The 144,179-nt window shown below is 34.3% G+C and overlaps 1 long non-coding RNA gene across 1 annotated transcript; it reads left to right on the top strand.

Annotated features, from left to right (window-relative positions):
* The first annotated feature begins 66,994 nt into the window (after nt 1-66,994).
* LOC138703092 (uncharacterized) lies at nt 66,995-137,268 on the top strand. Its single transcript, XR_011332964.1, has 3 exons — nt 66,995-67,095; nt 68,494-68,661; nt 132,801-137,268. It is a non-coding gene; the product is annotated as an uncharacterized lncRNA (long non-coding RNA).
* Nucleotides 137,269-144,179: the final 6,911 nt, after the last annotated feature.

The following is a 144,179-nucleotide window of genomic DNA, read 5'->3' as shown; positions in this document are numbered from 1 at the left end:
GAAAAAATAATAACTTAATTTATAAGCTAATGTAATTCAATTCAGTCTCTATGAAATATGTAAACAATTATAATTGAGTTGAGATAGCTAGTTGGTTAAAATGATGAGATTTAATATGCCTAATAGAAGTTTACTAGAACTATGTAAGTAGTCGCGTAGGGGTCATGTTGACCCCCCAGTGTCATATGTTGGTTTGTATTATTTTTACGCTGTTGCCTACATTGTCCAGCTTATCACTACCTTCCTGAAAGGGTGTCGGCAATACGACTACATGATAACTTCCAGTTTATCACTGTCATTTGTTACGTTAATTTAAATCTTTTAGTCTGGGGGTTCTGTTGACCCCCACGCGACTACTAATGTTATAAATTAGTCCACAAGTAGTATAGCATTATTTTTGTGATTCTATACGTGAAATCTCGTACGCTAGAAGATTATGGCAAATAATGATGCATATGAGCTAGAAGATTTACATAGAACCAGGATATTTCATATTTTAATTCAAGTTTTTAATTGGGGGTCGCTCTAACCGCCACGCGACTATTAATGTTACAAATCAGTCCACAAGTATTACAGTGTTACTTTTATGGTGTATGGATATACATGCAAATTATTACTTATGAACATTCTGGCAATAATTACCCATATGAGCTAGAAAGTTTACGTAGAACTATGAATTTTATATTTTAATTCGTATTTTTGCGAGTACTAATGTCCCAAAAGAGTTCGCGAGTACTCAAATGTTAAAAAGAGCAAAATATAAATCTAAAATATATTCATATACCGGTAATGAGAATATTAATGTAATGAGATTTGGCATTAGAGGCTTTGTATTCTATTTAGAGGAATTAATGGTAATAATAAGAATGGACAGATATTAGTTTCATTGTAAGTAACAAATATTAATCAGTAATTAATTTTTAAACAAGAATTTATGTAATTTTGACCTAAATGAAGTTATTGTCCAACAACCCCTTACATCACTCGGAAGCGAGTTCCAATTTCTAGCAACTGAAGCTGTATACAATGAAGAATATAAAGACAATCTGACTTGGATAAAAATATATCGAACGCATGATGAAATGTTTCCTAGGACAGATATCTACATTTGTTTTATTAAGTACCTAGTTTTTTTTAATATACTTAAAGGTAATCCACAATTAAAATGCAATGTGCAATTATTTTTCAGGGATCACAATATTTCCTACAATAAACATTCTGCGTATGGTATCAGGAAATCAAACAACGACTGAAATAAGAGTGTAGGCGCTGTCTCAGCGAGATTGAAACTCTTCCCCATATCCTTGGCTTCTGCCCCTATAGTGAGGCCCTTCGCAACATCCGTCACCATGCTGTCCGTTCTATGCTGGCCGAGGCACTGAAGGAAGTAGGGTTTACAGTCCATCAAGAGGTGCAGGGACTAGCCACACAAGGAAGTGTTCGGCGAATTGATATCATTGCCATTAAGAACAACTCGGCATACATTCTCGATCCCACCATCAAATTTGAGACACATGCAGATCAACCGCATGAGATGGACAGTGAAAAGAAACGGATCTATGAACCAACAATCCCGTTCTATAAAGATAAATATAGCCTGTCTCACATTGATGTAATAGGTCTGATGGTGGGAGCACGAGGTACCATACCCTCCTTCTTTGCCAACAAATGTAAAAACCTGGGCCTAACACACAGCATTGTGAAGGAAATAGCCATTAGTGCCCTCAAAGGATCGATTCAGATATTGAGAATATGGGAGTGATAATGGAAATTTCAAGTTATCTTAACCGATGGCTGTTGTGGTATAGATATCAATGCCAATCAATCCATATTATTATTTTTCTCGCGGCATTCAAATCATTTAGTATTTTAGTATTTAGTATTTATTTATTTAACCTGGTAGAGATAAGGCCGTCAGGCCTTCTCTGCCCCTCTACCAGGAGATTCCAACTACAATATCAACAATAAAATTACAATTAGTATTAAATTTACAATTACAATTACAAATAATATTACAGTTAGCATTAAATTTACAATTACAATAAAATCAAAGTACGAAAAGATTACCTGAATAATTAAAGCTAGATAATTTATCATAGAGAAACAAAGAATATTTTATATTTACTGAATTACAAATTAAATCTAGAATAACAAAATTGTATAGTGATGAAATTACTGAATATTGAAATATTTTGTGATAGATTAAAGAAACTATCATTCTACCCTATCTGATGATATCTCCCCCTTTCTTAACTGCAAATGAGCACAAACGCTACTTAGGTATAAACTTTCTGACATTTTGCATATCTGATTCCCTAACCATTTCTAATGTGTATCATTTTACCTTTTAGGTGTGTTTCAGAATTATATGTAATGCGCTTTGTCAAATCTGGCAACCTTTTCATAAGGGAAGCTAAATTTATATTTATATAAACTCATGATCACGTGGTCAAAATTTTTCATCAAATTCGACCCTTCATATATTTACTGTTAATTTCTCATAAAATCATTATAATCTATGCGTAATACTACAAATATTTCGGAAAACGTATTCTCCCATTGAAATAATTATATCGATAAATGGAACCATTTCGCATAGGCCTGACATACAGTAATGTTACAGTTCTAGACAAAATTAACAAAAGTATTAAGCAAACTTGCAAACAATATATCAAAATACACCTATGCATGAATTTAAATTATATAATTTTCGAAGTTAAATGTTAAGATAAGGTGAATATAAGACAAAAATTGTTTTTTTTAACTGAATTGAAAAACAATAAAATTATGAACTTTAAACTCTTTTCCAAAAGTTAAGTTACATAAATACAATTATAAATTTAACGATTTATGAAAAGAATGTGATTATTGTGATGAAGGAAGATAAGATTATTAATTTAAAATGTTATAATAATAAGTAGCAAATATGATAGATTTCTGAATTGATAGTTTTCTCTCAAGTGGTAAAGAAATTTGAGTTATAATGCAATTAGGTAATTGGAAGTTTTCTATAATGCTAAGATAAATTACATTTTCGGTAATAAAATTCTGACTTGAAAGTTTTCCTCCTATTTCTAAGTGACGTATTAGGTAATAGTATTAAGAAATTTAAAGTTTCTTTAATACTAAGAGATATATTGCTTGCAGTGATTCTACCTGGAATAGTGTTAGAATCCAGAAGCATTTCCTTCAATTCGCTTAATGGAATTTCCAAGTGTAACTGAGTCCCTCGGCGGGATTCCCCGCTGTGAGACGCACAGACTGTTCTTTATACATCACGTGTTGCTTCAGACTTGTGTGGAGATAACGTACTTCTAGCTTACTCCGCTGTCTGTACCCGAAGTTCGCTATAAATCGTTCTATATTCCCATATATCTGTGGGATAAATAAAGCGCTATACGGATTTGGTACCTGCAATAAAATATTTAAAGAACTTAAGCTTCAGTTCTCAGTGAAAAGCTAGAATATATCAAGAACTGTATGCCATTAATAATACGGGTATATACCAACATATTATCTTATTTTATTGTCATAATACTTCAACTAGAAAAATATTGTCATGATTTAAATCACATATTTGGATATTAGTGTTTAACCCTTTCTAACCCAAATTAAATTTACAAGCAATCCATGTTGAAACAAATAGCTGTATTAGTACCAATTCAGTGACCAAGTTACGGGAGTGGCAACATTTGAAACAAAACTATATTGATGAAAATGTATTGAAATAGCAAAATTTACCGTCATATGTAACAAAAAATTGTACAAATGCTATAAAGTTAATTATTGCCATATGGTATCTATAAGCTTAGGTAAGAAAGGGTTAAGAGGTAATTTTCTGCATAAATGATACTGAGGAAGTGGCTTTTGTCATGACATCAGGGTATATTGCCAGATTTGGTAACACAAACATGACAATAAATTTGAAGACAAGTTCGATATGTCAATTCCGACAATAATCAAGTAATTGAAGCCATATTCAAAATATTTCTGACAAAACGATTACATTTCTGAGCTGGGTAACTTTCGGTGCTGGACCCCGGACTCATTTCACTGGCATTATCACCTTCATTTCATTCAGACGCTAAATAACCTAAATGTTGATATAGCGTCGTAAAATAACCCAATAAAATTAAATTAAATTTATGACAACCTTAGCAAGAGTGCACTATCTTCAATACCTTTAATCATAAAAAATATCATCTGTTTCATTAATTAAGCTTTATTATTAATCTGTTGCGTTAGTTGATGTGTTGTCCCCTCGTGCGTTTTGTTCATTTTTGTGTTTGTTGCTCGATATCCGTTTTGATAATATTATTGTCAATCCCACTTCCCTCAAATTCATTTTAATATTTTCTTCCCATCCAAGTTTTGGCCTTCCCAAAGGTTTTTTTTTCCCTCCGGCCTCCCAACTAACACTCTATATGCATTTCTAAATTCTCTCATACGTGCTATATTCCCTGCCCATCTCAAACGTCCTGACCTCACAACATTTTAGACTCTGTTGCTTGCATGCAAAGATTTTGTGTTTTGTTTTGTAGCTGAAAAATAACGTTATTCAGTTCTGTGAAGTGAATTAGAATAACACTTTCAAACACATACGTTAAAGAGTAGTTATTTTTGTAGAATTTATATTTGCATTTGTCACACAATAAAGTGATGTTAATAAATATGAAGTAATAAGTATATTGCACTTTATATTTTCTGGAAAATGTCCCAACATTTTATAGAAAATGGTTAGAATGTAACGCGTTGTACTTTACTCTGCGGGCTAAATTTTCAAATATCTTTAAGCGAGGCTTTAAGTTTGCATACAGCTAAAGATAAGAAGACTAACAGCAGTAGAACACCCCGAGCGAAGTGGGGGGAACATCTTCGCTAGAGAACAAAACCTTTTCTGATAACGAGATGTCCTTAAGCTCTATGTATGTCTTGAAGCGTAATGACGTCATAAGAAGAACTCACAATGGTTCCCTATAGTATTGTAGTAGGCCTACTCTTGTTTTAACCGCTTTTTAAAAATAAGGGAACTGTCTGATAATATTTAATCCGTACCAACTAATCACATTGCCCAGACGTGTCCACTTAGTGAATTGTGATACAAAATTGAGTTGCGAGCATCGAGACGTAATATTTCCTCCCTAATCCCCTTCCACTACCAGCAGAATTGCAGACGAACGATGGTATCAGTGGCTTTTGTACCTTCGGAATGTCTGTATTTAAGTCATGTTATCCTATGTCGATTGTGAACAATAGAAAATTTCACTCAGAATGGGAGGAGAAATTTCGTTTTCTGAGTATGAATGAAATATTAAATGCTTCATTTGCACAAGGTTGTACGTGGCTTTTCAAAACCATTATAACCTCTGTGTCACTCCCAGTATTTACTTACAAATGGCTTTTAAGGAACCCGGAGGTTCATTGCCGCCCTCACATAAGCCCGCCATTGGTCCCTATCCTGTGCAAGATTAATCCAGTCTCTATCATCATATCCCACCTCCCTCAAATCCATTTTAATATTATCCTCCCATTTACGTCTCGGCCTCTCCAAAGGTCTTTTTCCCTCCGGTCTCCCAACTAACACTCTATATGCATTTCTGGGTTCGCCCATACGTGCTACATGCCCTGCCCATCGCAAATGTCTGGATTTAATGTTCCTAATTATGTCAGGTGAAGAATACAATGCGTGCAGTTCTGTGTTGTGTAACTTTCTCCATTCTCCTGTAACTTCATCCCTCTTAGCCCCAAATATTTTCCTAAGCACCTTATTCTCAAACACCCTTAACCTATGTTCCTCTCTCAGAGTGGGAGTCCAAGTTTCCCAACCATACAGAACAACCGGTAATATAACTCCCAGTATTCTGACTTAAAGCGTAAGCTCCACCTTAATAATATTAATGACAATAATAATAATAATAATAATAATAATAATAATAATAATAGTAATAATAATAATAATGATAATAGACATATTATTATTATTATTATTATTATTATTATTATTATTATTATTATTATTATTATTCACCTGACATACTTAGGAACATTAAATCCAGACGTTTGAGATGGGCAGGGCATGTAGCACGTATGGGCGAATCCAGAAATGCATATAGAGTGTTAGTTGGGAGACCGGAGGGAAAAAGACCTTTAGGGAGGCCGAGACGTAGATGGGAGGATAATATTAAAATGGATTTGAGGGAGGTGGGGTATGATGATAGAGACTGGATTAATCTTGCACAGGATAGGGACCGCTGGCGGGCTTATGTGAGGGCGGCAATGAACCTTCGGGTTCCTTAAAGGCCATTTGTAAGTAAGTATTATTATTATTATTATTATTATTATTATTATTATTATTATTATTGTTGTTGTTGTTATGAATTCTTTCGCTTGTTTCATAGAATCTACTGTATATATGTGTCAACCTACAAATGTAATGAACATTATGAAATCAAAATACAGTTTACAGCAGTGATCGCCAAAAGCTGTGTCGCGACACATGCCCCTGCTCCACTCAAGCGTAATCATGACATCATATCCCCACTCTCTGTTTACAGCCATCACTTCGATATAAGTAAAGACATTTATCAGCAGCGGACGTACGCATGTAATCTTACAAGTGTGTAGGATAATATGTTTCGATGTCTTTTCGAAAACAGATAGTAAGTAAAAACGTAACTTTAAGGAGCATGGAAGGAAAAGTATTTATTTTGTGCAGATGGCAAAAATATGAGATACTTAATTTGTTGCAAATTTTAAATGAAGTATAAAAGAACAATGTACGTTGTCATTATTTTTCTTGTTATGAAGACTACCACGCCCTTCCTGTAACTTGAATAATAAACGAACAATAAAAAGTAACGGCTTCTATGTCTTAATCGAGGTAAAATACTTCCACGTTTTTTTCTACGTATGAGTGTAGTTTGAATATTTCATTAATAAATAAACAATAAAAAATATCGGCTTCTATGTCTTAATCGGAGTAAAATAGTTCAACGTTTTTTTTTAAGTATGTAGTGTAATTTACAACTTCGTGACCAGTCTGGTATGTTTTTCTAATTTCAAATATCTGCTGATGTAAAGTACACGCTCTTTCTATGGTAAATAAGAAAATAAATTTATTTTATTTTATTAATAATACAAAAATAATTAATAGGAAGATAAAAAATTAACATGGAAAAAGGTATGTATAGTTAATAAGTAGAAGAATATTATATTGCTTTCGTTTTTTGGTCACAGTCCGTCTCTGCACTGTTATTCACTGCATTACCTGAGGAGATACCCACTCCACCTCTCTCCTTGCGATCGTGGTGTGCGGGTTGCACTTGTATTACGTCACAATTTCGTGGTGTTTGGCAACCACTAATTTACAGTATATACGCATATTGAACAAGAAGCTTTTGACACAAATACGTCTGTCAGTATCAGATATACTGTACGTAACACCACATTTTCAAGTTACTTTCACTCAAGTCGATAAAGATTAGGAAAGAATAATAGTTAAACATAGCCTAATTATTAAAAACATACGTATATGAACCATGCTATTTATAGTAATTTATTGATTGAATTGGTATAGGAACGATTACAGATATTTTGTCTAAACACATACAATTATTGGCACCGGTGACTTGACAAAAATTGTGATACTCTTACGTATAAAAAATATTTCTCAAGGAATAAAAGCAAGGCGTTTAAGGAATCCGGAGGTTCATTGCCGCCCTCACATACTGTAAGTCCGTCATCTGCCCCTATGCTGAGCAAGATTAATCCAGTCTCTATCATCATATCCCACCTCCCTCAAATCCATTTTAATATTATCTTCCATCTAAGTTTCGGCCTCCCCAAAGGTCTTATTCCCTCCGGCCTCACAACTAACATTCTATATGCATTTCTGGAATCGTCCATGCGTGCTACATGCCCTGCCCATCTCAAACGTCTGGATTTAATGTTCCTAATTATGTCAGGTGACGTATGCAGTTCGGCATTGTGTAACTTTGTTCATTCTCCTGTAACTTCATCCCTCTTAGTCCCAAATATTTTCCTAAGCACCTTATTCTCAAACCTCCTTAATCTCTATTACCCTCTCAAAGTGACAGTCCACGTTTCAAAACCATATAGAACAACCGGTAATATAACTGTTTTATAAATTATAACTTTCAGTTTTTTTGAGAGCAGACTGGATGATAAGAGCTTCTCAACCAAGTAATAACACGAATTTCCCATATCTATTCTGCGTTTAATTTTCTCCCGAGTATCATTGGTTCTTGAATACAGAAGGCCAGCACTCCTTGCAGTTGATTATTATCTGCTGAGTTTGCACCAGATCTCACTTCAAAGGCAGGACCGTTCTTCTTTGCACTTTAAATGATGTTAACATACAAAGGTAATAGAGCAGAAAGAAAAACATAAGTGGAATATTTTCCTTCTTCACGTCATTGGAACTTTTACAGCTGATTTTAATACAGTCAAAATGAAGAAATATTTTCTTCCTTTTTGCTATAGATGGGGCTTGTCTTAAGAAACAAAATAGCTATCTCAATTTGAAATGGCCAGAAAATGGAATATTGCCTTTTGCACCTGGCCGATTCAATTATTATTTATCGTCATTTTTCCTGCAATAACTCCTATGTGCAAAATATAACATTTTTCAGTAGAAAGAAAAAACATATTTATTCATCCTATGGCAGCCGTACATAGGAGACTGTGAATTCTTACATTTTCGAAACAAAGACATATAATTACATATAGGAGATTTTATTATTTGCTGTATCACTATTTGATTTATTTAATAGAGCAAAAATCTGAAAAAAACGATAAATGTGTCACATAGGAGTTATTGCAGGAACAACGACGTTATGTTCTATATTTATCAATAGACTATAGATTCATGACTATGTTCTTTTTTCTTGTATAGGGCAAATTAATACAAATTTAAAAATTATTATTAAAAGTTTTGTATGTATTTAAGAATTTATTGTCTCTATTGTATTTTATGCCACTGTTTATCGTGTATCTTAAACATTTGATAGTAGTAAGTACCGTTTCATATCAGTGGCGGTTCCTCGGGGGAGGGAAGGGAGGAACGTCCTCCTCACATTTTCTTCTTTTGAAAGTAAATACGAAATAAAATATGTGCCTTGAAATTCGAGGATGATTCGATAATTTTTAAGTTCACAGCTATAAAAAAACTCGGTTGATCGAGTTTTAAACGACGTGCGCTCATGTGCTGTAGAAAACTGTGAGAAAGATGCGAGATTGTCTGTGTGGAGGAAAGGCACTCCATTCCTCCTCTACTGCAGTTAACACACACAGACAACAGCGCACTAGCGGCCAGAGAAAGAAGCAGACTTTAAAGCAAGTAAATGAACGGAGAGGGAGGAGATCCTCCTCTGAATCAGTTATGGGCGAGAAATAGAAACCGACTGGTCGTGCAGTAAGCTCGCTACCGCTGCCATCTAACGATTTTGCATTCAACCGGACTATAACACATCTAGGAGGAGGCACAATAAAACAGTTTTATCGCAACACTATGAAAGACACCATGTAAAATTTATTTTTTTTAAATTATAAATCAAAAATATTATTCATTACTCTTTATAGAGGCTACTATTCATGGTTTGAAACTTTCGTGGATATTTGAAAGATAAAGTCGGGTTTATGTAAAACAAAGAGGAAGTAGTTTGACGTAGTTGGCCCCTGAAATTCACTTCTATTCATTGTTTACTAGACAGGGCAACAGCCAAGTTGTCAGTTTTGTACAAATATATTTGAAACTGAAAGTAGGTACTCCAAACTACATCATTTTTTACATAAAAAATTAATCGGCCACCGGCAGCTTTGGACAATAATGATAGTATGACTTTACAAGAACTGACATTCTTCAAAAGCATGTGATACTGAACTTGTAAAATATAAATGTGGCAACACAGACCACGTGGGTGGGTGCAGTGTTCTCGCTTTCCTCAGATTATTTCCCATTCCCATTTCCATTTCCGCAAAACGGTTCCGGTTACTAGTTAGTAGCTAGTCTCTTCCTACACGTGTGATGCTGTAGTGTGCTCGAAAAATGCTACGAGGTTGTGAATTTCCTTGTAATTGTTAATTTGTGTAATTATTAAACAATTAATGGAAGTGAAATCATAATATAAGTTGGACAATTTAGGAAACTGAGTTTACAAGAACACATTGTTGCTATACAGAAGGGAAGGCCAACCCCAACACTACCTGGTCTTACATGTATGCATGTAGGCTAATTTGTAGCATGTTTCATTCAAGAAGGTGTCATTTAGAGCTGTTAATTTCTTTCCTCCTCTTAAGAAATATGCAGGAGCCGCCACTGTTTCATATCTACTTTAAATTTCTGTAGTAGAAAGATTTGCACTGCTACAAGTAAGAGATAAATCCATCAAGTATACTCCTTTTCCTGACAGAGTAGTAGAAAAAGTAAAGGTTTGTGGGTTTGCGAGGTTGTATCGGGCAGTCGCTGTCTGTCTGTACCTGTCTGTATGCAACCTGACTGACATTCTTGGGACGCCTTCCCACGCTGCGCGAATCTCTATCCTGTACACGTGTCAGCAAGTATGTGAGGATCTTTCCGCCGCCTCCAGGCAATTCAGACGCCTCCACCCAATGCTCCTCCGCCAAATAAACGTGTATATTGTTACCGGTCCTCTATTTTAGGTTGTTTTCCAAAGTAAGGAAGTAAATAATATTAGGCCTACACGATTTTCTCCCACGACATTTATGTTTCTTAGGTCTGCATTGTTTTATATTTTTTTAATTGGTTATTTAACGACGCTGTATCAACTACTAGGTTATTTAGCGTCGATGAGATTGGTGATAGCGAGATGATATTTGGCGAGATGAGGCCGAGGATTGGCCATAGATTACCTTGCACCAGCGGTGATCAAAACTGGGAGAGGTACTTGGCATGAAAACTACAACCAGTGGTTGTTCGTGCCCATGCTGGACTGATCATTCCGTAGGTCATTCTCTATCAACAGTATCTCTGTAGGTAGAATGTGCTTCGGTAGGATGTGTTTTTTTATAATAATAATTGTGCAGTATAGTCATTAATCTCAATAGCTTTATTGCAAAGAAGCAAATAGTTCTTCATAAATTTATGAATAATTTAATAAGAAACAAACCTTATTTGTAAGAGTAGTTAGAAATAAATTCACTTTTGAGACAGATAAATATATGAACTTACAAGGGAAGGGTTTCGGCTCGAACAGGAATTTTTGGTTAAACCTTTGTACAGAGACTTATCTCACAATGGTGATGAAGACCCTAAAAGCATTCATTTGTGTAACTCTCCGTTTGGTTGGTATTGGTCAATACACTTCTTTAAAAATGTACATGAGGATTCTTTATAAAATGCCTGAAACAGCATGGAGCAGAGCAATAAACACAACACACAGAAGCAACACCTGAACAATCTTCTGAACCACATTCCAGCGCTCAAAAATCAAATGCCACCTGAATTACATTTTTGAAGTCCGAGACTTGTTCAGGATCCACGTAACCAGCTGACTGGCAGGAATACTGAAGCATAGGGCGGTACACTGGAGCGGACAACTGGTTATGAATAATAGAGTACATTTTCATTACAAACAGTCGATTTCCCAAGTTAAGTTCTGGATTCTCAGCAAGAGTCCTTATGCAATCTGTTATCCTCCGAGCATATATTTTGTATTGTCCAAGGAAATAGATATCCAGAGGCTGGATATATTTAGTTTCTTTTTAGGTGGAATCATCATACATTCCATGTCCTAGGGTTTCAAATGATTCGTTTATTAAGCTTGTGTCCTTGTGAGTATTCAATGACTCACACAGCAGTCTACATTTTTTTATTAGCTACAATATTTTCAGACAGAACGTTGGAGAAAAATGTTCTTAAATGTGCTTTAGAGATTTTACCACTCGCACTAGTTTCTAGGCTAGGCTAGGCTTACGAGTAAGGTGTCCCATCCCCTAAACTTGTCCAGTGCTCTCCCCACCCCCCAACTTGTACAGTGCTCTAACAGACAAACCGCACATTACACAAAAGAATGCTTTTTGGAGCTTTACAGAGATGTAAAGATGGGCCTGTATACAATTTTTGGATACGAAATTCTGTTGTAACCGAAACCCTTCCCTTGTTAGTGTTTGAAACAAAAGCTTTTCCTTCAGTTATTTTCTATGCATCTCTCTCAAAAGGAAACAAAATTTCTCGGAATGTTGGAAACGACAATTCTCAATTGCGCTGTAAGTTTTCCGTCCGTAAGGGGAGCCCTGCTTTATGATTGATAAGTGTAAACTGTGAAAACGAGTAGCTTAATATCAAAGACGGACATCTGTCGTCTCCATAGTTTTGATCTAGAGGCAATTTTTAAATCACAGTGTTCTTTGTAATATTTAACACAATTTATTTTATAAATGTAGTGTTAGAGTTTGCATATGGTTTCACTATAACTGGAAAGAGCATGAAAAATTGTATAAAAAACCACAGTTATCTAAATTTCGATCGAGGTCAGATGTCCGTCTTTGATATTAAGCTACTCAGTTGTTCGCATAACATAAGACAAAATAATCTAATATCTTACCTACTTACTTACTGGCTTTTAAGGAACCCGGAAGTTCATTGCCGCCCTCACATAAGCCCGCCATTGATCCCTATCCTGAGCAAGGTTAAACCATTCTCTATCATCATATCCCACCTCCCTCAAATCCATTTTAATATTATCTTCCCATCTACGTCTCGGCCTCCCTGAAGGTCTTTTACCCTCCGGCCTCGCAACTAACACTCTATATGCATTTCTGGATTCGCCCATACGTGCTACATGCCCTGCCCATCTCAAACGTCTGGATTTAATGTTCCTAATTATGTCAGGTGAAGAATACAATGCGTGCAGTTCTGTGTTATGTAACTTTCTCCATTCTCCTGTAACTTCATCCCTCTTAGCCCCAAATATTTTCCTAAGCACCTTATTCTCAGACACCCTTAACCTATGTTCCTCTCTCAAAGTGAGAGTCCAAGTTTCATAACCATAAAGAACAACCGGTGATATAACTGTTTTATAAATTCTAACTTTCAGATTTTTTGACAGCAGACTGGATGATAAACGCTTCTCAACCGAATAATAACAGGCATATCCATATTTATTCTGTGTTTAATTTCCTCCCGAGTATCATTTATATTTGTTACTGTTGCTCCAAGATATTTGAACTTCTCTACCTCTTAAAAAGATAAATTTACAATTAATCTAATATCTTAGCAGCAAATATTTTAGGCACAGAATAACGGAGTTTAATATTCATACACGCTAGAATTAGAATTGGAACATTAACATCCCGTGCAGCAAGGACCTCCTGTACAGTTTGGCTTACTGTTACGAGTGCTCGGGTCAGTCATCCGTGACACCTTTTCGTACAGAATAATAAAATTACAACATTTATTCATCAACAAATAATCAAAATAATATTATAAGTAATAATAATAATACTTACTTACTTACTTACTTACTTACTTACTTACTTACTTACTTACTTACTGGCTTTTAAGGAACCCGGAGGTTCATTGCCACCCTCACATAAGCCCGCCATTGATCCCTATCCTGAGCAAAATTAATCCATTCTCCATCATCATATCCCACCTCCCTCAAATCCATTTTAATATTATCTTCCCATCTACGTCTCGGCCTCCCTAAAGGTCTTTTTCCCTCCGGCCTCCCAACTAACACTCTATATACATTTCTGGATTCGCCCATACGTGCTACATGCCCTGCCCATCTCAAACGTCTGGATTTAATGTTCCTAATTATGTCAGATGAAGAATATAATGCGTGCAGTTCTGTGTTGTGTAACTTTCTTCATTCTCCTGTAACTTCATTCCTATTAGCCCCAAATAGTTTCCTAAGAATCTTAATAATAATAATAATAATAATAATAATAATAATAATAATAATAATAATAATAATAATAATAATAATATTAATAATACCTGTTACATTTGTGTATTCAGTGTGGCATTTCTTGTAATGCCTTCTCATGTGGCTTCAAAATACTCCTAATTAAACCTCTGAACAAAGAACAAAAAACTTCTTCATCCGATTTGTTACGAAACTTTGCCTTCCTGCTTTCAGAGGCAGAGGGTTTGTAGAGCGATATGATTCCGCCATGGCCTGTCTTCAGTACGTGAATGGGACAGACAGCAATGTACAGAAATCTCTCTTTACCTATTTGAATATCTGTGATTACACAATGTAATCACGATAACCGTTTTGGTAATCGCTGCCTTGTATTCACATTACGGTTGGAGAAAACCTCGGAAAAAAGCCAAACAGGTAATCAGCCCAAGCGGGGATCGAACTCGCGCCCGAACGCAACTTCAGACCGGCAGGAAAACGCCTTAACCGACTGAGCCACGCCGGTGGCGTCTGCATATGAAAAGTATACTGCAAAAAGGGGAATGTCGAATTTATTTCATTTTGCAGGAAATGAAATTTAAACTTTGACATTCCCTCTTTTTTTTGTGTTGTATACCAATTCGTCAGCACGATGTAGATCTGGAACTATGACCTTTCTTGCAGTCCAACAAAGTGTAATGTTCTCTACTCCCTATGCTCTGCAATACTGAACTTTCTTGTCATTTTTCACAAATTTACGACTTTCCCCCTTTTTGCAGTGAACTCTTCATATGTTTTTAATAAATGTATTATACAGTACCGTTATCAACAAATTTCCATAGCATTTAACACACACAATACAGATACTGCTCTTAAGTAATGTTCGGATAAAGCAGCTGTATCAGGATAGGCATCCTTTGTCGTTGCGTTTTGTTAATAAACATTAACTCCGAATCGGCAGGCTAGCGTTTTAGCCGACTGAGCTACGCCTGTGGCTTGCTTGAATTTAATGGGTTATTTAATCTTAAATATTAATTAAAAACCAATGTTAGAAGTAAATTTGATTATATTAACATATACAGAGCGTCTTTAAATACATAAAATTCTATAAATTTGAGATGTTTTTCTACGTTTAAAATATAATTGTTGTTAAACATCTTTGTTACAGTTCATGATTATAACTGTTTTTTTAATTACTTAATCACTTAATCTTAGAGGAAATAATTGTGATGAACTCAGTAGTTATAATATATTGTATTTCCCCAAGTAGCCTATATAAAGTTTTTAAAGACGTCAAACCTTTTTAGAAATATCTTTAACATGTAACATTTTCGTTGACCTTTATCTTTTGTAGTACCATTAGCGTGCATAAGAGAAAGAACTCCACATAAATTATTTCCTCAATGAAGTTAATAAAGTAAAATATAAGGGGAAAAGATGGGAGGAAAAAATACAAAAAGATAACTTTCTATGCTATAAGATGGAATTAGCGTGTTAACATTGTTAGCGGTTCGTCTTGCACTGCCTTCGTAATGGGGAGAAAAAAAGACAAGTCAAAGTATTAGACGTCATTAGATCATGGTTCGTGGAGCCTGTTGAACTAAGCCAAGTCGACCAGAATAAGAGCTAGAATACGCTGAATAAGAGACTGAAGTCAGAACGAGTTTCTTCTCTTTTATTTTAATGGCGAGTTTTAAATAAACCGAAGATTCCTCTTGTAAAATAATTGTTTCTTACAAATACTCATTTACATTTTCCTTGTTTTGAGAACAACGTATACAATATCTCCAGTTTCAGTACATTTATTTTAAAAATAACATTTTACAGTTAAACATATATTTTCGTCACTTTCTCATTACAGAAAACAGTGTCATGATAAGAAAACTCAATTTCGAGAGTGGCAGGTACTGTAGACGAATAAATTCCCCATAATAGTTCAGCAGATATCATTGTCTACGTCCACACTGACAGATATGCAGAATACATAAAAAAATATTTGATATCAGATACGCTAATGTCGTGTATTTCCGCACTCCTCTAGAACAAGTTGCACCATGGCCATGTTGATAAGCCTCGGCTCCTCTTTCCTATTCTTGGATCCCATACAGTAGCTGCATAGGTCTACCTTGACAGGCTAGCCTCAAATAACGTAGACGTAGAGTTTAGTGTTTCATCACTGACCCACTGGAAAAAGATTATCTGCATATATATATAATATATATATTATATATATAATATATATTATATATATATTATTGCTAGTAAGTTTGAAATGAATACAGGTTAATACAATGAAAGATAAGCTAGCCCACTCCTGAATGAGTAAGACTCGTGCTCAGGAGGGGATTCCAGTACAGACAAAAATACAATTAAAATTGAGACTGAATACAGATTAAAAAGTGTTTAATATGTTTAAACCCAAACTATAAATCCAATACAATTTTTTTATTTTATTTTTTTATTAATTTGGAGAGGATTCGTGGTTAAAATAATATTATAATAAAATTTGTTTAATAATCTGGGACCTTGGCTCATGCTATGATAAAAAAGCTGCATTGATTTTACATTTAAGTTCAGACAAACACAGAGAATTCGTATTTTTAGTTCTATATTTATGTGTATACCTTTCAAAGTTATTAAGATTTCTGTGAAAATATTTTAATAAAATAGATAATAAATTTGTTCAATGTTGAAAACTTTGAAATGTTTAAACAACAATTCAGTTGAGTAATCTTTCTGCTTTTTTAAACAAATTTTTAATACTTTTTTCTGTAGTAAAATTAACGGACATAGGTTGCATTTATAAGTTCCACCCCAATCTATATTACCATACATAAATATAGATAGAAATAATGCTAAATAATTTATACGTAAACAGATAATTGACAAAATATTTCTTAGAACAATAAAGTAATATAATGTTTTACGTAATTTATTACAAATATAATGAATATGATTATTCCATTTTAAATGATTATCAATATTAATGTCCTTAACTTCATTAATAACTGAACAATTGCAATTTATATGGGAACAATCAAAATTATGCATTTTAATTTGTAGAGTAGATGAAATTGGTTTATGATATGATATGATTTATTGTCTTTAAACAAAACATCCAAGTGATGATGGCCCTTCACATTTCTGTATTCAGAGACTCATCATCACTATTTACAGATTTATTTACTGCTATCCAGTTTCAAAATTACATTCCTGCCCATAACTTGAACCCGTTTTTCGTCCTCATACAAAATTATCCTCAACGCTACATCCTTTAACATAGTGATACACAATACAACAACACCTTTGCACCCTATCTATTCCGACGACCACCTTCCAAATTCATCTAACATCTAACTATTCCCACTTTACACCAAAGTATATTATTATCCTACCCTATACATAATAATAAACACCACAAAAAGTTCTACTCACTATTATTGTTCTTGATCTATTCTTAGTTCTATTCAATTATTTACTCTCTTTTTCAGAATATATGTAACATTTCTCTCACACAACACTTCTCCATGTAACTAAATTTCTTGGGCACATTTCTAATACCCTAACTCCTTTCTCGTTTACCTTGACCCTTCTCTATATCATTTGAACCATTCACATCAATTCCTTGAAGTCGTAATGCTTCTTATTTTTCAACATTCTTATTTTCTCCTTCTCACCAGTTCCCCTCCTCGGCTCCTTCACTCTTTTCGGTATTGCCCCCAATAGCTGTTCGCTTTCACTTTGCTGTGAGCGTATTCCGAATCTCACCGGTGAGCAATCCGATGGCATCACGGTGTTCCGAATTCCACCGATGACGTCATTGATGCTCCACCGATGTCGCACCGGTGCCATCAACGTGCAGAGGTGGTGGCAGTCTCCATCAGCCGCAAAATTTTGTTAGCGTAGCACAGACAACAACTTGTACAGTCGCCATGACAGCCATCGATCCTTCCAGCAGTTTTGTTCCTTATTTCGCTGCAACGTGACGTCATTGATGCCACCGAACCGGTGAGATTCGGAATACGCTGTGTGTTTGCATTTCGCTACTATACCGCACGCTTCCTTATTCTTCGACGTCACATTCTGATTACAATTACCTGACGTCGCTATCTTCTCCCCTCCTTCACTCGATCCCGCGCACGCTTTCTAGATATCTCCTGTCACTAATGCTGACACCGCATTCAGTATATTTCCGATCATTACCATATCAAAACACTCCCAATACACTCTCATTATCTTCTCATATGTATTTTTACTCTGCTTCCTCTCTTCGTCTCTTATCCCGAAAAGTAACAGGTTTTTTTCTCCTCTTCCTTTCATCAAAATGTTTCCATTTATTTTAAAATTTCATTTCCGTCCTGTAATTCTTCTATCTTCTTCTTCAACTCTGCCTTGCCCTCCTTTATCACCATTATGTCTTGTTTAATTGTACAGGGACATCATTTTATTTTTACTAACATTTATAATATTAACTTGGCTATACCTTTGGATCAACGATTAAGAACCGGAAACACCGTTTGCTACACCCTTCTGGAGTTCGATGATACTGGCGTAATATACGAACACATCACTTTACTAGGTATAGGAGGGAGGAAAAGTAGTTCATCCATTTACGTAAAGTAGGAAATATCGCGATTTTGAGTTTGATAATTTTCATTAGGTTTTTGTTTAATCAAAATACAGTACAGTATTAACAATAAGTGTTTTTACTCACGAACTGAGCTTTCCATGCGGACGTATTCATTATGCAGTGTATATTATACTGTCCACAGCACATTAGCGTACACTATAGAGAATGAAGTTAAATTTAAAAATAAACATAATATGGATATTTAAACACATTTTTGAAAATGGTGGCCGTTCATTTCGATAGCTACAGGCTTCAGTTCTAATGTGCATATTATCGCACTATAGACTATTGTACGTAATTCCTATTACCAGGTTCATACTTCGTATCAGTGACTCATGTTGAAAAATTCTATACCTACTCTATGAAAGAGACCTTACGTACTGTAAATTTAATCTTCACTTCTGCCCGATCCGAAAAGATAAAATTACTCGGACATGCTATCTACTGTCCGTCCAAGTGGTTACGTCGCATCGTCGTAGAAAGGAAGGAAATCACGTGACAGTTAATTACGAGGCCCTTTTATTTAAGTTATTTTAAACAATTGTGTCCAATTCCTAACAGAAATTAATGTTCTCAGAAAAGAGCTAAGACAGCCCAGCCACTAGCATTTACAGAGAGGCGAATAGAAGCAGGTGGGGGAAACCGGGATGCAACGTAGGAAAATGAAAAATGATGCAATACTGAAAGTTCTTTCGTCACTGGAAAACGCGAACATATTTTTGGAACGTAGTGTTTACTATGACCGTAAGGCTACTATGACTATATGCGGTCTTGGATCTGTGTGGGGGACGGTTGAACTTCATTAGTAGAAGGGGTGGGAGTGAAGTACATTCAAAAACTCAGGCACAATAAAAATTGAAGTAAAAATAAAATGATGTCCCTGTACTTTCCTCCATTCCACAATTACGAACTTTGAATTCCCAACTTAATCACAGGTCAACGCCTCTGCTACACGTTACTTCGCCTGACTTGCAGAAAACAAACCGTCCTTCTCCGCTACTTGCTTTCTACTCGACCGAGTCCAGTGGAGTCCTGCAGCCTGGAGCGCCACTTGTACTTTCCCTGCGTTGCTATAGCGCCATAGCTATAGTTCACATTACGCCCGTGTCTCCACACGTCTCAGTCGAGTAATAAAACTCGTATAGAATATATTCAATTCAGTATTACAAATCAGCGAATAAGGTAGTATTCGGAAAGAAAGGAGTCCTAAACGTTTGGAGGTTAACTTGTTGATAGAAGAATTTGCAGTGAATACTTTAATTCTAATGCCATTCTGAAATCAGAGCAGAGAAACGATAACAAAGGTGTTTCATACCAAAACTCTTGGTGTTTAATCAGGTAAAATCTAATTTCTGAAGATATGCGACAGTATTGAGTAGTTCATCTGCTTTCGTTTCTCAATTTGATATACACTGCTTGTTCCATATTCTGAATTTTGTTTAAATTCCTAGAATTCACTCATTTTCTATGGACAAACTTGGGTCAATTGTCTGTCACAGAACCTCTCTCTTCTAACGTTTCCACAAGCTTCCACAAAAACAACAAATTGCGGAGTTCATATCCATTTAGTCTTCACACTACATGTTCCATATTCTGAATTTTGTTTAATTTTCTGAAATTAGCGCCGTTTTGTACGGACGGACTTGGGTCTATGACAACTATTTTTATCTGCCACGAAACATCTCTCTTAGAAGTCTTTCACAAGCTTCAACAGTGATAACAAATTGCGGGGTCCATACCTCTCTAGCAATTTAGAGTTCAAAATCCTTATATTGAGGCGAAAGAATCTTTATAAAATTCATAGTAGAAATGAACGAGGCGAATTCGAATTTGTAGAAACAAAACCATTACTTTTGTATGAACTTTTAAAAGAAAAAAAAACAGATACATTAACTCACTTAAGGATTGCTTGACATACTCTTTATTTCTTTTATTTGCCACAATTGTGGAACAATTAACACAAAATTTTCTGCGGAAATTAAATGAATCTGTTCTGTTTCCATGCTCATATGTACGTATTTGTACACAGAATGTATCTGTCCATTACATAAGTTTTTTTGTGTGAAATTGTGTATATGCGCTTAGAAATGTTTATGTATTGTATATGATTAGTTCATAGTTATATATATTTGCAGCATGTAATAATTTTTATTCACCTTGACATAATTAAACTTCTGATCAGTGCAAATTCCACGCATATGCGCTATAACAATAGATGCTGTGACAATGATGACGTGCGAGGTGCATTGTTTACAAAACCATCACAATTCTCTCCGTTCTCATTAGTGACGTATCTCGCACAGAGGAACTGCGAGGAGTGGGTGTGGTTCCTGGAACAGGATTGAATTGTATAACGGTGATCATTATTTCCGTGTGTTTCCACTGTCAGAGCTTGGAAATTCCCAGAATAGGATGGGTAAAGAAAAATAAAATAATCTCTTTAACGGCCAAAGTACAGCCATTACCTTGTTTTAGCAATTAAATGGCCAATTATTTCTTGTGCAAGAGTAAATTATTAATTTAGCTACAGCATCCTTTCTACTGGTCCACTGATGAATCTCTAACAATAACTAGTCTCTTATTAAGGACGTGCGGGAAAGGAATTTGGCGGAGGTTTAGAGATGCTATATAATTAGTACGAAAGGGGAACTAAATAATAAGCTTAATTCTGTGTTACAGCTCGTATAAAAATAAACGATTGCTCCGAATGAGGAAAATTAAAAGAAAAAAAGAAATTCTTAAATTGGGAGAATCTATGTTCATTATAACACACATTTTATTTCTTTCCTTGTTAATGGTATTTTACGTTTGCAATTGTTTGCGTGCGATTTCCAGCCGGGAATAAGGGCGTGAAATACGCGCTGCTCTTTTATTGAGTTGAAGCCATAATCTTTAATTCGAATCTCGGCTATAACATTGACTTTTTTCCACGTCACAGTAATGTCCTATGTTGTCTATTATGAAGCAATCTTCGTATGGAAATTACATAAAAAATGTCCATTAGGTGTCTTATCTTATGCAGGTATGAAGAAGCTAAATATGAGCTTAAATTTCTGTCTGTGCGCGAGCTTTGAAACCGCGGCCGAAATGGGCGTGGAACCCTTAAGGAGGTGATGGTATAAGACTGTGCTATGCTAGACTAAAAATTATACACCGCGTTAAGAATATGGCGTGCAAGCGATAATCGGTTAATGGCGTAAGAGTCTAGAGTTAATTTTTTGTACTACGGAGGAAAAACCCGCACATACACACCCTAGTGGCAGCGCCGAGTCACGTCCCCTCGCTCCCCACTTCCTCATACCGCACAGTTTCAGAGCTGGCGCGCAGGCAATAGATTTGGAATATCCGCAATATTAGGTATTCACAAATGCACGAAGATTGTCAGACCTAGAGTTAAATACGCACAGAGAAATATAGGAGCAGAAACACAAATAGACAATGACAGAAACAATAATCAACAGATAGTCTAATGTTGAGACATAGAAACAATAGCGTACATGGAGACAGGAGTACAGAGAAAAAGTTATGAAAGTACACAGAGAAAACTACAAGGGTGACAGAAAGTGATAGATTTACTTTATTTATTTAACTAGCTAGCTGACTAGTCAGTATAAATTAAAATTATATAACGAAAATGTTTCTAGCCACTACCGTAAGAGCCAGGCTCGTGTACGGTGTGGTCTTAGCTAGTAACATAACATAAAATTTACAAAGAAAGTTTACTAAATACAGTAATTAACTTAATTCAAACCTATAAATAACACACAAGAACAAAAAAGGGGGGAGAAAAAGAAAAAAGAGAAAAATATCATGAATAATTTTATAAATTTCTTTCTTAAAATGTTCAATTTTAAAATACATACTAGGTTCAAAAAGTTCCCGGAATTTGCTAGCATCATAGAAACAACGTACCTTAAACACTATTCTACAGCATTCCCTTCAAAATAGTTGCCTTCCGCAACAACACACTTTTGCCAACGCGTGTAGAGTTCCTGGAAGCAGGCCTAGAAGCCATTTTGTGAAACCCGTCTTAGTGCTCTCGTCGCGTTTGCGATAACCTCTTCAGCATTGAATCTCCGTCCTTTCATATGACTTTTCAGACGGGGAAACAGAAAGTAATCAGGTGGTGAGAGATCAGGAGAGTATGGTGGGTGATCCAAAGCAGTTATGTTGTGCCTGGCAAGAAAATTCTTTACAATAATTGCGCGATGAGCAGGTGCATTGTCATGCATAAGGAACCAGTTGTTTTCTACCCACTTTTCTGGACGTTTCCTTCTCACTGCGTCCCAGAGGCGACGGAGGGTTTCTACGTACAATTCTTTCGTTACAGTACGACCTTCTGGAATGAACTCATGGTGCATGAGACCCTGAGAGTCGAAGAAAACTTCCAACATAACTTTGCTTTAAGTGTGCTTAAATGCGACAGGCTCATGTCAGTAGATTTACTGGCATGTGAGAGAACTCCTGCGGGACAAAATTCCGGCACATCCGGCGATGCTGATATAACCTCTGCAGTTGCGAGCGTCGTTAAATAAAACATAACATTTAAAATAACTTTGCCTTTGGAAGTGTCCCTAGGAAATTTTTGCTTCCGAGGAGATGTTTTCGATTTCCACTCAGATGACTGTCGTTTAGGGACTGGGTCGTACAAGTAGCACCAGTTTCATTTTGTTTAAGAAATCACCATCTTCATCAGCCATACTGATCATGTCCCCAGCAAAACACAGAACTTGATGTTTGTACTTTGCTCTGTGGACATAATTACAAAATGCGACGAACAAACAAAACACTATGATAAACAATTGCCTACAACTCAAAACCAATAATTGCCATTACCAGCAAACTTTAAGGAAATGACATCATGAATGTTACCAACAAAACAAATGTATAATATCCCTTGTTATATATTAATACGAAAAATGGTAGTAAAATTCCGGGAACTTTTTGAACCTAGTAGTATTTGAAATTTAGAAAATGATTTGTAATTTTAATATAAAGTCTTGGGCCGAAACTAGCACCATGTTTAAGGGCTGCACTTGTATGACATTTAGGCTCAATTAATCAGAAAGTAGACTTTTGTCTTCGAGTACGATATTCATGTCGATTAAATTTATGTTTTATTTGATTTCTGTGGTAGTAAGTTAGTAAACTATATTTATAAATTTCTTCAATAGTTGATACTTTAAAATCAGTGTAAATTAAATTTGTTGGGTAATCCATATTTTTGGTTAGACAAATTTTTATTAATCTTCTGTGTAATAAAATTAATGGATTAAGTACAGATGATACTACTCCACCCCAATTTATTATAGCGTATTGCATTAATGATTGTACTAAAGCTAAAAATATTGTTCTCAATGCCTTCTTAGTGATACAGTTTCATAGTATTAAGAATTTATAAATTGTCTTTCTTGTAGGGGAGAGTCGGGTAGTATCGGACATCGGGTAGTATCGGACAGTGCGTTTCTTTCATCTACCACCATATGGTAGTACCTGAATGACATGGTACCGTTTCTCTATGCGACATCACAGAAACGTAACCATGTCAATCAGGTACTATCATCGTGTGGTAGATGAAAGAAACTAATTGTTCGATATTACCCGATGTCCGATACTACCCGACTCTCCCCTACTTGTACACATAAAATCAATTTGTTTATCCCAACGTAAACGCTGATCTATAATAATTTCTGAAGAATTGATTTGTGTTGAAGGTGTTAGATGTGGGAAATTACAATAATTACTTGTTAATTCATTACATGAAATATTATGTATTATGTAAACTCATGTACTTATTATGTATGAGATTGACTCGGATACATATAGATTATTATAGACATAAACACAGTTATAGAGATTTACAGAAATAGTTATATAGAAAGAAAGATTAAAGAGATAGACAGAAACAATTGTATAGAAACACCAAGATAGCTATAAAACTTGACAGAGATTGTTAAGGAGATAAGCAGAAATGTATCATTATGGAGAGACGCGTAGACAGTTATAAAAAAAGATAAAAGCGAGTTTAGGGAGTTATAAAGAGATCGTAGAGCAACACAGAGATTAGTGAAGAGAAAGAGAGACTGTTAGATAAAAAATATAGATATAGTGTAATAGAGATGCAGTCAGTTATAGGGGAACAAAGTGATATTTAGAGGAGGGATCAAGATAGTTACAGAAAAAAATCTGACAGATTTAAAGAGAGCTATGGGAAAATTTATGAGTTATAGAGAAACACGGAAAGTGACAGCGACAGCTGAGGAGATAGAAAGTTATTGATCGTAATAGAGAAACACAGAGGTCAGTAGAGAGAAACTAAGAGTTTTAGATAAAAAAAAATACGGAGACAGAGAAACACAGAGCTAGGTATAGAAACATAGACACTTTCCAATTAATGAATTTAATATCAAACACCTCATAAACAGAAAAATTGTTCAATTATTGGATTTAATATCAAACAACTCATCCTACAAAAATTCACCACTTTTAAATATATGTTCTAAATTCAATTAATCATGTAAAATATGGTATGTTAAAAATAATTAAGCATATCTCACATTAAATATAAACTATTTCTTCTTATACTACTCAACTTAGTTAGTGTAAAATAATATTGTAATTCTTACTCTACAGTTTTCATTTACATATTTTACTTCTTATACCAATATTTATACATATATTTACTTACTATTTCATTTTTATTTTTATTTTTCATTAAGCATTTTTAATATTACGTATTTTGTAGTTACATCTTCTTCATTTCTATTACCAATAACAATTATTATATATATATATATATATATATATATATATATATATATATATATATATATATATATATATTACATAAAGAATTATAATATGGACAATTATTAGAACAATATCTTTATTAATTCTACTAATAGGATTATATAATGAATGACATCAAGCATCACTAGAATGGACATCATAGGATAGTAGTTAAATATAACATTTGGTTTGCTTTAAAAAGGTATTGATTATTCAATCTATCTAAATAAGAAGCAAATAATTGCAATCAGTTTCGACCTGATATTTAGCTAAAATATTATCCTTATTTTTAACTAAAACCAAAAAGAGGTATATTACTGTTAATAATAAAATTGAATTACATGTTCCAGTTAAGGAAATGTATAGAACAAGTAAAAGCTAATAACTTATTACTTTAGCGGTTAAACTCTGTTTACATTTCCAATTTATATAGTTTAATAATTTCAAAACACTACATTTTCACTGTAGAAACAAAGAAAACTTTTATAAATAATACTTCAAGATTACATAAATCTCATTAACATCTTCAATGTTGTCCACAACTGTGGAGTAATGGTTAGCGCCTGGCCGCGAAACCAGGTGGCCCGGGTTCGATTCCCGGTCGGGGCAAGTTACCTGATTGAGGTTTTATCCGGGGTTTTCCCTCAACCCAATACGAGCAAATGCTGGGTAACTTTCACCGACATTATCACCTTCATCTCATTAAGACGCTAAATAACCTAAGATGTTGATAAGCGTCGTAAAATAACCTACTAAAATAAAAAAATCTTAAATATTATGCTCTAATAATATAAGCTATTCAAGTTTAAATAATTAATGCAAATATTATTACAACAATTCATATTACAAAAAAACATAAGGAAAAAATGTAAATTATTATATGTCATCACCAGACTTCGGCCTAGGGACACAGAGTAACCAGTATGAGGTTTAGAGTACACGGAGTATAAATGACGTCATGACCCGTGTTGAGGGGTGACTGCAACAGCACAGGTGGGTCCGTAATGTGCATTACCGTTGTGTGTATTGCTGCTTGGCTGCGGTACGTGTAACAGGCTTCGGCGTAGGGACACCTGATTGAAGATTACAACTCACGTTAATACTTTAATGGTAGACATTTATTGTCTACACTAGGAATGTACTGTATATACTGCATCAGTACAGAGTGAAATATATTTTGTACCGTACTGTGACGGACTGTTTACATGTTGAGACTCGAAGTAACGGCACGCTCCATCTCCCACTCCACTCGATCAACACAACACTATATTCGTGCGTTCTGAACTTCATGCTTTTCTGTGACCAGGACCGAAGCCTGGTCATCACTGATTAATTTTACCTATACTTATATATCTTGACCATCGAAGTATTTTCTTCAACCAGAATCAAATACCTTATATGATTTATATTAATATCTATATCTTGTATTTATTTGTATCTGAATTTACTAGGTATATCTTTTTCACGTTTTTTTTAAGCTTTTCTTATTTAGGCCTATAACATAAGTACCTGGGTGGCCGGGTAGCTCAGTTGGTACAGCAGCAGGCTGCGGACTGGAAGGTCCGGGGTTCGATCCCAGGTGGTGACAGGATTTTTTCTCGTTGCCAAACTTTCAGAACGGCCACGAGGTTCACTCAGCCTCCTATAAAATTGAGTACCGGGTCTTTCCCGGGGGTAAAAGGCGGCCAGAGCGTGGTGCCGACCACACCACCTCATTCTAGTGCCGAGGTCATGGAAAGCATGGGGCTCTACCTCCATGCCCCCCAAGTGCCTTCATGGCATGTTACGGGGATACCTTTACCTTTTACCTTTTTTATATAAGTACCTACAATTTTGTACTGTCTATTGTAATTGGGGCATTGTCCTGTTATTGTCAAATAAATCAACATACAATAATATAAGAATGCCGTTTCTGTACAGGTAGCGGAGAGGACACGTTCTTCTATCCCGTTTGCGATTGGGCTGGTCATCTGGTTTGGTGGACCCTCGACTGTAATGCAAATGCCTGATAACCCATGTCGGATATTTAGATCATTTCGACATAACACCATCTAGCTGTCACCAATTATATTGTCATTGGATAACCGCGACACAAAGTCAGGTATTATAAAGACAAATTATTATTGTGTTTATATCTCTTAGCAGAGACATTGTTCTACTCGTGTTACAAATCGTACCTACATTGCTACTTACAGCAGTATGTTTCTCAGTAATAATGTATTGTAGTAGGTTTGTTTGCAGATAGAGGAGCATATTATATAAACAATTCATTTTGAATTGCTGCTAATATACGGAATAGTATGATTAGGTTTGAAATGCATTGTCTATTTATGCTAGTTCGGAACCTGTGTGTAATTTAAAATTCCAGCCCCTAATTTATATTTCAACTATAAATCTGTAGCTATTCTCAGTTACATAGTAAAAATAGCACAAAGGCTCTGATAATATTTTCGAATGCATCAATGATAACCAGGAGTTAAGAAGACTGCGGTAGTGGACGAGAAATGAAGCTTGTACAAGAAAAGAATAAGAGTTTCGCGAGAGAACGCAAGGAATACAAATAAGAAGGGAAAAAAATCATACGTAAGAGAATGTGTCTGGTACAAAGGGATCAAAACCCCTCCCCTGAATGAACCAAGTTTTCAGTTTGTTAGGTAAAGCAAACTGGGGCATGGAGTAACAGCAGGCATATATAAGGGAATGAAACTAACTTCTAGATATTCTTCAGAAAGGAAATGTAAGAAAGTGGTAAAAAGTAAAAAGTGGATGCAGAAGGTTGGTTTTTCTATTTTCTTAGGATCTGAATGTTACTTAAATTTTAAGGATAAAAGAAATCCTATATAAAGCTGGTATATACCTTCTCAAAGAATTGCTAAACCTGGGGTAGTTTCTTTTACCATGTTATATATCGTAAGGAGTACTGTTGGTTTAACAGATAGGGCAACGTTCTTCAAGCAAGAAACACAACTAAATACAATTTTCTGAAAAAGAGTATAGCTGGGGAAATTAAGACATGTATTTATAATTATATTTTCTGAAGTATAATTTCGCAAGGGCACGAGAAGTGGAAAATCTCTAGCAAGCAAAACAAATAACTATCTGCAGGGATGGACTTCTGGATAATGTCTGCATATATCTCCCGCCTAGACAGATTTCCAAGTGAAAGTGTCAGAAAGATCATAAAAGTAATACTGTAAACAACACAGAAATAAACAGATTTCTTGATTTGGACATTCTTAATGCACGCCAGGTGATAAAATATTACGAAAGCAAATGATGAATTGGCAACTCCTAGATAAAATGACAGGTGGAAGACGGAGACAAATATTGCGGTAAAGATTAGCTATTTTAGGTTGAATTCGGTCATCGCTAATAGAACGACAGCAGGTGAAGAATAGGGCCTACAGATTTTATAGCCTCTCTGATCAGGATGTGAACCAATGTTTAGCAGCATTTTGCACCACTTGTTCCAATTGCAATGTAAATCTTCAAATCTAAGAAATATATGGAAATCGCATGGAGATAAGTCTGGGCTGTAAGGAGGATGTGGTAATTTTTTTCAGCGAAACTTTTGTAACTCGTCCCTTGTTGATCTGGCGGTGTGTGAGCATTGTCATAAATAAAAACCGTTTTCTCAATCCAACATTGGAATTATTATAAGTGTGGACGGGGTATACATTACGTGACGTGTATTTCAGTAGACACCCTGCTCACAAACACAAGTAACCCGCACTACAGGGTCACTCTAAAACAGGTTCCTTACTCCTAAACAAGTAGGGGAGAGTCGGATAGTATCAGACATCGGGTAATATCGGACAGTGAGTTTCTTTCATCTACCACACGATGATAGTACCTGATTGACATGGTTACGTTTCTGTGATGTCGCATAGAGAAACGTAACCATGTCATTCAGGTACTACCATATGGTGGTAGATGAAAGAAACGCACTGTCCGATACTACCCGCTGTCCGATACTACCCGAATCTCCCCTATAGTATGCTTCAGTTTGGCAATGTTTTTGACATTATGCATTAATAATTGAAATAAAGCTGCCTAAACCAAGTGCGAAAGTACAGGAGTGAGTAGAGGAATTCGGAAGACAATATGTCTGTGCAAGTGGCGACATAATTGTGTGTAATTTGCGTAAGACTGACATAATCAGTTCTAAAAGATGATATTTACAGCAGCACTGTAATTAGAAAAAATACATTTATAAACCATTTGAAATTGATAGAAATAAGTTATTCTGACGGTCTACCTTCAAATAGTAATTCAGTATCAGTAGACGAATTTAGCAGTGATCTGTATGAAATGGTGGTGCAGGCCAAAATTGAATAGGCTAAAGTTGAGAACAAGCACTCTAAAAATATTTTTGGAAAGTAGGCTATATTTGCATACAACTGCAGAACATGTGTTATAGTAGTATTTCAAATTAAATTTTACAGCCTAGATTACTTTAATAGGTAGGCTTAAACTTTTCATTCAGGGAAGTACCTGTGTTACAGTTGTATCGGTGTTTTAAATTAAAATGTTATAACAAATATTATCGTAATATAGGCATACACATCGCATTAAGAGTGGTACCTGAGTTACAGTTACACCTGTGTTTTAAGTTATGCAACAAAGATTATCGTAATATGGGCTTAAACATTACATTAAGAGCGGTACCTATGAAGCAGTGACATTTTAATTTAAAATTTTACATCAGAAGCTTAAACATGTTGTAAAGATAGTGTCTCTGATATAGTAACATTTTAAGTTAAAATTTTACATCAAAGGTTCTTGTAATATAGGTTTTAGCATTTAATTTAGAGTAGTGCCTGTGAAACAGTAACATTTTAATTTAAAAGTTCACAGCAAGGACTATGTTTATTCTTTTGTAATATACAACACAGCCATACTCTTGAAATCATTCTTTTATGATTGTTGTTCTTGATGCGGAACTAGTAGTGTACAGCGCCCCGCGCCAGTTTTCTTCGTCAAGTCATTTGGCTCATTACACAAACTCCATACTCACTTAACTACAAAGAGTGATGGCTAAGATTTCAGTCTCTAGTCGTAAAGTAAAATCACTCTTCTTGTTTCGGTCTCTTTGAAAATTGTATTTATTCCATAATATCACATTTGTGATGGCTATTCCTTATCTTCTTTTATTTATCCTGTATTTAGTATTATCTTCTTGTATGGCTTCATTATCCTTTTATATTTAAATATTAAAATTCATAACTTCCTTATCCGTATACCAAAACTGAAATTCTAGTTCTTTCACTACATTCCATATGATTTATTTTTTAGATATTTTGAAAGTTAAAAATCTTGCATAAAAGGCCATTTAAACCAAAGTGCTAGTACTCTATACCATTAGTTTTTATAAATTAAACATTCTAAAATCATCTTATTCTTTCCCAGAGTGACAATTTTCCGCTGTTTCATCATTTATTATACAGGGACATCATTTTATTCTTACTTCAATTTTTATTGTACCTAAGTTTTTGAATGTACTTCACTCCCACGCCTTCTACTAATGAAGTTCCAACTCCACACAGAACCAATACCGCTGATAGTAAGCAGTACTGAGTTAGTGAGTATAGTACGTTCCAGAATTATGTTCGCGTTTTCCAGTGACGAAAGAGCTTTCAATATTGAATCATATTTTCGCACAGGTACTGTCCGTTTGCCTACGTCGCATCCCGATTTCCCCCACTTGCTTCTGCTCGCACCTCTGTAAAAGCTGTGCTGTTTTAGCTCTTTTCTGAAAACATTAATTTCTGTTAGGAATTGAACATTTACGTATTATTATACAGCTGTTTAATTTCACTTAAATAAAAGGGCTTCGTTAAGTAATTAACTGTCACGTGATTTCCACCCTTTCTACAATCCTGCGGCATAACCACTTGGACGGACAGTAGATAGCATGTCTGAGTAATTTTATGTTTTCGGGTCGGGCAGAAGTGAAGATTGAATTTACAGTACGTAGAGTATGTACAGAATTATTTCAACATGAGTTACTAGTACGAAGGACGAAACTGGCAATTGGAATTAGATGCAATAGTCTATAGTACGATAATATGCACAAAAGAACTGAAGTCTGTATCGAAATGAACGGCCACCATTTTCAAAATTGTGTTTAAATATTCATATTATGATTATTTTTCAATTTAACTTCTTTCTCTATATTGTACGCTAATGTGCTGTAGACAATATAATATACACTGCATAATGAATACTTTCGCATGGATAACTCAGTTAGTGAGTAAAAACACTTATTCTTAATACAGTTCTGTACTTTGATTAAACAAAAACCTAATGAAAATGATCGAACTCAAAATTGCGATATTTCCTAGCTTACGTAAATGAATGAACTACTTTTCTTCCTTCCTATACCTAGTAGAGTGATTTGTTTGTGTTTTACGCCAGTATCATCGAACTACAGTCGTGGAAGGGGATAGCAAACTGTGTTTCCGGTTCTCTAAAGGTATAGACAGGTTAATATTAAAAATGTTTAGTAAAAATAAAATGATGTCTCTGTATATTTTGATTATAAAATATTTTTTGAATAATGTCCTATTAATTGCAGGTCAAGGGCCCTATCTTCAATCTTCGGAGTGGTAGTGAAACGGCCTGTGAATTATGCCAGTAGCCTTCTCAGTCAGATACAATATTCTTTTATATCTCATTCAGAAGCAAATTCATCTTATTCTTTGAGAAAGGGACAGAAGTTAAGGATGTTCGAGAATGAGGTGCTTAGAAAAATATTTGATGCTAAGTAGGATGAAGTTACAGGAGAATGGAGAAAGCTACACAACGTAGAACTGCACGCATTGTATTCTTCACCTAACATAATTAGAAACATTAACTCCAGACGTTTCAGGTGACCAGGGCATGTAGCACGTATGGGTAAATCCAGAAATGCACATAACGTGTTAGTTGGTGTGCCTGAGGGAAAAATATCTTTAGGGAGGCCGAGAAGCAGATGGGAGGATAATATTAAAATGGATTTGAAGGAGATGAGATATGATGGTAGGAACTGAATTAATGTTGCTCAGGATGGGGTCCGATGGCAGGCTTATATGAGGGCGGCAATGAAACTCCGTGTTCTTTAAAAGCCATTTGTATGTAGGGTAAAGTTGCCTATTTCCGTGATACCCCTAATGCCGTGATACTTTTTTAAACTGAATGTCAGTCAAAGCTTTGCTGTTCGACCATAGCGCTAGACATCTTTCTCGAAAGAGTGCATCTTTCAGCTACTTTTGAGACATCGGTGAACTTTCACGCAAGATACCCAATCTCGTGACATTCGGTGGAAAAAACGTATTACGGAATTAGGGGTATTACGGCATTAGGCAAATTTACCTTACAGTAAGTAAGTATGCTATACATCTAAGACACGACACCTCAGCTTTAATTCCATTGCAAAATAAGGTTTGCCATGATTATTGTAATCATCCCCCTTTACAAAAGTTGAACTATAAACCTCAGATACAATGGCAATTATAGATAAGAAGCAAACCCACCAAGAACAACGGTCGACAAAATATTGAAGGTTATGTTGCTTTTTTATTACGAATATTGATACTGTTAAGACTTGTATGAAATTTTAATTTAATTCTCTGTTTGGTTTGTATATTTGGAGTGGTTTTACCATGAGTAACTTTAAAAGTAACCATTAAGACACATTTTTTTAATATACAGAAATATTTCAACTGAGAGTAAATTCATTTTTTTTTTCGAAATGAATATCTCAAAGTTTTGATTCAATAAATTCGATTTGGCTATTCTGATTTTTTTCATTTCGTTGGGGAAGACTGTTATTTGTTTATTTTTCTGTACAACTGGTTTTGCAGTCCAATCTGAAATGTAAACACATTGGGTCATTGTAGGTTCGCAAGCGCTCACTGCGAATTAATGCAGTTGAAATGCAATTATTGTCTCTGAATTAATTAAATAAATACATTTACATGGCATGAGACCGGCACGGGCTGCTACAATGGTCGATCGGACCAGCTGGACTCTGTCAAGTCTGGATTTGCTAAAAAATATTGTTGTGCTAGCAATTGGTTCAAAAGTGTGTATTTCTGCACTACAACTTGAAGTAGGTATGAAAATATTATACTAATATATTATTATAACTAAAGATATGAAGATCGAAAATGAGGCCGGTTCCGGAAGAAGTGCACATGCCCATAAAGTGCATTTTGAGATAATGACCTGCAAAAGTGTTGTGTTGCCAGTACGCATTTCAAACACAATTTTGATTTAGTTCATTATATTTTATAAATTCATCGTTTGTTAATATGCTAATATGTATATATTACATTTGTAAATCTACCGATATTTTGTAAGTACAGTAGGTAAGACCTATGTTCCCTTTTTCCAAAGAAACGTTTATTTGCTTTAAATAAACTTAAGGAATGATGAAAATGAAAGAATAAACAAAGGTAAAACTATTTACTAAATAATTTCGAATAGAAAAAAATATTAACATAAAAATACTCACAAACTCATTGTATTTCAATGAATAGCATAGCAATAGAAATAATAATAACAATAACTCATTAACCAACTTATTTTGTGCGAGATCGTGCTTATTTGCTTGGTTTCCGAACAAAACCAATCCGCGGAAAGTCTAAAATTCCACATTCAGTAATCCCAACTTCACACACGTAACAATTTTCCTCTTCTTACCGCTTAAGTGACTTATTGATTTTACTGCTTTAGGCTTTTAACATATTATTTTTAGAGACGTTCAATATAGTAATAATTATAAATTGGAAACTTACCATTGCAATTTCACCTAAATTGCACTGTTAATTAATTATTGTTTTTGAATATTTTCAAAAATTAAGTAAACTCTACAACTCCACTAAAGTTACTGCATTCCTGATGCAAGTAACATTAAGGAAGCCGTGAAAAAATCAACAAACTCTGCCGATGTTATTACTGCAATATGTTATATAAATAATATTGTTGAAATATTAAAATGAAAAATAAATCATTACATAACCTTACCGTTTGTTTTAAGTTCGCATATATAGACTGGGGGAAAAAAAAGACAGACGTATATCACGGCCTGCTGGAGTACATTAAACACAGAAAACATTTCAAAGCAACGATGTTGAAGATAGATATTTTTGTTTTGCAAATTTGCCGTCATTGAACAGAAACCAAGATGGAGATTTCATTTCAACTGATTAGAAATTCCTCTTTCAGGTATGTAATAAACGATCTTCGTACAAATTAATGTACGTTTCGCTTTTTTAAACTTTTCGAAAATGAAAACTTCAACATACTGCTCTTGTAACACTTATTACTATTACAAAACTTTTATTGTCTAAACATGGGCATAGTACTACCACAGTCTAATACTTACAGTCACGCAACTCATACGTATAAAATATGCCAACATTTGACAGCTGACGCGACAGTAGCCCTCTAGCGGCAGGCAAGTTAACAGTGTGCACACGACATATGATAACACATCAGAAAACGGGTTTTGCGTAATTTATTTTATATTTTTATGCTATACAGTAAGTGTATATGTTCTTATTAATTTTACTTTAGAATCCTAGAAGAATTTCACACGCAGTTAATCTACAAGTTTCAGAAGCTGGGAATAAACGTAATTCTTTCTGCTCCTTACAACTGAATCTTGGCCCTGATCACGTATCATGCTTTGAAATAATATAATTGTTCGTACGTGGACGGTTAATTCAATTCATTCATAAATATATTTATGAATCACTGGAACTCTATATTTACTGTGAGAAGAGTCAAAATTAGTAGCTTCAAAATTGTAGACCATATCTCGTAGGGTACATCTCGTGGTGAACTCTTCTCCCTATTTCCTGAGAAATTAACTATTTTCCATACCACAAATTGGGGTAAACTCGGCCGCTGAGGTAAACTTGAAAATGAAAAAGGGGAGGATTTAAACCTTAATATGACATTGATTTATGAAGTTCATTATTTTTCCATTTCTTAAGAACCGGTATTTCCTTTATTATTTTGAGTTACAAATAGTGCTGATATTATGGTGTAAATTTTTATGGCAAGTTTACCGCATTTTACATTACATTTCCAGTTTTCACACATAAGCTTAATTTTAACTTATCTTACATATATAATAGCCTACGTAATTTACATGCCCTTACTGTTAATATGACGTAGGTGAGAACAAATAAATGAACACACAATTTTGTTGAAAAAATTGTAACTTCAATATTAACTCCGAAAATGTAGGCCTAATTTTATTTTCAGAGCAGAAGTGGTGTAAGTCAAAAATGCGTAATGAGGGTTAAAGTAAACATTCTGTAAAATACAGCGCAAAGTAGCAGTTAATATTGAATTAATTTAAACTATTAGTAGTCAGTGAATAGTACGAAGGATATATTAATTCCTACTTTGCGCTGTATTTTACAGAATTTTTACTTTAACCCTCATTACCTAATTTCGACTTACACCACTTCTGCTCTGAACGGCTCAAATAATCACTGGGAATGTAAAATCAACACCAATAACAGTTAACAGTCATGCAAATTATTACAGAAAAGATTGCTTTTTTATATTAAATTTAAAAAGGCTCTTTTATTTCTTGAGAACTTAATACGTCTGCCACATGAATCTACACCGACATCGACACAGTCCGGATTTATTCCAGAAGTGAATATTTCGCAAAAGGATTACAATACTCCATGAATTCTTGAAAAATTAACACCATGACCCCTACTTGAATGCAATATAACATTCAACTTCTGAAAAATATAAAGAAATAAACACGAATACAAAAATTATGGAATTACTTGCATTAAAAACTCTAGAGACATTATCCAAAATCGGAATGGTTACACATTTACACATATGATCTCTGCAAAAAAATAATATACTGTAACAGGTATCTACTTTGACATACAAATAGGTAACTGATAACTAATAAATGTTTTATAGAACACAATACGTAGGCTACCTACAACGTGGATTATTGGTTATGACTGATTTATGATTTTCTCTTGGTCTTTAGGGAATCTGAAGAACGACAAATTCGGAGATTTAAACTTGTTGTTACTGCAATTTTCGTCATTGCACACATTGCCTTTGTTCCGACGCATGATTAAAACGTTATTATAACATCTCCCATCCCTTTAAAGCACGTGCTGGCTGAACGAGACTATTACCAGTGCCTTGCCTGCCGCTTGGGCGCTAGTGTCGCGAATGTTGGCAAAAAAAGTGTTGAAGTTGCGCGACTGTAAGTATTAGACTGTGGTACTACTTTGTTTGTGTATACGTTATGAGATTCGAAGACAAATTCTAGCCATTTCGCGTCGTCCTCGTTTAAGTACTTAAATAGAGATCTTATGTCGTCAACCTTGGCTTGGCTGATTGTTGAGAAGGGAACAATCGTAGGTTTGATATTATTATACCTATTTCTATTCAGTCTGATGGGATAGTTCAAGGGAATCCATGAGGGATTGTAATTTTCGGAGCACACAAAAGTACCATCAACTTTGCATTTCGCTTTATAATACTTCATATCGTAAATTTGCATCTAGGAGATGCAGTCTTTATGAAATATGGCGTTATAGTTGCATCCTACTCTTTTATAATAGTATGATCTCTTACAACCTCAAAGTTACTAGGATGTTTTCTGCATGTTGCTATAGCTTTCAACCATGGTTTTGCAGTTTCAATCATTTCTTTCTTTTCACAGCAGATCTCATGAGTCCAAAGTTTCTCTCACATTGTGTAAATGTATGGCCACGAACAGGAAACATGGATTGTTTCAACCTGATATACCTTGGGAAACCAAGCAGAAAACTTCAGAAGCGTTGAATTTCTGTTTTGTCCTCTTACGGCATCAGACATCATTATGACAGTTTCCACGTTAGGACATTTTTTAAGATTTATTTGAAGGCAGTCGTACAACGCGATGCCACTGAATTACCTTTCTTTTTTACTTGAGTTTCCATGAAACAATAGAAGTAGGAGCTTCCAAGAAGCAATAACAGAACAAAATTACTCCAAGTATCTTCCATTATTTAATAATAATTACAACATAAGTTTTTAAATTGTTATACATAAAACACTATCATCAGTAAGCACATACTCTATAGATTTCAACCCGTAAATGGTCGAACCAAGTGCACATAGGCCTTTGTGCCCTTATTCCGGAACCCGCCTCAGTTCTTATTCATATTATGTATGTTTATAATCTTTTCCACCACTCATCAAGTTTGGCAATCTCTTTCTATATTAATGACAGCTCGTTCGTACTGACATATTCTCTCTTTAGATACAGCAATCTTTTATTCGGCTGCTCATATGGTTTTTCGAATAGTGTTGCATATTTGTGGCAGTATGTTAAAACTACATTAAAACCTTATTAATCCGGACCCCGATCAGCCGGACTTCGCTTAATCCGGACAGGCAAAGAAAACGATGAGTTTGGAAGAATTAAAGAACCTTGTTTTAAGGGATTAAGTACAGCTTACAGCAGTAAAATTTTGGAAATATTCAACATTTTTTCCTCCATTACTGAATATTGTACAATAATGAAAATTGGTATGTGTAAAACACTGTCCTTCTGCTATATGAAAAAATATTTTTACGATTTAAAAAAATATTTAGCCTACCTTCTTCTTTAATTAATTTCACTGTGCAGTGATGAAGCATTCCCCACATAACTCTAAAACTATCCAATATTCTGTGATTAAATTTTTTGTGTGCATATTATATATGCAATATGATGTAAGATCACGTCTCTACCTTTGATAGATTGCCTAATAGAAATAAATTAATTTAAAAAATGGTCACGTATCAGTACTTTCTTCCAACAGAAAATAAAAAAATGTTATTTATCCATGACCACAACGAAAAGCATGCCTTTACTAAATACTTTTGTGCGAGATCGTGCGTATTTGCTTGTTTTCCGCACAGAACCAATACGCGATAAGTGTGAAATATCACATTCAGTATTCCCAACGTAACACACATAACAATTTCCCTCTTCTTACCGCTTAAGCGCGACATTCATTTTACTGCTTTAGGCTTTTAACATATTATTTTTAGAGACGTTTAACATAGTAATAATTATAAATTGGAAACTTACCACTGCAATTTCACCTAAATTGCAGTGTTAATTATTGTTTTTAAATATTTGCAAAAATTAAGTAAACTCTACAACTCCACTAAAGTTACTGCATTCGTGATGCAAGTAACATTAAGGAAGCCGTGAAAAAATGAACAAGATTTCAGACTCATCATAGGCTGGGGGGAAAAAAAGACAGACGTATATCACGGCCTGCTGGAGTATAGTAAACACAGAAAGCATTTTTTTAATTGGGTTATTTTACGACGCTGTATCAACATCTAGGTTATTTAGCGTCTGAATGAAATGAAGATGATAATGCCGGTGAAATGAGTCCGGGGTCCAGCACCGAAAGTTACCCAGCATCAGAAAACATTTTAAAGCAAGAATGTTGAAGATAGATATTTTTAAATACTTAAAAGGTCAAAATACAACAGTATTCATAAGTGAAGATTAAAAATAATGGAGATAATTATTACAGCTACTTAGTGTTCAGACAACTGTAATAATTACCTCCATTATTTTTAATAGATATTTTTGTTTTGCAAATTTGCCGTCATTGAACAAAAAACCAAGATGGAGATTTCATTGCAACTAATTAGAAATTCCTCTTTCAGGTGTGTAATAAACGATCTTCGCACAAAATAATGTGCGATACACGAGCGGTATGTTTTCTTTCAATTCTCGGAAATTAAAAAAGCTCAACTACGTTTCGCTTTTTCAAACTTTTCCTCGAACATGAAAACTTCAACATACCGCTCCTGTAACGCATATTACTATTGCGTTTGTAAAGAAGGCTTTTATTCAACATTACTTTATTTCACTAGTGAGATAATAGTAACGCCTCGTGCTTAAATATTTCCACTCGCGCAATAAAAATGCACTTACCTCACAAGTACCATCAATAAATATTATTAATGAATATAGTTGAAAGAGCATGATATTGTAAACATGAGTTTCAGTGATAAAATAGAAGACAGAGAATATGAAAAAGTTAACAAGTTTATGAATTATAAGGGAAAAGGTTCATAACTGCACAGTGAAATGCCACCATTTTAATTTGTAAAAAAAAATACAAATAATTTTTTTTGAATCGTAAAAATAATATTTTTTTTACATAGCACAAGGACAGTGTTTTACACATACCAATTTTCATTATTGTACAAGATACAGTAATCGAGGAAACAAATGTTGAATATTTCCAAATATTTTACTGCTGTAAGCTGTACCTAACTTCTTAAGATTTACTTTCATACATTAGAACTATGGAATTACAATATTTACAACATTACACCTATCAATATTAAAAATTGTATTGCATTTTATGTATGCTACACTGTATAGTGTATTTTGGCCTGTGTCCTTTAAATACGCCACAATAAATGTGTTTTGTTAGTATAATGCATCTTAATGCATTTTTAACTGTTCTTTTAGATTATTTCGTTAAACTGGCTAACTTATTCCGGCAATTAGTCCGGATTAACGAGGTTTTTACTGTAGTTACTTTTGTCTGCTTAATGTAAAATGCATTAAATTTGTAAAATGAGCGTAACATAACTTGAAAATTTTAAAATCATACACATTTAATAACAATTAATTTCAAAGTGACTATATTATATTTTGTGCTTGAACAAAAAAATGTAATAGTAATATGCGTTACAAGAGCGGTATGTTGAAGTTTTCTTGTTCGAGAAAAAGTTTGAAAAAGCGAAACGTAATTGAGCTTTTTTAATTTCTGAGAATTGAAAGAAAACATACCGCTCGTGTATCGTACATTATTTTGTGCGAAGATCGTTTATTACATAACTGAAAGAGGAATTTCTAATTAGTTGCAATGAAATCTCCATCTTGGTTTCTGTTCAATGACGGCAAATTTGCAAAACAAAAATATCTATCTTCAACACTGTTGCTTTAAAATGTTTTCTGTGTTTACTATACTCCAGCAGGTCGTGATATACGTCTGTCTTCCCCCCCAGTCTATGTTGAGTCTGGAATCTTGTTCATTTTTTCACGGCTTCCTTAATGTTACTTGCATCACGAATGCAGTAACTTTAGTGGAGTTGTAGAGTTTACTTAATTTTTGCAAATATTTAAAAACAATAATTAACAGTGCAATTTAGGTGAAATTGCAGTGGTAAGTTTCCAATTTATAATTATTACTATATTGAACGTCTCTAAAAATAATATGTTAAAAGCCTAAAGCAGTAAAATCAATACGTTACTTAAGCGGTAAGAAGAGGGGAAATTGTTATGTGTGTTCGGTTGGGAATACTGAATGTGGAATTTTAGGCTTTCCGCGGATTGGTTTTGTTCGGAAACCAAGGAAATATGCACGATCTCGCAAAAATACCATTTCTCCACTACTTATATGTAAAGAGGGCTCTGTTTAGTCGTTCATAGCAACCTAAACAATGACAATGAGTGAATGAAATTTGTTTTATTCGCTACTGATTTTTTTTCACGTCTAGAAATATGATTTCTTCGTTAAGGCCTTTCACGTCCCTACTTTCTCGCCACTTACAAAATAACTTGTATTATTTCTGATAAAAAGAAGCAGATTTCTGTGGAAATAACGTGGACACGGCCACTTTGGCAACATTAAAGAGTTCATCCGGTAAGAAAACTTCTTTGGACGACATTTTACTTCTGAAGAACAAAAATTTTAAATGTATTTATTCTGTATCCAACGCGACTGACACTGTTGTCTTCATTATTATTCTTTAAATCATAGCCAACTGTATAGGCCTATAACATTTAGTTGAACTAGCCGCGGACAACAGTTGACTTTGAATCAAGCGATAACAAATGATCCTAATATTTAATTTCAATTAAACGTTATTTCCACAGAAATATTACTTTCATATTTTTTTAGTAGGTTATTTTACGACGCTTTATCAACAGCTTAGGTTATTTAGCATCTGAATGAGATGAAGGTGATAATGCCGGTGAAATGAGTCCGGGGTCCAACACCGAAAGTTACCCAGCATTTGCTCATAATGGGTTGAGGGAAAACCCCGGAAAAAACCTCAACCAGGTAACTTGCCCCGACCGGGAATCGAACCCGGGCCACCTGGTTTCACGGCCAGACGCCCTAGCCGTCACTCCACAGGTGTGGACACTTTCATATTAATAGTGGGAAAAATATGGTATGCAACACGAGACTTAATAGATCGATGGCTGAGAACCATCTGTTCTAAGTCCAACTTTTTGTAAGAAAGAAATCTGTATTTCATTGTCTCCCAGTTCTTGTCTTCATATATGAATCGAACAAAATTGTAAATATTGCTCTCCGTAAGACTGCTATGAGTCCCGCGCCGAGACGTCGTGGTCTATCCTGCCTAGGACTCGCGTTACGAAATGCGCGCTGGTTCGAGTCCTCATGGGGGAAGAAATTTTCTCATGAAATTTCGGCCAGTGTATGAGACCACTGCCCACTCAGCATCGTGATGCACTTGGGGAGCTACGATAGGTACCGAAATCCGGTTACGCAAACCAGCTGTAACGGCTGGGGGGCTCATCGTGCTAACCATACAATACCTCCATTCTGGTTGGATGATCGTCCACCTCTGCTTCGGCATGTGGCCGTGAGGCCAGCAGCCGGCTGGTAGGTCTTGGCCTTTCATGGGCTGTAGCGCCACGGATTATTATATAAGATTGCTATGAAGCTATTCCAAATCATTTCATGAAGCTTTGAATGTCAGGAGCTTAAAATAGCTCTCCTGAAAAAAAAAAATAGTAAAATGGACTTGGAACAGTCTGGTTCTGGACCGTCGAGATGTCACTCACTGGTGGAAATTATCTCCTTCGACTTCGTCTCAGGAAATAAACTTTATACTAATGAATAAAATCTTACTTAAGTCTCTTGTCACATAAATTACTATTTTCTATGACTAATCTAAACTGGTCTTTATTTAATCGTCCTAAGAACCTAATACCAAAATTATATTTAAAAATATGAGTTTAAGTAATTTCCAGCTTTACGTTCTACATAAAGTAATATTTCTAAGAAGAAATATGAGAACTATTTACTGTCATTGTATTTAATATATATAAATCAATATATAATGAACATAGCTGCGGGACAATTGTGGCGCAATTGTCTGGAAAATACTTTAAATCCCAAATGAGCAGATGCTACTACCACTTGATGCGGTAATTGAAACAAGTGGGAGGGGAGAAAACAGTTTGTGTTGACAGGTAGTTACCACAAATCGCTGTAACAGCTTGGAAATAAATCATTTGTCTCACCTGTACCATAAATCAGAGTTCCCCCAACCAATCAGCAACCCGAAAAATATCTCCCATATAGCAGTTCTGTTGGTAAGAGATAAGGGCAATTTTGTTGGTCATAATGACAAATTTTTACATTTAAAGTACATGTGTTGTGTGAAATTAGCTCAAAGTATTTTAACGGCATTGTGTCATTATTTATGTTTGAAGTAAATTAGACAGTTACAATTTTTAATATAGTTCAGTTTTAAGGGGTTAGGTACAGCTTACAGCAATAAAATTTTGGAAATATTCAACATTTCTTTCCCCCATTACTGTATCTTGTACAATAATGAAAATTAGTATGCATAGAACACTGTCCTTCGGCTATATGGAAAAAATAATTTTCACGATTTAAAAACATGATTTACATTTTTTTTTTTTTCAAAATTCCGTTCACTGTGCTGTGATGAAGCGTTTCCCATATAATTAAAAAACTATCCAACATTCTGTGATGAAATTTCTTGTGTGTATTTATGCATGTCATATCTACAATATGATGTAAGATCACTTCTTTATCTTTGACGGATTTTCCAATAAAAAATAAATTCATTTTACAAAATGGTCAAACACACAATGGTCTTCTAATACAAAAAAAAAATATTATTCATTAAGGAATGTAGTTGAAAGAGCATGATATTGTAAAAATGAGTTTCAGCAATAAAATAAAAGAGAGAGAACATGAAAAATTAACAAGTTTATGAGTTATGAGGGAAACTCTTCATCACTACACAGTGACCTGCAAATTTTGAATTTTGAAAAAAAAAAATATATATATAGGCCTATATATAATTTTTTTAAGTCGTAAAAATATTTTTTTTTTCATATAGCAGGAGGACAGTGTTTTACAAATACCTATTTTCATTATTGTACAAGATACAATAAAAGAGGAAAAAAATGTTGAATATTTCCAAAAATTGTACTGCTGTAAGCTGTACCTAACTCCTTAAAGCACGTAATAAACAATACAGTTATAATTAAAAGATGTCTAAAAACATATTGATTACCCTATTGCAAGATTGTTTTTAGAATTTAAAATCTTGAAAATTTATCAAATTTATATCAATATATTATTAAATTTTATATATAAAAATTACACAAATTTCAGATCAAAATACTCACAAACACAACACCAAAAATATGGATACAGTACGTTGTTTAAGCCCAAGAGTGCTTTCACTACTATGGTAGTGATGTTGGCCCTAGGATTTATAACAAATTAATAAAGAAATATCTATCTAACTCCAGAAGTTTCAAGTTTATAAATGTACGTAAGAAATATATTGTGAGAAATATTAATTTTATTATAAATTATGCACGTAACTTTTTTATGTATCGAATCCTCACCTGAGTACGAGATCACTCTCTTTCAGGTGAGTCCTAGAATTTTGTATATTTACAATTTCTTTGTATTATATTATTGAAACTGGTAAGTAGCTTCTCTACCCACAAAAATAAGCGAATTCTTTTACCCGACTTACAAAAATAATTTTCAAGGATCAGTTATTCGGCCTTATTGATGATAAATGTGTAACAAACATTTGTGGTACGTAACAGAAACTTTTGTTACACAGATATGGACACGCACAAAAAATTATATTTTATATTAACTTTTAATGCCCGTAACATTGTGCATTGCTTATTATCGAATGTCTCCAACGAAACGAGAACATACGCAACCAAAAATTCAAACTTTGTTCAGGACTGGAAAATCAGTATACGAAACTGCTCAAATGTTGAAATTGTCTTCAATAACTGTCATGAAATGGAAAAACAAGGAGGATGGACTCGTTTCGGACGCAGACAGGGCATGACGACCAAGTAAGGTGACATCGCAAAAAAAGATTCGAGAATGGGTTAAGGACAAAATTAGTTTAGGCACAGGAACACTGGCTAAAGGACTTAACTTTTAAGAAAATCACGAATCGCGGAACAAAACCATTTCAAATATGACGATCCGTAGGCATTGCAGACAGCAGGAGTGAGGCCGAAGAACTTCACACTTCAAAATTCTCACTAAACGAAATAAAGAAAAAGTGGAGGGGTGTGTGGGCTGACTGGCCTAGAAATTCACCTGACTTCAATTCTGTGCAGCGTATATGGAGCAGGTTACAGCGTGTTTCGAGCTCCCAGACCGAGAAACCATGTTGAGTTGGTGACCTGTGTGCAGAGAGAATGGAACTCCGTCAATCAGAAGGACACAGTCAAACTCATCGAGAGTTGCGTGTGAAACAATGTGTTGTGCGAAATGGAAAGCACATTGATTATTAAGAACAATCAACCTAAGTGCAATATTTAAATATAGTGTTATCTCAAGTTCCTGTACGTTTATGTAAAGAAAATACATGAATAAAAATTTACCTGTAACCTGTGAGGGAAGTGGGAATAAACCTGAGACGATATGCTACCCCAAGATTTTCCCCTGGCATACCTAGATTTAGTACATGATATATATATATATATATATATATATATATATATATATATATATATATATATATACAGTAAATTGTTTCGTGCGGTCAGTAACACGAATCTTAGAAACTTAGGCAAAACATTAAATTGTTTGTAGGCTGGATTCACTGGACCTAGTCCGATCATCACGATCACAATCACTTATGTGATAAATGTATCCATTATTATACAGTGTTACTATAAATGATCTTTCCGATTACAAACTTGAATAACTATCATTAGGAGACACTTAGAAACATGATATTGGTATCAATGGAAAGAGAAACTCAAATATATTTTGTTACCAATTCAGTTATATCACATGTGCTAATCTTAAATCAGCAAAAATTAGAAAACATGAAATTGGTATCAACACAAACAGAAAGTCCAACAATTTTTATTTATTTATTTTTTTTTTTTCACTGGAAAACATGAAACAGAAACATTTGGTTCACAATCGTAAGTAAGTCACATGTGCTCAATGTGAGCTCCTTGTGTCACACGACACACACACATCAAGTCTATAGTCAATTTCCTGCTGTACACATTGTAGCATTGGACCATCCACCAGTGCAATGGCCTCTGTGATGCGGGCACAAAGATCCTTAATGGTAGGCGGTAATAGTGGCTGATACATTTGTTTTATAAAACCCCACAGAAAAAAATCACAACGAGTGAGGTCGGGGGAACGTGGAGGCCAATGCAAACATTCTAAATCTTCACGGCCAGCAGGTCCAATCCATCTCCTTGAAAGTCGCGTATTTAGTTCGTTTCTGATATATAAGTGGTAATGGGGTGGTGCCCCATCCTTCTGAAAAATGAGACATTCGATGTCCTGTTCCAGTTGTGGAAGAAGTCATAACTGTAACATCTCTAGGTATCACTTACGGATACTGGGCCCACTGGGTGGATCAACACCAAATGTTCTTCCAAAATTGCTTTGTACAGTGACAACAGACTGGGATATGTGAAAATCTAGCACACAAAATGCCCTCCTGTCTTCGTTTGCAGCCATTTTTCTGTTATATCGTCTCCTAGCAACGAAATTAATAAATATGCGACAGGTTCACGAACATAACAAAACAGTGAGTTTCTCTTTCCATTGATACCAATATCATGTTTCTAAGTGTCTCCTAACTATAGTTATTCAAGTTTGTAATCGGAAAGATTATTTATAGTAACACTGTATTACAAACACCACTACACCAGTAATAACGTAATAACGAAGGATGAGAAGTACTAAATTTAAACGTCTATGTTAACCGTTACTTAATGACGCCACGTACTGAAGCAGTAAAGCTCAAATTCAAACCTGAACCAAACATTGACAATACTGCTTTACGGAAAATAGCTAAACAGCGGTGCAAAATTAATTATTTAATTAAAACTTTATTTATTTCACTAACGAGCATTTAGAATAGTTTGTAAACCTATTTATATAATAGAATAGATAAGTACCTAACGATATTTGTCACTGACAACTATTTTAAAAGAATAACATCTCATGGCACATCACTAAATTGGCAACAATGGCCACCACAAGCTACAGACCACAGTCTTCTAATACTTGAAATGTTACCATTGTAAGCATTTCAGGGGTTGAGTTATCAAAAAAACGTGCAGTGTTGCCATATTTAGCGATAAGTCGCTAAATCTAGAGAATTTTGAATCAGTCTCGGCGACAAATTGTGTAAAATACGATTAGCGACTTTTCTGCTGATTTTTATATTCTTCCACTTTTTCCTTACTTTTAAGTTAAATCATTCAACTGAAGTCATGCACTTAGTTTTAGTAGAAGCATGGGTGCATGACTGAATAGTCTAATGATTCATACGTGAAAGCCCTGATCTCATATATTTGGGATTAGTGATCAGGAGTGAAAGATGCTCACGGGTTAGATCTCTCTCTCAATGCTACTGCTCCAACACCGATAAACGGTGGCAACTTTGATTGACACGTGACGAATCGCGAACTCCAGCTAATTATTGGTTCTTTCCAGCAACGCGGAGATTTTCCACTCCGAACCGACCCGAGGCAGTTGAGTTTGGGAATTTTGTGCCGACAGTTCGTGTGAAGCAAATGACACTGTGGTGAAACCCTTGAGTGAAAATTTCCACACTTACAATTTGCCAGAAAGTGTAGTGTCAATGGTTGGATCAAGTGCAGTGTATTCAAAATCAGCTGTTCCCACACCTTCCATCTCCGTCAACAATACAACCAGACTCCGCAGAAGAGGGTGACGACGAGGAAATTATGTTTTTCTCCGCATATGTATGTTTCTCTTATTTTTATTTAGTGATATTTATTATTAATTTTTAGCGACATTTCTGGGGATTTTTTAACAAACTTTGGAGAGATTTAGCTACTCTTTGTTGAAAAATTAGCGAGATTGTAGAGCGATATGTTGGCAACAGTGCAAACGTGTCCAAATACACGTTGAATACAATTTCAGAAGGCTATGGTTTAGATCTACGAAGCAAACAAGTAGTATTCTTTGTTGTGAAGGAATATATGAACAAATTTTTACAGATCACATTTCTTCAGTGACGATATGTCATTTTTCACTAACGGTATGTTTTCTGGACATAGAAACCAGTGACAGTGGCGATATTCCATACCGGCGCATATCGTCTCACTTCCCTCACTGCTTGTAAAAGGAACTTTTGTTACATCGTGTATATGGAAAACTTCTTAGTACGCGTACAGCAAAATGCAGGGATTTCAATCTAGAGAAACATTACAATTTACTTACAATAACAGTAAAAATAATAACAATAAATCAAACATTGTTTGTTAATGAAAGAGAACAAAGCGCTTATTTGATATTTGTACGTAACAGTAACTTACAGTAGGAGAATTGAAAGCAAGCTATAGCAACATAAAGAGAGTAAGATAACATAACAAAAGAAATTACGCAGCTATGGAAGCAGAAACGTATTGAAGGCGTAGCCATTGTTCTATTTGCAACGGAATAGCATCGAAGGTTCTTTAAAATGTTGTTTCAGAATTTAAATGTATACTACATTATCACTTCGTAAAAGGATTCCTAACACGGTGAACAGTACTAGAGAATATTGTGTACCTTATTTCAAACCGTATAAAGTTATATTAATTTGTGTGCATCATTCCCACATTAACTTGTTGGTATTGAATATGAGAAAAATCCGACAACAGTTCAAATGGTGTCAGAAACTGAAAACGTTTACCCCGTGAATCAGAATTCAGTGCTTGGAGGAGGAGGATGAGGATGAGAATGAGGAGGAAGAGGTGTATGAGAAGAAGAAGAAGAAGAAGAAGAACATTGAGAAGAAATCGGGAGATGTAGAGCTTTACTATGCCACATATCTTCATATAGAAAACATCAGGGGGCAAATCGCAATATAGCGAACGTAGAAGCTCCGCCCACGACCCCTTTCACTTTTCCACAACTAGCTCATCAGACACTCTACGTGATAGACGAGTGTTGTGTCGAATGCACATTTCATGTGGGTGGGGATAACTTCCCCTACTGGCGTTCGCTATATTGCGATTTATCCGGTTCAGGCATAGCTTGAGGAATACGAAAAACGAGGAGAATTCAAGGAGTACAAGGAGAACAGTAAGAAGACAAGGGAAAGATAAGAACAAGGGGAACGCTAGGAGAATAATGGAAAAACGAGGACAAAGAGAATAAGGAGACAACACGAGAAGGAGAAATGTAATGAATGGTATTAAGAGAAATACAGGGAGAGCTAAAGGGATGAGTGTAGAACAAAAGAAATGCAAGAGGATAAAGGGAAATGCAGTATAAGGAGAACAAGAAAAAAAGAGGAGTAACAAGGGCAACAAGAGGAATATAAGAGGAACGAGAGGAATACTAGGAGAGAGAGAGAGAGAGAGAGAGGAAGTCAAGTAGAAGACAAGGAGAACAAGGGGCATACAAGGAGAACTAGGGGGATACAAGGAGAACAAAGGGAATATAAGGAAAATAAGGGGAAGAAAAATATAACGATGAGAATACAAGGAGAACATGGCAATACAATGCGAAAATGTAAGTTGAATCTTTCTGTTAGGGTCAATTGCGTAATCACTCCATATACTTATTGGGAAGAAGATGTACTTTCAGGATAATGGACGGATAACAAGGAAAATAAATGGAGAGCAAGAGAAGGAGAGGCGGAAGAAGTAGAATATCAAGGGAGTAAAATGAGAACAAGTGAAGGGTTGTATTTTATTTGACACTTATGGGACACTAGGACTGGGGTTTTACTACAAATGGTCAAGAAATCAATTTTTTTGTTTTGTACGAACATATATTTTATGGGCACTTAAAAAGTTGATGGAGGTTTTTGGACTCTGCGTCTTTTTTTATGTTCAGAAGCTGTTCCTATATAGTCCTGCTTCAAAAATCTTTATTGCATCCTATTTCACAAATTTTCCTTTTTCTCGAAACTACATTTTTGTATGTTGAAAATGATCAATGCTCATGGTCGGCCTCGGTAGCATAGTCGGTATAGCGCTCGCATTTTGTGCTCGTGGATGCGGGTTCGATCCTGGCCCAGATCAATGACATTTAAGTGTGTGGCATGTAAAAGAACTTCTGCGGGACAAAATTCCGGCACAACGGCGACGCTGATATAACCTCTGCAGTTGCGAGCGTCGTTAAATAAACCATAATTCAAATTTTACTTGCTTATGCAATTTCCACCGAATTCAATGAAAATATTTCTGCATATCCATGCATATGTTGTTTAGTCAACTGTCCGAAGAAAGGTTTGAACCTCTTAAGTAACACCAAGAAGGCGTCACTTATGACGCAACTAGGCAAGGAAATAATGGGGTGGGGTGGCCAGTTCTTTTCCCCTCCAATGCATACATGCCGATTAGCTACATATTCCACTAATGAGTCTTCAGAAGCATACAAACAATTGTTCTTCTGAAATATTGTGTTGAGAAATCTTAAGTGGCTTGAAAATTAAGATCTACATATATTAAGTAAATCGAAAAAATGAATAAATAAATGTCAGTTATTCAAAAATGTATTGTGCCTAAGCTAATCTAGATATAATGAATGTCTCAACGTTAAGATATTGTCTGTGAATCAGGGTCAATATATGGAAAATATGGACTTAGGGGAGAGTTGGGTAGTATTGGACATCGGGTAATATCGGAGTGTGCGTTTCGTTCATCTACCAACAGATGGTAGTACCTGAATGACATGGTTACGTTTCTGTATGTGACATCACAGAAACGTAACCATGTCATTCAGGTACTATCATCTGGTGGAAGATGAAAGAAACTCACTGTCCGATATTACCCGATGTCCTATACTACCCAACTCTCCCCTACTTTTGTTTAAACCTAATGCACCTGGAACATTTTGTTATACCACTAATTTACATAATTAAAATAAAATTAACTTCGAAGTTAGCAGTCCAAATGACCTGAAAATTTGTACGCATCTTATGAATAATTCATCTAACAAACAGTTAAAAACGTGAAATAAATCTGATTAAAACTGTAAAAATTTCAAAACTCAGTCTTAGTGTCTCTTGATTCTCAAGTTACCCCACCAAAACTAAGTGAGAATGGAACTTAATTTTACGTCAGAGAAGCAGATGTTGTTGTTGTTTTTTTGTTGTTGTTGTTGTTTAGTCAACTGTCCGAAGACAGGTTTGAATCTCATAAGTAACTTTAACAATATTTTCTTTAAGTCCGTCATAAACTTATCTTATATGAAGAGTCCACTGCAAGAATGATGGATGTCATTTGGAATACATTTTGCAGGAGAAGCAATTGAAAGTTTGAAATGCTTAGCGCTCAAAGCTTAACTGTGATTTTCCGATCGTTACTGGACAATGAATATCAGTGTTAATGCCATATAACTCTCAATGCACATTCTATATGTCTTAAGCTATGCATTGATAGTCTTGGTTCATTTTCGACAAGAAAGTGACATCCGTCATTCTTGCAGTGGACTCTTCATATAATAATGTGATATTTTTATTTCATTCTACTTGATGTACGTTTTCGGTTTTGTAACAGATCACTGTTACCTCTATTGAACTGTTATACTGATGTGCAGTGGGTTACATTAACCATATTGTATTAAAATATAAAATGTGAGATAAAACGTTAATAAATGTACATATTTAAAAATGGCAACATATTAAATTAAATTAGTCTAAAATGAAGGTTTTGCAGCGTATACAGACCTTTCAGATATTAAACACTTATTTTCTTATGACCTTTTACATAACTATCATGAGACTGCATTTACAAATAGTTATTGCATAATTATGAATTGTTGAAATTCGTTGGAATAGATATGCAGCATCATGTTTGGATTATGCAGCGCCCAGGAGCGGTCTTGTGGTCTGAAAGTTATGGCAGAGGTGTATCCTGTACTGAAGTCGGATGAGCCAAACTCATAAGTAACACCAATAAGGTCTCACTTATGAGGCAACTAGGCCAGGAGATAATGGAGTACAGTGACCAGTTCATTTTCCCCTTCATTGCATACATCGCCGATTAGCCACATATTCCAGTAATCAGACTTCAGATACATACTTACAAACAATAAAATTGTTCTTTCCTCTGACACATATCGCCAAGTGAGATGTACTGCCTGATAATAGATGTACATATCAGAAGCAGATGATATTTTAATTGATATTTCTTTTTAAGTAATTTAATTTTCTCCATCTGCATGCAACACTCTATCATCGTCTCTCCTAAACTTCATCTCCCACGTTCATTTCAACACACTGGTAACGCATTGCTTCGTGAAATATAGACCTCTGGATGTTATTTTGTACTCGGCCTGTATTTCTCTAACCTTGTTACATTTCGCACAGGAACTGGAGAGACAGGCATTGATTTCCGATGTATGAAATGTAACGAAGCTGTTTGAGTTGACTCACTGTTGCCCGCAGTGGAAACACTCCGGTGTGGGAAGAGCTGCAGACATATATGACAGTTCGGTAAATGCACACAGACAACACTGCAGCACAATAAACACAAGCCCTCCCTCCACACTCTTGTGTACATATGCGATCCGCGAAATACACAAACACACGTCCACACATGAAAATGTATTATGTTAATTAGGAACTTGGACACACACTCTCAGCGAGATTGTTTGACTTGGCGAAAACCTTATTCTATTTTTCTTCCGAGTCCTAAGAATGATTTTAAAATAAAATTATAATTCACCTATGTGTATGCATGCGCGTACCCTTAAAGTTATTATTTTAATTTGACTCAAATTACTTACTCCTGGTTGAGTGTTAGAGAAGGCCGTATGGCCTTAACTCTGCCAGGTTAAATAAATCATTATTATTATTATTATTATTATTATTATTATTATTATTATTATTATTTATAAACTTTTATTAGGGGAGAGTTGGGTAGTATCGGACATCGGGTAATATCGGACAGTGAGTTTTTTTTTTCATCTACCACCAGAAGATAGTATCTGAATGATATGGTTACGTTTCTGTAATGCCGCATACAGAAACGTAACCATGTTATTCAGGTACTACCATCTGGTGGTAGATGAAAGAAACGCACTGTCCGGCATTATCCGATGTTCGATATTACCCAACTCTCCCTTAAGCTTTTAGTTTACTCCAATAGAAGGTTGCGTGCTTGACAAAGAATATAAAATATTAAAGAATAATCAAACAAGCATGTTAAAGAATGCTATAACATTAGCAACATTTAAATTGGACAAAAGGTGCAATAATATGGAAGTGAAGAAAAATGGTCGAACGTTAGGCACGCTTGGAATAACAGACATGTTAAAACCTAGTCTTATTTCGACAGTATTTTCATTCAATTGATTAAAAAATTTAAAATATAAAGACAATATAATTGTTACAATATTAAAACAACATTAAAAATCTGCAGATAGGACCGCACATCCTTAAACATGTAGGGCCGTATTCATAGACATTCTTAGCGCGGGCTTTCGGTGGATGATCAGCGAACTAACGTTTTTCGTATTCATAAACCAGTGTCAGCGATATGATATGAATCCTGTTTAGCACGCTCGTAGCCCGGGCTAGCGAAATGTCTATGAATAGCACCCGTATTGTCTAAACATGATTTTTAACGTGTGTTTTAATACTGTAATAATTATATTGTCTTTGTATTTTAAATTTTTTAATCTATACAGTAGATGATTTTTTAGAATTTTAACAAATCATTAGATTTAAAATATGATAATAGTTGAACAATTAAAACACTATAAAGGGTAATATAGTTAAAAAGGTAATATATCTTGATATGCACTTATGACCGTTTCTGGGGTCTTTATAAGAATGTTGTTTGCTGTGTCTCTTCTGGATTACTGTCTCTTGTTGGCGGGGTATATGCTATTATGGTGGGAGTGTGGTAAGTGATGGGGATATGTATATATTCATTCATTGTGTTCTGCCCAAGGGCAGGTCTTTCATTGCAAATATATCATTCTCCAGTCTTTCCTATTTTCTGCCTTCCTCTTTCTTTCCGCATATGATCCATATATCTTAATGTCGTCTATCATCTGATACCTTCTTCTGCCCCGAACTTTTCTCCCTTTCACCATTCCTTCCAGTGCATCCTTCAGAAGGCAGTTTCTTCTCAACCAGTGATTCAACCAATTCCTTTCCCTCTTCCTGATTAGTCTCAGCATCATTCTTTTAACACCCACTCTTTCCAACAGAGCTTGGTTTCTTATTATATCTGTGCACTTCACACGCTCTGTTCTTCTTCATATCCACATTTCAAATGCTTCTAGTCGCTTCTCTTCACTTCGTCGTAATGTCCATGTTTCTGCCCCATGCAATGCTATAATCAACACCAAGCACTTCACTAGTCTCTTCCTTAGTTCTCTCCAGAGGTCCACAGAAGATGCTCCTTTTTCTATTAAAAGCTTCCTTTGCCATTGCTATTCTCATTTTTACTTCTTGGTAGCAGCTCATGTTACTGATTATAGTATTTGAAGTTGTCCACTTGCTCTGCTGCCTCATTTAGAATTCGCAAGTTTAGCTTCTTTACTTTTCTTCCTATAACCATGGTCTCCGTCTTGTTGGCATGTATATATTGTTTGTTATGATATCGAAAATAGTTTACGAATTGAAATTTAGCTATATCGATGACTGAGAAACACACTGTTCTAAGTCCAACTTTTTATAAGAAATAAATCTTTTTTCATTGTGTTCCAGTTCTTATCTGCATACATAAATCGTATAAAATTGTTAATATTCCTCTCCATAAAGTTGCTATGAAGCTATTCCAAATTGTTTCATGAAGCTTTGAATGCCAAGAGCTTAAAATAGCTCTCCTGAAAAAAAAATAGTAAAATGGACTTGGAACAGTCTGGTTCTGAGCCATCGATATATTAAGTAGACTTTATTTTGTTCTTGTAATGTATATTTGTATATTTCTTATTCTATTCGTCCAAAAGTGTGAGTCGCGATTTCCTGTGGATCGTGTAAGGAGCTGAGGGCAGCAATCATAGACAAGAAACATATTTTGCACGATTATGCAAATAATACCAAACATTTAAGAGTTCCTTTTCCAAGTTCGAGGTACTCTTGCATCCTTTTGATTCAAAATTGATCTACGCTCTGCGAAAAGTAAGTCTAATAATATGAATAGTCTATCAGTAGGTATGTAATTCAATGAGTTTTCGCTTGATGTTTTCTGATATTTCAGTCAGTTGAACGCTGATGTCTAAAAACGGATTCAGTATACATCCGTGACTGCCGTAATTTTTTTAGTTTCAATCGTAAAACATTTAAAAAGATGTTGTTTCAAGTTGTGTAAACTTAATTATATATTTGCAAAAACAGCCTCAGTTCTTTGCCTTATAAATTTTCTATGAGGTCATAAATTTATTGTAATGAATAAAAGTGAATTTTGTCAAGTGATGTCGACCAGAAATAAAATTTGTTCAGAAATCAAGTTTCTTTATAAATCTGTTTATTTTATCCCTGGCTGTAATTATGTTAACAACTTGACAATGCAAACTACTGTCCAAAGTGTTTAATGTTCGAAAATATCAGCAAGGAAAGCCAATCTATGGAACAAAGCAGAACTGGAAAATAGGTTTGCATATTACGATTTATGTACAGGTACACTGACGTTCAAAGGAATCTGACCTCACTAATCGATAGTGTTCGATAACTTGTTCCTGTAAGTGTCGCTTGTTTAGTTATTGCTTCTGTGAATAGATGGCGAAGGTAACAGTCAATGTCGCCAATAGTACATAAATATACGAGCATTATAAATTTCAAAATTTCATCCTCCTCTAATCATTGTGTAAAACATTAGATTTAGCGGGAAGCCGCTGATAATGCCAATTATGAGAATAATTTTTACTCAATCTATATCGACATTCTCCCAAACATTTTCTTACCCGTCCCAAAAATAGGATCGCCTATTGAGAAATAGCGGAATTATTTCAAAGTTTGTCAATTTCTTATAACTTTAGTTCAGGCTTATCCCGTGGGTAGAAAGTTCGCTTACACGATCATAAAATCGTAGGTCAGAAACCTCTGAACGTCAGTGAACATTGATGTGCAAAGATATCTGATCTTACTAATCGATAGTGATCGATAATTTGATAGTGGCTTCTTTAGTTATTACTTCTTTGAATAGATGGCGAAGATAGTAGTCATTGTTGCCAATCGTACATAAATATACCCGCATCATAGAATTCAATTTTTCATCCCACTCTACTGATTGTAAAACAACATTGGGTTAGGTAGAAAGCGCTATTATTGTCAACAATGAGAATAATTTTATTCTTAATCGACATAATCATTTTCCTGACTCTTTTTTAACTGCCTCAATAATGGTGCCACCTATTAAGAACTAGCAGAACTCTTTCAAAGTGTGTATATTTTTTATATCTTTGGTTCTGACTTATCCCGTGGTTGGAAAGTTTGCTTAGACGATCATAAAATCGTAGGTCAGATCTTTGAACGCCATTAAAATGTCTGCTCATTACTGGAAAACACGTTACCTGCGAAAGTCATCACATATTGCACTAGTCAAACTTTAGATGTATACTTAACAGTAGCTCTCCTCTGACACATAGGTATCGTTTTTATACTTGTGTATTATTATTATTATGGTCTATTTGTATTGTTATTTTTCTGTATTTTGCGCTTATGTGCATTTTTGTATATATTTATAAAATGTAAAATTTTATTTACACAATGAAAATAAATATGAAATTTATTGTCAATCTGTTCGTGTGTTACTTCATTAGTCTTCTCCTTCTCACTTTATTTATATATGTCCTATTCAATAATGAATCCGAATTTTAACGTCTTTGTTAAGTCATATTCCGGAAAATCTATATGTTTACAATATAATCAAAAATTTTACAGTAAGTAAAGTTAACCCTAGGATGCATGAGCTACTTTTCCTACACATTTACATGACATGGGTCCGTTGGACCCGTATGCTATTTAATGAGGAATTAGACATAAAAATGGAATAATATTAATGTATCATTTAATTTAATTTGAATTTAGGAGTTTTAATTGTGGAAAGTTATATAAAATTTTATAACTAAGTAACATGTGAATATACAAATATATATAATTATATTAATTTATTTCTACAAAATAATAATGTAGGTCCTAATATTTTTCTTTGGGCAAAGAATATAATATAGTTTTATAACTAAGTACCGAGTGAAAATAAGTTGTTCTTATTACAACACAAACACATAATAATAATAATAATAATAATAATAATAATAATAATAATAATAATAATAATAATAACGATGATGATGATGATGATGATGATGAATAATCCGTGGCGCTACAGCCCACGAAGTGCCAAGACCGACTAGCCGGCTGCTGGCCTCACGGCCACATGCTGAAGCAGAGGTGGACGGTCATCCATTCAGAATGGAGGTATCGTGTGGTTAGCATGATGAGCCCCCCAGCCGTTATAGCTGGTTTGCGTAACCGGATTTCGTTACCTATCTTAGCTCCCCAAGTGCATCACGATGCTGGTTGGACACCGGTCCCATACACTGGCCGAAATTTCATGAGAAAATGTCTCGAATCAGCGCGCATTCCGTAACGCGAGTCCCAGGCAGGATGCCTTAGGTCACGACGCCACGACAACACAAACACATATATTTATTTATATAGGATAATAATGTAATGTATCCACGAGGTTGAAGAAGAAGAAGAAGAAGAAGAAGAAGAAGAAGTAGAAGAAGAAGAAGAAGAAGAAACGGTAAGGAATAATCACACAAGTACAGGTATATCTTATCAGTCTTTACACTTCTTGCACACGACTGTACTATGCTCCTGACAGACATTATTTGTACACTTGTAGCAAATAGATTTGGTATTTCTATCTGTCGCTGTAGGACATAGGGAACATCTCCTCCTCATGTTTTGATGGTTGCCACTAGTGTTGTTGTTACTTTGCACACTACTACCTAGATTAGTGATGAACGTTTCCATGTCCACATAAATCGACTTATGCAGACGGAGATTGAACGATCTTCTAATCATGTATGGATTGACCATTTTCATTGACATCTCTTTGATGAATAGTCTCCACTTGTGTAAAAGTCCTTTATGATACCTGGGATGATGGATACAATACAGAATGAATGTATTTAGAGCAGTAACGTCCAAAATGTTACAGCAAAGCTCCATGGGCCAGCGTTTGGTTTTCATTTTACAAGTATAATTGTGCACTTTCTGATCATTACATCAACACCACCCTTAGTGCGACTGTAGAATTTTACAATCTCAGGTTTCTTTTTGGGTGATGTTCGTGAACAGCATTATCATACTACTTAGCAGAATAGCGCATTTGTTTTTCTTTGGGCAAAAACTATTTTCATGTCCTTATGAAATACAAATACACTTTTGTTCACTGGTCGATTTTGTATTGGATTTCATTCCTTTTCCAATATCTCTCTTGTTTTTGCCTAATTGATCCCACAATTGTCACTTTCTTCTCCAACATATATTGCGCCAAAGGTACATTTATAAAATAATTGTCCATGGTGATATTTCGGACTGTACCAAGTACACAGCAATTTAGAAACTTCACAATATTGAGAGCCAAATCCTTCTGTGGCGGTTCTCCGATATTCTTCTCCTGAATGTACAATCCCTTGAACGGTATAACCAGTTTCTGCTTCTCACATCCACATAATTTTTATCTCGTATTTCGCTGGCTTCTTTGGCATATATTGTACAAAACTACAACGACCTCTAAACAAACCAGCTATTCATATACTGTGACATTTGGTTGTGGGACCATTACTTTTCTGCACTGTTCCGTAAATATTTGCCACACATAAGAAATAAGAACAAGTTTATCTGTTTGTAATCTAATCTTCCGTGTTCTCTTATCATCGAACCTTAAAAATCTTCTCATAGCTTCAAAATTATTCACAGACATTGTAGCTCTATAAAATAGATAGAAAAATTTACCAAGAAGAAATTCTCTTATTGGAACATCCCAAGATTTGTCTGCTCTCATATGCAACAAAGTTCCAAGAAAAGCAACCATTTCATCTATTGATACTTCTTGCCATTTTATTTTCTTTAGTAGATAAAACCTTTTTACTTCTAAGTTGATACATCTCACAGTTTTATCCAAAATATTCTGTGGGATAAATAAATCCCAGGCACCTCTGAGAGTAGCAGCTCTTATAGCCCTTGAAGGACTTGATACAAATCTTACAAAGTTATGGACACGAGGTTTACTCTGAGCAGCGGCTTCTGTCCTCCATATCATCCCACTAGAAGCAATAGATTCTCATCTACTGTATGTGTTTTGATTGTCGACTGGTGTCAAACAGGCATCCAGATTTCATCTTCATGCTCACACCATCACTATCCAGTTCTGCAGAAGAAACTTCATCTTCATCCGGAGTGTTGCCATCAATTGCAGGAGATATATATTCCTAATCGTCGTCCGAAATTTCACTTTCCAGCTGTAGAAGTCTTGCCAACTCATGAAAATATGTGAAGTAGTTCATATGATTCTGTTTAGATAGCAGACTAATACGATAATAAAACCATTTAAGCAATGGGTCTATTGGACCCATGTTATGTAAAAGTGTAGTATATATGGACACGAATAAAAAACATATATAAAATAAAATAATAAAATAACAAATGTGCTATAGGTGTATAAAGGAAGTAACAAGAGTAGCATACCTAGTGGGTAGAGTCACACTGTGAATTAGTTATTTAGATAATAATTATTAAATATTCCGCCTGGTCCAATGGACCCATGTTATGCATCCTAGGGTTAATTGCAAGTAACTTTATAACAAGTAACTAATTAAAAAAACACACGAGATGAAGAATGAGGGAGATAACAAATGAACACGTCTTTACCTAACCGAAACAGGCCGATGAATGGACACTGCACGTCGGTACGTTTGATATAGTAGTGCCTTATTTCAGTGACCTACAAACCAATTCTATCTGCATCAGCGGGAGATTCTGCCTTTTTCCGTAGAGTTGGCGCTGATATCGCACCAGCAGTCGACAGCAGAAATACCTTAGCAGACTTGTCAGCGAATAAGGATTGCTGTTCCACCTTTCGCGGATGCTCGATTACACTGACCTGTAGCGTTTGAAATTGGAATTATATGCTAATGGAGAGTATGTGTGCAGAAAAACAGACCAGGGAAATTCGCTGAGTGTAGGGTGACCAGATTCATATCGATAAAAAAAGAGAAGAGAAAGCTTCAAAAGGGAGAACATCGTTCGAAAAAAGAGGACAGAAATATGTAGCCTACTTAGATTTAGGCTTATGCCTATATTATACTTTAAATTACGTCAATATACAATACAGATTTAGGCTTATATCATACTTAAAAGTATGTTCATATCTATTTTATTACAAAATAATTATGATAAAACTTAATAATAATGATTTTATAGTTAGCTGTATAAGAAAGTGAAGGGAACTAAACTGTAATTATTAAAGAGGACAGAAAATATTTATTTATATTTAGACTTAGGTTTATATTGTATTTAAAATTATGTCAGTATCTACTTTATTTTAGCATACTTATGATAAAACTTAATAATATAAAATTATTTTACAGTTAACTATACATATGAAAGCCAAGGGAACTATAATTATTATCAAAAGGAGGAGCAAAGAGAGTTGTGAACGCTGGCAAAGAGTATATTCCGTCGATGTTGCTGCCACCTACTGGGAAATTACTTGAAAAAAGCGTCAAATCAGATAGTTTCAAAATATCAGACATACAAGTTACGAAAAGGAGAACATTTCTCGATTTTTTTTTAAATCCGCCCGAACCCCGGACAAAAGATTAAAAAGTAGGACGTCTGGACACTCTATAGCTCAGTGTCTATTCTTTATAATTCCTATTTGCTGAAGAGACCGTACAGATAAGTAAGTGTTGCCAACAGTGTGTAAAATAAATATTCTACAATAAACTTGAAGAAGCAAAACGTTCAGATAAAACTTTATCCACTTTTTTTATTGTCGCTTTGACTGCAATTCATATGGAGTCAATAGAGCGCTCTGCCTCCCATATGTCCACAGTGAGCACTCGTGAAGTTTCGTACACAGCATCAATTGAAGAGTTTTCGGAAAATTTAAAGCTCAAATTTATACAAACATTGAAAAATCATCCAAATACTCTTCTACAAAAGTTTAATCATCAAGCATAAACAATAAACCCCAAGTTATACCAGGCATATCTTTTATAAATCCATAATGGATTAACATCAACGACTGAAGAACTAGACTGAACAATTTCAAAAGGAGTCAAAAGCAAGTCACCTTGATCTCCATTCATATAGACTTTCAATGCAACAAGATGCTGGTTGGTGTGCACTCGGGTGGTTTCGCTAGTATAGCCAGAGACCATAACAACAGAAAGTATAATCACAGTCTACTATATACAGTCACGAAGCTTTTGTTTTGAGGGTGCTAGAAACAATAGACTGTGACGGTACTATTTTGCACTGCCTGTAATGAGGCGATATTAGCGATCCTAGTGGTAAGCAACTATCTAATGTTTGCATATTTACTACGTATTGAGCTTCGCGACTGTATATACTAGACTGTGGTATAATTAAGAATGTACATAGCATATTACACTTCTTCAAACACCTCCAACCATTACTCACCCATCCCAATTATTTACGTCAGTAGTTATCCTGTGAAAAAATATATATATATAATTATATATATGAACAAAATTTAGAGTACCTACGTTATAAATAGATAGACAGGCAGACAGAGAGAAAGATAAAAAATGTTGTTATCAGAGGTTAGTTTCCTTTCATGTAAACTGTGACAGAATTAGTACATGACAGTAGTGTCGCCTATTGAGAACTAGCGGAAATTTCTAGGCTCTACAAATCGATAGTGATCGATAATTAATTTGTTGGCGTAAGCGTGGCTTCTTTAGTTGTTACTCCCATGAATGGATGGTGAAGATAATAGTCAGTGCTGCCAATCGTCGTACATGAATATACCCGTGTTATAGAATTCAATTTTTCATACCACTCTGCTGATTGTAAAAACAATATTAGGTTTAGTTGGAAACCCTGATATTGCCTATTATAAGAATAATTTATGCATAATCTACATCATCATTTGCCCCGACACTTTTTTAATCGTCCGAATAATGGTGTCATCTGACGAGAACTAGCAAAATTATTTCAAAGTTTGTCACTTTGTTATATCTTTGGTTGTGACTTATCCCGTAGTTAGAAAGTTCGCTTACACGAACAAAAGTCGTAGGGCAGATATATTTGATCGTCAATGTACACTGTCGTTCAAAGGTATCCGACCTACGATTTTATGATCGTGTAAATGAACTTTTCAACCACGGGATAAGTCAGAACCAAAGATATGAAAAATTGACAAATTTTGAAAGAGTTCTGTTAGTTCTCAATTGGTGGCACCATTATTGGGAGCCGTTGAAAACGGTAAGGGAAAGTGATTATTTAGATTAAGCATAAATTATTCTTCTAATAGACAATATCAACTGTCTCCACCCAAACTCAGTTTTGTTTTACAATCAACAGAGTGGAATGAAAGAATGAATTTTATAACATGGGTATATTTATGATTGGCAACAGTGACTATTACCCGCCATCTATTCATAGAAGTAATAACTAAAGAATCTACACTTACACCAACAAATTATCACTAGGAACTTATAACCCTCAGTACTACACAAGACATCGTACACCTTTGTTCCTCTTCTCATAGTTATCTGTCAAATTTGTTTTCACGCTGTTCATCCTGGTTATGACGGGAGTGCAGCATCATAAATGAACTATCTCTCAGCAATAAGCAAAAGTAATTAGGAACAGTCGGGAGATCACCCAAGATTTCGATACTGTATCCAAAAGTTAATGAATTTAAAAAAAAAAAAAAAAAAATATCGATCACTATCGATTAATAGGGTCAGATATCTTTGAACGTCAGAGTACATGGAATATTGCACTCTTTCAGACACCTCCAACCATTTCTCACGCATTCCAATTATTTATATCAGTAGTTGTCCCGTGAGAAATAATTATATACTTTATATAATATGAAGAAAATGTATAGTATGTTATAAATAAATACATAGAGAGACAGATACATACATAAATCAACCAATGGAGACATAAAAACATAAAAAGTAAGTACGTAAATAAATAAGAAAGAAATAAAAAACATCGATATCAGAGGTTAGTTTTCCTTTGATGTAAAGTTGTGGCAGATGAGTACATGACAGAAGTGTCACCTATTGAGCATTAGCGGAACTATTTCAAAGTTTGTCAATTTGTTATATCTTCGGTTCTGGCTTATCCCATGGTTAGAAAGTTCACTTACACGATCAGAAAATTGTAGGTCAAATATCTTTCAGCGCCAGTGTACATAAATTATTACGAGTTTAAAAGCAAGTTTTGATACTTACTTATTCAAAGCATCCATATAATACATTCCTTATAACAGTGAAGACAAAATTAATTACAACTAATCTGTTACTTTTATACATAATGAAATAAAAAATAAAGCAAATATGGGTGAATATTTCAAAATTAAACCTAAGGAAAATATGATCTCAAGATTAAAGATAATTAATTATTTGTGCCTAATGCATGAGTTAATTTAGATTAATTCTGTTAGCAGACCAAACAAGACTGTCTGTGAAAGACGTCTAACACACGAAATGTAAGAATCCCGAAAGATTTTTTACTTGCTGCCCTAACGACAGGACGTTAAACTGTGCGATTTCAGTGCCCAAGATCTCTGTTTCTCGGGTAATCTCTTAAACTACGTTGGTAGCATTGATATTTACTATTGAACTGCCATCTTGCGGAAGATTTTGAAACGGAGTTTGAAGTTAATGTGGCCAAAGAATGTTATTGTGATCAATTTTTTAAAATTAATATTTGTAAATTATTAAGTTTAGTGAATGAAAGTGTTATATTAATTTGCTTCATATTTATCTACGCAGCTTCGAAGATATACAAAATTAGGAATGTAGATGTGGTTATTGCCAAAGGAAACAACAACTTGGGTGAATAAGGTAAGAGTAAACCTTAAATAATTTATTTTCCTTCATAGTGTTTATTTAGCTGTACTTTGATGGTAAGCTTTCACGCTAAAACTTTCATTGACCCGATCACGAATCTCAGAAATAAAAAAATGGAGATGTATCTGCTCTGCTTAAATTATATGTATATGTTTCATCTTGTATTGCGTTTCGTGGTGTCTTCCTCTTTCATTATACAATCAAAATAGTGAAATATTTGTAAATGCTTGTTGTTTATTAAGAACCAGAAGAGATTCGAAACAGATACACCTGATAAAGCATTCGAAAGTACTGTAACTATGCAAGCAAGTGATTCGATTTAAGATAGACAAGGAATATTAAAAATCCCAGAACTGAGGATTTCTGTAGTAAACTTCATACCATTCTGTGAAGTACTAGAACATATGACACTAGTGCAAAATAAATTCCTTCTGAAAATAAATTTGAAGTAGACTTATATGATATACAATTTAGACTTGAGCATTTTCTGATAATTTCCATTGATTCTGAATTGAATTACAGGTATCAAGGGATAATTTAACAATTTCTAAAATGTGTAACTTTATCGTATTATAATCATTATTATTATCGTCATCATCATCATCCAAACAAGGATTAGATAAAATAGACAGTTCCAATCTTAAGAGAGATCATCGTTTCATCTTGCTTTAGGTGTGCCAATTCTTCTGATTCTTTGACGTAGGTAATTCAGTAAAACATTTGCCATTCGATTACTGTGTTCAAATTATTCTTTCTTCCGTTTTCAATAATTTGATATAAGTTACATGTTATATTTGATTGATTTCTTATATCAGTACTTTTCTAATGATCGCGAGGAATAAAACCATTTATCAACGCAAGGAATGTTATTTATGCAGATTTTCCTCTTGTCGGATCTGTCCATTATCCTCTTTTCACAGCTATAGTTCAACGTAGATACTGCCATTACTTTATAAAATTTGTGTTTCTTATTGTTCCACACATTTTTCTGAATTTGTTCAGTTTCAAATTAATTTCTTCATGTTGATTATAAGAGACATTAAAACCTAGATAGTTAAAATGAGACACTTGCTGAACTACTTCATTACCAACCACTGCCTTACACTTTTGTCTTCATTACGGATATTTTTATGTTATACGCTTTCAACGTTTCTTTTTAAACGGTTAGTTGCAGTTTATAATTTATTTTCTGAATCGTAAAAAACTGCTTGATCTGCAAATTAAATGTTACGTACTTAAAATATAGCAATAATAATAATAATAATAATAATAATAATAATAATAATAATAATAATAATAATAGTGTAAAAAATCAGCGGTAATTATTTACTTTAGATATACCGTATTTGTTTCTTGTCAGTGGGAGTAAATGAATAAGTGGTAAACGACGTAATAAATAACGGACTATGTGGACGTTGTGAACGATAATTGGAAGTAAATGGAAACAGTTTTGTTTTCAATTGCCGCAAATAGGTTTTATATACCGCCAAAAGGCAAGTCCAGAAGTGTCCGATGGTTTCAGGGCGAACATAACCTAAAACAAACCTAACCTAACCTAACTTCTGGAGAGTGAGGGGTAGTCTACATAAAGCATAACTGTATAGAAATCACAATGACGAAGTAGATTAATTGTGGATACGAACGGTATCGCTAAAGTAAATGTAAATCACCGTCTAATATCAATGAGAACGAAATGAAGTTTCTTTGGTATAGACTAATATACAAAATTTGATAAAAGAAATACTGTAATCGAGATGGTGCAAAAACTTAATAGAACCGGTAAAAGTCCATATTCATAAGTAAGGATTCAATTGTTAACACTATATCTTTCGTATGCACAGAGCACACCTACCTTGCCAGGATCAACTAGACCGAGTTGGTTACTGCCATAGAACAGCAGAGCACAGAGGACCGTGTGTGCGTATGATGTATTAAACTGCTGGTAAGTGCGTGCAATAATGATTGTAGCTTTTACTCTATATAAAGTGGGATGTTAAAATAATAATTATATTACTACTACTACTACTACTACTACTACTACTACTACTACTACTACTACTACTACCACCACTACCACTACCATTACCACCACCATCACTACTACTACTACTACTACTACTACTACTACTGCTGCTACTACTACCACCACTACCACTACCATTACCACCACCATCACTACTACTACTACTACTACTACTACTACTACTACTACCACCACTACCACTACCATTACCACCACCATCACTACTACTACTACTACTACTACTACCACCACCACTACCACTACCACCACCATCACTACTACTACTACTACTACTACTACTACTACTACTACTACTGCTGCTGCTACTACTACTACTACTACTAACACTACCATTACCACCACAACTACCACCACCACTACTACCACTACCACTACCACTACCATTACCACCACCACTACCACCACCACTACCACCACCACTACTACTACTACTACTACTGCTACTACTACTACTACCACTAACACTACTAACACTACCATTACCACTACAACTACCACCACCTCTACTACTACTACTACTACTACTACTGCTACTACTACTACTACTACTACTACTACTACTACTGCTACTACTACTACTACTAACACTAATAACACTACCATTACCACCTCAACCACTACTACTACCACTACCACTATCATTACCACCACCACCACTACTACAACTGCTACTGCTACTACTACTACCACTAACACTACTAACACTACCATTACCACCACAACTACCACCACTACTACTACTACTACTGCTGCTGCTGCTACTACTAACACTATCATTACCACCACAACTACCACCACCACCACTACTACTACTACTACCACCACTACTACTACTATTACCACTAGTACTACTACCACCACCACCACCACCAGTACTACTACTACTACTACTACTACTACTACTACTACTACTACTACTACTACCAGGATTACCTTTTCTCATTTCTATAAGAACTTGAATTAAAATTAGACATTCATATACCACTAATTATGTTCTCATCTTTTAAGCCAAAACAGAAAAAATATTGATTATTATATATAGACTAGCTGTATTACCAATTTCTTTTTATACGTCTGTAGCTACCGAAGGATGTATCCCTTCGTATTAGATATCAGTTTTTATGCTTCTAAAGGAAAATATTACCATGGAGGGGGTGGAATAAGGTCTAAATTTTGTTCATGTTACAGCATGTTTTCTTTCGTGATTTTGCAATGCAGTGTGAAACTTTTTTTTCGTATCTCTTATTTATCAGTCTGTCTATAGGCCTATTTATTTATTTTCATTATAGGAGAGCTTGAACCTGAGTCAACAGTCATCCTTTCTGCTAAATTGATGTATGGGGATAATTGAACTCAAAAGAAGACAGCATCACAAAGCAACATCCCAACGTAAGTGTTCCTTCCAGTATATACTGTATTTCCTGACAGCAGGTAAAGTTTAGAATACGTACAACGACTTGCGCAGTTATTGCACAAAACATATAAATCTATTTTACAAACGGAGAGATTACTTTGCTTTAACTTAGTCTCTAGTTTAGCAAAAATTTACACTGTTAGAAAAGGAGGCAAAAAGCGGAGTTTATTGTTTGGTTATGTTTTAGCCCGTTTTGACTTATGATTTTGCAATGCAGTGTGAATAAATTTTCGTGCCTTTTATTTATCATGTCGGTATGTTCATTTATTTATAAATTATGTTTACTTATTTATTTATTTATTTTTATAATTATCGCCATAACTTCCATCATCATCATCATCATCATCATCATCATCATCAAACGCCTGTTCCGACTTCAGTGTCATCTTAGTCTACCAAATTTCTTCACCTGTAGGTTAATAAGAAAATATTTTCTTTGCGTATGTGTTTTGATCTCATCTATCAACGTGGTCTTTCCAATCCTGTCTTCATATATAGGTGAAACTATTGTACCTTGATTCACTTTTCATATTTTTTCTACTTTTGGGAAATGCATTTTTTAATGAAAAAATGCTTGATATAATTATTGAACATTTCTTTATAACTTCCCACAGGTATTTTTCTGTTTTACAGATATATTAAGGATGAAAAAATAAAATGAAGGGATATGCACATTGTTACATGGTACAAAAGTTCGTGTACTTTGGATCGTACCCTCTTGTTCCTTGAAACATTAAAACACAGTGAATGAAGATGGAAATATAACTGTAAAAACTCACAATATTAAAAAAAAATGTATTTTGCCATCATTTGCAGGCTTCTCTGATTGAGATTTTAATTCCTGGATAAGCCATAACTGCTTCAACAGTTTTCTTCAAGGCATGCGAATATAGATGCCTAAGCTAGAGATGGGAATAAATAATGGAAATTAACATACGTATTTACTCACCAAATGATAGGGAACACATCGTACTTGATTGGTAGTTACAAATAAAATTTAATTTCGTGTTAGAACACATATAACAATGAACAAAATACCGTACTGTATTTACTTTTGGTACCAAAAAAAATTATTTCGTTCACAGAACTCACACTTTGTAATAAATGAAACCGGGACTATGCCTGAGCTACCTAGCGGCTTTCTCTACAATGTATTTCAGTTTGAGTCTCCTAGTTAACAGCAAAAAGTCAGAAAAAAATATAATTCAAGCTACACTATGGTCAATGTACAGCAGTCTCTTCTACTTTTTCTTGAATTAAAAATATTTTGATATTTTGTCCATTTTATTAATTTGAGATTGTATCTAATCTTATTTATCTTATTCATTTTTATTAAAAAGTCTATACCGTTATTAATTGTGTTTTGGATTTAGGGAAGAGTGTGGGATCCACAATGCTGCTATCAAGAATGCATTCCTGCAAATGTCTGATGAGGCAAAGGAGTCTCTCTCAACAGTCATCCTATCTACTGAATCGACGTTTGGAGATAATTGCACCCAAAAGAAGAAAATATGACAGCAGTAGTGAATAAACGTCGCTGTGTAAGTATTCTTTTTTCAATATGCATGACTTGGCAGTGGGTTGTCTGGAATCAGTATAATGACTTGAGCCGTTATTGCACGCACTTATATGTCATTGCACTTATATGACAGTAGCTATCCCTTATATTAACGATTAGATTAGGCTCGGATTAACTTAATCTCAACTTCAGTGCGAGGTTAGTCTTTAGCAAAGCAATAGTTATCCCTGTGCAAATGATTAAGTCAGCTTCGCTTAGTAGGCCATAACTATTTCATTGACAAGGTTGGAGGGTTTAGTTAGCTATTTCTTGGAGATAAGATTTTAAATTAGGATGGAATGAGATGGTAAGATAGATTGTTAATCAGACGTACAGGAATACTTTGTCGTTCATTGCGAGGGTTAAGACAATCTCCGTCATGTTCCCATCGATTACGTCTGACCTAGGAAATAATTTTATAGGAGCTGAACACTATGCACAACTGTACGATTTTGCGATAAGACGCATGTCCCTGGGGTAATTTCCTAGAATACGGACAAAATCCAACATGGCTGACGAAAACTATCAAAAAAGTTCTGCCAGCTATGAAGTTCAAATGCCACCAAACATCACAAAATCAAAAATGGCAAATCAAACATATATTCATATTTTTCAAGAAGAAGAGGCCCTTCAAAAAAATGAAAATATACTTAATTTGTCATCTTTGTTTTTTTGGTGTTTGGCCGCATTTGAATTTCGTAGTTGGCAGTACTTTTCTGGCAGTTTTTTTCAGCACTTTACCCCCATAAATCACTGAAACATAAAACATAATAATTTATCACCTTATCAAACAAAATTCAATCCCCACTGACGTTTTGAACGACAACCACTTCACTTCCAGTATATAATACAGGCTTCAAGGCACTCTAAACTTAAACCAGGCAGGCAAGAAAAGAACTAAACCAACATTTTGTCGTACCGTCAATTTTGCATAATTAAACGATGTATTTACACAAAATGAAATTATCTTCGAACACTTATTACACCTTAACTTATACGGAAAATTCAGTACATAATTCCTTGGAACCACAGAAACACAGTTTTCTCCTCAACAATGGACAAAATTCTTATTCACCAGCGAAAGAACGAAACCAAAATCGACACAAAATTTAATACTCTGTTCTATCTTAACACATCTTTCACAAATATCGTAAAATGATAAACTTTCAATAGTTTAGCCATCAGACACAATATAACACTACTCGCATCAAACAACGAAGGAGAACTTACTGACAAGCAAATCTGGCTTTCAGGTATTAGCTCCCTGTAAAGCAGGTTTGAATAATTTCAAGGAAAAATTGTTCTGGGTAGTTCCTGGGTTAGCTCAGTCGGTAGAGCGTTCGCGCGCTAAGCGAAGGATCCGGGGATCGATACCCGGCCCCAGAACAATTTTTCCTTGAAATTATTAAACTTTCTGACAATGTCATTATACATTCAAAATTAACAAAAATTCTAAAACAAATAACAACTATAACCAATCAAATTGAAATAACATCACGGCGGCACCTAGTGTAAAAACCTAGAACTAACATATGAAAGTCACTAGAAATCACTAACATTTAACTCTAAAGTAAGAAAGTTGGTAATACTTACTACATCCAACCAGGTGCCCGTCTTCTATGAAATTACCAAGTCTTTCAACCATTTCATTACATTTCTATAACGCGACACAATATTACTAATCTTGATATTCTGCAGTAATACGTCGTATCTTTGCTGTAATTATCACAACTAGCCGATACTGTAAGTATAGGTCTTGTGTTCGATATTGGATATCTCAGTAGTAAAAAATATTTTCCCCCTTTACTACTTTTTTCTATTTTTAATCAATAAAAAAAAATAATAACTTCCCACGTCGACTGTAACTATGACGTAAAAATGACGTGACAGGGACTATGCGAGTGTTATTTCTTCAGCAGCTTCTGTGGATCTGTGGAGTATTGCAGTAGCCTACAGCTTCGGAGAATGGACGATATCGCTGGTTCAGATCCTGACGCCTCCAGTTGTGAATGTCATTTCACCTGCATCTGTGGCTCTGTGAAGTACTGTTTCAGAGAATGGACAGTGTCGCTGGTTCGAATCCTACCGCTCCGAGTGGTGAGTACATTTATAATGTACCTAATAATAAGATTTTGATATAAAATGTAATAGTTGACAGAAATAATACGAGACAGAAATAGAAAAAGAAGAGTGGAAGAAAGGAAAGATAATGAGGGTGGAGAGAAGTCTGTAGTTCAAATTTATTTATGTTATAAGCCCTGTACAATACCTAACTGCGTTTTTTGAATAACGGCTCAAGTCACATTATATGTATTCTATATTTTTATCCTGACAGCAATGTATCGTCACTGTGAGCATGGACAACAATTTTAAGATATATTTACACTGTCACAAAAATGGGTGCAAATTCTCCAAAATGTGTTGCATTGACAAGATTTATATCAACATTACATGATGAACAAATATACTAATACAGAGGAAGGTGCAGGACAGAAAATTAGAGCTCATATTAGCTTCTTTAGACCACTTATAATGAATACTTATCCTCGGACCTTACATTAACAAAATATTCTATTATGAAAATAATTTAGAATTATAATGGAAGAGATTGTATGTAGATATTTTTAACTAGGATTTTAACTTATAATTTGGCATACCAACCTCAGACTATGTAAATACTGTGATAAATTTCAAGTACAACATTTTTGGTCTGACAGAGAACACAATCATGACCCAAAGTGATCTAGTCACAGGAACGCTGAGTTCTCATATCATAGTCTCAAACGTGATATCAAAACAGCTGAAGTGAAATCAAATATGTTCATGTCATGCTTCGATCTAGAACATATATTTTCAGACCCACGCTGATCAATAATAATGTTCACCACCAAGAAAAATATGTGTAAAATTTTATGATTTATTAGTGAGAATAGAATGTAACGTAATGGATGTCTGGTGTGGATCTATTTCTATGAGAGAGACTATTGAGACTACTCATGTTTTAACTTAACATTTTAAGACATTAGCTTCTGAAAAAGATAGAAAGCTTAATATACAGGCAGAACAGTAAGTAATGTCATTAATTTCAATGGATTATTCTTTGAGATATTTCAAACAAAAAAGTTGAATACAATTTTAGTCGATTTTGCTTCCCTTCCGAGATAACAATTGAAGACATTGTTACAAAAACAGCCCCAGTCATTTTTAATGAAATTGAGTTAAAGACACATTTACTACTATTTTTAATGTTTATAGACTCCAAAAATAGCCCAGATCAAGTGTAATAGACACAAGGATAAAACATCTGTTGAACGGGAATAGCTGACAATTGTTATTCTTTTATTTTTTATTTCCTAGTCATTTTAATGAAATTGAGTTGACACATTTACTACTATTTTTAATGTTTATAGACTCCAAAAATGGCCCAAATCAAGTGTAATAGACACAAGGATAAAACACCAGTTGAACGGGAATAGCTGACATTTCTTATTATTTTATTTTTTATTCCCTAGTCATTTTTAATGAAATTGAGTTAAGGACACATTTACTACTATTTTTAATGTTTATAGACTCGAAAAATGGCCCAAATCAAGTGTAATAGACACAAGGATAAAACACCAGTTGAACGGGAATAGCTGACATTTGTTATTCTTTTATTTTTTATTCCCTAGTCATTTTTAATGAAATTGAGTTAAGGACACATTTACTACTATTTTAAATGTTTATAGACTCCAAAAATGGCCCATATCAAGTGCAATAGACACAAGGATAAAACACCAGTTGAACGGGAATAGCTGACATTTGTTATTTTTTTTTATTCCCTAGTCATTTTTAATGAAATTGAGTTAAGGACACATTTACTAATATTTTTAATGTTTATAGACTCCAAAAATGGCCCAAATCAAGTGCAATAGACACAAGGATAAAACACCAGTTGAACGGGAATAGCTGACATTTGTTATTCTTTTATCTTTTATCGTTCTCCCGAAAAATAGCAATTTTGACAAGGGTTGTTTTTGTAATAATGTCTTCAATTGTTTTACATTAAACATTTTGTTGTTGTTTTGTAATGCCAGGCGTTTAACAATAAAGTCATTTGACCTCTTGCACTCTAATATTTTTCAAAGATATTGTCATGATCAGCCACTGAAGCACAGATTTTGAGGTGTTCAAATTTCTAGATATTTAAAAGCCAAAACTAAAATTCTCTTAATCATTTATCATCATAATACACTATTCTCTTAAATTGACTGAGCATATTGAAAATTAAACCAGCGGCTTTCCCAAAATACATTATGAGCTGTTTCATATAAAACAATTCTTATCTCGCAAGGGAAGCAAAAAACGAGCGAAATGTATTAAACATTTCGTTTCAAATGTCTCAAAGAATTGACCGCTAACATTAATGCCATTACTTAGGTTCAATCTGTATGGGCAGAAAGATGAAATTATAGACCATCATAACAATATAAACGTTATCACTCTTTACCATTATCTAGTTGAGTGGAAATAATTTCCTAAGATCCAACAAAATTTCCTATACCTGAGACTTAGCTTTCTTCCATGCGATCGACAATTTGCTTTGATCGAAGAAAAAAATACTTCCTACATTCCAAATGCCTAATTAATGGAAATGTGTGATCGTTAAAGCTTAAGCCACAAATACTTTCATAATAAGAAGCCATTTAAGGAATCCTCAATGTTTTCAGCCATTATTGATGAAGAATCCCAATCTAAAAAAATTACGAAAGCAATGTGGTTACAATTCAAATGTTGTTGTTTTCTAATGCCAGGCGTTTGGCAATAAAGTCATTTGACCTCTTGCACTCCAATATTTTTCAAAGATATTATCATGACCAGCGAATGAAGCACAGATTTTGAGGTGTTCCGAATCCATTTCTTGGTTTGAGTTGCACAATGGGCAGTTAGGGGACTGATATATTCCAATTCTATGCAGGTGTTTAGCCAAACAATCATGGCCTGCTGCCAATCTAAATGCAGCTACAGACGATTTTCGTGGTAAATCGGGAATTAACTGTGGATTTTGATGCAGAGATTTCCATTTTTTCCCTTGGGATTGTGTTATCAAATTTTGTTTGTTGAAGTCTATGTATGTAGATTTAATAAATCTCTTCACAGAGTAATACGTAGATTTAGTAACAGGTCTGTAAGTAGCAGTGCTGCCCTTCTTTGCTAAAGCATCTGCATTCTCGTTTCCCAGGATTCCACAATGGGATGGTATCCATTGGAATACAATTCTTTTATTGAGTGATATTAATTGAGAGAGCACTTTAGTTATTTCTGCTGTTTGAGATGAAGGTGTGTGTTTAGAGACGATTGATAGAATAGCTGCTTTGGAGTCTGACAATATAACTGCATTCCTAAATTTATTGATATGGTATAGAAGATTCCTGAGACATTCACTTATTGAAATGATTTCACCATCAAAACTTGTTGTTCCATATCCAAGTAATCTATAAAGTGAGAAGAGACAGCACGTAACACCTGCACCGGCACCTTGTTCTCTGGGGATCAAGGATCCGTCAGTGTATAAATGAAGCTAGTTTTGTGGAGGGTACCTAATATTAATTGTCTCTAAAGACAATTGTTTCAGTATTTCTGTGTTTACTTCTGATTTCAGTATTTCTTCTGTTAAATTTAGATTATATTCTATATTTAATAGAGTTAAAGGGTTTGGTTTAATTTGTAAGTTTTCTTTTAAATTCGGGATATTGATTTTCTGTTTTAATTCTTGAACATCAATATCCCGAATTTAAAAGAAAACTTACAATTCAAATGTATAACTTGTTCTTGAAGTAGTACGCATACAAAGATTTCACTACACGAATTCTCCGTGGTACATAAATAAAACCAAAGGACATAAACCTCCCGTTACTGTTTTACGTTTTCCACCTGAGTTATCACAGCTGCACAATTTTAATATTCAAATTAAGACAGATCATACCCGACTCCGGAACAATTTTTCACTTGAAATTATTCAAGTATTCTTCACAGGAAGCGTTACCTAAAAGCTAGATTAGATATTTGCAATCTGTGTAATAATTAATTCTTGGAGGCGATAATGGAGTTGTAGACTAGTGCTGTGTTCATAGTGTACGACTCCACAACTAAATAATTGCCTTAAGTCTGAACATTGTGCTGGTAATGTAATTGGTGTTTGCAGATGTATTCACAGTCCAAGACTTGTGGAAAATTCCTGTGCTGCACGAGTAAACAGACACACCCCTTCGCAAGTAGTAGATTCATTTAGACACATGAAAGTGCAAGTAAATTCGCCATTAACACTGAACTAAACATATCTTACCTCTTTATAATATATCAACGTTCAACAGCTGTGAAGCACACAACAATTGCGTCACTAGTATCTTTGTCTTCGTAATTGAATTAGTTGTAATTGGTATAAATTCATCATTACTTTCAATTTATAGTTTTCAATAGATCTTATATTATGAATGTGACATTGAGATGCAGTGGCGATGCGTCAATAAGAGCACAAGCGCACGTGAACACCTTTTTTCCATCACTACACGATAATTTTTACTATTTAATGTCGTAGGCCTAATGCCTTACTAGGAATGTATACTATCGAAATCGAGTAGATTAAACTTCCCGCAACTTTCACAGACTTCTTGTATAAATTTGGCAACGTACGTACACATGAAAGGTGTGCTCTTTTCAAGGAGACTATATGACTTGACACGCATGCGCGGGACAAAATTGTCTGTTGCTGGCCGTTTATGAATCGTCAAGAGCACAAGACATTAAGTGAACATTGAATCTATTCTGCAGATCTCAGGTGCGTCGATGCGTTCTCGAGGTAGTAAATAGTCTGTAGGTGTCAGCTCTTATTTTGTATGGGTGTGTACACAGTGCTGCAACGGGAATGAGCTTGTGAATTACTGTACTTCAGAGTACTTTAGTTAGCTATATATGCCATGCTATAATGACATATCGATGGCCCTGAACCAGACTGTTCCAAGTCCATTTTACTATCTTTTTTTTCACGAGAGCTATTTTAAGCTTCTGATACTCAAAGCGTCATGAAACAATTTGGAATAGCTTCATAGCAACCTTATAGAGAGGTATATTTATAATTTTGTTAGATTCATATATGCAGACAAGAACTGGAACACAATGAATCACTGATTTCTTTCTTATAAAATGTTGGACTTAGAACAGTCTGGTTCTCAGCCATCGATATCCTACAAGACAAACGTGATGAGCAAACTCAAATAAAATAATTGGGGTTTCATTATTATTATTATTGTTGTAAATATATATTTTTAACTTACACACGTACTTTTTCGATAGTGGGACGTTAGAATCATGGCATTTATATTAAATATAAAATTTTGACTAATGATTTCAAGTCCTCTTCGGTTTTGGAATATACAGTAAAATTGTGAACACACGCAATATTTTGTCACAAGCCGCCACTGCTGAGATGTGGTGCAGTTAAAATTATGCAAAAATATGCAATGAAAACTACATATAATAAGTCAATTTAATTTACGGGCATAAACATTTCACCGCTTGATTACAAGGTATAGGTATGTAGAAAATTTTAAATTACTTTGTGCGAGATCGTGCGTATTTGCTTGTTTCCGCACAGAACCAATACGCGGTAAGTGTGAAATACCACATTCAATATTCCCAACGTAACACACATAACAATTTCCCTCTTCTTACCGCTTAAGCGCGACATTCATTTTACTGCTTTAGGCTTTTAACATATTATTTTTAGAGACGTTTAACATGGTAATAATTATAAATTGGAAACTTACCACTGCAATTTCACCTAAATTGCAATGTTAATTATTGTTTTTAAATATTTGCAAAGATTAAGTAAAGTCTACTACTCCACGAAACTTATTGCATTCCTGATGCAAGTAACATTAAGGAAGCCGTGAAAAAATCAACGAGATTCCAGATGCCGATGTTATTACTGCAATATGTTATATAAATAATATTGTTAAAATGAAAAATAAATCATTACATAACCTTACCGTTTGTTTTAAGTTCGCATTTATAGAGTGGGGGAAAAAAGACAGACGTATATCACGGCCTGCTGGAGTATAGTAAACACAGAAAACATTTTACAGCAACAATGTTGAAGAAAGATATTTTGGTGTTCCGAAGTTGGCATCATTAAACAGAAACCAACATGGAGATTTCATTGCAACTAATTAGAAATTCGTCTTTTAGGTATGTAATAAACGACCTTCGCACAAAATAATGTACAATACACGAGCGGTATGTTTGTTTTCATGTTCTCGGAAATTAAAAAAGCTCAACTACGTTTCGCTTTTTCAATCTTTTCCTCGAACATGAAAACGTCAACATACCGCTCTTGTAACGCATATTACTATTCTGAACTCTTTTTTTCTTCCCTTAAAAACTTTAAGATAATTAGACGATGCATTGAATACTGAAATTCATGAATATTGAATACCACTTTTGTGACAGCCGCGAATTAGTCATTCATAGTTTCCTGTTCAGGGTAGGTCCTCCACTGCAAATTCAACATTGTCCATTCTTTCATTATTTTCGCCGTCTTCTTCATCTCCATATACATACGACGCATACATCTTAATGTTGTCTATAATTAGTTATCTTCTTCTGCCCCGAACTTTTCTCGCGTTCATCATTCCTTCCAGTACATCCTTCAACATGCAGTTTCTTCTTAACCAGTGACTCAGCTAATTTCTACTCGTATTTCTCTTCCTGATCAGTTCCAACGTCATCTTTTCTTCACGCACTCTTTCTAACAGAGCTTTATTTCTTATTTCGTTTCTCCATTTCATAATTATTCCCCATATTCATATTTCAAATGCTTTTAGTCTTTGCTGTTCACTTCGTCGTTATGTTCAGGTTTCTGCCCCATGTAATACCACACTTCACATAAAGCAACTCACTAGTGTCGTACTTAATTATTTTTACAAAGTTACGCAGAAAATGTTCCTTTTCGAATTAAGAGCTTCCTTTGTCACTGCTATCCTGCATTTCATATCTTAGCGTCAGCTCATGTTACTACATATAGTTCAGTCCTAGTAGAATGAAGATGTCCACTTGTTTTACTGCCTCATTTCGAATTCGCACTTCTATCTACTTAATTTTTATTCCGATAACAATGGTCTTGGTCTTTTAATTTATCTCAATTACCATACCCCTTAGTATCAACTCTTCTTCTGCTAATAAAACCATGTCATAAATAAATAACTTGTAAATCTGATGTATAGGCTAACAGAGATTAATTGGAGGTCTATGTAATTAGTCTTTTGTGTTATAAAATAATATTGTTTTGATTAGAGCTAAAATAATCTTGATTTATAATATATAACATCAGCAACAACATATACTCATACATTATGATGAAGATTATTGCGTTTTTTTAAATCTCATTACAAGAATATGCTTTCATGCACAACTGTCATTATTGTTAACGCTTTTATCGTATAGATGTAATATTATATACTGTACATCAGACGAGGGCTAAATTATTTCCACCTTTCAAAGATGCAGATGAAAATGAGCTATGAGCATACTGTGGCACTTTCCTAAAATATAAGTAATGCAAACTGCATCGGGCTTCAATCTGTCTATAGCGTGGAACTGTGAAAATGATCTCATCGAATTATTCATTAATTATAGCTTATTTGTTGATAATTGCAGCGATTACAACTTTTGTACTATTTTGGTAAGAAAACATATGGTGGAATAGAAAAAAAATGTACGTAACATTAAAAATCGTACTTCAAAATACAGAACTTTGAAAAATAATTTCAACATTGATTAAAATTATATGAAAAACAAGGAATTACAGAGAATTAACGTACATAAAATTTGAACCAATGGGACCAAACTAGTGTGCACCCAATAAATGTTGGATTTTATTCAAATTCTTTTATAAAGTCTTTGTATGCTGGTAACTGATGCACATGTGGATTATATAAGGCCGCTTTAATTAAAAAACAGTAACTAAACATTGTAAAAATTGTTTTAATCGATCTTGATAGCGGTAAAATAAACATCAAAGTTTCCATGCGATTTTAATTACTCGAATTTTGTCACAAATTTTGTCACGCATTTAACAAAATTCAATCATGTGATAATATTATAATGAAAGCAGAAGTGGTTGACATAATAATTGCATGTAAATTTGCAGCTGTATTTACAGTAGATATTCCAATAAGAGTAGACAGTAATACTAGGTAGGGGAATTTCACTGAATCAATATTGGTAACGTACATAAAGGGGGACGTAAATTAAAAGTTACTCTTGTACCTCTAGGTATGTACGTTAAATCATAATAGTGAATATGTTGGCTCCCCTGCCTGAGGTAGAGTTGCTGAATATTTCCACTCTCAGTAGGATATCAGTCTCCCGGTGTATTCTAACACAGCACATCATACACAAAGCAAATAACACACAATTTCTCGAATTTACTCTACCAATGTGCATACAAGGAGAGTTGCACCTGATCGATATTCAACTGGTACGTTCGATTTGCATTCCAAATTTGTTAAGTTCAGCGTTTGAGGCTATGTATGTAGAAGGTGTATATGTACAACGCATAAAGCGGCCAGACAGCGAAATGTTAATTTCCAGAGTTACTCGTCTACTTGCCCGACAAGAATGAAAATGTGTGATGTTATTACCGCAGGACTGCTATATAGAAAATAGAAAATAATTACAACTATAAGTCCAAATTTTTGTATCCCCCCGTCTACGGATTGATCAAGTTTTCAAGTGCCGTTCACAATAATATAATCTTCTAGACAAGGATTGGCGTTGTTTTGGAAGAAAATATGCATAAAATATAATGACAGAGGGCTAAAACGTAATCATATACAGAGTGTACCGTAAATAAAGTTATTAATTTTAGAGGGTTGATCTTTGAGATATTTCAAACAAGAAGTTTAATACAATTTTACTCATTTTTGATTCCTTTTCGCGATGAGAATTGTTTTATATGAGACGTTTCAGAGCGCGTTTTGGGAAAGACGTTGATTTAATTCCCAATATGCTCAACAAATTTAAGAGGGATTATGATGATTATTCCGTTTATATGACGTCATTCCATTTTCGGTGAATGAAGTGTAATGAAATTTTGAATTCCAACCAATCACAGTCCAAGAAACTACAGTAGTTCGATTAATTAAAATGTGTCTTAGTGAAACTTACAGCAGAGTCCGTATAGGTCACTTTCTATCTGCTTCTTTTCCAATTCACTCCGGGCTAAAGCAGGGAGATGCAGTGTCACCTCTACTTTTTAACTTCGCTCTAGAATATGCCATTAGGAAAGTTCAGGATAACACAGAGGATTTGGAATTGAACGGGTTACGTCAGCTGCTTGTCTATGCGGATGACGTGAATATCTTAGGAGAAAATCCACAAACGATTAGAGAAAACACGAAAATTCTACTTGAAGCAAGTAAAGCGATAGGGTTGGAAGTACATCCCGAAAAGACTATGTATATGATTGTGTCTCGTGACCAGAATATTGTACAAAATGGAACTATAAAAATTGGAGATTTATCCTTCGAAGAGGTGGAAAAATTCAAATATCTTGGAGCAACAGTAACAAATATAAATGATATTCAGGAGGAAATTAAACACAGAATAAATATGGGAAATGCGTGTTATTATTCGGTTGAGAAGCTTTTGTCATCTAGTCTGCTGTCAAAAAATTTGAAAGTTAGAATTTATAAAACAGTTATATTACCGGTTCTTCTGTATGGTTGTGAAACTTGGACTCTCACTTTGAGAGAGGAACAGAGATTAAGGGTGTTTGAGAATAAGGTTCTTAGGAAAATATTTGGGGCTAAGAGGGATGAAGTTACAGGAGAATGGAGAAAGTTACACAACGCAGAGCTGCACTCATTTTATTCTTCACCTGACATAATGAGGAACATTAAATCCAGACGTTTGAGATGGGCAGGCATGTAGCACGTATGGGCGAATTCAGAAATGCATATGGAGTGTTAGTTGGGAGGCCGGCAGGAAAAAGACCTTTGGGGAGGCCGAGGTGTAGATGGGAAGATAATATAAAAATGGATTTGAGGGAGGTGGGATAAGATGGTAGAGACTGGATTAATCTTGCTCAGGATAGGGATCAATGCCGGGCTTATGTGAGGGCGGAAATGAACCTCCGGGTTCCTTAAGAGCCAATAAGTAAGTAAGTAACCAATCACAGTCATGCATCGCGATAATTTCTGCAGCTTGATTTATCGCTATCAATTTATCGATTAGCCGTTCTTTTGTTTAGTCAGTGTCGCCAACTGTTTCCACTTAAATCGATGAAATGAATTCATTGTACTAAATAAAGTGCGAAATCTTACTTCCACATCTACATCTACATCTTCATCTTCCAATTCTATGTCCATTGTACCTAAAGAAAATCACACTCTTTCATAACAATTGTTCATTTAATTAATGTATTAATCAGGTTACTGGTAATTATAGCTACTCTAAAATGTTTAAATTAAGTTATGATTTCAGCAGATAATGAAAACGTATAAAAAGCGCAGTAGGCTACATATAATTAACACTTTTAAACCTGTATTTCGTTTTTATCAATTGGCATTACTGAATAACATTCAATTTCTTTATTGCAGTAATCGTTATTCATCTATTTTGCCTTCACAATATCTGAATAGTTTACGTATTCATAAATATACAATTAGCCTATTAACATTTTGTGAACGAATTTTAGGGATATATTATTTACATTTTTATTTTATTCACGAAACAGTCCTAATAAATGTCACTCGCGGTATGAGATTTTCCAAATAAACCATTTGCTTCACTCGTAGATTTATCGCCAAACCTCAGACCTCTTGTGACATTGCTATAGATAAATTATTGGGAGAATTTTAGTTTTGTCCTTTAATTTGATCCGAACAAATGTAATATTTAAAAATCCTTTCCAGGACGAGAAGTTGCATTTGTTCGTATCAAGCTTCTGAACATTTAAAGGACAAAACTAAAATTATTTAAATCATATAGGGTAAGGTGGTACATTATGGATCACTAAAGACAGATTTTATTGTTCCAACCAAAATGCATGTCTGTGCATTATGATTTTATGTTTATATAATCTTTGGACATTTTCTGATATGATACAAGTGTTTAAACAAAATTACTTCACTTAAGTTGAGCACTAAAAAATAAATTACATTTAACAAAAAATGATCCATAATGTACCTCAGTGGGTACAATTCGGATCCTACATAATACATATAGAATCACTGTCATTTGCCACAAATAAACTGTTTTTTACCTTTTCCACCTACACAGATTTCATGATAACACATTTGGCACCCTTGAGAACAAATCCAGTCCCCTTTCCTTATGGATTTCGGACTATAATAATTTAGCAAACATAATCTACATACATCTTTTCTTTTTGGTGATTCCTTGATGACATCAACACACTTCCTTTTAGCACTGTTGCGCTTCTCGCCTTGGATTTTGGTTTTATTTGTGGTTTCATTGCCAAATATCTTAACACGAGTGGTGTCAATGTTTTGTGGGGAAGGAAGGTGGACAGAGGTCTGCAGTTTCCGTTTTCGGCACGACTCCTTTCTAGGTAGAAAAGGCAACAAATGTTTTATTGTATCCTCTAGTGACGAAAAACAACTTTTATGACTTGAGAAGTTGTCACTTGAGAAGTTGCCGCTAGTTTTGGTGGATGATCCAGTTTCTGAAACTATAGGCTTGGTCGCATTTGTGTGTCTGCTTGAGGGCTCTCCAGAGGTTTGGGGCCTACTAGTGCTAGCGGTTGCATGACCAGCATTATTTTCCGGTATCATTACTTGATTATATAGATGTGACTGCACGTTCAAATTTTTCCTCCGGAACAATGTCATCGTTGAATGGGAAGATCCCAGTACATTGAAACCTTTTAACAGTTGCACCTACGGAATCCGTGCTGTTCCAAGCCATGTTGAATATGGGACAGAATCTTTTCTTTGACAGATTTTCATTTGGATGAATCCATTCAATTGCATTCTTATGGTATTTGGTCTTCAGTGACTTAAATAATGTTCTGTCTAATGGTTGTAAGAAATGAGTGTTATGTGGTGGTAACCCTAAAAATTCATCTCATTCATCTGAAAATATTCCAAGGCTTGCAAACTTACATGGCTTGAATGATTTCCCAGAACTATCAAGACTCTGCCTGGGGTTTTGTATGTATTGAAGTGATTCAACCATGCAAAGAGAGATTTTCATTTACGTACCCTGACTCGCTCATTGCCACTATCGAGCCTGGAGGCAAGCTTTCCTGAAATTCTGGGTGTTTCCTAATACTTTCAAAAATGACTATTGGAGGGATGAATCCACCGGATGTGTTACAACATGCAACGATGGTTACATTTTCCTCTCTTTCTGCGTTGGTAATAGCAACAACTTTTCATTTCCCCTTTTGATATACTATCTTAGAAGGCCTGTTATTAAGTGGAAAACCACAATCATCCATAAAGGACACATTATAAGGCTTGTCACACAATTCAAATTGGTCCGTAACTTCTTTCAAGTTTCCGAAAAAAATGCGCAACTGATTGCCTATTTTAATCCTTGAGCTCTGGCACGTGACGACACTCGGGTTCCCTTACACTCTAATTTGAATGCCTCGTTAGAAATGCGAGAAACCTATCAATCCTTGCAACTCTGTTCTCCGTATTCCACCTGACTTCCCTCTGCAAAGTTAAATGCGGCTTGCCTCACCTGAAGATGTGTTAAACCAAGACTACTGCGTCTATTGCGTCTCCTACACGAAGCTTTCACCCAGTAGCTCTGTGTTCTTCAAGCTTCAGTTTTCCATGGAGTGCAGTAAAAGTAACTCGAAAGCCTCACGTATAAACAAATACCCTTCCTTGACGCTCTTAATTGCAGTGTTCATTACTGCTGGCTTCCACTTTCGTCTGCATTTAGGTTCTGTTTTACCCTTGACATCTACCCATGAACATGTAAGAAAAAAATATTAAAATCAACAACAAAACGAAAAAAAAAATTGTAATATATAAAATATATGCGTAGGACTATATATCAAAATAATTACAACAAAAAGTAATCGTCTAACTTCTCCCGATCCTATTTGTACTACTAGGCTATATCCATATTGTAGCTAGACTATTGATCCATATTGTACCTAGACTACTGATCCATATTGTACTTCAGTAATGTTAAATGTATGGGGCTCATTCATTGTTACAATGCAACAATAGGTGACTTGCACCTACAGTCGTCTATTTCATGGCATTAAAAGACTGTATAAAAAGGAAAATGATTCTGCTATGTTTGAAGCTACACCAGGAACTTAAATACTGTGCAGTTTTATAAATTGAATATTTTCCATGTGCAAGTATTTACCTTGCTATGCAAAATAAATTGTAGAGCTTCAATGAAAGGCACAGCTGTACTGAAACTCACGTGATAAACACAACAAGGATTCTCCTTTTTGACGCACTGCTCAAAACAGTTCTACCAACAATAGTCTTGTAGAAAATTACGCTAATCTTAGCGTGATCCGTATTGTACCTATATCCATAATGTACCACCTTACCCTATTATCATAATACATTGCTGTGTTAAATTGACTGAGCATATTGGAAATTCAATCAAGGCTTTCCCAAAGCACGCTATGAAATGTTTCATATAAAACAATTTTTATCTCGGAAAGGAAGCAGAAACGAGCAAGATCAATCCAGTCACTATCATCGTATCCCACCTCCCTAAAATCCATTTTAATATTATCTTCCCATCTATGTCTCGGCCTCCCCAAAGGTCTTTTTCCCTTTGACCTCCCAACTAACACTCTATAGTATGCATTTCTGGATTCGGCCATACGTGCTATTAAGGTTGCTAATAATATTTTTGAAACTAGTTTTATCAAGGTATGAAAAAAAAAACAAATAAATTCTACAGTTACATCATTGGTAACCATAGCATTGTTATGGTCTCTCCGACATGTTTAATATTTTTCCTGCATGTAATAAACACTTATTTCTGAAAAGTAGAGTACTCTCAGACATGTAGAGTTGTTTATTTCAATACAATAATTTTTTTATTTGTCATATATAAAATATATTAAAATTTATATAATGTTTTGTGACCTAATTTTTCTATTTTCAAAGATATGGGCATTATTGTCGTCTACCTTTTGCATACATTCATGTTAAATCAGTGTACAAATTTTCAGAATTCTAACTCTCGTAGTTGTGGAGTTATGAAATAATATGTGTGAAAATTTTCAAATTTTGAAAAATTTAATTGAAAGTAAAAAATGAATTCTAAAAAATATTATTATAGTCCCGACGCTGTTATTTCCGGCGTGACTCCGCCTCTTTGCTTACTTCTTAGAAAGTGAAGGCTCTATAAAGTCTAGGTAGGTAGTATCGTTCGCCATTTTTCTTCTTACGTTGCCGAGCTACCATACGAGGAATCTATTTGCCACACCGTTAAACATTCTGATGTCGTAGCTCCTATGATAATAAATCAAACGCAATGTAATTCAGCAAATAATTGAGCGGCAAATAACGTCTTCGTGTGCTTTCTGCGAACGCCAACGAAAGAGCTAAAATGGCTGGCGATTATATTAAGTATTTATCGAGCCTTAAGAAATGAATCAGCGAATCACAAGACGCACACGTTTAAATGTAGCTGACTTGCAACGCGATTGGCTGCCGGAAATTAGAGCGACGGGACTATAGTAACCTTTTTTATACTTTTATCAGATATTTAAGTTCTAATAATTCTTGTTGTGGTACCTTGTAATTTTTGTCCACTTGTGGGTTCATTTCCTCATAAAATTTTAGAAATTTAGAGCTTGGATTTTCTGATAATATTTGTGGTCGTTCACGTACATATACCCTTAACATAGGAAATGTTTAAGAAAGTTTAGAACCCACTCCCAATCCAGGGTGAGTCCCCCTTGTCACCTATAGACCACGCTTGTGGCAGCGTCTTCTGTGTGCAAATAGAAATGCTTTTGGAATCCTCTCCTCGAGCTCGGTACGATATCAAACCTCAATTTAACACAGAAGACATCACATTCATAATGGACAAACATTCAGATTCCAAGTGGCATTGAGAATGGAAGAGCAATGCTTAACAGCTTTAATGGGATCTCACATTATGTAAACAGGTTAATTAGCCTATATTAAAGCCATGGAGACGAAAAGATGTCAACAAAGCAAAACGCGTGCGCGGAGCTGCAGAACGGTTATTCCCGCAACCCGCACAACAGCAGTGTAGGCGAGGCTGCAGTCAAACTGTTCGATCAAAATCCCGGGGAAAACGTTCAAGAACGAGATATGTAGTTTTATGAATTTTATTGAAATCTCAACTTCTGAATTCTGTCATATTATCTTCTGTTTAAAATCTTGATCGTGTATTGTAGTTCTTCTGGGAACAGACGTGAAAAACATAATGCAATGGAAATCTATGGAATTGATATTAGGAGAACAGGAATCAATTGAAAGCTACAAGGAACAAACACACGAAAGGAAAAAAATAAATATTAATCTCGCTTTCGGATGCCCTCCGTGAATTTTGTACTTCGATTGTCGGAAGATCTAAGTATTCAGAATGATTTATGAAAATTGCCCTTAATATACTACGTAGTAAGTTTCTTCATTGTAAACCTTAATCGTTATAAACCCTAACATTATCTATCTCACGAAACTTCATTTTTGCCCTCGAAATATAACATCAGCGCGGTTGTGGTAGATTTGTTGTTCAATATCCCGATAACCCTTATTCTTCCATAGTTTTGTCCCTCAATAAGGAAATTATAAGTACCCAACATTGATTCCACTTCACTAACACAATTAGATGAATAACACGCAATCTATCGTCAACACAACTACTCTTATAGAGAGACTGAACTGGACTTCCGACCGTGCGGGAAACGATACGCAGCGTGTTACATGGCCTTCGTGCCGATCGCGCGTCGCCCGGTCATTCTACACTATGTAAGCAAACGCCCTGTAGTTGATATAGCATCGAATAACCGACTGAAAAGCCAAAGTAGAAATAAACCCGGATAAAATTAAAACCACAACTCTATATCTGCAGTGCTCGGGAAAAGTGACATAAGTCAGTTTCCACAAACCTTTTTTGATAATTTATTGACAACTTACACTGGTTTATGACGATTTGATTTTTTTCTGTATCAATTATTGTAATGGGAGGAATACTTATGTATTTTTTCCAAGCGAGCAGGTGCTTCGTAAGTTGTCAATAAATTATCAAAAAAGATTTGTGGAAACTGACTTGTGTCACTTTTCCCAAGCACTGCAGATATACTATTCATATACAGCTTATAAACAAGAGTGAATAGGGTCAAAATTCATTTTTACTCTAATAACTCACATAACTTAATACCAAAGTTAAGGTGTGATACTTCGTGAGGAAGATTGTTCTTTTAGCTACAAGTTTAAATATGTATTTTAGAATTAACTCTGCAACAATTTAGCATATTTAGAAATTAAAGTCCACACCTGTGGAGTAAGGTCAGCGCGTCTAGCCGCGAAACCAGGTGGCCCGGGTTCGATTCCCGGTCGGGGCATGTTACCTGGTTGAGGTTTTTCCCGGGGTTTTCCCTCAACCCAATATGAGCAAATGCTGGGTAACTTTAGGTGTTGGACCCCAACTCATTTCACCGGCTTACCACCTTCATCTCATTCAGACGCTAAATAACCTAAGATAAAGTGTCTTAAAATAACTTACTAAAATAAAAAATAAAATAGAAATTAAAGTACTGCATGCCCCCTTTCACCCTAAGCAGCCAGGGTGAATAGAGTCATCAATAAAGGCGAATGGAAACATTCTTATTATTCATTTTTATTCATAACGTTGTACAATTTAAAGTACTTATGAAGTTTCTGTTCCACACAAATTATATATTTAATATTAATTCTTCATCACAAGCAACAAATGTCCTGATTTAATTATTCAATGAACAACTTCTACAAATAAAATATCTTCCTATCCTCAACTCAACACAATTTTCACGGTACCACTCCTTCCATTTTCCTATGCATTGTACCCAGTTTCCGTCAACGTAAGTCATTTTTAATTACGTCAACTGATGAATTCGTACCCACACAATGATACGGTCACACGATTTAATGCTTGAATGACGTACTTTGTTCCGCCTCCCAGGATTAGGGGTATTCGTGTAAGGGGTCATTGTTATTTATCCCAGGTTTAATCGAAGACCAGGGTCCTCCGTGTTTGTGATCGGGTTCCAGATTGCGCTTCATAATCGGTTTAATTGAGGGTCGCAATCCTTAAACACCCCTAAGCGTGGACAGTTCTCTGTCACACACATTGAACGCACGTGATTACCTTCACAATGATTTGTTTGGCTGTCCTGTCAATGTCGCATAAATTGTATCCGCGGTGTCAACACATGCACATGACCTGCTGCACCCCTTTCAATCATTCATGTTCCAGATTCTTCAAATTGTACAAATCGGTGCGCAAGTTTACGCTGCGTGTCAACTTTTCTATCTGAAGTGATTTATCTTGCATTGGTTCACCATTAAATCAAACCTCTCCAGTTAACTGCTTAGCATAGTCGTTTATACCATTTGCATTATCGTACTATAAAAGGAAAAACATAATACAATGAGACTTGTTAGCGTGTAAAAACACCAGATGGGTTGCGGGTCTAGATATGTACAGTTGTGGGGTTCCCACTAATTTAGTATTTTCTCTACATTAAGACATTAATATTTAGACGGTTATAACTCGGACTTAATATATATATATATATAATATATATGTATAATTAGTATTAGTATATAATTTAAATATTGTTTGAAAATAATATAGCATGGCAGTAAATACTGGGGGAAAAACTGACGTTGTGTGGAAAATAGGCTTATCCTCTTTATAGTAAAATATGTTTAGAAATCAAAATTTTATCTTGGTTATAAATTGTTACTTTATGATAAATTAGACAGGCAATATATTTGCAACCAAGACCTCTTTCAGTAATATCTCTATCCAGTGCTTTTGCCTCAGTAAAATCTCATTTTACTAACTTATGAACCAACAATTGGCTCTCTTCTGACAAAGGAAAAATTTTACAGTCTGTACAAAAGAAACCAAATGACCTGGAAATGTATAAAAATTTTCCCAGACATGTTCAAACATTTTTAACAAGAGCCAGAACGGGTCACATTGTCACGTAATTGTACCTACACCGATTTCACATTTCTGATAATCCTACTTTTCTGTGGTGTAATAATTATGATGAAGATCTGGAACACATTCTTCTATACTGTCCATCCATAAACCACAAAAGAAGTAAATTAAAATCATCAGTACCAGTTGCAGAAGACACAGCTCTGCTGTATATATTGACTACACCCCAACTCTGGCTACTAGCAACAGGCATCTATAATGAACACCGATCAAAATACCCCTCATTTCTCGTGAAAAACAACAACTGAATAGACTACAGTGGACTATACTGGACTTTACGTTGTCAGCACACAGCTGGATACATTAAGAAGATTGACTGATAGACATCATTCGTTCATTCTTTCATAATGTTCTTCCCAAGGGTAGATCATTCACTGCAAACCACCCAGCATTCTCCAGTGTCTCATATTTTCTGCCTTCCTCTTTGTCTCCGCATATGATCCATACATCTTAATGTTGTGTATCATCTGATATTTTCTTCTGCCCCGAACTCTTCTACCGTTCACCATTCCTTCCAATAAATCTTTCAGTAGGCAATTTCTTCTCAGCCAGTTGACCCAGTCAATTCCTTTTTCTCTTCCTGATAACTCATCTGTTATACTGAAAATACTTTCATGGGAAGACTGGACCTCCACGTAACTACCCACGCGTTAGTAGAGAAAACAAATTGGCTTGAAGTTTCGAACCTAGACGCATGGTGTTCTATTCTCCGAATATAATTTTGAAGGTCGAAAACTTTTTACATACTGTGGTTTAGTATATATTACTTCCGATTTCCTTTAAAACTACTTACACGTACACATCCTATACATAGAAAACTGTTGTAATAATTAGAATGCCTGTTTTATAGTTAAAGCTAATCTATTCAAACAGATTGAAATTTCTTGCCTCATATTTATTCCCACTCTACTAAAAAGCGTGATTATAATAATTACAATTACTAACATTACTAAGGTCAGATCTTAATGACTACTAAAAATTTCAAGGTTCTTGTGAGGTAACTAATGCAGATATGATTGAGAAATGCATAATTCATAACGATAATCTACAGTATGTTGAAATTTTGACATTGCTCATTATTTACAATGTGAATATAATTTATACATTGAGATTTTAATTACATAGACACATGGTACAGCAATATTGACGCAATACTTGATGAACATACGCACAATTTAATAATATAACTTACCTATACTCTTAGTCGTCAATAATTAATTCATTCATTTGAAGAAAAAATGTAACTATAAAGCAGAAATGATTGCATACGCTCGTTGCATTCAAAATGTAGCCTGCACACTTTCCAAGCATACAAATTGTACACTTTCAAAGTACATATTTTAACTAAAATTACTCTGTTTTTCAAGCAGAGGGAAGATTCCCGCTGAAATTTCAAATGGTCTGATCAACTCCAATTTGAGGCGGAGCTACTGTATAGAATGTTTCAGAACTAAGTCCACGGAAAGAAATTCAGCTAAAGGAATAATCATTCATTCATAATTTTCTGCCCAAGAGGAGGTTTTTCACTGCAAACCCAGCATTCTGCATTCTTTCATATTTTCTGTCTTCCTCTTAGAATCCGCATATGATCTATATATCATAATGTCGTCTATCATCTATATTTTATTCTCCCCAGAACTCTTCTCCCGTCACGATTCCTTTTAGTGCATCATTAGTGGGCAGTGTATTCTTATCTAGTGGCCCAGCAAATTTATTTTTCTCTTCCTTATCAGTTTCAGCACCATTCTTACTTCACCCACTCATTCCAACGCATCTTCATATCTTATTCTGTCTGTCCAATTCACCCGCTCCTTTCTTCTCCATAACCACATTTGAAATGCTTCTAGTCGTTTCTCTTCACTTCGTCCTAATGTCAATATTTCTGCTCCCATACAATGCCACATTCCACACAAAGCACTTCAATAGTCTCTTCCTTAGTTCTTTTTCCAGAGGTCCGCAGAAGATGCTCTATTTTCTATTAAAAGCTTCTTTGCCATAGCTTTCCTCCTTTTGAACATATGAACACTAAATACTGGACTAAAAATAAAAATGTATAAAAAATAGCTTTTATTAAGAAACGGGAAAAAATATACCACGTTCCAATAAAATATATTTGTTATTGTTCTCGTTTCTGCTGTACAAGAAACCAATAATTTTTAGTATTTTCTGCAATAATAAACGTCAAATTTTAATTTGCAATGTTTCGTATTTTGCGAGCTTCCAGCAAAATATCCTCTAAACTGGTTATAAAGCCTCATATATAAAGCAAGTTCTGTCCGTCTTAAAGCTTCCTGATTAAATTAATCCAATATTGTAAGAGGAGAATCGCGAATTCTTTTTTTTTTTTTGAATGACTTTTAAGCTTTTCTCCCGATTCATTTTATTTTATATAATTATTTATCGCAATTTTAGATACACACGTCGCTTTAGTGTTTTCTCCAAAACATGACTAACGAAAATTGATTGCCTTTCATTGCTTGCATTGTCATATTCGCTATGGAAATTAATATAAACACGACACACCACTTCCTTGGTATCAGAGTGTATGTAATATCTTGTACCAACTGTTAACAAGAAAGTAGTTACTAACCACTCCAATACCCGCATATCAATCACATATCCATAATCTCGAATGAAAAATAATTTATTGTAAATAGCATGTTTAAAAACGGAATATAACTAGGTTACAAGCAGGTCTACATTGAACCAGCATAACAAAAAACGTTAACATGTTGTAAGAACATCCTATCAGACAGATATGCGGTAGTGACTGATTCACCTTAGCTCCTCTTGTTACTGATTGGCAAGGTTCGTTTAAACTCAACGGCAGGAAATTTTCTTCTCTATACAAGACAGAGTATAATAGCAATTATCTTTCATCTATACTAATAATAAATCTGTAGCGAAACTTTTCCTGGTAATTTTCGATTTTCCAAAAATAATTGGTGTTAATATGTATAATTAACCATCCTGAAACCTAAAATCGCTTTTTTGACATTTTTGTTTGTATGTCTGTCTGTCTGTCTGGATGTTTGTTACCTTTTCACGCGATAATGGCAGAACCGATTTATATTAAAATTGGAATATAAATTAAGTTCGTTGTAACTTAGATTTTAGGCTATGTGGCATTAAAAATATTTTATTTAAAGGTGTCTGAATTAAATAAATCGAATTTTATTATTGCTTTTATTTAAAAAATGTTACATAACAAAAGTTTATTTAAAAATGATTTCCGATAAGTTTGATTCTATGCAAAATTTTGATAGGACTGATATTTAAGGATATATAAGACTTTTAAAATAACAATACAATACATTTTCACCGCCGCCTCAGATTATAGCGTTGTTGTTCCTGCAATAACTCCTATGTGCAAAATATAAAATTTTTGACATGGCAATGATACATAGGAGATCGTGAATTCTTACATTTTCGAAAGAAAGAAATATAATTACATATCACTATATATGCTGTATCACTATTTAAGTTATTTGAAGTGTTCAGAACCATAGTGGGCCAAGCGCCATTTACTGAAGACGTAAAAAACAAGGGTTAAAATTAAGTTATTACCATAATTCAATGGAAACATATAGCAAGTAATATAAAGTATACACATTAAAACTAAATGATATGTCAATCTTCATTAAACTATGGTTGCATATCATAACAATTAAGAAACATGTTAAAGGAATTGTCATTGCACCAAATGAGTGCTCTCTGGACCAAAATGATCGCATTTTCTTTTTTTTAATACAATTTAATTTAAGTAACATATTAAACGATTTATCCTTCTATCAAACACGAATGTTCCCTGGATCAAATGTCCTATTTTAATTATGTTATTACTTTATATTTATTTCTAACGGGTGCAGCGGAGCGCACGGGTACGGCTAGTTGATCAATATATCCATGGATTGCTTTATCACCATTTCCCCTCAATCTCTGCAATCATTTTTACTACAAAGCTACTGATGAATATAACCTGAAAATACTTTGAAGTTAAATTAATAATTGTCAATTAATTAGATAATTCCATGAAAATAGTTATAGATCCATTTAATTTCTGAGGTATGTTTAAAACATACTTTTCTTAAATCTAACGATTGAATCATGCTACGTGTAGTTGCACAGCTTATTAGTGTACCATTTTCTTAAACTTAAATCTTTCTCGAATCCTCTTATTTTGTTAAGTTTATTTATACACTCTTTAATATCTGTGGTCGTATCACGGTAGAATAATATGTAATCATTGACTGGAAACAAATACAAAAATACAGCTGCATGTCAGAGCATTCCATTTCGTGGCCATTCTAATCTTCAAGAAAATTACAATACATTGAAGATCGTAATATATGAATAGTAACTGTTTCAATTACTAGTAAATGCATCTTTGTTTTGAACATAAAACGTCATGAGACAAAGAATGATAATACTATTGTTCAGGTATATATACCAATCCGCGTAAGTCCAGATATTCATTAAAGCAAAATATGAAACGTATCCTTGAAAAGATTTAAGGGTTTAGTGCCACATATGAGATGCACTATTACAAGTAGATTCACAAAGCAATTGGTCACTTAGTGGTATAGTATAAAATACTACATTTTCAGCGTACAAACAATTTTTCTGAACATAGAAGGAGTATTTCTTTTGATAAACTAAAAATTTACAATATTAAGCATTGTAACAATTATAGAAATATATCACCATGTAATTTCATTTGCTAGTTCTATACGAATGCTTAAATTATTCTAGATTGAAAATTGCGAAGGTTCTAATTTATTGATATTGTCCTTTTATATTATTTTTTTGTGTTTCTTGTTTGTGTCAATGGACCACTGGCACAAGACAAATTTGGTTACCACCCAACTGTACATGCTTCTTGTATGGTTTGTTGACACTTAAAGCTGCGTTACTACTGTTCATTCGGTAAAGATAGGCCTATATTCCCAGCTTACACAACATAATAGTTTCGTTGATTCTGGTTCACGTTAACACTTTGTTAAAAAAGAACTTAAAATTTTTAATGACACGTTAAAACTGTTAAAGTTTTTAAAAAAGCTTATGTACCTTAGACAGACGGCCCTTTTCGACGCCGGTTCTGCGTCACCTTCAGTGTCCTAAGAACTACTGATCTTCGGTAGTTTCGGTACGAACTTCCTAGCTCTGATCATAACTATTAGGTATATACTATAAACATAGTAAGTAAGTTTTTATTTTACAAATGTACGTTAGTGATGACGACTAATACAATACTGGTAAAAGAAACATCTTGTAAATTACTTTCCCTACCTGGTGGGAGCAAATTTATGCGGTCTCAGGAGTCATTGACATCCATATGAATGTGAAAGTATTGGATATTGTACCACAGTCTAGTATATACAGTAACGAAGCTCAATACGTAATAAATCGATCGTCCAGTTCAAAAGTGCGACAACTAAAAAATTGCTATTTTTTAGTTATTTATACTACTGAAAGACCCTTTCAGAGCTCTTTCCGATTCAGTATTGATATAAGTCATATTTACAACCAAAATAAATAAATAAATAAATAAATAAACGAACGAACGAACGAAGGAACGAACGAGCGAGCGAACGAACGAACGAACGAATGAATGAACAAACAAACAAACAAACAAACAAACAAACAAACAAATACATAATAAATAAATAAATAAATAAATAAAGCTGCTTTAGAAATAATTATAACTATGGACTTTACTAATTCATTATTAGTACATTTCGAAATGTATTAATAATGAACTGGAAGAGTGTCATAAACTCGTCCTGAATACTGACTCATTTCTAATTGTCGTGCTTATGAACCAGAACTCTGTTCCTTTGTAAGTGATTTATTTGAAACTTTCAACTGAAGATATCTCAAAACTTGTTTTTTTGAGTTGTCGCACTTTTGCACTAGAGGATCAAAATATGCATCCATAGATAGTTGCCAACCACTAGGATCGCTAATATCGCCTCATTACAGACAATGCGAAATAGTATCGTCACAGTCTTTTGTTCCTAGCACCCTCACAACTCAAGCTTCGTGACTATGTACATTAGACTGTGTTTTTACTTTGAAATGTAGGAAATATAGAGACAATTTTAGATCATTTCTTGTTGGAGGAAATCTGTGTAAAATATGAAGAGTGGCGTGGCGTCGGTGATTCATCTCGATGGGGAATAGCAGGTAATATGAGCGAGCCGTGACTTTTCATAACACTTCAGCATTCTGCATTACTTTAATCTATATAGATTACAGCCCGTGCTTAAGCCACTTGCTGTAATTTAATTAGAAAAGGCTCGTGCACCACTCTAAACCGTTTCGTTACCTTCAAGTCGGGCACGTTCGTTAGGATTTTATCGTGCTCTCTCATCCTACCTCTTCATCTGAAATATCGCATTCCAGCACTGCTCAATCGCAATTCCTTGCAAATTGAAGTTCTTTATCGATCCAAACATACGAAAATATCTCTATCCCCACAATTGTAAATTATGCGTGTAAAAGACTTAGAGAAGAATTTTTTTCGGAAAACGTATTATTTGTTTTTCTTGTGTTAAATGTTTTTTAATAGTAGATAGAAGGATTTATTGAGTAATATTATACATAAAAATGTTATATTATCATAATTTTCCCTAAAATCCAATGCACGGGTCTTATGACCGTACGTGCTTTGTACCTAAAACAGGTCCTACTTCGTAGGTTTCACTCTCCTCATCTATGATTATATCCAACCACTCTCTGAAAGATCATACATATTAAAATGAAAATGGCACAACAAAACACATTATATAATATATCCTAACCTAAAACAGACATAAAAGTGTATAAGTGGGTAGATACCATTATCCTTTCGTCAGATGGTATTACAAACTTCCACAGCTGTACTTCTAAACTGTCTCGCCTTCAAGAGAAACAATCCAGTCTTTTGTTCGTATTTTCTATTCCCCATGAGGTCAAGACATGCAAGCGAACTCGTATCCTGACTTAGCATCGAGAGTGGTAGATATTTTCTCCGTACATGTTCCAATTCGACACACTGTAATAAAAAAAATACGTATATAGGAATCCTTTTCTCTGCAAAGTGTACAAAGGCGCTCTCCTTCTTCGTTGACAATTTTATTACCCTTACATTACCTCGTTCGTGTTGTATGTTGTTGAATGTTGTGTCTTTAGCATTGCTAATTTATTTATTGTGTCTTTTTTATTTTCTGGCTTATTTCTGTTATTATTTTGTTTGTGTGTGTTATAACCTCTTCAAATTCTGTGTAGTGTAGAGTGTGTGCTAATTGTAAATGTAGTTTGTAGGCATTTGTGTTATGTTGATTTTTTGTGTGGTGTAGGTGTTTAATGTTATTTTGTATGTATGTTCTTTGCGCTGTGGTTTCGTCTTTTGTGCTGGATATGATGTGTTTTTATGTTGATTTGTGCGTATTTCGGTGTTAGTTGTTGGTTTAGACATTCATGGTTAAAGTGTATATGGTGTGACTGCATTTACAATTAGCACACACTCTACACTACACAGAATTTGAAGAGGTTATAATACACATAAACTAAATAATAACAGAAATAATCCAGAAATTAAAAGAATGACACAACAATAAACTAGCAATGCTAAAGACACAACAAACAAATACGACACGAATGAGGTAATGTAACATTTAACACAAGAAATACAAATAATACGTTCTCCGAAGTGATATTGTGTTAAAAGTAGTGTAATCAAGGTGTATAAGAAATTTTTATTTTTACGACTTCTTTGAATTTTGTTTCTTCTTTCATACATTCAATCGTCACTCGCTAATCATACACATATGCAATTATATTTTATTTTCTCATTAACTCAATACCTGGTATATCGACCATCGATCGGTAATTGGGGGCTGACGACATAATATAAAATTGTATACTTTTCTGTGTTATTTGCAAAAATTATGATACTAAGTAAAAATTATCGAGGTTAATAATGTAAGACAATCAGAAGCAAATTAAATAGGAATAAACATTGAAACAAATACGATTGATCAGTTTTTTGTGTTCATTATTGTAAGAAATTCTGAAGAAAAAAAAAGAATATAAATCATAAACACACAAAACATAATATTCTAATGATATATTATAAAATACATACATAGAATACCAACCATCGCTTGGTAAAGGGAGGCTGAAGGCATAATAATTTTATATTTGGCTATGTTACTTCCAAAAGACAAAATAATCAAGATGAAAACAAACCGAAAACCTCATGCTCTGCAGCTAGTCTGGTGCGGTGTTGAAATCTTTCACGTTATCAGGGTAACTGTCACTGAATTCATTCAGAATTCCATAAGCAGTTAAAAAACAGGCGCTGGGGTTGCAGTCAAAACGTTGAATATAGATTAAGTCACGTATTAATGTTTCTTAAATCGCCATTTTTTTCAAGTCGTAAGCGTTCTCCTGGGATTTATTTCACTATTAATCTGTTATTAGTTTCTTACAATCAATTTAGTTGTTTAACCACTTCAATTAATTTTCACAATGTCGAGATCTATCTAAATCGCTTTCTCAGAATCGAATGCCATATTATATTCATTTCATATATCAAAATATTTATGCCGACTTTCAAGATAAAATTGACAAATTTACAAAATTGGTTCGTTTCATAGTATTAGATTCATTCAATTTATTTAAGCATTAAAATATTCATAAATCATTTTATTCCCTCACTCATTCGATATCTTAAACAATTATTACCCAACTTACTAATTCAATGACTAATTTAACACTCACTCTCTATCTCTTGCTAACTTATCAATTTAACTTCATTTTCGCAAGAATGTGACTAAATCGCTTATTGACCGAATGATTACTCATCCGTTTATTCATTTATTCACTCACTCATACACATACTGACACACCTCTTTACTAATACTTTAATTTCATTCATCAAACAACCTTTCATTCATTGATACAGTTCATTTATTTTGCTAGGCCCTGCTTGCAGAAGCTCAGTATATGCGGCATTGAACAGCGCAGTTGCCCATATGATGCCCGCGGTGCGGTCGGTTGAATCAGGAACACGCGAGATAAGCCGTAGAACGTACTATTCTTGCAATTTTAAATTAAAAAGATTGCTACCTTTACAAAGACAATGTTGAAAGTGTTCCTTATTTGCTGTACTACCCTTACTTTTATAACGTAAAAGAGAATTGCGTTATTCTCTATCTATGTATTACAACTTACTATAGAATGATCAAGCATAAGATCTTTTCGATTCAAGAATGTAGCATGCTAGATTTTCAATGCATCTTCTTTCCTTGGTAAATCTGGTGCACATAATGCTGAATTTTGTCTTCTCAAATAAATATTATATGACTGAGAAATAAAATGTTATCGAGGATGCATATTTTTATTTTTTTCAACGCTGCAAATGTGTTGTGGCAAGAAAAGGTGCTGTCTTCATAATTCCCCATTGTCTGGTAGCTATTCTTCAAATATCTATCTTTTATTGAGGTGTTCAATAAGAAAATGATATTCTTATGATACAGATATCATAAGCTGCAGTAGTCCTACTGCTTCAAATATTGTACCGGCATATATTCTTTGGATTGATTTCATTCATTTCACATACCACTGATCTGTCAACGTGCTCTAATTCGAAGATTGCATTCTCTTTCCTTTTTGTCGCTCTTGAAGGATTTTATCGAAATGCAAACCTTCTGTATATTTGAGCTGAAGTTCTCAAAACTTTTATAAGCTGTTCACAATATTATTTTGTGTTTTCCACATTAAAGAAGAATATTGTTTTATGTTCCTCATGTCTATACTCGAGAAAGCCGCTTGTAAGATAGGTTTACCTCTATCCATAGGTAAGGTAAAATAAAGGCTATGGATAGGCCACCTAGTTTGACACAGATATTAGTACTAACAGAAAACAATATGTATGCTCGTATACGTTTATTTGTGTATGCATGTATAAGTATTGTGCAATGAAGAGTAAGCGATCAAGATGTTAGAATACAGGATAGCTTAAATGTTTCGGAAAGTTGTATTGACGTTGGAAATAACGAATTCGAAGTACAGTGGAAGCTCTTAAGCTCGACAGAAATCAAGTTCGACATCCTATAGTTCGACTACTTACGTAGGAGAATTAGACACGCCCCTATACGAGCACTAAGAAATGAGTTTGCCATTTGAATAAGAATTGGTTCTGTGTCTTGTAGTGATACTTTTGTTAAAGAAAAATAGAATATTTTATTGATTAGGACATCCATATTGATCACTGATTTTAAATTAATGAACTCTTCTTTTTCTGTTTGAGAATTGTGCCGTTTGTGAGACGGAACTGTCGAAACCCACTGTGGTACTAATCCCCATTTCAGTTTGGTTGATAGGCTTTCTCCTCTACTCACACTCTTTACCTTCCGTGAAGGGGAAGATGCTACTGTCCATCTTACTAACGTTCGACTAATTAACTTTGAACATAGTGAAAATTATTAGTATTGAAAATGTTTACCGGTAATCTATGTTTCGAAAATCTATACTAAGCGTTTGTATTATATTTTATTGTTGTTTATATGAACTGGCACATTAAAAAGGTATTGACAGTAGAAGACAAATGTTTTCTTCACCTATAGTTCCTACTCTAAGCATACACAAAGGGACAATCTGCACAGTGTCACTCCCCCCTGACTTCACAGTACAAACTAACATTCCTTAAATTGATTAATTATTAGTTGAAAATATTGTAAGAACGGCATTAAAATATACTGAAACATGTAATTGTCAAACATCTGTGTCACTGTATTTTATATCCATTTATGTACTTTATTTAATATTTTATTTTCTGGTGTGTACAACTTGGGGGGCGCAGGTATAAGAGGTAACAGCTACCGGTCTATTACTGACGGACTCAGGGCAAGTAGAAGGGGAAAGAAATGCCTTCGCATCCTCTCAACTTGTATGAAATGTCGTTTAGAAGCGCATACACAAGTCTCGGGGACGGCAGGAAATGCAAGTACAGTACTGTATTCGTTGATGAATAACCAATAAGAATTTGTATTCATTTCACTTGCCACACCCACTACCCTTATTGGACTGAACTTTCAATTCTGTTTTGTCGAACTTAGGAGAGTCCACTGTAGTTTTTCTTTACATTATGGAAAACTGAAAAGTGTGTCGTTTTTCTCAGTGTTTTTAAGTAAATAATATGATGTAGAGGGCAATTTAGGCTGTTAATTTTTCGCAACACAGACGTTATACAACACTGATTTTCTGCGTATTATAAATGACAAGAATTCTATTATAAAATGTGAGGTAGGCAACTTTGTTCTCTTTTTGATAACTAATCAGAAGAGGCAGTGTGGGTATAATCTATTTCCCTTCTACAGACAGAAATGGTAATTTCTCTCCTTCTTACACTAAATCTTCTATATGCAACGTTCCAAGAAATATTTAGTTAGATTCTCTCTTATATTTGAATCTTTCTTGTCTTCCATTTAACCTGGATTATCTGGATTAGAGAGCCTCAGATATGGGCCTTTCTTCTGTCTGAGGTTGCATGAGATACAGCTGCACGGTTGACGACAGCTGAAAAGACACGAGAACAGAGAGAGAAAGATAGAACTTCGAACAGAAACGTAATGACAGCATATAAAATAACCCAGCGATACAGAATTTCATTTCCTAGAGCTGCTCTTATTCTGAAAGTGCACCAAAGGTTCAGAATTAAAAATGAATACTCGTTGACTGTCAATATAAAGGAGAATAAGCAACTTGGAGCTTATAAAATATCGTCCTACATTTACAAGTAGTAACGTAAGAAGCACAGCATATTTTATATGAGAATATCAAATCATATTTCATAATCCTAAGGTATTATTTACCTGCAGAGTTGGGATCATTCTTTGATCAATACCAACGTAACTAATTCTGACCTTATTTAAATATTTCTGGGAAAATAAAAATGAAAACAAATCTAGTTTTAAATTACATTAAACAAAATATAGTGAGAATGTTGTTTATCAACAATTAAATATTAATAAATATTGCGTTTTAAGTTACTGAGCCTTTGAAATTTCAAAATAAATTATAAATGAACAAGTATTTTAAATAATAATAATAATAATAATAATAATAATAATAATAATAATAATAATAATCTTCTTCTTCTTCTCTTCTCTCTAGGCTTCCAGCCTGTTAATCCAGAGTATCTCTCCATCTACTTAATGGTCTTCCTGGGGATCTTCTTCCCGATGGATAGTTATCCCTGGCGATTCTCGCAATTCTATCCTCTTCCATTCGAGATACATGCTCATTACATTGTTGTCTCCTTATTTTCGTCCATTCTCTGATTGGTTGTATTTTGCATTGTTCTCTAATCTGATCATTCCGTATATGGTCCCTTCTTGTGATTCCTACAATTTTCCTTAAGGTTTTCATTTCTGTTGTATCCAACATCTGTTTCGTTTTTGCTGTTTCAGGTCTTATTTCAACTGCATAAGTGAGAATAGGGCGCACCACGATCTTGTAAATTCGAACCTTAGGTTCAATGTGGAGATATTTATTTCTCCATATGGTGTCGTTCAAATATCCCGATACTCTATTCGCTTTAGTAACTTGGTTTAAAATTTCGTTTTGTAAAAGGCCTGAGCTTGATAACTGGAAGCCAAGATATTGAAAGCACATCACTTGTTCAATTATTTGTTTTTCCAATTCTGATTTGCATCGTATTGGGTTCTTACTTATGACCATAGGTTTTGTCTTTAGTGTCGATATTTTAAATCCATAATTTTGACAGTTGGTATTGAACTGATGTAACATTCTTTGCAGATCATCTTCACATTCTGTTACCAATATTACATCATCGGCATAACATACCATTTTTATTTTTTTACTTCCCATTTTATATTCTTTCTGAGTCTTTGCTTCTTTAATTATTTCTTCCATTACCATAATAAAAAGTAAAGGTCAAGGAAGTGACCTCTTATATCCTGGCTTAGTTGCCTCATGAGTGATGCCTTATGAGGTCAAACCTATCTTCGGACCGCTTACTAAATAGCAAAACAACAGGAATGAAATTAACATTAAAATTATTTTTAAAACTGAAAAATTATTGTCACGAAGGCAATAAAATCATATGTTTTTTGCGTTTCGAACACCTTAAGGAGGGATGTCATTGAAAGTATAATTTTTTCTTTGAAAAATCATTACAACCATAGTTTTTTTTAAGGTAAAGGCATGAAATTTTGTATGCATAAAAACAAAGAACTGTATTCAATGAAAAAAAAATATAATCGAATATCTAAGAGTAATACATGTGTATAAATATATTATAAATATTTAATAGTTATGCCCTTTTTGTATGCAAGCCATAATATGAATCCTCATTGTGCAATGGATTTGAAATTTTTTACTGTATATAGGTAATACTGCTATAAAATCACTGAACTATAATAAATACCATATACATATTAGTTTTTTATTTTGAACTTAGTGTTACATAAATAATAACTTTTTTCTTCATATAATACCCTAAAAATAAAAGTGTAAGTAATGAATTGTTTCATTGTAGTTCCAAATGTTAAACAATATACAATGAACAACTCCTAAAAATCATAGCACTGGAATTTATAGTTTTTGAGAAAAGACTTTAGATCCTGCAAAAAATGTATATTCGAAAGAAATGCACTGAAACGTCAACAAAAGGGGCGTGTAGCACGTGCAGAGTTTAACGCTTAAATGTTTTTTTTTTAAATATACTTCCAGGCCTTTTTAGTCAAACCAATAAAATTCGTAATGCCAGACAAAATACTTGACATGTTGATCCCTTTCTCGTATAGTTTTCCTATGAAAACATGTTACAAATTATTGAATTATTTAGAATAATCTTCCAACATAAAGTACGGTAAGTGAATAAGTCATTTAGTACGAAGGATCGTGTGATATCTGGTACTACAAATATAAAATGTATACACAATATAAATTACACTATGTAGGTTACGAAAAACATATTTCCAAATAATCAATACATTTCCCCTTAAGGGCGCTTGTTATGTTACTGTTCGTAGTTCAAATAGGCATAATTGTATTTACTGTACGACAATTTTGAAACCGAAAATTAATAAAATAATTGACTGTATAGCAGAAGAGTTGCATATATTTTCATTCTCCAGATTTAACATAGAAGGGATAATTTTAAATTATGAATTTGTAATTTAAGTAATTCCCTAAATTTTCTCAAATTCAAATATAGAGTAATCTGCGTATTCTACTATTATCCCTATTAAGAAAATTTATACTCGACAAATGATATAAATGTCATAATATATTAGTTACTTGTAATGAGATTCGAAATATATTCAATTCTTTCTAAATCCGGCAAAACTGGCAGACAAATGTAACTCTTTGAGTATAAATTCACTTATGTTTATTAAGGTGCTTTACAGCAAGTGTCTGTTAATCGCTTGAGAAAAAGGGAAGTATCGCTACCTTCGTAATCTCTCGTCGAATGAGTTAAAAACGTTTACTCAAATTGGGAACAATAATACAAATAATACTTTATATAACAATTAATTTCTTCCGATATAAACGATACCCGTAGTATTCTGAAAGTTATGGCGAGGTAAGTATTTATTACCGCCCCAGATTCTACTTAAGTTTCTTTTATTTGAGGTCTATTTCTATCGATAAGGCGAACTCAACTACTTAGGTAAGAAGTAATTTATCATATTATGATTTCATCCCAACAGTTATGCTTAAAGCCTGTTACAATTCAAACTATTCATTGTTCTGTTTTCTAGAACATTCATTAGCCTTCTTACATTCCTGTGTCGACCTGGTTGGCGAGTTGGTATAGCGCTGCCCTTCTATGCCCAAGGTTGAGGGTTGGATCCCGGGCCGTGTCGATGGCATTTAAGTGTGCTTAAATGCGACAGGCTCATGTCAGTAGATTTACTGGCATGTAAAAGAACTCCTGCCGGACAAAATTCCGGCACATCCGGTTACGCTGATATAACCTCTGCAGTTCCGAGCGCCGTTAAATAAAACATAACATTTAACATAGCATTTACATTCATGTCTATAAGACAACAAATTTTAATTTAATTTATTAATCTGAACCAATATTTTGGGTTTGCCTTGCGGCACAGAATAGCTCACAATAAAATTTTAAATGAAAAATTATGTAAGCAGGTTTGAAACAAAAGAGATTAAGACATATAGAAAAAAAATAGAATCTAGTACAATTTAAATTGAGTGTACACCATAAAGATGCTGGCGAAATGTAGCTACAGAAAATTTTATTGTGGTGGTAACGATGACATCTTGAGCTTGTATTTTTCCCTCCACTTAAAAGATTTTCGAAATGGTGCCTCTCGCTCCTAAGAAGAGACCAGTAACTGTGATTTTTTCAATTTTTTATTTCGCTGATAGAAAGAAATTATGAGAAATGTTCTTTACTGCTTGAAAGAGTGAAAATATTCCGAATATGATAATTAAATTACTAAAATATGCTCTATCACATAGAAATGGTAAAAAAAATGCATAAATATGACTTAACAAAGTCCTTTAAATCAATTAATATTTTCATAACAAGCATTTATATAATTATTCAAGGAACATATCAGTCTTGCCAAAAAATATATGTTACATCATAAAATACCTAGTCCTTATTATTAATATTACATAGGCCCTACATTTTCATTCTGTTATTAAAATGCTATATGTATATTTATTTTATTCTTAGTTTTTCACTTAGAATTTACTTTAATAGTGTAGGCATATACTCAATTTTTGTTAATATAGTTTCCTGAGTGCTAAAAGTTTGAAATCTGCTAATTTATTTATGTGTTTATGTTATCAGTCAGTTAATGGACTAATTGAGAAGTACATAAAACATTTACTTGAATACTTAAGAGCATTTTCTTGAAAACCCCACACTCTAAATACAAGTTAAAAAAAAATTGTCTGTTCTTTGAGTGTAAGATGGATGAATGCGTCAGTTTCCTACAGGCAAAGACTTCATTCCAGTAACCATTTGTCCTCTCTAGACTTAATTTTTCCCGTCCCTTCTCGCCTTATCGGGTTTGCAGGATACGGGAGAAAAGTAGTTTCACATTCCAGGAACTAGACGGAGTCTGGAATGCCCTCCCACTCCACAACCTCCTCGCTATCACCTGGAACGTCATTCCGCTGGGAGATATTTACTTGCAGGTAGTTTGATACCAGATGGTTAATGATGTAGGTATTGATTTTATCCCTAAATAGTTAACATAGTAAGTTTCATCCACAGCCAAACTCCCCTATTAAACTACACAAGACTTTCATTAATGACGTTACTTGGAATACCACCGATGAGAAAACAGTAAACGATTAGATCTGTTTGTGGCAAAACGCAATATTGATATAAATTTAATAATACAGTTATGACTATAAATTATTTTGTAAACTGTTGAATTCTAGATCAAGAGAGAGATCTTTGAAATCTTTATTTCTCTGTAAATTTCGCATATAGTGTGCTCAATTAAATGGCAACTCAAAAAGTGTCTACATTTCCTCTCGTGTGTCATATTTCACGGATATTGGTCATCTGACATAACACCAGTGACTGTTAGATTTAACCACACATTTAATTTCTTTATAATATTATTCATTTTAGTTTATTTACAATTCCTTAATTATTAGTTTCATGATCGAGTAAGATGTACCATTTTCCAAAATCTAGTTCTAGAACAGTGCGCATGCACAGTGTTACATGTTCCAGTTATATCACACTGCGCATGCTCAGTATTCCAAGTTGAAGTTGTAACACACTGCGCATGCTCAGAAATCCAATTTCCAGTTGTAACACACTGCGCATCCTCAGTATTCCAAGTTTCAGGTGTAACACACTGCGCATGCTCAGTATTCCAAGTTCCAATTGTAACACACTGCGCATGCTCAGTATTCCAAGTTCCAATAGTAACACACTGCGCATCCTCAGTATTCCAAGTTCCAATTGTAACACACTGCGCATGCTCAGTAATCCAAGTTCCAATTGTAACACACTGCGCATGCTCAGTATTCCAAGTTGCAGTTGTAATACACTGCGCATGCGAATATTCCAAGTTCCAATTGTAACACACTGCGCATGCTCAGTATTCCAAGTTGTAGTTTTAACACATTGCGCATGCTCAGTATTCCAAGTTGCAGTTGTAACACACTGCGCATGCTCAGTATTCTAAGTTGCAGTTTTAACACACTGCGCATGCTCAGTATTCTAAGTTGCTGTTTTAACACACTGCGCATGCGAGTATTCCAAGTTCCAATTGTAACACACTGCGCATGCTCAGTATTCCAAGTTGCAGTTGTAATACACTGCGCATGCGAATATTCCAAGTTCCAATTGTAACACACTGCGCATGCTCAGTATTCCAAGTTGTAGTTTTAACACATTGCGCATGCTCAGTATTCTAAGTTGCAGTTGTAACACACTGCGCATGCCCAGTATTCCAAGTTGCAGTTTTAACACACTGCGCATGCTCAGTATTTCAAATTCCAGTTTAACACACTGCGCTTGCTCAGTATTCCAAGTTGCAGTTTTAACACACTGCGCATGCTCAGTATTTCAAATTCCAGTTTAACACACTGCGCTTGCTCAGTATTCCAAGTTGCAGTTTTAACACACTGCGTATGCTCAGTATTCCAAGTTGCAGTTATAACACACTGCGAATGCTCAGTATTCCAAGTTGCAGTTATAACACACTGCGAATGCTCAGTATTCCAAGTTCCAATTATAACACACTGCTCATGCTCAGTATTCCATGTTCCAGTTGTAACACACTGCGCATGCCCAGTATTCCAAGTTGCAGTTATAACACACTGCGAATGCTCAGTATTCCAAGTTCCAATTATAACACACAGCTCATGCTCAGTATTCCAAGTTGCAGTTATAACACACTGCGAATGCTCAGTATTCCAAGTTCCAATTATAACACACTGCTCATGCTCAGTATTCCATGTTCCAGTTGTAACACACTGCGCATGCCCAGTATTCCAAGTTGCAGTTATAACACACTGCGAATGCTCAGTATTCCAAGTTCCAATTATAACACACTGCTCATGCTCAGTATTCCATGTTCCAGTTGTAACGCACAGCTCATGCCCAGTATTCCATGTTCCAGTTGTAACGCACTGCGCATGCCCAGTATTCCAAATTCCAGATGTAACACACTGCGCATGCTCAGTATTCCAAGTTCCAGTTGTAACACACTGCGCATGCTCAGTAGTACAATTTTCAGTTTTAACACACTGCGCATGCTCAGTATTCCAAGTTCCAGTTGTAACACACTGCGCACGCTCAGTATTCCAAGTTCCAGTTGTAACACACTGCGCACGCTCAGTATTCCAAGTTCCAGTTGTAACACACTGCGCATGCTCAGTATTCGAAGTCCCAGTTGTTACACACTGCGCATGCTCAGTAGTACAATTTGCAGTTTTAACACACTGCGCATGCTCAGTATTCCAAGTTGCAGTTTTAACACACTGCGCATGCTCAGTATTCCAAGTTACAGTTGTAACTCACTGCGCATGCCCAGTATTCCAAGTTCCAGTTGTAACACACTGCGCATGCCCAGTATTCTAAGTTCTAATTTCCACACTGCCAATGCCCAATATTCCTAGTTTTAGTTATAACATACTGCGCATGCTCTGTATTGCAAGTTCCAATTATAACACATTACGCATGTTCTCTGTTCCATTTTACAGTTACATCACACCAAGTATTTCCCGTATTCCATGTTACAGTTTTAATCCACTGGGCATACACGAGAGACTTCGTTATTTTCGTGAGAGATTAGGTTTACAAGTAAATGATTTTTTATGCAATACTCCGGGGTCTTTTCTTTTGTTTTGTTGTTTGCAGCTTTTTCTGTCCGTTCGTAGATCAAATTTTATAACTCATGTATAACAAAGATACATTGGTGGAGTAAATTAAGTGCAAAATAAGCATCCTTTCTCTAGTCGTCTGAATCAGGCTCTGCCCGACTGTGGGATTAGACAAATGCATGCTACAGGAGATCGGTTATTTTTTGTGTCTAAGATAGTACATATGTTACAAACTGCCAAACAATAATTATATTTATGGCGCATTTATAAATTAACTTTTATATTTATATCTATTACCAAAAACCATTTTTATCATCGCATATTGCTTCTTAAATTGTTAAATATATTATCAAAGTAGGCCTATTTGATTTCTCTGTCTGTCTTACTTTGAGGCATTTAAACTCTTAGGCAAATAGACCCGCCCCTGTTATCTCTCTCTATAATACATAATTTCGTGTATTGGGGCATTCTGAGTTTTCTTGCAAAATTTCATGTAAATTCCAATAAATAGAAGCCCTCTAGGATGATTTTATTGACCAAAAACGTAATTTTTGAGTAAACGCCATTTTTAGTGGATGCGTTAGGTGCTAGTAGTGTTTTAAAAATGGCCGTCAGAACGACAAAATGATGGGCGGGGACTAAATGTACGATAAAATGTTAAATAAATGATATATAATATGTGCTTACTTAGCAGCACGTTTTCAATTTCTCACAACATTACGGAATCAGAATCAAGCATTTCTTTCTTCCCTCATCATAGAACGTCATTATATTCATCCTCCTAGTATACTGTATCATTACCTAGTCTTTGGAATTCTCTACCCAGTGACATCAGGAATTGCCTGACGCTGAGAACTAGAATATTAGTGTTACTACGTGAAGTAACCTGTAATCGGCAATAGTATTTGTAGTTTTATTCTCTTCAGATCAACAATAACATCATTCCAGATTGACAAGCGAAGATAGAAAGAAAATATATGAGACCAAGTTAACAAGATGTATAGATAATTGAATACCCCTTCAAATTTAAGTACAGTGGAAGCTCTTAAGTTCGAGAGAATTCAAGTTCGACATCCTATATTCGACTACTTACGTAGGAGAATTAGACACGCCCCTTTACGGGCACTAAGAAATGGGTTTGCCATTTGAATGGGAATTGGTTCTGTTGTCTTGTAGTGATACTTTCGTTAAAGGAAAACAGAATATTTTATTGATTAGGACATCCATATTTAATCACTGATTTTAAATTAATAAACTCTTCTTTTTCTATTTGAGAATTGTGCCGTTTCTGAGACGGAACTGTCGAAACCCACTGTGGTATTAGAAGCGCATGCACAAGTCTCGGGGTGAGCAAGAAATGCAAGTGCAGTACTGTATTCGTTGATGGATAACCAATAAGAATTTATATTCATATCAAATGCCACTCCCACTACCCTTATTGGACTGAACTTTCAATTCTGTTCAGTCGAACTTAGGAGAATCCACTTTTTTTTATAATATAATTGATATAATTTGAAATTTCAAAGGCGAGATGAGGACATGAAAATTAAAATGCAATTAACTTTTTTTTTTAAATTTCCCCTCATTAACTGAACTTGCTACTTTTCAAATGAAATTTAATTTAAGTAAATAGTTATTTAGACTGGGAAGTCTTGAAATGAAAACTCTGCACATGAGAACAGGTCCGAATATTGCGTTGCCAACCATCTTTTGGTAATCATAGTTTTACGAGTGAACTACTAAATTGAGTGGGAACAAACCAGGACATTCTTCTTTGCCTAATTTTCTAATATATGTCTTCTTGAAGAATGTCTTTCTTTGCAGTCTAGATGGCCATATATTTGAACTGCACACCATTATTTAGTTGTATGACATTTTTAAAAACAGTACTTGAATATTGAATTACCTGTAGTAAATTTTATTGTTAGTCCTGCAGACTCGTAGAATTCTGTAAATTTTCCTTGGAAACATTTGTAATTATATTTGCTGTCTTAATGAATTTTTTTTTGTAATTAATAAAATTTTGGACCGACCTAACTCCATTAGAAATGTATCTGTAGTAATGTCACGAGAGGTCTGAGATTTATCTGGGAAATCTCAGACCTCGAGTGACATTTATTAGGACTATTTCGTGAATAAAATAAAAATGTAAATAATATATCCCTAATATTCGACCACAAAATGTTAATAATTGTATATTAACGAATACTTAACCTATTCAGATATTGTGAAGTTGAAATACTGGTAGATGAATATCGATTACAGCAATAAAGAAATTCGATGTTATTATTCAGTAATGCCAATTACGAAGAGCGAAATACAGGTTTAATAATGTTAATTACATGTACTGCACTTTTCTCTTATTGTTATAACATAAATCATTTTCATTATCTGCTGAAATCATAATTTAATTTAACAGTAACAGTGGGGACAGCTATATAGCAATGCTTCTGTATTCACAGCGAGACATGTTGCTACACAGTGAAGCCATCTCTGTATAGATAGGCCTAATTAAAACATGAATTTTATTACGCCATACGGAAGACAGTTTGATCAAAGACCTTATTATTACTATGCAAGGTCTTTGGGTTGATATACGATGATGTTACATAAATTTGAACATCTGACTTTCTATTAATTGTTTCATTTCATTCACAAAATACAAATTTTGTAGGCTACTTATAGGTTATGTTACCTGTGGGAGCAGGACCAATGTCAGTTGTGCCTTATTTCGACCGTTACAATCAGTGCTACACGAAAGCAATTTTTATAGCTCGACAAACGCATTCTCGCTGTAGTGTGTAACGGAACTAAAGCTGCATCTACACAGTTCAATATTCCAATAGCGTATGCGTTAAATCTGGGAAGAATATTGAAAGAATCAAGTATAAAACGTACGTTCAATTAAGATGCATGAAGATTTTGTCTCTACATGGTGCGCCGTTTTGAACGTCATCTTCACTGCGTAAATAAATAAATATTAAATATCAATCTTGCATTCATTGCTTTAAAGTTGAAAGAAAAGTTTAAAAACCGTGTAGTTGAATCTTAATGTATCCATGATCACCAATTTACGGAGAAACAGTTGGCGACAACGACTAAACAAAAGAACGACTATGCGATAAATTGATAGCGATAAATCTAGCTGCAAAAATTATCGCAAAGTGTGACTGTGATTGGTTGGAATTCATAATTTCATTACACTTCATTGGTCGAAAATAGAATGACGTCATATAAACGAAAAAGTCTAGGATAAAACGTCTTTCGCTAAAATTACCCCCTGCATATCGATGGCTGAGAACCAGACTGTTCTAAGTCCAACTTTTTATAAGAAATAAATCTGTGTTTCATTGTGTTCCAATTCTTGTCTGCATAATATGAATGGAACAAAATTGTAAATATTCCTCTCCATAAGGTTGCTATGAAGCTATTACAAATTGTTTCATGAAGCTTTGAATGTCACGAGAATGAAATATTTCTTCTGAAAAAAATAGTAAAATGGACTTGGAAGTTTGTTTCTGGGCCATCGATATTATGGAGAATATTACATAGGCCTACTAAAATTAAATATCTAGAAACATTCAAAATATATGCGACATTATATAAGCATTTAGAAAATAAGTGTATATATTTTTATATTTTTGGGATAAATTATAATAGATAGAAAATAATAATTTGTGTTTACTACATAGCCCCATGTTTAAGCTTTAATTTGGTACCTCAATGAAGTTTTTTGCCCAATTTGAAGTCTACTTTATGTTCGTCGGAAGAATAATAAATGTCGGAAAATGTGAAATAGGAGAAACAGACAAAAATAAATGCCAAAATAATTATGAAATTATTGAGATAATGTGTACAAGTTATATATTTTTGAAAACTGGAAGAAATGAGCTTCCAGATGAGGCAGAAATATTATTTACCAAAATTTTTAAGAAATCAGACATTTCTAGAGTCTATATACGCCTTAATTCAGTATATTCATTAAAATTAATTTATTTTTCAAACTAAATTTATAAGGCTATTCTTTCATCTTTTTAACTTTACAAACTTCATTGTTTTTCCTTTGTAAACCTTGTAACTCGGAAGTACAATACGACAGTCTATTTGCAACTAGGAACAAACATCCAAATGGGTTTCAGACTCTTTAAAGATGATCTAAGAAGCAGCAAGGGATGTTATGTTATGTCTCCTTTGACGTCAAGTGAAAAGAAATACCCCATGTGGCGGGGCAGAGTCGTTATGTTGAAAGGAGGTATCTAGGATCTTCCAAGTTGTCCGTACACTCATGACGTCCCATTTTCCTTGAGCCTAATAGTTATTTTCGAGGCTCATTTCCTTCACCCTCATCCCATCCTATGTCATCGTCTTCTCCTTCCGTATGCGCTTCTTCTATTCCACCTAGAGTTTCTACTTTGGGAGGTAAAGCCTTCAGTTCCCCCTTGAACCCTGCGCCCCGCTCTAACTTCCTTCTCTCTGATGAGATATCAAGAGGAAAAGGAGAGGGGAGATTCTGCCATCCAACATTTCTACCCCCACATATTTTTAAACAAGATCAGGTAAGATCTGGAAATGATGACCAAGCAAGGAATAAGCTTCTTGATATCTGTAAAATTATTCAGATAACATGGCATAATATACATATATACGTGTTACGGATTGGTATCTTCACTTACTGAGAATTCTAAAGTCACACTGATCATTCTTAGTGATAATCAAAGTCACGTGTTCAATTTATTATTATTATTATTATTATTATTATTATTATTATTATTATTATTATTATTGTAACTTTCTTCTGTGAGTAACCTCATCATAATTCAATTGAAGAGTGTGATTCAAAGGACTGCTCTAGTCTTGGAATGTATGCTTTCACGGCCGGCATCATAGGGATCGATGTTATCCGGGTTAAAGGGCCGTGGTCTGTTGGAGCTGTTGCTACCATACGTTTCGTCTGCTACTCCGGCAGACATCACCAGTGGTACGGCACACTGGAGAGCAAAGAACTCCTTAGCGTACTGGAAACGACTGGGATTGTGGCTGGTTGCCTGACGGTATTTAAGGTCAGAATTGATCGTGCTATAGTTTTTGTATCCACCGGTTTGTGGACTGAGCGAGTTTTCAAGTGACAAGCACAATAACATCAACTTTTAGACGAGGATTGGAGTTGTTTTGGAAGAAAATGAACTTAAAATATAATGATAGAGAGCTCAAAAATAATCATATATATGTACAGATACGAAAATAAAATTTGGAGCTCCCTTTTTGTATGTTTCGCTAACAACAAACTGCGAATGTGCAAAAACAAGAGCCCCTATGTTTGTGCTACTTGTTGACAGTCGTGTGAAATCGTTGCCTTCATACATGTATGTATGTATGTATGTATGTATGTATGTATGTATGTATGTATGTATGTATGTATGTATGTATGTATGTATGTATGTATGTATGTATGTATGCATGCATGTATGTATGTATGCATGCATGGTATCTGTTTTTTTCTTCTCTTTTCCATTTTTAATTTGTAATTACACTTGTATCTGTTTTACCTCTTTTTTCGTGTTGTATGCAATTCTATGTTTTTTATCTGTATTCTCTATTGTAATTGGGGCTTTGCCTGTTATGGACATAAATAGAAAAATAAATAAATGTATGTATGTACAGTATGTATGTATTTATTTATTTATTTATTTATTTATTTATTTATTTATTTATTTATTTATTTATTTATTTATTTATTAACACTACAATTGGGTATACACCCGTGGCAGTGAGGTATAATATACAATAATACCATTACAATAATACAATAATTACAGCAATAAAAAACCTAAATTTACTTCTAACTATAAATAAATAGATGCAATAAACCTAGGACTATAAATAAAACCTATACTATAATAACGCCTACAATAAGCAAAAGTAAACCTAACTTATAAATACTTCTATTACACCCAACTATTACCAACTTAAGTAATTACATATCACCTTAATTAATTACATATCAACTTAATTACATATCTTAATTAATTACATATCACCTTAATTTATTTACATATCAACTTAAATACATATCACCTTAATTAATTACATGACACAACTTAGATAATTACACTGCACCTACTATTACATTTTCAGTTTAATCTTCTCAAACTTTCCTTAAATGTATTGATTTTGAGAGGACCACCCTGAAAGATTCCCGCAGGTAAGCTGTTCCATTCTACTATTGTGCGGTTAACAAAGGGAAATTTTGCCACCTCCGTTCTTTGTTTTCTAGAGTTAAACTTCCTAATATGATCAGCCCTACCTAAGTATGATGGTGTTACTAATCTAGCATTGATGTCGGTCCATGCTTTGTGTCCCATTTGTGCATTAAACAATGCGGTGAGTCTGGTTTTTCGTCGCCTTGATTTGAGAAAATCCCAACCTACTGCTCCATATTCCATAATTGGGCGAACAAGGATTTTGTACGCTAATTCTTTTGACCTTCGGTTAGATTTCTTTAGAATACGCATAGAGAAATGCAGTGCTTTCCAAGAAATCTAGTGCTTTCCAAGAAATGTAGGTGGATTCCCATCAAGACTCGCTCCAAATTGTAATTCCGTACCTGTACAAATCATACAAATGGCCAAATGGACTTAGCGCGTTTTGGGATCACACTGTTCAATTGAAGCCGTTTAAATAATAATTAGCTTCGTTTTTGTTCCTCGGCTTTTATTCAGGGACGAAGCGAACACCTGTAAGAAATACGTCATATTATTGATCGATTTCTATAAGCGTAACTTGAACAAAAACGTTTTACAGGCTGGTTAATGCAAAAACTCCGGATATTATGCTTAATTTCATCATCACCATCATCCATCCTGTCAAGTACTAGTCCCAAAAGAACTGTTACGGCCTGTAAAAGCGATTTTTTTGCCATCTTTTCTTAAGTCGACCAAGTGACAGTTTCCCATTTGGACGATAATTCATTATTGCCTTAGGGATCCTGGATGAAACCATTCTTGAGACGTGTTCCTTCCAGTTTAACTGGTATCTCGAGATACAGTCCAGTATTTATGACACATTAAGTTGTTGAAGGATATCTCCATTTTTCTTTCGATCCCATTTAGTGCAGCCAGCTGTTCGGTGCATGAATCTCATCTCGCAAGCTGTTAGTCTGCTTTCATCTTTTGTCCATATAGTCTATGCTTCACTCCCGTAACATAAGACTAGGCGAGCTATTATTTGATAAAGACGAGTACGAGTTGATTTTTGTACTAATGAAGGTTTTAAAACTCTATTAATGTTGCCCATTGATTTGTTGAATTTTACAATTTTCTCTGATAAATCCAAATTTTCAACAAAAGAAACTTTATGTCGTAAATAATTAAACTCATTAACTCTTTCCAAAATTGTGTTATTTAAACAAATTTTGCTTGGTATTGAGTATTTACCACAAAAGGCCATCATTTTTGTTTTGTTAATGGATATTTCCATTGAATATTTTTGAGCTATTAAATTTAAATTATGTACTGACCATTGCAAATCATCCTCCGATGTTGCTAGTAAACAAGATCATCTGCAAGCGTTATTACATATAATTTTAAATTTCTGTTAGTAGTGATATATCCGTGTTTTGTTTCTCTAAAATCTTTCACAGTGGCATTCATATAAACGTTAAAAAACAAAGGAGAGAGGGGCCACAACCTTGTCTGACTCCTGAGTTTATTTCCGTCCAATGAGTTATTTTTTTTCTTTTATTTTTACTAGTTGGTGGGGCATTCTATTGCTTTCAAGCCTTTTAAAAGGAAAAGCCGGACAGATTATGCTTAATTTAACTCAATTAAAAATTATACTTATTAGAAACTCAAGGACTGTTGATAAAATTTGTTGCAATGTGCAGGAAGAGAAGATGCAGCCTGAATAGTGCTGTGATAGATATTGCAACTCAAAATGAGTACGCTTGGAAATCTGGTAGAACACAATATGGGTCTCATGAACATAATACTGTAACACATCCATAACACCAGTAACTAACATTATCAATTACATCTGGGATTCAATCGTAAATTATGTATATTATAATACAATATCAGATGTTATACATTAATAAAGGCAATACCGATCTGTGCAGACAGAGTGTGAAACACATTATACACATTATGTGGCTGTTATCACTATGAGATTAAATTGACTATTACACTTTTACTACGTCACACTACTTTTGACCAATAAAACGGTACGAAAGGACGTCTTTCAACCAATCATGGCTGCCTTTTCGCACAATTTTATCGCGTCCCTAGCATTCGTTTCTTTGTTTTCCAACATTTCAAACTGCACTGGTCTGGACATCAAAAAACAGAAAATTACAAACCACTCCAGTCAATGCACAGCACTTTCAAATATGACTCACATTGGCATTCAAGAACAAGAATTAATAAAGATCACTGGCCATGGCTATGCATCTTCCCTGAAACACTAGTTACAAATAAATGAAGAGCACCATTCGGAAATCTTGAATAAGTTGAGGGATACACCATGTACATCACCGAGTTCACTTCTTTTACGCACACGTCCAATATAACATCAACTGAACCACCAACCACTAAAACATTCAAATTTGAAAGTTGTACCTAATTTCAATAATTGTTTCTTTTAAAATTATTCATGTTTATTTTTTATTTCATCATCGTTAATTAAAATGTTTCTTGTTTATTTCATTATCCCTAATTAAAACTTTTCTAACACTCGTTTATATTATTTAGGTTATGTTATAGCTTCTGCTATATGATATTATGAACAGTCACGTATCAGAGATTGTTTAATACTAAGATTTATTGAAAATCATCTGTCAAGCGACGTTGATTACTGGGATCGGGATAATTGAAATGGAATGCAACTGTTTTAATAAAAATGAAACTGAATCAACAAAGACTCTTGACCGTCCACAGAGTTCAATGAAGATTCCATAGTTGGCAAAACTGATAAGAAAACAGCTATTCATAACACACTACTGCCATCTACTAGCGTAATATTTATAATGTTGAGATGGTACAAATTTGAATGTATTTTCGTAAGTCAATTAATATTTTATTGTATTGGAGTACTTCGTTACTTCTAATCTTTATATGCTTTCTTCTAATCGTGTAATAGTCAATTAAATCCCACTCGAGTTTTGATCTTCTCTAGATAAATCAAAATCTCTAGTGAGATTACTGTTGAAAATAAATTACCTATTTTACGTTGTTTTTACTGGAAGAAAGATTAAAATATTTAAATTCATTAAATAATTATTTCTATTGTTAAAGTTTATAAGAAATTCCAATTGAGAATATTTTGTCACTTCTTCAACAAGTCGTAACTTTATTATCCACATAAACGTAATTGCTTAAGTTATTTTTTATTCAAGTGGGATATTGTAATTTGGGTATCGGTACTGAAGAGTAATAAAATATAAGTTAGTAAAGTGGTTTCTTTTATTGATACAGCAATATAATTTCAATACCGTAAAAGTGGACAACTTTGCACCACATTTTAAGGTTTTCTTAGAATAAGTAGACAAAAAAATATGTATGTGTTTCTTACAAAATATATGTCTATACTATGATTACTACCTACACATTTATTCTAAATTCAGGTCTTTGGAACAATAAGTACATTCAGAAAAAATTTCAAAAGTGGTGCAATATTGTACAGCTATGTGGGACATCTTGCATCAAACGATTATTCTTGCTGTATTCCCATACTACAGTCAACTGGTGCTTAGTTACAACACTGTAGTTCAACTGTCACAGCATAGGGGCCATATTTGTTAGTACAATAGTATTTTATAGTAATGAATGATAACAATAATGATACGATTAGATCACTGTTACATCACCATATGCAGTTCCTATTTTTTTTATTCAATTTATATATTTTGAAATATGGTGGCTTTTGAAAATAAAGGGGCTGGCGCCTGACTCTTTTTTTTTTTTTTGTAGTTTCTTCTATCCCTAGTAAAATAATCTTTTATTGTAAGTAAGCTACCTTTAAATATATACTTCGTTATTGTTGTTATTAAATCTGAACTGTTAAATCCAACTGGTACTCCTTTTGTTCACTGGCTTACAAACAAAAGTACACGAATGAACAGATGTAGACACACTGTACTTGTGCATGAGGGAAGACTGCCTGGTTGACTGAAGCTTGAACTGTTGACATGCAAACTTACTCTCTGTACGAAGCTAGTATGATCGATGTACAGTATTGGCAAAAAAAAAAAACCGGACCGTCCCTTGTAGCTGATTTCATAAAAAATTTCCGTCTACACCATTAGATACCTAGAGAATTACACGAACTGTGTCATTTTACAAAATACTAACATCCAAATAGATTTCATTGTTGAAGCCATATTCTGTTTTGTTTCTAAATATAGTATTATAGTCTTTTAAGAATATCATGTTGAAATTCGTCAGAACGAACTGCCAGACTGCATTTCCTTTGTTTTGTGATTTTTTTAAATAAAATAATAATTGTTCCTTATATTTTATTCTACTTTACTACAATAAGTTAGAGCTAACATTCAACACAGATAAATCAACTTTTATTCCCTTTTCTTTAAATAAACAGGCCTCCCTACAGTGAAAACCACCTATAATTTAAAAATTCATAGCAATAATTGTACAAATGTCTATAATAATTGCAATTGTCTTAAACTATGCCCATCAACCCACGTAAAATATTTAGGTATCTTCATCGATCAAAACTTAAAATGGAATTTTCATATTAACTACTTATGTCTTAAATTATGTAAAACTCTATACAAATTTGTTCAAGTGCGTCGCTTTATGCCAGTAAAACTATTGAGAACAATATTGTTAGCCCTAGTTCAGTCTATAATACAGTGTGGCATTATGGAATGGGGTGGATTATCAGAGTACCATTCGCCCATTAATATTACTACATAAAAGAATTGTTAAAATATGTTTACGAAGAAACCTTGATCATCCAACTCATCTCATATATAAAGAATTTAATGTTTTAAATATCAAACAAATTTATATGTATACTATTTTGAATCACTACCATAAATATCAAGCTAAATTTATATCATCCGATCATGGCCACAACACGAGAAGATACAATATTTCGCTCCCCTTCATTGAACCAAAATGTAAGACTGAAGCAGGTCTAAGGCACAGTTCTAATTACGGCCCAAGATTGTATAATGATTTTATGAAGAGGAATCCTAAACTAAAATTATTAAACAATACATTATTCAAAAAACAAGTGCTTGAACTGTTTTTAAAATTATAATCATGTAAATTCTTATTCTTTATTTATTTATTTTGCTGTCACTTTAACAATGTTGTATTCTTAACTTAGTATTTTTATGTAGAGGTTTTTTCCTTATTCTTTTTAAACTTTATATGTAATTATATTTAACAGTTTTAATCACAGTTGTGATTATTATTGTTATTATTATATTTATTATTTTTTTCTTCTATCCAGTTTTCATTATTGATCACACCCGACCTCAAGCATCTTGCTTTTTTCGGGTGTGACGCAGTTACATTGTATTTATAGAATAATTTGTAATACGTAGGCTATTTGACTATGAGATTGGTAATCAATTTCGAATTTTGAAGAATATTCATACACGAGTATTACAATAGTATTGTAAAATCTTTGTTTTGTATGTCATTTTTGCTTGGAATAAAAATCTTTGTAATCTTAAAAAAAAAAAGTTTACCAAACTTTTCAGTTTCAATAATGAAGATAATAACATTATACGACAATTTACGTTTATGCTTTCTGTTTCTGCCTATTATGAAGCACAACTCATTTCATCACCAAAAGGATTACAATTTGCAAAATCGGTCACATAATCCCATTAACAATTGTTTACATAGTGTAGCAATCTTGAAGTATCCATATGAAATCTTTAAAAGATTGCAAAAGAAATATAATGAAATGCAAATTGGCGAAATAAGTTTTAAACTTTAAAAATCTTACGATGAAAGAGTAATGGAACGGAGAAAAATTCTCTCCGTTCCATTACTCTTTCATCGTATGATGACGCAGAATATCTGCATGGAAATATCATATGTACTTCGGTACATTAAAATAATATATTTAAAAATCTTGATAACATTTTAAATATGTCAATGAACAAATAATTATTCGGATTAGAATTAACAGAATAAATTTATCATCATCATTATCATCACTACTACAACCATTTTCCAGACATGTTAAGCTTGTGTAATATGTATTTTGTCTGAACAGCTTTTTCTTGGGCGTTCTGTATTTCTTCATTAATTCTAGTTTGTAATAAGCAATTTGTTTGGTCAATTGCACAGTCTTGTGTGCTCTGACTGTACAACACGGAATATACTGAATATATTGTTCCATTCTTTCTGTGTGTTTCGTAATTTATTTCTCTAATCTTCTATTAAATCATTGATGTTTTTAATTATAATTTCTCTGTGTATTGATCTGTGAAATCTCATTTCTGATATTTCTGTTCTTTGTTTTTCTCTTGTTGTTATAAAATCAAATAAGATAAAGATAAGACAAAATAAGAGAAATGCAAATAAAAATAAAATAAATGAATGAAAATGAAAATAAAATAAAATAAATGGAACAAATAAATAATATAATTAAAAATAAAAATAAAATAAAATAAATATATATATTTTTTTTTTTTTGATGTAGGTACCGAAGTACATATGATATTTCCATGCAGATATTCTGCGTCATCATATGATGAAAGAGTGATGGAACGGAGAAAAATTCTCTCCGGCGCCGGGATTTGAACCCGGGTTTTCAGCTCTACGTGCTGATGCTTTATCCAATAAGCCACGCCGGATACAACCCCGACGCCGGTTAGAATAGTCTCAGATTAAGCTCCATCTCTTGGGTTCCCTCTAGTGGCCGCCCTCTCCACTACGTCATAGATGTCTATGAACGCAGGACCGAAGTCCATACATGTGTTGAGGTGCACTTGAATGAGTGACTGGTTGGCCGGGATCCGACGGTATGGGCGCCGTCTTAAATCACAAAGTGATTTATTACGCATATCATGTATATATTTTGATGTACCGAAGTACATATGATATTTCCATGCAGATATTCTGCGTCATCATATGATGAAAGACTGATGGAACGGAGAAAAATTCTCTCCGGCGCCGGGATTTGAACCCGGGTTTTCAGCTCTACGTGCTGATGCTTTATCCAATAAGCCACGCCGGATACAACCCCGACGCCGGTTAGAATAGTCTCAGATTAAGCTCCATCTCTTGGGTTCCCTCTAGTGGCCGCCCTCTCCACTACGTCATAGATGTCTATGAACGCAGGACCGAAGTCCATACATGTGTTGAGGTGCACTTGAATGAGTGACTGGTTGGCCGGGATCCGACGGTATGGGCGCCGTCTTAAATCACAAAGTGATTTATTACGCATATCATGTATATATTTTGATGTACCGAAGTACATATGATATTTCCATGCAGATATTCTGCGTCATCATATGATGAAAGAGTGATGGAACGGATCCCGGCCAACCAGTCACTCATTCGAGTGCACCTCAACACATGTATGGACTTCGGTCCTGCGTTCATAGACATCTATGACGTAGTGGAGAGGGCGGCCACTAGAGGGAACCCAAGAGATGGAGCTTAATCTGAGACGATTCTAACCGGCGTCGGGGTTGTATCCGGCGTGGCTTAGTGGATAAAGCATCAGCACCTAGAGCTGAAAACCCGGGTTCAAATCCCGGCGCCGGAGAGAATTTTTCTCCGTTCCATCACTCTTTCTTCAAAATAAATAAAGATAAATAAATGTGAAATAAAATAAAGTGAGATAAATAAAAATAAAACAAGTTAAATAATGATAAAATTAAATGAAATAAGAAAAGTAAAAATAAAATAAAGTAAAATAAGTTAAATAAAGATAAAATAAAAAAAATAATATAAACAAAGGTAAAATACGATAAATAAAGATAAAATAAGATACATAAAGGTAAAATAAGATAAAATAAGGTAAATAAAATTAGATAGATAGATAGACAGACAGACAGACAGTTTATTTTGCAAAAACATGTGGAACATGTATGGCATCGTCATATACAATTAAAAATACATGATATTATACAATGGATACAAATTAAGATACATGAATATTAAAAAACTCATCGACATCATACAATGGATTTGCCAATAATATAGTCCTAATTCGTGTCCTAAAAATTTGGAATGGAAGATTCCTTATATCAACAGGTAAACTATTAAATAATTTAAAAGCAAAGTATAGAAAACTGTTTTGAGTAATACTGTATTTACATTTGTCAATATATAAATTTGTATTATTTCTTGTAGAATATTTATGAACAGAAGTACATGCTATGTAATTATTAATGTTATTCCGAATGTAAAGAAGACAGACCAATACATACATAGACGGCAATGTCAAGATTTGTGACCTTATAAAAAGAGGTTTACAATGAGTCGTATTTGGCACACCATAAATTAATCTTAAAGCTTTCTTTTGTAATATGAAAAGAGCTTGAGCAGAAGTATGGTGACCCTATTTAAATTATCACATAAAATAAGATAAATAAAGATAAAAATAAATTAAGATGAATGAAGATAAAAATAAATAAAATTAAAAGTAAAGATAAAATAAATAAAAATAAAAGTAAAGGTAAAATAAATAAAATAAAAATAAAAATTAAGGTAAATTAAATAAAAATTAAGGTAAATTAAAATAAATAAAATAAAAATAAAATACAGATAAAGATAAAATTGATAAAATGAAGATATACATAAAGATAAAATATGAAGATAAACATAAATATAAAATATGAAGATAAAATAAAGAATAAATTAAAATGTAATAAAGTATAAAATAAAATGAAACAAGGGATACAATAAAGTGATAAAGATAAAATAAAATGAATTAAATGATAAAATAAAATGAAATAAAAGGTAAAGAAAATTAAATAAAAGGTAAAATAAAATGAAATAAAAGATAAAATAAAATGAAATAAAAATAAAATTAAATGAAATAAAATATATAATTAAATGAAATAAAAGCAAATTAAATAAAGTAAATGATAAAATGAAATAAATTAATAAAACTTCCTTCAAGTTATATCTCATCCTACCTGTTTATAACTGTTAACAATACTTTGTTATATAACAAATTCTTAATGTATTCGTAGAAATTCTCTTCACAATATCAAGTTATGATGCCTACTTTAAAAATATTGAATAAGAAGAAAGAACGTTGAAGAAATTAGATTAGTGAGAATAGCAAATATCTAATTAACTAAAATTATTACAATATTTGAAAGAGCAGTGAAAAACACAAAACAATAGAAAATTCTATGAAATGAGCGGAATAGCTATTACCTTCAGTTATAGGGTAAAGGTTGCTAATATGGCTAATATTGTGATAGTTCTGTTTGAAAATGTATTACAATTTTACTGAGCGAGAGGAAGATCGGTTTTTTACATCAATGTATTAAGGGAATGTTCTTGGATAAATGTATGCACAAAACTGGTCCTTCTCTCGCTCAGTAAAATCGTAATAAATTCTCAAAAACTATCACAATATTACTCGTATCACAATAGTCCCAATCTTTAATCTATACACAGAATAAGAAATTTAAGATGATTGCATGTAGTGTATAATTATGATAATTGTACATAAGTGACGATAGCGGGTGTCGGAAGCATATGACACCCTACAGACAATCTCACTTGAGGGAGGGGATAGAGTGATAACAAAGTTGTAGCAGTCAGAGTAAGCCCAATGGGGAAGTTTAACTGAAAGAGGGGTCCTCTGTAGAGGTTCTAAAAGTGAAACACTCCCACCCATGGGTGGGACGGAGAGAAGAGGATCGAGGGAGTGTGCGGGACCACCCCAGCTCAGAGCAATCGTGGGCGTAATGGATCCATTACCTTTGTGGCGAGGGACTCATTCAGATTACTGCTTCTAGCCCGCCCGTTCCTTCATTTACCATGTTACATCATTGTGATTCAAATTATTACTTGAAGCAGTTCAAGGGTGTCTCTTTGAAATTGAAGTGGTGTGGCACGACATTCTGGGGAGTGTCTTACACTCACTCCACATTGAAGATGTATTTCATCTGTTGAATTACTGAGGATTGTCTGTATACAGGGTGGATGGTAACATGTACGAATTCCTATAGGAATTGTTTCAGAAGTCAGAAAGTTATATTTGTCCCTCTATACACATTTAATACCAGCTGTGGTATAGAATCAAATTTTATTTATGAAATTCAGTCACCAATACTCACACAGCCAATGGTCTTGCTAATAGATTTATTAATAAAGTTGTCAATAAAACACACAATAATTTTATTACAGTAACTGATTATGTTCTGAACTCGCAGATATGATCTTAATTTCATATATAAAAATAGGCCTATGTCTGAAAAATTAAAAAATATATATATATATATATATATATATATATATATATATATATATACATAAACGCAACACCAGGACTGTTTCTAAATTAAGCACTAAACTTTGCCAAATTCTCTCCAGCAAAAAACCAAAGTAAACTTTGTAGACAGAAGACATGCATTTATAATATACTATATTACAAGCCCATTATTCATGTTATCTCTTTGCCAAGTCTGGAATTGCAAATAACATTTATGGGGCAGGCGAAAACATAAGCATACAAAATGTCTCCTTCCTGCAACACTAATTGAATCAGTCATTTTAGAAAGGACTTTAGTCCGAAATCACAACACTAATCAAATTTCTATAATAATGGCCTGATTTCAGGAATGGGACCTTTTGAAATGTACTTTGAAAAGTGTTCAGTTTCCGTATATCCTAATGAATTCATGAAATAATGTAATTTCTAAGGTGTATTCAAGTATGACGAATACAATAACGTCCATCAAAAATGGACTAGAGCCCTTTCTAAAATGATTGATTCAATTGTGAACCATCTCACTGTCTATATTATTATTATTATTATTATTATTATTATTATTATTATTATTATTATTATTATTATTATTATTGTTACTATTATTATTATTACTGCTATTATTATTATTATTATTATTATTATTATTATTATTATTATTATTATTATTATTATTATTATTATTATTATTAAGCTTATCATTATCATTAATATCTTGTCACTTCATTTCCTTCCATCAGACTGATACTAAATTTTAGTTGATTACATTTCAAGTAACTTTGATAACAGATGTTTATTGTTTGAAGATTAGATTATTCGAAGTCAAATTGATATTTAAGAGATCGTATTTTTTGTATGAAAATTATTATTTCGCTTTTTTTTTAGTCGGTTGTAGACTGAGATATGGATTAATCCTTCGGGAGATATTAGCAAGGTTAATGGAAAACTTCTATTGCAAAATAAAATACTTAGTATTATCAAAAATCGTCCTGTAGGACTTTGTTTGTCAACTTAGGTACGGTATTTGATTGTTTCCTTAGTCTTCGAGCGTAATTCTCAGCAAAATTTTAGTAAAGTTGTGACATACACCATTAAATTAGTAGGTGGAAATCAAATGTAAATATGCTTAATTTTATATATTAAAAAGCTATAATATTGCCTAACAATTATTTAAATTCTTAAATGGTCAAGCTGAATTCTGATTTCCAAAATTGCGCTTTTGGAATCTATGCAGATACATTGCTTAATAGTGTTTGTTTGGTTGCAAAGAATTCGCGGTGTTAGTGAAATGATAATAATTTAAATAATTGATTAAATGGAGATCTTACTCGTGTTAATTGTGTAAGCATGTGCGGCTTACAGCTGTTTCGGTGCTATTCGACACCATCCTCAGAGCCTACTAGATCTCGCCGCTATCTCAACTTCGCTGCCTGTTGTGTGGGTGCGTTCATGTGATGAAGCGTTGTATCAAATTGTGTGTGTGTTCTGAAATTGATCTGCGTGTTGAGAATTTGATTGGGGTGTGTCTTATATTTCATATTGTTCTAGTGTCTTGAGTTTTTTTCTTTTTGGGTTGTACAGAAGTGTGAAAATTATTAGAATATTCTTAATTTTAAAGGTTTTTTAATAGTTCCTTCACAAATATTAATTAAATCGATGAATATTGGTATATATTACTATACCGATGTAGGATATATTTACTACTAACAATGTCGGAAAGCATTGTTGAACATTGGTATTTTTCTTATTTTACAATTGTTATGGGAATTCAGAAATTATTATATTACGTTGGCGGAATTGGAAGCATAAAAAATTATATCCACATTTGAACCTTCACAACAATGTAAACGCAAAGAACAATTTGTTTAAAGCATTTCTTAATTAATTTTTGATGTTTACAATTCCACCAACATAATATAATAATTTCTGAATTCCCATAACAATTGTAAAATAAGAAAAATACCATTGTACAACAATGCTTTCCGGCATTGTTAGTAGTAAATATATCCTACATCAGTATAGTAATATTATATACCAATATTCATCAATTCAATGAATATTTGTGAAGGAACTATTAAAAAAACATTTAAAATTAAGATTATACTAATAATTTTCACACCTCTGTATGTGTAGGATTTCCATGTCTGTATTTATGTTATTGTATGTGTGGTTAGCATTAGTTATGTGTTCGGCATATGTAGATGTATTGTGTCCCAGCGAAGTTAAGATAGCCCCGAGATCTAGTAGGCTCTGAGGATGGTGTCGAATAGCACCGAAACAGCTGTAAGCCGCACATGCTTACATAATTAACACGAGTAAGATAGCCATTTAATCAATTATTTATATTCAAGTGTTAAAAGTAGTGTACGAAAGATTCAACATGGATAATAATTTGTGTGAAAAATTCTGATTCTAGTAATAAGAGGTTGATTTCTTCACCTCAGAGAACGAGTTGAGAAAACGCCGGTAGTTTTGCCTGTATAGTGTGAGCAGTTATTTGTTTCATAACGTTTTAAGAAATCTTACATTCAGATACCTAAGTACTATTATTTCTCCTTGCGATTCTGATTAAATGTCTCATTTTCCTTCATATTTCGAATATGAATTCAGCTTTATGAGCTTTGACATGTTTACAATATTTTGTAAGTTCTAAGTACACATTCCAAGTTACTGAAGAGATTTTCAGACATAAACTTCGAAGATAGAAGAATTTACTCAGATTTCATTAATAGATGTTACCTTTCTAATTTTATGGACATAATAATATATCAGACCAAGAATATGATTGAAGAATTATTTCATTCAGTATAAAGAAATCAATAGTAGATATTTCTTAGCATTAATGAATGCATTCATTCCAACTATTCATATTAATAATTTTTCTTCCTGCATGAGGACTAAACTCTGTATGCATTACGTTTTTTTCGCATGATTCTTAAAAAATTTCGTCGCAGAGGTTTTATTTATTTACATACTCATTTATTTGTTAATATTATTATTTACTTATTTATTTATTAACGCTTTCCTACTTCCTTAATTTCTTCTTCTTTCATTTCTTTACTTTCTTTCATTACTCTATGTTCTTTGTACTTTTTCCTTCTTTCCATTCATTGATCCATCCATCCACCTATCCATCCATCCATCCATCCATCCATCCATCTGTTCATTCATCCATCCATTTATTTATCCATCCGTCCGTCCGTCCGTCCGTCCGTTCGTTCGTTCATTCATTTCCTTTCCTTCCATCTTTCTTTCAATATTTTTATTTTATTTTTATTCACTTTATAATTACGTATGAGATTTTTTAATTAATATATATATATATTATTTTTAAGTACAGGATAACACAGAGGGTTTGGAATTAAACGGGTTACATCAGCTTCTTATCAATGCGAATGACGTGAATATGTTAGGGGAAAATCCACAAACGATTAGCGAAAACGCGGAAATTCTACTTGAAGCAAGTAAAGCGATAGGGTTGGAAGTAAATCCCGAAAAGAAGTATATGATTATGTCTCGTGACCAGAATATTGTACGAAATGCAACTATAAATATTGGATATTTATCTTTCGAAGAGGTGGAAAATTTCAAATATCTTGGAGCAACAGTAACAAATATAAATGCCACTCGGGAGGAAATTAAACGCAGAATATGGGAAATGCCTGTTATTATTCGGTTGAGAAGCTTTTGCCATCTAGTCTGCTGTCAAAAAATCTGAAAGTTAGAATTTATATAACAGTTATATTACAGGTTGTTCTGTATGGCTGTGAAAATTGGACTCTCACTTTGAGAGAGGAACAGAGATTTAGGGTGTTTGAGAATAAGGTTCTTAGGAAAATATTTGGGACTAAGAGGGATGAAGTTACAGGAGAATGGAGAAAGTTACATAACGCAGAGCTGCACGCATTGTATTCTTCACCTGACATAATTAGGAACATTAAATCCAGTCGTTTGAGATGGGCAGGGTCTGTAGCACGTATGGGCGAATCCAGAAATGCATATAGAGTGTTAGTTGGAAGGCCGGAGGGAAAAAGACCTTTGGGGAGGCCGAGATGTAGATGGGAAGATAGTATTAAAATGGATTTGAGGGAGGTGGGATATGATGGTAGAGAATGGATTAATCTTGCTCAGGATAGGGACCAATGGCGGGCTTATTTGAGGGCGGCAATGAACCTCCGCGTTCCTTAAAAGCCAGTAAGTAAGTAGTTTATATTCTCTTTGTAGTAAACCATTATTGGCAATCCGCTATCAGGTTAATACTGAAATGAATTATAAATAATTAACTTCATGATATTTTTTTCTTTAAATCATTCATGGATAATTCCTCGTCTTTCTAATTAGTTTCTTTAATTTCTTAATTAATATCTGTTCAGCATTTTCTTTCATTTATTTATTCATTTTTCCATGAATTTGTTTCTATTGATTGGCTTATATAATGCTGCTAATTTTCATTCTGCTTCATTAATCTCCCTTGTATTCGCTTTCTCCTTCGCACTATACCTACGTTAGTGGTGATCATATCATGCTACTTACCATCAATCTAAAGCCGATTCGTACTAATCTCTATCGATACAGTTTCGAATTGCCTAGCATATGAATTCCTGAAGAGGTCTAATGGATTCTTAAACATAGAATTACGATATAAACACTATTTGTCCGGGAGAGAAAATATCATACCTCAGGTATTACACATATGTACATTACAATATCCTCATCGTGCCTCTATTTATTTTTACACTCGAGATATTTATGATTAATAAAATCCATTATTTCTTGCAGTCCCTTGGGAAATTTCTCGAAAGAGAAATTCAACATGCCTGCGGATTTTGTGTGATGCTTTATAGGCGACTATGGACTTGAAAAAAACAGCACAAGAGTCAAAAAACAAATTTTTGTCTAGGTAAATAACATAAACAAAATTACATCAAATTGAATTGTTTAGTATCTACACATCAAAAAGTTTCGTAGTTATTACATAACTTAACCCTCAAGGGGCACGTTGTCTTTAAAGTTGAAAACTTCCCAAATTGATGAGACGGTAGTGAACTGTAATAAGTACATATAGGTAGGGGAGAGTTGGGTAGTATCGGACATCGGGTAATATCGGATAGTGAGTTTCTTTCATCTACAACCAGAAGATATTACCTGAATGATATGGTTACGTTTCCGTTATTCAGGTACTACCATCTGGTGGTAGATGAAAGAAACGCACTGTCCGATATTACCCGATGTCCGATACTACCCAACTCTCCCGTACATCACATTATGTTTAAAAAATATATGACATTTTTTGTTACCATATCAATTACCGACAGAAAATAGCTATAATTACATTATTCAAATAAGTAAATTGCTCGGCAACAATGTTTGTCTGATTATACGAATGATGAAGTATTAGCGAGTGGATTATAGGTTCTAAATTCGATTCAAGTTAGTCGAGTATGACGAAGTTCGACATTCGTCGATGTTCGCTCTGCAGAAAAAGGCCTGTCGTGTCATAAAAATATTGGTTGTCCTTCACATTCACCCCTTCATATTTTACCATAGATCTTGCGATTAGTTTTTCATATAAAGTAAGACGAAATTTATAATGTTTTGGTTGCATCTCTCATGTTCGCATACAGAAACATAACCATGTTATTCAGGTACTACCATCTGGTAGATGAAAGAAACTCACTGTCCGATATTATCCGATGTCCGATACTACCCAACTCTTCCCTATCTTTCAATTAATTTTTCATATGCAATAAAACGAAGTTTTTAAGGTCTTGGTTTCCTTCCTCATGTTTGAACATTGCACAATACTAGTCGGTGCTTTGAACATACGCGTTTTTTTATGTATATATTTTGTCTTATTATTAGGAAAGTCCAGGATTACAGAGACGGTTTGGAATTGAACGGGTTACATCAGCTGCTTGTCTATGCGGATGACGTTAATATGTTAGGAGAAAATCCACAAACGATTAGGAAAAACACGGGAATTTTACTGGAAGCAAGTAAAGAGATAAGTCTGGAAGTAAATCCCGAAAAGACAAAGTATATGATTATGTCTCGTGACCAGAATATTGTACGAAATGGAAATATAAAAATTGGAAATTTATCTTTTGAAGAGGTGGAAAAATTTAAATATCTTGGAGCAGCAGTAACAAATATAAATGATACTCGGGAGGAAATTAAACACAATAAATATGGGAAATGCGTGTTATTCTTCCATTGAAAAGCTTTTATTATCCAGTCTGCTGTCAAAAAATCTGAAAGTTAGAATTTATAAAACAGTTATATTACCGGTTGTTCTGTATGGTTGTGAAACTTGGACTCTCACTTTGAGAGAGGAACATAGGTTAAGAGTGTTTGAGAATAAGGTGCTTAGGAAAATATTTGGGGCTACGAAGGATGAATTTACAGGAGAATGGAGAAAGTTACACAACACAGAACTGCACGCATTGTATTCTTCACCTGACATAGTTAGGAACATTAAATCCAGACGTTTGAGATGGGCAGGGAATGTATCACGTATGGGCGAATCCAGAAATGCATATATAGTGTTAGTTGGGAGGCCGGAGGGAAAAAGACCTTTAGGGAGGCTGAGACGTAGATGGGAAGATAATATTAAAATGGATTTGAGGGAGGTGGGATATGATGATAGAGAATGGATTAATCTTGCTCAGGGTAGGGACCAATGGCGGGCTTATGTGAGGGTGGCAATGAACCTCCGGGTTACTTAAAAGCCAGTAAGTAAGTAAGTAAATAATTAAGTATATTTGGTTTTATTTATATATACGTACATGTTTGTGAATGCTTAGTCATATTAATAACAACGAAATCATGTATACTCATTACTGTGCCTAACTTCGCAAAATATATGCCTGACATCCTTACGCAACTAAAGCATAAAGGCGCAGGGAGAGGAGGAACTAGGCATAAAGGCACCGAACATTATGTAAGAAAAGAAAAGATTAAACAAACGCAAAGGAAGCATCGGTTATATACAGACTCGGCAAAAATGTACCGAACATAAGGTTTGTTACCGGTTTTCAACATACTCGGTTATTTTAGTTGACATGCTTCACTTATACGTGCTGTTGGGATGCCTATGGAGTAGGGCGAAATGTGCAGTATTTTGATATCCCCTCTCAAGTTCGAACATTGCATGACAGTAGTATGGACTGTTCTAAGGAAGAATGTCCATATAAATATATGTCCTATTTTGAATGGGCGTGGAGATACTGTTGCTTGAATGTTACATATATTAAGTCTTACAAATATGATATGAAAGAAGACAAAATGACTATTTACTACTGACTGTGTACAAAAAAATAGTATGTGTCGCTCTTATGAGATCGTCTAAGGACTCCACTGTTCATAATGGGTGTAAAGAAACGGTTACCTGTAGTTTCCCTGGCTATAAGGATGGACATTATCTTCCAGCATGACGGAGCTCCTATACATTTCAGTCACCGGGTGACACATCAGCATATATCTCACAGTCTCCGAAAGATGGATCGGTCGCTGTGGTCACGTGCATTGGCGATGGGGGTCTTCTTACTTGTATCTGTTTTTGTCTGTGGGGGTGGATGAAAGGCGAATTGTACGAAAAAAAGGTAAAAACAAGAAACGAATTTGTCGCTCGCATTATGAATAGTGCAATAAGCAATAAATGTAATCGTGAAGTCATTAGTCCTTTTTTCTTGCCACTTACAAAGCCTGTTATGTGTGACATTCAAACAGTTGTAGCTCCACACCCATTGGACACAAGTTTGTTTATACGAACTATTTAACTCTGAATAGTCCATACTGCCACTCTCCAATATATTTAGGCTACTACTCCTTCTGGTTACTCTGTTGAAAGTAGTAAGTTAATTAATGTTCTTCATATCTCTGACTGCGTTTTAATCCTTTATGACCTGATTTTTTAATGATTTTCTACAATTATGGATGCACAAGATCATAGACACACCATGGAGAAACAAAAAACAAAGCAATCCTCTTCTTAATAACAGCTGGGCAAGGAACTGGTGGGTACTGCACTCTGTGGGTAAAGAACGAAACTACTTCTGAGGATACCAAATGAAATAATGGGCTAGATATTACAGAAAATTTAATGATTCCAAATGGAATCATTCCCAATATAAGATTTCCATTACATATAACTCATGATTAATTATTCAACTATTGTTATGCACATTACTGTGTACAACTTAATGGACTTATGCTTAGATTTCGTCAAAACTTTTTGAATATTTAATGATGCCGTACAGGCGGAAACGTCCATGAAATTTCTTTTATAAGATGTATTAGCAAATAATAATTTTGCAAAAATTGGTAAATCATATGATTGAAAACTTTAAATAAATTTATAATCTTGAACAGATTTATCGGAAAATCAAAAATGAATTGTAAGCGGAAAGGGTTTTAAACCAAGTATGTGCGTTTGATTATTGACATTTCTGTTTTTTGTTCGCGTTTGTATAGAATTTAGCTGCATTGTGTTCAGAGCATATTTTAAAATAATTAATGCGGTGGTGGGTCTGTAATTGTCATATTTTCAGACCTATATGTTCCAGTTCCACCCAGTCTTACAATTATTTCTGTAAACATTTTCAGGTTTCTTCAGTGTCAGAGAGTTGACAAACATCGGGGATGGACGACTGGGATCGAAGCGGGACATTATCTTAATCTCGGAAGTAATAACGTGAACGATGGCAAAGGTTATGATGATTATGGCGATCCTGATATGATTTTGTCCGTTCACAAACATATATCTCCTTCTTCGAAAATTAGTTCTTTTGGTCTGTTTCGGCATCAGCAGAAATGAAGGGTTCAGAACCATAGTGGGCCAAGCGCCATTTACTAAAACCGTAGAAAATATATAGCAAGTAATATAAAGTATGGACATTAAAACTAAATGATATGTCAGTATTCATTAAACTATGGCACTCACTTAACTTTAACCCTTGCTTTCTTCGTTTTTAATAAATGGCGTTTGGCCCACTATGACTCTGAACCCTTCAAATATATGTATAATTCAGGACTTCTATATACACTTGTGTTGGGTTTTGTATCGTATATATGAATTTAATACCTCCAAAGATTGGAAACCACTTACAGCAACTGGATTAGCCAGAAGTAAAGGATCCAACAAAACAGGTTACTCTGTTGAGTTAATTCATTAGTATACTGATTGTTGAATCCATAAGCTTATATGCAACACTCCTGATCACATATACTGGGTGTTCAGTTCAAAATGTGTAATGGCTCGCTGTATACCGTCATGCGGCTAGTCGATGGGCCTAGAGAATTCAATCTTCCTACACTTCCGCAGAGGTGTATTACTTATGTGCCAGAGAAGTTGCCTAGTAAGTACGGCGTTCATTCAGAATAGTACTTACCGATACGTACAGTAACGCCGGTAGTGGTAGGAATGTGAACTGTTTCGAAACATGTACGGAGGTGAGTTTTTTCTTACTGTCGGGATATGTGGAGAGGATTAAGACGATTACTTACTTATTTGTTGACATTAACTTCGACGGTCAACATGGACACGGAGCATCTGATTTGTATTGTGGAATGTTGCCGTACGCAACCGATGTACTACTTGCCCGCGCAAAACACAGTTCGAAAGAGGTTATGGTAGCACACAGACCGTACAGACCGCCATCTGTTGCTACGACGTTCAAGTTATACCGTACACGTTCTCAAGTTCAGGTTGAACGCCTTGATTAATAGGCAACTTCTCTGACACAAAAGCTGAAACTCGCTTCAAATCGCTGACTCATCAACAGTGACGTCATGACACACTTTGAAATGAACGACCAGTATATAGAGTGACCCGTAAATAATGTCATTAATTTCAAAGAGTTAAGAATGATATTTGACATTGAAGTGTATTGTATGTTGTATACTATACATTAGAATAGATATGAAGTGACATACACACACATAGAAAAATATTACATATTGTGTATAACGAGCTAATATGTTTGTGTTTATACCAGCGATCCGATTAATACAAAGTTAAGTGTAGTATTCTATGAATCACAACTGTATACTGGCTGAAATTTCATTCATTTCACGCATAATTTTGAAGTCATACATAATTTATTACAGATGTTACGTCAGAGTGTATGTCAATTGGGGACTGTTTGTTAAATGGTCCTATAATCAATACTGCTGACGTTAGAATTCTACAGCGAATTCTCTATGCTCTCTACAGGCCAGAATTGAACCCGTATTCAGTTCTTGTTCGGGCTAATTCATGTTTTCTTTGACAATACAGTCATAAATTCATTGTCAAATTTATTGGATGTGTGTTTAGCGTGCCTATAGAATCATAATATATCGTGAAATTTATTGGCTGTGATGAAATGCTAAGGCCATGTGTTGGTTATTTGATTTAGTTCATCTCAAAATCCAATGGAGAATTGTATTAATGGCTGATAGATCTCTCGGCATGATTTTCGAGTTTGCGGTTTACAAATATGGCCCACTTTAGCGTAAAATGAAATTATTGCTGTTAACATTTCGCGCTGTGGTGTAAGCTGTATTCTCTACATTCCAAATTAATTAGAGTTTATTGCTACATAGCGAATGCAGTAACTTAAATAACAATTGCTGGATTTCATTTGAGTATGTTAATTATCTCATATGCAGGCATTTAGAGTAGAATATCGCAAGTGTCATAAATTCGTGAAGATTCAAGAAATGTTAACTAATAATTACAAAGACAAAGATAATTAAATATTGCCCATTAACAGAAATTATCCCGAATAGATGGTCAAGAGTGTCGACATACATTAGTTCTAGTACAACATTCACCGATTCCAGAAAATTTGTTTTGAAAGAATTGTAAAATAATTTTAAATTGAGAAATAATCTTTTTCAAAAACTTTACGTATGTGTAATTATTATTGTGTTGTTCTTGGAAAAACGTTCGTAGTGATAATGACGGGGATAAATCTGTACGAAAAAATTAGCATAAATTATGGAATATCAAGTTGGGTTAGTACTTATAATACTAACCACTACCCATTGTACAGAGACATCATTTTATTTTTACTAACATTTCTAATATTAACCTGGCTATACCTTTCGATCAACGATTAAGAACCGGAAACACCGTTTGCTACCCCCCTTCCACGACTGGAGTTCGATGATACTGGCGTAATATACAAACAAATCACTTTACTAGGTATAGGGAGGAAGAAAAGTAGTTCATCCATTTACGTAAACTAGGAAATACCGCGATTTTGATTTTGATAATTTTCATTAGGTTTTTGTTTAATCAAAATACAGTACAGTATTAACAATGAGTGTTTTCACTCACGAACTGAGCTTTCCATGCGGACATATTCATTATGCAGTGTATATTATACTGTCTACAGCACATTAGCGTACACTAGAGAGAATGAAGTTAAACTGGAAAATAATCATAATATGGATATTTAAACACATATTTGAAAATGGTGGCCGTTCATTTCGATACAGGCTTCAGTTTTAATGTGCATATTATCGCACTATAGACTATTGTACGTAATTCCAATTACCAGGTTCGTACTTCGTATCAGTAACTCATGTTGAAATAATTCTGTACCTACTCTATAAAAGAGACCTTACATACTGTAAATTCAATCTTCACTTCTGCCCGATTCGAAAAGATAAAATTACTCAGACATGCTATCTACTGTCTGTCCAAGTGGTTACGTCGCAGCGTCGTAGAAAGGAAGGAAATCACGTGACAGTTAATTACTTAACGAGGCCCTTTAATTTAAGTTATTTTAAACAATTGTATGGATATAATATTACGTAGACGTCCAATTTCCAACAGAAATTAATGTTCTCAGAAAAGAGCTAATACAGCCCAGCCACTAGCCTTTACAGAGAGGCGAATAGAAGCAGGTGGGGAAAACCAGGATGAGACGTAGGCAAATGGAAACTGATGCAATATTGAAAGCACTTTCGTCACTTGAAAAAGCGGACACACTTTTGGAACGTACTGTTTACTATGACCGTAAGGCTACTATGACTGTTTATGCGGTCTTGGATCTGTGTGGAGGACGGTTGAACTTTATTAGTAGAAAGGGTGGGAGTGAAGTACACTCAAAACTCAGGTACAATAAAAACTGAAGTGAAAATAAAATGATGTCCCTGTATTTATTACAGAGAAGAACATGTCTAAAAAACCTATTCATTATTCTACTGAAAAATTGTTTTTTTGAATTTAAACTTTTGAAAATATATCAAGTTTATGTTACTGTATTATAAAATTTTGTACATAAAAATCACACGTACAGTGAACGCTCGATAACTCGGACATCGATATCTCGGGCCTTGAATAACTCGGAGCAAATTTTTCGAAAATAAAATACAAGAAAATATAGAAGAAAATTGACAACTTTTTCAAACGCTCTGGTAGGAAAAACAACAACAAAATGGTAGATTAATCACCATCATGCTCCTATAATAGACCAATCGCATTACAGTAGACTCTGATTAATGCACTTTGTCCACTACCTGTGTTATTTGTGTTTCCGTTTTACCTGATATGTATTAATAACCTTGTTGCATTAAAGTTCAGTATAATATTGCTGCTGTATAGATAACATATGGTGTTAGTGTTCATTCCTAACATACAACTTTATTTCCTTGATAAGATGGACTTTTCTTAGCTCGGACAGATCTTCGTCCCCTTTAGTACGAGTTATCGAGCTTTGACTGTATTTCAGATCGTATACTCACAAACACAACACCAAAGACATGGATACAATACGTTTGTTTGAATCCAAGTGTTTCACGGGCACAGTTTCAATCATAACAGTAATGTTGGCCCTAGAATTTATGACAAATTAATAAAGACATATTGTCATCTATTTGATTCAAACAGTTTCAAATTTAAAAATGTATCTAAGCAATTTGTTATGAGTAAATATTAATATTTTAGATATTATTTTATTACAATTATGCATGTAATTTTATTGTGTATTAAATCCTTCCCTGAGCGTGAGGTCACTTTCTTTCAAGGGAGAGCTAGAATTGTGTATATTTACATTTGTTTGTATTCTATTTTTATGGCAATAAACCTATTATTAAATACAATTCTACAATTATTATTATTATTATTATTAAATATAATTCTGCAATTCCTGCACCAATGTCAACATCCAAAATAATTGTTGTTCTAGATATAATAAAATTTTGTATCCCAAAAAAAGAGGGTAAAAATTTGCAACACAAAATAACAATATTTGAATAAACATATTGAGTTCTCAAAATCATAAAATACAAAAAGGTATTTACGTTGAAAATGAGATAGTCGCCTTATAAATAAAAAGGTATTATATCATCATCATCATAATCATCATCATCATCATCACATCATCATCTCCTCTATTTCAAATAGTTTGCCTTCAACAACATTTAACTTTCTTTTGAATGCTTCAAATATCACATTATATCGTACATGTTTATTGTATTCAGGATTCTTGTGTTCACACAAATTCTTTGAGCTGATGTCTTCAGTGAATGAAAAAAGATATATTATAAATAGAAAATAAAGCACAATGAATGCTAGACGAAATTTTTTAAGGAATTAAGATTGCAAATCTGTAGTGCTCGGAAAAAGTGGCACAAATCAAAAATGTTAATTTTATAGGAGAAGGAACAAAAAAAATGTCTTCACACTGGTTTATGTCGATTTGATTTTCTTCTGTATGAATTATTGTAATGGGAGAAATACTTATGTCTCTTTTCCAAGCGAGCAAATGTTCCGTAAGTTGTCAATAAATTATTTAAAAATGTTTGTGGAAACTGACTTATGCCACTTTTCCCAAGCATTGCAGAAATATAAAGATGAAAAAAAAAACCTTTTATCTATCCAAGCCAAAAACCATACGAATATTATCATTACGCACGTGGTAAACATGAAAGGTAAATAATGTATAGATATATTAGGTTTCTTTTAATCTAGCATAATGGTTAATTACATTGTACTGATTTGAATTGACATAATATGTGTGAAAAACTTTAGTTATAATGGACTATATTTTATGCGTATGTTGGTTTTGGCTTTCAACCAATCTCTGATCAGTCAGTGACGTCATATTGTTTTCGTCTAGTACGGATCTTTTTTTTTTTTTTTTTTGGTTAATTTTACGACGCTTTATCTACAGCTATGGTTATCTAGCGTCTGAGTGAGATGATGGCGATAATGCTAGCGAAGTGAATCCAGGGTACAACGCTGGGAGTTACGCAGCATTTGCTCTTTTTTTCTCTCTCTTTTGTAAGGAGGAGGAACCCGAAGGCTCACACTACAGCCTGAGGCTTATTGTGCTTACCACTCCTATACTCTGAATGATTGGGTAGAATGGGTTGAGGGAAAATCCCGGAAAAACCTCAACCAGGCAACTTTTCTCAACCAGAACCCGAACCCGGGCCCGCCAGTTTTACGGTCAGACGTGCTAACCGTTACTCCACAGCGGTGGATGTATGGTTCTTGACTTGGATAGACATTAAATAGTAAATAAAACGTAATAAAGTTAAAAAAAAAACATGATACGGGAATTATTAACAGATGAAGATTCAATTCAGAACAGTTTATGTAACATCTAATCCATGTGCGTAGAGATTATTCGATAATTAATGGCAATATTTTAATTAATTAAGAATAAAATTTATTTATACACAATTGGAATACATTACATAGAGTTCTTGAAGACATTCTACTCCAGTTTCACGTACCTGTTCCACACCTCTGTAAAGCAACGGATGATATCCATAGCATCACTTTTCTGTAAGCTTCACTGCTCTACAACATTTATGATGACATATTTCTAGATCGTTTCCCTCTCATTGGTTCTTTCATATTAGGTAATGGTCATGGTCGCAGGGAATCGTATTCAGAGAAGCAGTCTTCATGAGATTGTTAACATTTTTGTCCATTGAAACTATATTTTAAGGAAGCGTCTTTACCCGTACTTGCTAAACATTTCCTAAAGGAGTTGCAGATAACAATCATATTTTTAAATTCAATTCACTGCATAGAGAGTGCAAATGAGACTATTGCTTTATAACTTAACAGATAACACAATATTACGCACCACTCCATCTAATACAATGGATTCTCCTAAGTTCGGCAGGACAGAATTGAAAGTTCAGTCCAATATGGGTAGTGGGAGTGGCTGGTGAAATGAATACAAATTCTTATTGGTTATCCATCAACGAATACAGTACTGTACTTGCATTTCCTGCCCGCGCTTCTAGTACCACAGTGGGTTTCGATAGTTCCGTCTCACAAACGGCACAATTCTCAAATAGAAAAAGAAGAGTTCATTAATTTAAAATCAGTGATTAAATATGGATGTCCTAATCAATAAAATATTCTGTTTTCCTTTAACAAAAGTATTACTACAGGACACAGGACCAATTTCCATTCAAATGCCAAACCCATTTCTTACTGCCCGTATAGGGTTGTGTCTAATTCTCCTACGTAAGCAGTCGAACTATAGGATGTTGAACTTGATTTCTGTCGAACTTAAGAGCTTCCACTGTATTACCAACTTACCTTAATCACCGCTAGAGGAGCTGACTACTAGCAGTGTTGCCACTAATTTGCCAATGACCTTTGTAATTATGAAAATGGAAATGTTAAAATTGAAATATTTCCCACAATCTCTATAATTTGAAAGGTGTTTTTGGTAATTTTTTGTTGCTGGTGAAAAGATCAAACCAAATGATCACAATGTTAGGAAGGCTTGGCATATTTTCCTCTTCGTGTGAGAATTACGTGAATCTATCCGTAACAAAATGTTCAACACGAATGAGAAAATTCAAATCCAACTCATTCTGAACAATCCACTATTAATTTCTCCCTAATTAAATTGAATAATTTAGACTCTAAGAACACAAGGCCTGCCTTCATTAACATGAAACTAAGAAAGTAACATTTCTGCGTATTATCCAGTTGATACTAGGCAGTACTTATGAAATATGGCAACATTGATCAGGGTGCTACTGTCAGATGTTTGAACGAGCAATAGATGAAATGGAGTTGCCGTGGTACAGGAATGGATGACGCCCATAAAACTCTCCGGAGATGGAAATATGGCAGTTCCGTCAGTTGCCGTCGGCGGGGCAAAACAGTCGGAAACGAAACGTGAAGTTTGGGTGGGAGGGAAGCAGGAGAAGGCAGGAGGATATAGGAGGAAAGAGGGAAGTGAGATTGGACGAAAAGCAGGAAATCTCGTAGCGAGAATGATGGTAGGGAGGGTCCATTTCCCTTATCTCCTAGCAGACTGACTGACTGTCGTGTGTATTTCATAGAAAATCTATACGTTACAGTAAATTGCATATAGTAGCCTATGTTGAGATTTTTAATATCCAAGCCGCATATGTTACTACCCCAATTTGGTATGTGGTTTGTGGCTCCAGTTTTATCAAGATGCGACTCTCGACATTAAGTTATCACCGGTTCTTTCATTTTCATGTAAGCATATTAATTTAGAGGTTATTGAGTTATATTCTGGCCGAGCACTGTAAAGTTTCAGGGCTTTAAGAATAAAATTACTTTTAGCCAACTGCACTTTTCAGAGAAATGCGTCCTTCTCCTCACTAGTTATGGGGAAGAGTAACTTAGGAATTGATCATCTCATAAAAATGCAACACCCTTCTTTGTTCTACTGTCCACATTTCACGAGGAGATTCCTGCGAGGGGAGTATAGTACTTACGGAGTAAGAGGAGAGTAAGCCAGTAACTCGGCGTTCTTGAAGGAGCAGGTGGATGGGAGTGATGTCGTTGACCGGCTGGGACAAACAAGGCTCAGTCAATGGCCGGTCGGTTCAGTGTGGGGGATAGGTTATGAGAGTGGCGGAAAAACTCGCAATCTTTGCTCGGATCTTCTCGTGAAATGCGGACTGTACTTCTGCTTCCCTGGTTGTTTTTATTTTCCTCTCGTCCGTATCTTCTCCTTACTCTTCTTGGTTCCCCCCATTTCTTGTATTCCTCCTTGTCTTCCCATTGTTGTTTTTGTGTTACCCTTGTTTTCCTATTGTTCTTTTCTATTCCCCTTATTCTCCTTGTCTTAACTTTATTCTTATGCTTCCCATGTTCTCTTTGAATTGCCATTGTTCCCTTTGTGTATCCCCTGTTCTCCTTCTGTTCCCATTATTCTCCTTGTCTTCCTATTGCTTTTTCTGTTATCCTTGGTTTCCAATTGTTCTCTTTCTATTTCCCTTATTCTCCTTGTTTTCTCCTTATTCGTGTGCTTCCCTTGTCCTTCTTGCATTGCCATTGTTTTCCCTTTATGTTTCCCCTGATATACTTCTGTTCACATTACTCTCCTTCTATTCTCCTTGTCTTCCCATTGCTTTTTGTATTATCCTTGGTTTACAATTGTTCCCTCTCTATTCCCCTTATTCTCCTTGTTTTCTCCTTATTCGTTTGCTTCCCTTGTCCTTCTTGCATTGCCATTGTTTTCCCTTTATGTTTCCCCTGTTCTACTTCTGTTCCCATTATTCTCCTTCTATTCTCCTTGTCTTCCCCATTGTTTTCTTGTGTTATCCCTAGTTTGCAATCGTTCTCTTTCTATTCCCCTTATTCTCCTTGTGTTCCTCTTCTTCTTCTGCTTCCCTTGTCCTTCTTGCATTGCCATTATTTTCCCTTTATGTTTTTCCTGTTCTACTTCTGTTTCCATTATCCTCCTTCTATTCTCCTTGTTTTCTTATTGTTTTCCTGTGTTATTCTTGGTTTTCAATCGTTCTCTTTCTATTCCCCATATTCTCATTACCTACCCCTTATTCGTGTGCTTCCCTTGTCCGTCTTGCATTGCCATTGTTTTCCCTTTATGTTTCCCCTGTTCTATTTCTGTTCCCATTATTCTCCTTCTATTCTCCTTGCCTTCCCATAGTTTTTTGTGTTATCCTTTGTTTACAATTCTTCTCTCTCTATTCCCCTTATTATCCGTGTATTCCCCTTATTCTTCTGCTTTCCTTGTCCTTCTTGCATTGGCATTATTTTCCCTTTATGTTTCTCCTGTTCTACTTCTGTTCTCTTTATTCTCATTCTTTTCTCCTTGTTTTCCCATTGTTTTCTTGTGTTATCCTTGGTTTCCCATTGTTCTCTTTCTATTCCCCTTATTCTCCTTGTGTTCCCCTTATTCTTGTGCTTCCCTTGTCCATTTTGCATTGCCATTGTTTTCCCTTTATGTTTCCCCTGTTCTACGTGTGTTTCCATTATTCTCCTATTCTCTTTGTCTTCCCATTGTTTTCTTGTGTTATCCTTGGTTTCCCATTGTTCGCTTTCTATTCCCCTTATTTTCCTTGTCTTTCCCTTATTATTGTGCTTCCCTTGTCCTTCTTGCATTACCACCGTTTTCCCTTAATGTTTCCCCTGTTCTGCTTCTGTTCCCATTATTCTCCTTCTATTCTCCTTGTCTTCCCATTGTTTTCTTGTGTTATCCTTGGTTTCCCATTGTTCTCTACCTATTCCCCTTATTCTTGTGCTTCCCTTGTCCTTCTTGCATTACCATCGTTTTCCCTTAATGTTTCCCCTGATCTACTTCTGTTCCCATTATTCTCCTTCTATTCTCCTTGTCTTCCCATTGTTTTCTTCTATTATCCTTGGTTTCCAATTGTTCTCTTTCTATTCGCCTTATTTTCCTTGTGTTCCCCTTATTCTTGTACTTCCCTTGTAGTTCTGGCTTTGCCATTGTTTTCCCTTTATGTTTCCCCTGTTCTACTTCTGTTCTTATTATTCTCCTTCTATTCTTCTTGTCTTATCATTTTTTTCTTGTGTTATCCTTGATTTACAATCGTTCTCGTTCTATTCCCCTTATTCTCCTTGTCTTCTCCTTATTCTTGTGTTTCCCTTGTACTTCTTGCAATGCCATTGTGCCCTTTATGCCTCCCCTGTTGCACTTCTGTTCCCATTATTCTGCTTCTATTCTCCTTGTCTTTTCATTGTTTCTTGTGTTTTCCTTGGTTTGCAATCGTTCTCTTTCTATTTCCATTATTCTTTTTCTTTCTCCTTATTTTTGTGCTTTTCTTGTCCTTGTATTGCCATTGCTCCCTTTGTGTTTACCCTATTCTCCTTCCATTCTTATTATTCTCCTTTTCTATTCTCCTTCATATATTTGTCTTCTCGCTGTTCTTATCTTCCAATTTTCTCCGAGTCTTCCCTTTGCTCTGCTAGTCTTCCTCTTGTGTTTCTTTAATTTCCCTCTTTCTCTTTATATTCTCCTTGTTCTCCTTGTATTTCCCTTCTCCTCTGTTATCTTTCTTCTCATACAGAATGGAAGAGAAATAATCCTTCAGATTTGAAGGAACGATGGGGTACACTTTAAAGAAATGGAAAACCTATAGAAACACAGTAATCTTTCTTCTCGTAATACAGATGTAAGAGGTGAACGAACTTCGTCTGTTTTTCTACGCGAACCCCTCTCTCTCTCTCTCTCTCTCGCTTCAACGTTGCAATCTGCTCGCTCCTATCGTTCAGTGGCTTGATTTTAGTAGTTTTTTTAATTAAATTTACACGAAAAACGTCCACGCTATTAAAATACGTCAGAGGAATAAATTATTCTTTACTAGATTTTCTATTAATGTGGACAAAACACGAATGACGCTAATGAGTACAAGAGAGTAGACAATGTTTTTGAGTAATTTGTGATGTGGAACTAACGCAAGCATATTTTCATCACCTTGAACAGTCATCCGAAACTCGGAAAACTCCTCAAATATTCATTTCTTCGGCTTTTTTACTGATGAATTTTGCTTACGACACTTGATTAACAACATAGTGGATCGTCTAAATTCGATACTGAAAGATTTATAATTTAATAAATACGACGGTAAGAACAGCTTGAATTTCCATATTTTGAAAGAGTAATACTTTTCTTTTTTTACTAAATTTATGCATTTTAATGTCAAGAACGACCTTTCCAGAAAACAAAGAGATAATTCTACCAGCCCTGATTTCTTCTAGTGAGCTATCTTAAA

The sequence above is a fragment of the Periplaneta americana genome, chromosome 7 (assembly GCF_040183065.1).
Source record: "Periplaneta americana isolate PAMFEO1 chromosome 7, P.americana_PAMFEO1_priV1, whole genome shotgun sequence".
Taxonomy (NCBI): Eukaryota; Metazoa; Arthropoda; class Insecta; order Blattodea; family Blattidae; genus Periplaneta; species Periplaneta americana.
This window is presented reverse-complemented; position numbering and strand designations above follow the sequence as displayed.